Source organism: Cryptomeria japonica, chromosome 8, assembly GCF_030272615.1.
Source record: "Cryptomeria japonica chromosome 8, Sugi_1.0, whole genome shotgun sequence".
Lineage (NCBI taxonomy): Eukaryota > Viridiplantae > Streptophyta > Pinopsida > Cupressales > Cupressaceae > Cryptomeria > Cryptomeria japonica.
This window is the reverse complement of record NC_081412.1, coordinates 637,293,807-637,437,985: the sequence shown is the minus strand read 5'-3', so window position 1 is coordinate 637,437,985 and position 144,179 is coordinate 637,293,807. Positions and strand designations below refer to the sequence as shown.

At 36.1% G+C, this 144,179-nt stretch overlaps 1 pseudogene; it reads right to left on the bottom strand.

Moving 5' to 3' along the window:
• Positions 1 to 28,882: 28,882 nt before the first annotated feature.
• On the bottom strand, positions 28,883 to 30,084 carry LOC131036904 (sphinganine C4-monooxygenase 2-like; annotated as a pseudogene).
• Between the last annotated feature and the right edge of the window lie 114,095 nt (positions 30,085 to 144,179).

The window sequence follows — 144,179 nt, the reverse complement described above, 5'->3', positions numbered from 1 at the left end:
ATAAACTCAGATTTGACTTCTGTCTAGCTCATCTACTTTGACATTAGCACTCTCCACAATTCTCTGCAATATCTTGTTATAACATCTATATGCTTTGCTTTCATTAGAATAGCCAATAAATATGCATTCATCACATCTAGGATCAAATTTCCCAATGATATTATCTCTCCTGATATAACATTTACTACCAAAAATTCTAAAATACTTGACTATAGGTGTATTGTCAAACCATAATTCATAAGGTGTCTTACCGATTTCTCTTTTGATATGTACTTTGTTGAATGTATAAACCATTGTTCTCACTACTTCTCTCTAGTAGATATGAGGTAGACTAGCTTCCATCATCATTGTTCTAGCAGTATCCATGATAGTTTTGTTCTCCCTTTCCACAACTCCATTTTGTTGAGGTGTCCGGGGAGCACAAAATTGTGTTCTTATACCATGCTTCTCACAAAAGTTATTAAACTCACTGGATGTGAATTCTCCAACATGATCTGACCTCAAACATTTAATCTTCAATCACATCTCAGTTTCTACTTTGGCCTTAAAGATTTTAAACTTTTCAAATGCTTCAGATTTTTCTTTTAGAAAAGTAACCCACATCATTTTATAATAATCATCAATGATTAGCATGAAATATCTATCACCTTGAAAACATTTAACTCTAGAAAGGCCACACAAATCAGTATGAATAAGATCAAGAACATCATTTGATTTATCTTGTATACTTCTCAAAGAGGTTATGTCCTGTTTACCGATTTGACATTCTTTACATACCGGATTATAGACCTTCATAATCTTAGGTATATCCCTAACTACCTTAGTTGAATTGATCTTCACAGTGCAATCAAAATTCACATGACACGGCCTTCTATGCCATAGCCAACTCTCATCAATCTATGTAATCAAACACATCTTCTCACTGGAGTTCAAATGAAATATATTACCTTTTGTCTGTGTATCGGTTGCAATCTCCAAACTAGATCTGTTAATGATTTTTCAATTTCCATCCTTGAATTGTAATTGAAATCCTTATCTGCCAATTGTCCTACACTCAAAATATTATGCCTTAAACCTTCAACATAATAAACATTGTCAGTATTGTTCTTACCATCCAATGATATAGTTCCTTTTCCTTTTATCATACAAGCTTTGTCATCTCCAAATCTAACTAGACTGCCATCAAATTCTTGCAAAGACAGAAACTTCCCTTTATCTCTAGTCATATGATGTGAACAACCGTTGTCGATTACCCATTCATCCTTATCTTCCATTTTAGCAGCAAGTGCCTTCCCTTTGGGTACATTCTCTTCCAATTCCGGATCATCTTCTTTGATAGCCAATAACACCCATTCCTTTCCATTGTTGGAACCACTAGCAGAGTCTTTTGTCAGTTCATCATCAGAATCAGTAATGCTTCCTCATCCACTATGTAGCATGATTTGTCTCTATTTTTCTTGTACTTATACTAGTTATGATATCTGGGGTTAGGATTAAATGATCTTCTATCTCTTTCTTCAAATCTTGAATTCCTTTTAGGACATATAGATGCAAAATGACCAATCTTATTACATGCAAAACATTTAAAAGGTTTTTTTCCTTCATACTTACTTCCTATCGATCAATTAGGTACTCTTCTAGCAAATAGTTCTTCAAGTTGCTCAAACTCATCATCTTCTCTCTTCATATCTTCTAATTCCTTTTTATACAAAGCTTTCTAGTCTTGCTTACCAGTTGTAGATGTAGATGCATGAAAAGCAAGTTCAAAGTTCATAGCTCCAGAAGATCCAAATTCTTCAAGCTCAAAAGAAGATAGTTTCCCAACCAAGGTATCTTTATTGATAGATGTATTAGCCATTCTTCTCAACTCATTAATAGCAATAGCCTTCATTTTGTAAGCCAGTGGTAGGGCTCTTAGAACTTTAGAAACAATTTCATCTTTGCTCAGAGTTCCACCACAACATTGAATTCTCATAACAATATCATTTACCCTTTCCATGAATGCAGTAATCCTTTCATCTTCTTCCATCTTCAGGTTTTCATATCTCACCCGGTAACCATCAAGTTTAGCAATCTTCATTGTAGGTTCACCTTCATTAAGAGTCTCCAACTTATCCCATATAGCCTTTCTAGATGATTTGTAGGTTAATTCCATTATTTGTTGATCAAAAAGTGCACACAAGAGGGCTTCTCTTTCTCTACAATCATTCTCAAGCTCCTTTTCCATGTTTTCTTGAGGAGGATTTCCAGATCCTGGATTATAAGGTGTGACACCATTCTGTGTGATCTCCCAAATCTCCTTGCCAAGACATCTCAAATGAGTCTCCATCTGAATCTTCCATACTATGTAATTTATTCCATCAAGCCTTGGAATATCCCTCTGAAAGATAGCTCTAGAAGAATTGGATGAACTTGAACTGTTAGTTTCCATAGGATCTTCCTTAAGTAGTTAAGCTTTCTATAGAGAGGACCAAAGCTCTGATACCAATTGTTAGACAATTCAAATAATCAGAAGACAACTGAGAGGGGGGTGAATCAGTTGTCACAGATTATAGGAACTATTAGCAATTTACAATTTAATACCGGAACCCAAAACATTAATATTGGAATAGCAGTTAAACTAATTAAGCATAAACAATAATCACAGAATAAATACCATTCATATGACACCAAGATTTGTACGTGGAAACCACGATAAAGGGAAAAACCATGGTGGGAAGCCTACCCACAGTTAGATAATACTTCTATAGTAAGTACATGTGAATTACAATTGAGGGACCTGTACTTGCAGGAAGGCCAATAACCTAGAGCGCATTGTTCATCACAAAAGGAACTTCATTGACTACATAGAGATCCATACTACAATTCGGATAAGTGTTGAACTACAAAAGATAGCATCTCTTATGCCTGAGTACAGTTTCGGTTAAGCTCAATATTGGATGACTAAATCCTCTTACATATGCCCAATTCGATCTCCAATGATCAACCAACTCCTCTGCCTGAATGATATTACATTATTAATATATTACATTCTTTGACCATGACCTCTTACCATAACCATGATGATCTACAATGAGATCTTACATCTATATATATAAACCCTCGACCACAAACAATTAGGTCGACCACTAGACAATAAACCAATTACATAATTACAAACCATGTCGGCCTTAGACCAAACAAATAATATCCAACACATAAGACATCCTACAAATACATTGAGAGCTCCAATCCACACGTTACATTAAAGGGTCCATAACCTAGATCAATCGGGACCCAGTATAGGTCCACACGCTATAGAAATGATCTCCATCCGCCAAGTCTCAAACATGATCACCAACAATGTCTTGAAACTCCACCAGAAGCTACACCAACACTACTTATGCAATTCATCAAAGATCTTCAACAAAATCTTTGCCAATGAAATTCTTGCCGGAATCAAAAGCTAAGCTTCTAAGCAAGCAGGATGGCTTCCGATCACCAGACCAAAACCAAATGACCAAATATGAGCATGAGTATCATGAACAATTCAATTCCATCACCAAACTATACCAGAGTCTATCGGATCATGTCGGATCCAAATCAACCAAAAACCACTCAACCTACCAGAACCAGAAGGGTGTCGGTAAAGCATTCAAACAACTAGTGTTGGCATCAATGATAAAAAATCAATGCAACACATAATCAATTCCACCAAATGGCCAACAATTTTGACATCATTATATCATGACACTGATATATATATATATATATATATGAGATGATCCATCCTTGTGGCAATCATATGAATATTTTTTATGTGGTACTTCTATATGTTTTACAATTATGTGATGTGATGATTCTATATGATGATGTAGTCTTATTTATGCATGTGCTATCATGATGCTTATGATAATTATGATATGGATGCAAATATATACATGATGAAATACAATATATTTTTTCTTTTATGTATTTATGTGTATGCTATGCATGATGCAAATGTGATATGTGCTAAATGTAGATGGATGTATGTTTATGTTTTTTTTTCATTATGAGATGCATGATGTATATTTTTGTCATTTTATATTTTATATGAGAATGTAGATGCTTATATTAGATGCTAAACAATGATGTGTGCAGGATGTGATGCTATCATGATGTCTATGTGCATGTGTATGATGTTCTAATATGTAATGATGTAGGTGAAATCTATATGAAATGCAGATCTTTTTGGTGTGTCATTATACTTAGTCATATGATAGCAAGCTACATGGACTCGGGAAGGGACAATGGAGGACAAACAAAAGAAAGGTGGATGGAAGATAGAAGATATGGAACTGAAAGAGATTCTTGCGCTATTATCATCGTTGAGATTTATTATGGCAAAATAGGTTATGACAATCTAGGTATAGGTTTGACCTAGAAAGCCATTGTACTCATTTGCATGGTGAATATCAGAAAGTGACAAACAAGGAATACCCCAATTTATACTAGACTCACAACATCCTCATATCATTGGATGAGCCATAGTATTACTAAGAGATAATCCACAGACAACAAAATAGGTTAATATACCCCATCCTCGCCTTTCTAGTCAAAGACATCCTAGATATAGAATCTCTAGTCAGAGACATCCCGAAAAAGCTAAAAGACATGTCACCAAAAGATAAAAATAAAAAGAAAATCAAGACTTGACACCAACATTTAATGAAATCCTCAAGTTGTTTGTGTTTCTTGCCACATATGTTAACATATTTGATTTGGTCACAATGTTGTTTTCCCGATAAATGACAGATAATGCTGAAAAACCATGTTGTTGCCAAAGTCTGTTGAAAGATTTGATTTGTTGAAAAAAAATTTAATTTTTTAATTTTTTTGTGTCACATGGCGCTTGTTTGCCAGGTTTTCACGAAGTAACGATTTTTTATTTTTCTCATTTTTTTTTGTATTTTTGATATAAAAAAAATCAAAGCTTGATTTTTGGTCCCCAATGAGTAAAGGATTTTGTGATTCTTGTTGATCCAAGTCTAGGAGAGCAGTGGAAATGGAATGAGCAGATGAAATGGTAAGGATACATGAGTTCTCAAGAGGGCTGGTGATATACTCAATAGATTCTTTGTTGGAACCACTCTCAAGATTGTTGATATCACAAGATGCTTTCACCACTAGAGGAGATTTGCATTCAGACTTAGTAGCCACAACACTAGGTGGTTCACACCCAATTCCTTGATATGGAAAATTGTTGGTAGGATGTTCCTATCGACTAAATATATTAGGAGATAGTGGGAGTTGATCAACATGAAAGATATATTCACCACATCCCATGTCTTTAACCTTGAATTTTTCTTTGAACTTTGCTTTCTTCGATGTAGAAGCTTTCAATGATTTTGGATCCACATATGTTGATGATGGAGTTTCTTCTCTATTAGTTGGAATTATTATCTTTGATCTTGGTTGTAGGTTATTATAATGTATGGCTAAATATTTAGCAATGATTTATAAGAGGTGTTAAGAAAAGTAATTGGACACCATCCACAGATAGAGTCATCATTTCTCCTTTTTGGGAGAAACTAAATTAAACCATTATTAATTAAAGGCCTTTAAGAACCTTACTCCAAAGCCTCTATGAATAAAAAATAGAAGTCCTCCTTAATGTATGGCTACATCGTTTGATAGAATTCAACTAAGAGCCTATCATAACTAGGACATTTGTAAAAGGACATTAAGAAGACATCATGTTCAAGATCCTCAATAGATAACTCACGATCAATAATTCAATTGTACTCAAAATCCACCTTTTTGGGAATGATATCTTGAATATATTGCTCCAATGTACTCCTTTTGATGCTTGTATTTTAAAAATTGGAAGAAATAATTGGAATCTCAATTACCTTCTTTAATCTAATATAATCTAAATCATATTCTAGCTCCTTGACTGTTATACATGTCATGTTTGTGAAGTTGAGCTTCAATAAAAGCTCTAAAGGACTAAATGCTAGAATTATTTGGATGGGAAAGAAGTAGTTTTCTAGAATGTTAAAATTTTCCATGAAGGGATTTCTCCTTATGTTTTCTTTTCCAAGATAGTCTTCTTCCAAAATCTCAAAGGAACTCAACACATTGAGAAATAGCATGATGCCACCACTCTCTATAAGATTCTCCTTATTGAGGCTTAGGTAAGGAGTTCCAAATGCCAACAAGCACAAAACATGAAGGATTTTTTAAATGGGAAACATTGAGCTTGTAAGGTAAATAGGTATCCTTACTGCTAGAACTAGACCCAGCAATAGAGCATAGGATGGGGAAATGATCTAAAAGAGTAGTAGAATATTAAACTCTAACCAAAATTTCTAAAGGCTCTTGAATAGGTTGCAAGTTGGGAGAGACGTAGAACCTATCCAACCTACTAAACTTCCTCTCATATCCAACTCTACAATTTGACCATGTGAACTAGTTTTGGGCATGACTAGTATGCTTTTTATGAATTCAATCAACTACCCCAATAGAATTATGACAATTCAAGAAATTTTCAAATTCTTCCATACCAAGCTTAACATGATTATGCCCGCTATGATCTATGTGATATTCAACCATATTGAAATCACCACCACTAACCCAATTAGCAGTGGGAATATTGTTAGCCATCCAATCCCATAATATACATCTTGTTGATATAAATTATGTATCATAATTACACTTTACTTAAGTTGAAATAGGATAAAGCATTCATTTTAGTTTGCATATGAGACACTCAGGGAAGTGTGCATCTAGGGAACATGGTTATAGGAGAGATTCCACCTTTTTTGGAGATATCTTGTTGTTGCATTCCACCTTTGGTGGGTGATCCACCTTTAGTGGAATATTCTATTATTTATCCTACCTACCCTTATATCTCATTGGGCCACATGTCATGATTGTGTGCTCTCTCATTCCCTATAGTCTTGCCTTTATAAGTAGGCTCATTTACATTATATGTAATCCAATCCATATTATTGCATTATTGATGAGAATATAGTTTGTTCTTATTACATATTATCTCGTATTCTTGTGTTATTCATTGGCCTCTAGATCTTGGATTGCTATAAGCAAATTCTCACATGGTATTAGAGCCATTAGAGTGTCCTTAGTTTTCCATTTGAGAGAAATTTGATGCAATTTGGGGTTTAGTATTTTGGAGCTTTCTATTGCAAGTCAATCATGGGGGCTTCACTAAATAGGCAATATCATATCACATGCATTCACATTGGGGGGTTTAATATCCGAAAAATGAGGGTACAATATATTGCCCATCGGTGAAAATAGGGGGGTTTCTTAATTTGGGCTATGAAAAAAATGCAATATTTTGTGCAAATAGGGGGTCTTTTAATTCAATTGTGTATTGGGAGGGGGTGGAAAAAAAGGAGTTTAGGGCAATATTTTTTGAAAATAGTGGGATTATTTAGTATGACATGAACGTGGGTAATATAACCTAGGTTCACTAAGTGAAGCCCACGTAAAGTCAATATTGAATCTTGTTGAGTCGGATCTAAGGTTACCATTGGATTGAGGAGGTTTGATAAAGTTAGAATCGCCTTTTGTTTTGTCCAAATATAACTTGAGAGGCCAAATCTAAAGCCATTTGAAGGTGGAGGGTGGCTACCTATCCAAGGAGCAATCTACAATTTTAGAGCACTTTGGCCAAAAATCGACATCACCATCCTGTTCAAAATGCTCAAAAACCCTAAGATTGTCTGTCCATTCATCCAAATCAGGCCTCATCACCTTGAGGTGAAAAATAATCCCCCCCCTTCCGATCGTATGAATGCATGAAGGTACAGGTCTGAATTCTTTTTAAAAAATTAATTTTCTATTTTTATTTTTTTCAGAAATTTAAAAAAAATTAAATTAAAATTCATTTTATTAATTCATGGGGGCAATTTTATTTGGTTCGTTTTTTTTTAAATACAAAATTAAAATTTGGGTGAGGGGGCAGGCCTACAAACCACCTACGTGTACTGCAGGCCCTTTAGTACTATATGGTACCATGGATCCTGAAAGCAACCTACGAGTACTATAGGATAATGAATTCATTCTAGTTTGCTTAAGAGACACTTAGGGAAGCGTGCATCTAGGGAAGATGGTTGTAGGAGAAATTCCATCTTTTGTGGTGATATCTTGTTGTCATATTCCACCTTTAGTGGGTGATCCACATTTAGTGGAATATTATTTTATTTCTCCTACCTACCCCTACCTACTCTTTTATCTCATTGGACCACATATCATGATTGTGTGCTCTCTTATTCCCTATAGCCTTGCCTTTATAAGCAGGCACATTTACATTGTATGTAATCCAATCCATCTTATTGCATTATTGATAAGAATACAATTTGTTATTATCACATATTATTTATCTTATTCTTGTTCTATTCATTGGCCTCTAGATCTTGGATTTCTATAGGATTCTCACACATCTTCATTTTGCATTATTAGGAGCATAAACTAAATAAAAATCGATAGGTTGTCCATTAATAAAGGCCAGAACCCAAACATAGTTAGGTGATCATGGAGCCTCCCCCTTATCAATGACAAATTTATTAATCCATGAAGGCCACCCAATAACTACTCACCCTCAACCTTTTCTATGTGATGTATGGAGAAAGGAATCATCTTTCCATACATTGCATAGAGAAAAATCAAGATGAGGACCATTGAGCTTGACTTCTTGAAGGAAAATCACATCAGGTTTCCACTTGCAGAAAATATCTTGAATCCCATATTTGTGATGCGGGAGGGAAATCCCCCTAACAATCCATGGGAGAATTTTACAATTCAAGATTACAAGGAGTTTGTAGGGTTTCCCTCTTGTGGAAAAGCTTAAAATAGATTAGCAAGAACAATTGAAAGATTAGTAGAACTTGAGTATTTTACAGAAGTTGGGAGGGATCTTGATGTTTGTCTCCAATTAACCAGAATAATAGACGGATCGAGACTTGATTCTTTTGTAGAAATTGGGGGAGCTCTTTATCTTCACCTCACTGAAGGAGGATGAGACATAGAATTTCCAACTTGAGATCTTGTAGAAGGACGCACCTCAAAGGAGGGATATTGCTATGAAAACTTAGGACCGTTTTGAGTAACACTAACTCCCATAAAATTAGATGGAGAGGGCTCATTCCTTTTCCTTACTACTATACATCCATCGGTAACAACCTCAAAGATATATGAAGGAATGAGAGAGACAGAAGAACTATTCTTTGTATATGGGATATTTGAACAATTAGTTGGTAATTGAGAAACTGTAGGGATCTTATGCTGCAATGAATGTTAAGATGGGCTTTGCAATGATTGAGAGCTAGTGGTAGAAACAACTTGAGGCTGAACAACTTTGCTTCATCTAATAGGACAATCTTTTATCAAATGCCCATCTTGGTGATAGTTAAAATAGGCATTGGGCTTATTTAGATAAACTAGAGGCTAAGAAAACTCAAACCCAGGCCCGATTAACTTAACATTCTCAGGGAGTGGATTATTTAGGTCCATTTTCATACATACTTTTGGGTGGACTCTTAGGCTAGAAAATTTGTTTGCACTGTTCTTACACCAAATTACTCTTCCAAGCCAAGAAATTATGTCCTTCAAAAAAGGTTTGAATGCTAGATTCAAGTAAAGAAACTCAACCCAAATTGGGTAATGGGAGTTTGACGGTCGTTCAGGATGGAAATCTAAGGTCTAATCTTGAAGACAACAAACTTGCCCACAAATGATCTAGGAACCATATTATAATATAGCCTAAGCATGCTCAAAATTGAATTTATGAGACACATAACCCTTCCCCAACCCTCTCAAAGCCTCAATCTCCCACTCCTTATTTTTCCAATTTAGTTTAGCCCCTTTGCAAAAATCAGTTTCAGATGGTATGCCTCTTAAGACAAACAAAATAACAGATTTGTGTTAACAATCTTGAATGCATTCAATTACTTCATCAGGAAGAAAAAACACAAGGGATTTACCTACCTCCTCATCAGTTACCGTTTCCATTGTGTGATCCCCTCCCAGAGAAATAGCTTCATTGTTAGCATTTTTAGAGGAAAAATAAGATGAAACATGTACAACTCTAGCCATTGTTGAATCGGCAAGTTGCTTCAACCCATCCTCTGCTTAATCAAATAGAACTCGATTTTTCTTCTTAGCTTGAGGGACGACTGGCTCTCCTTGGGTCGAATCAATTCCTGCCTAATGAGCCTCTACCTTCAACCTCATGCTTTTCCTGATAGATGTAATGACAGTTCCAAAGACACTGGGAGGGGGGGTGAATCAATGTCTAATTGGTTGATGGAATATTTGAACTTATTTATAACTTTGCAACCCAAATTAATATACTGGTAAAAAAGTAATAATGCAGCAAAGAGAAATAACAAAGACAACATAAATGCACACCATAACACAAGATATTTTGGCGAGGAAACCCACTAAGGGAAAAATCTCGGTGGGATTTGTGACCCACAATATTTACTCACTGGCCAATATGAATAAATATTACTTACAATAGGGGCCTGCACATGTAGGAAAGCCAATAGCCTAGAGCTCACTACTCAATGAAAGAGTCTCACTGACTACAAAATGGATAATTAAATCCAAGACAATGTACTGCTCAAAATAGCATCTGCAATGCTTGATTCAATACTAGTTTAAGCTCAGTCAGAAACCTTAACCAAAAACCTGTCAGTGAATGATATTCACTCACATAACCTATCTGTCTTATTACGAAAAAAATTCGCTATCTTCTACATCATACCATATCAAAAATGACCTATAAGATCTCATACATATATGATTCTTTACAATACATCATGTTAGCTTACAGAAAATTAATTACATTACAATACAATTCATATAAACAAAACTTGTTTCATGTCGGCATGGATGCTGATAAGCTTCGTTGTCAGTGTAAACTAAATGTTGGTGAATGATGTCTGCATTGCTGGTGAACTTGTAGAATCCTATTACCTATTGGTTGTCTTCAATGAAAACATCAACCATTCTCATGTGAGTGTAGAATGCCAACATTTCCACCCTTTCTAGCCATGATAAAGGGACCATATGCACTTCACTAGTTTCCAAAATAGTGGTTGAGCACTGGAAAAGTAGCACAAGACGACAACTTCGCTCTCCAGCGCAAAACATTAGGGTTGCATAATATACTTGTGTTTTTTGGTTTCTAACAGTAGACAAAGAAAATCATTTTGTTCCATCCCATAAAAGGAAAAAAGCAAAGAAAAGATACATGTTTTCTTAAATGTGTTTGCAGATGACAAGAGTGTTTCTTAGGTAGATAAAACTCACTTTATACAAGGGTTTTAAGGAACATAAGATATGTACCCTTCTATAAAGTGATTTTTATCTACCTACATAGCCACTATGATTTCTTAGCACCTCTTGAAATTATATGTAAATCTTTAGTTTGACTTATTAGGTTAAGTTTGAGTGCGATGGCGGTTAATGTGACACATCTTAGTGTTGGATATATGAAGCCCAATGGTCACATGATTGTTTGCCTTCCCCAAACTCTTTGTTTCATATATGAATAAATGTATTAATAGATATGTATATTCATGTATTGGATATTGGTTAATAGATTAGATTTCCCTGCTTGTGAGTGGACGTAGGCGATTGTCGAACCACTAAATCGCGTCTTGTCTCTTGTTATTTCTTTATTCTATTTTTTTTTCATTTCTCTGCTCATTTTTTATTTTAACAATTGGTATTAGATTCGTGGTTGTTAGGGTTCCCACAGATACTAAGAGGGGGGGTGAATCAGTATCTAACCAGTTAGATGATTTTCTTTACTTAAAACATGTAGAACATATTAATACTGTATACAGGTAAACAGAAAGTAATGCAATAAACAAAGATAACAGCAACCACATGAAAAACACACCATAACACAATAGTTTAATAAGGAAACCCGGTGTGGGAAAAATCTTGGTGGGATTTGTGACCCACAATATTCACTTATTGGCCAATAAGAGAATATTACTGCTACAAGAGGGGCCTGCACATGCAGGAAAGCCAAGTGCCTAGAGCTCACTACTCAATTACAAAATGGGAAGTCTCGCTAACTTACAAAATGGATTATATAAATCCAATGTCTTGTACTGCTTCAAAATAGCATCTACTATGCCAGATCCAGTACCGGTTTATAGCTCTGCTTAACACATAAACCCTTAACCTATCATTTGCATAATAGGTCTGCCTTATTTCGCCTAATTACATCCTTCCATCTATATCAAAATGTTCTACAATGATCTCTTATATATATGAGTCATTTTACAACTTTCCAAGTCAGCTTACAATGATTTTACAATAATTAACAAAATATATTACAAACAAAATTCATGTCGGCCTCTGTGTCGGTATGCTTCCTTTCACTGCCGATGTCGGTGGTCTGTGTGTCAGTGTAGAGTCTAACCTTGCTAGTGTTGGTGGATTGCCTTGTCGGTGTCATAGGATTGTAAGGTTGCCATCAATGACAAAACCTTCAATCACCTACAATGTCTCATTGGAGTGTGCCTTTGCCAACAATCTCCCCCTTTGGCATTGATGGCAACACTCATGAGAAAAATCCAAAAACTATCATCCAAAAAGAATCTGCCAGTATTGTCTTACCAAAAATTGTGTACCAAAAGAGTGTGTACTCCCCCTGAGTTGATAAGTCATTTTACTGATTATTTTTCTCATTCCACTACTCCCCCTTTGGCATCAATGACAAAGGTTGTCAAAGTGTCAATTGAGTGTGGTTTCCTGCTTCATCCTTGTAATCGGTTTGTTTGGCATCTTAATAGAAAGAAAGATTGTTAGCATTTCAATAAGGATATTGAGAAGGTTGTTGAAGATTATTGATATAACTGGAAAAGGATAATTACTATCTTTATAACATTATTTTGTCATTGATGTCAAGAAATTAGTTTTCTGATTCAGCATGATATTGCCATATCTTAAGAAGTATGTTTTGATGAGTATTAAGTGGTCAGTAAGTGACACAGAAAGAATGAATAAGGGGAGAAATAAGTTATTCAATGGGCAACTACTACCGAGTTAGATAATGATGAGATCATGATGTTTAGATTGTTTTTATATTCTACAAAAGTTTTTGATTATAAGGTTAATACTATACTATGTCACCGAGCAAAGAACCTAGTCGGTAAACCCTAAGGAACCTAGTCGGTAAACCCTAAGGTTATCAATATCGGTTAATGAAGGCAAAATGTCTACTGAGTGAAGTTCAGTATTTACCAAGTTACAACCAAGTTATGATAGATCGCATTGGATGAATACAAGCATTATTTAATGAAGGACAATGATGAGCTGGAGTTGTTTAAATGATTGGTATGTCTTGCATGAAGTTTGTTAAGGATCTATGGAAATGAAAGATTAGGAGGAAGATCTACAGCTCAAATTAAACCGCAATAACCTTGTGCAAGTTCCAAGAAAGGAATGCAAGTCCCTAGGCAAGGTAAAACATTTTCAGATTGAAGGATACATTAAACCTGGTCAAGTTTGAAGATCTGATGGCTAAGATTGATCATGGGAAATGTGATCAAGGAGATTAAGCAGTTAGAATTGTTTATAAATAAGGAATTGTTGATGAAAAATGGATGCGGGCAAATGTATGCATAGTGATGCTACAGAGGTGATTACCAAGCACTGAAGCTTGAAGATCTTATTGAAGAACAAATTGTGAAGCCCAGGAGAAGACTAGTTAAGTCTTATGACTAGATTGTTTTGAGCAAATAAGAATCTACTTTAGCATTTCAAATGTGAAGTTGCAGATATATTTACTACTGTTGTTTATTTTGAATAACAGAGAAATCTCTTAACTGAGTGGACCTAACAATCTTATTTGTAAATCCTCTAGCAAGGTGACATTCTAGTTGAGTGTTTGAAATCCTTTAACAAGGTCACTTCTAACAAAGTGAAGATTCCGAAGATGTATAAAAGGGATGCACCAAAGCTAAACAAGTCAAGTTTCTCAACATGGCAGAAAAGAATGAAGTTTCACCTATCAGGAATTGGAGAATATGCAACATATTATCTGGAGAATGATTACATTGCACCGAGCACCAACCCGATGACCTTGGAAGAGATAAAGGCAAAGCAAGAACATATTCAAGCTATGATTGAAATAACATCAGCACTGAATGACTCAGAGTTTAATGATCTAGAAGGCTGTAATGATGCAAAAGCAATGTGGACCAAGCTTATATCTGTGTATGGTGGTGATGAACATGTCCAAAGAGAAAAAGTAGATAGCCTAAGAGGACAAATTGAATCCATGAGAATTAATGAAGGTGAGAACATAACCCAATACAGTATAAGGTTAAAGGAGATTGTCAATCAAATCAAAGGAGCAGGAGGAACTATTGAAGAAAAGGATGTAACAAGTAAGTTGCTTAGAACACTTCTACCAACTTATGCTATTTGAGTCTCTGCAATCAATGAATTAAGGTATGTACCTAACATGCCAGATTCTTTGGATGCTACTATTGGTAAGCTACATGCATTTGAGTTAAGTAATTTTGGTAACAGTGGGTCTTCGGTAAATAAAGTAGAATCTGCATTCAGTTCTTTTCATCTTGGTGAATCTAATGACTACAATGATAGAATGAGTAAGTACTCTAAAGGAAATCATAGTGGAGCAAGTGAAAGATTTCGTAAGAACATGGAAGAAGTACACAAACTATATGAGGAAATCAGGAAGCAGGAAGAGTTTGAAGCACTATTGGCCAGAAGGCTACCGAGAGGCAAAGGCAAGTATAAAGGAAAGCTACCTTTAAAATGTTTCAATTGTGATAAAATAAGTCATATGGCTTCTAACTATCCTGACAAAGAATCTAGTGAAAAGAGAGAATACCGAGATAACAGGTAGAAAGACAACCAATACAGAGGACACCGAGACTTCAGAAGGAGAGACAAAAAGACATGCATAGTAGCTGATGAAGAATCCAACGATGATCAATCTGATGAAACTGATATAGAGGAAGTTGTTTATGTGGCTATTAAAGATGGATCAGATGAAGAAAGGTATGAATAAAAATCCCTAATAGCTCACATAAATAATAATGATTCTTGGATCATAGACAGTAGATGCTCACATCACATGACAGGTGATAAACACAAGTTTGTTAAATTAGAAAACTATGATGGAGGTTATGTAAGATTTGGTAATGATGCACCATGTTCGGTGAAAGGTAAAGGATCTATAACACTTCTTGACAATGCTAAATGTGATGATGTATACTGGGTTGAAGGTTTGAAATACAATTTGTTGAGTGTGGCACAGCTAAACAATACAGGATACCGAATAGAATTTCAAAAAGGAATTGTCAAAGTTCATGACAAGCATGGAAATTTAGCTGCTATCGGGACACAAACAAAAGGTAATACATTTCATCTTGACTCAACTTGGAACAAGTGTCTTTATACTAAGATAGATGATACCTTGTTATGGCATAAAAGGTTTTGTCATGTAAATTTTGATAATCTGATCAAAATAAGTAAGAAGCACCGAGTAAGAGGTCTACCGAGTCTAGAAAAACCTGAGAATGCTATGTGTCGAGGATTCCAGATGGGTAAGATGACAAGATCAAGCTTTGCAAGTAAGTCCTACACTTCTAAAGGAATTTTAGATCTAGTACACACTGACCTTTGTGGTCCCATGAAAGTTCAAAGTTATCATGGAGATAAATATTTCATATTATTTGTGGATGATTACTCAAGGATGGTGTCAGTTATGTTTTTAAAAGAAAAATCAGAAGCTTTTCAAATATTTAAATGGTACAAGGAAAGAGTTGAAAATGAAACAAGAAAAGAGCTGAAATGTCTTAGATCCGATAGAGGAGGAGAGTTCACTTCTGATGAATTTAACTTATTCTACAATGATCATGGTATAAAAAGGCAAGTGTCTGCACCAAGAACACCATAGCAAAATGGGATAGCTGAGAGAAGAAACAGATCAATTGTAGATTGTGTCAGAACCCTAATGATAGAAAAGAGGGTACCTCAAACATTTTGGAGAGAAGAAATCAGCACTGTTGTTTACACCCTAAACCAAGTACAACTGAAGAAAGGAACTATGAAGACACCATATGAAATTTGGTATGACAAGAAACCTAATATAAGTTATTTTAAAATCTTTGGAAGTAGATGTTATGTTCACAAAGATGACAGAAAGGGAAAGTTTGATCAAAAAAGTGAGCAAGGAACATTTCTTGGTTATTCTTCTAGAAGTAAAGCATTTAAATGTCTAATCAAATCATCTAACAAAATAGTGGAAAGTGCAAATGTGAAAATTGATGAATTTGCAGAAAGAAATGATGAAGGAAATTTCAAAGAACCAGAAAATTATGAAGAATTTGTTTATGTTCAATCGAGAAGTCCTATCGAGAAAGCTGCTGAAGAAAATGAAGATAATGTCCAGCTACCGAGTGATGAAGAAGATCATATAGAGCCTACTAAGCCTATATTAGCCAAATATGTCAGAAGACATCATGCATCAAGTCAAATTATAGGAGATAAGGATGATCCAGTGATGACAAGGAACAAACTGAGACAGAACACATGTCTGATATCTGAATTTGAACTGAGAATAGTAAAAGAGGCATTTAACAGTGAAGATTGGGTAAATGCTATGACAGAAGAGATTGATCAAATTAAGAAGAATGACACATGGACACTGATCTCAAGACTGAAGGACAAAAATGTAATCGGTACAAAGTGGATTTTTCAGAAACAAGCTAAATGAAAAAGGTGAGGTCATTCGAAACAAAGCAAGACTAGTTTGCAAAGGTTGTGCTCAAGAAGAAGGAATAGATTATGGTGAGACTTTTGCACCTATGGCTAGACTTGAGGGAGTAAGAACATTGTTGGCATATGCTGCTTTCAAAAATTTCAAGGTATATCAAATGGATGTTAAATCTACATTTTTGAATGGCATACTAGAAGAAGAAGTTTACATTGAACAACCTGAAGGATTTGTTGAAGACAGGAGTAAAGATCAGGTATGTAAATTAAACAAAGCCTTATATGGTCTGAAACAAGCACCGATAGCATGGTATGAAGACTGCACTCTTACTTAATCAAGATTGATTTTATAAGAACAAGTGAAAACAACAATATGTACATGAAGAATGATGAGGACAATGGAATACTGATCTCAGCCATATTTGTTGATGACATTATATTTTGTGGAAATGAGTCTCTATGCAAGAACTTTGGAAATGAAATGTGCAAAGAATTTGAGATGTCACTAATTGGTGAGATAAAGTATTTTATAGGTTTATAGATACTGCAAATGAAAGATGAAATTTTTATTACTCAATCCAAGTACATAAAGGAAATCTTGAAAAAAATTGGAATGGAGGATTCTAAACCTGTAAGTACTCCTATGACTACCAACTATAAACTATCAAAGAATGATGAATCTGCATATGTTGATGAGACACTTTACCGATCTATGATTGGAAAGTTACAATATGTTGTACATAGTAGACCGGATATAGCACATGCAGTAGGTATTGTTGCAAGGTTTTTTGTAGATCCCAAGGAAACCCATATGACAGCAATCAAGAGAATTTTCAGATACCTAAGAGGCACTAAAGATTATGGCTTAGTATATGAAAAAGGAAATGATTTTGATCTAAAAGTTTATACTGATGCTGATTGGGTAGGGAACATTGATGACCGGAAAAGCACAAGTGGTGGAGCTTTCTTCTTGGGAAACAGACTAGTAAGTTGGTTTAGCAAGAAACAAGGATGCATTTCACAGTCAACAACTGAAGCTGAATATGTTGTTGCAGCATTGAATTGTACCAATATAGCATGGATCAAGCAACTATTGGAAGGTATAAATGAAAAGGTTACCGAGCCAGTAACTATATTCTGTGATAATATGAGTGCCATTAACATTTCAAAGAATCTGGTAATGTACTCTAAGACAAAGCATATCTCTATAAAGTATCATTATCTCAGAGAAGAAGTTCAAGAGAAGAAAGTTGTGCTAGAATATATCAGTTCAAAAGAACAAATTGCAGACATCTTCACAAAGCCATTGCCAAGGGACACTTTTGAGTATCTCAGAAGCAAGCTAGGGGTCCTACTCCTATCTTCTACTCACTAATAGAGTTTCGTGAAAGCATCAATTCGATGAATCTGTAGAATATTATGTGTGGATTGATGTTGATTTACACTTTAGGAGGTCGCCTAAAGTTGTGTAGGGAACAGGAATTGAAGACATGTTACTCTGACCGAGACTGAGATGATATATATGTATTTGTTTTTACCAGCAAGGAAGAAATCATGAATTAGTTCTTTTACTTTTTAGCATTGTTGTCAAAGGGGGAGAATGCTAATTGATGTAGAAGAAGAAGAAGAATGACAGGGGGAGAAGACTTTCAGAAGAAGTCTACAACTCAAGAATAACAGGAGAAGATTACAGCAATCTGAATCCGAATCAATTTGCATATCTTGTTGGTATTACCATATTGTTGGTTTTGCCATCAATGCCAAAGGGGGAGATTGTTGGCATCTCAGTAGAAAGAAAGATTGTTAGCATTTCAATAAGGATATTGAGAAGGTTGTTGAAGATTATTGATATAACTAGAAAAGGATGATTACTATCTTTATAACATTATTTTGTCATTGATGACAAGAAATTGATTTTTAGATTCAGTATGATGTTGCCATATCTTAAGAAGTATGTTTTCATGAGTATTAAGTGGTCAGTAAGTGACACAGAAAGAATGAATAAGGGGAGAAATAAGTTATTCAATGGGCAACTACTACGGAGTTAGACAATGATGAGATCATGATGTTTAGATTGTTTTTATATTCTACAAATGTTGTTGATTATAAGGTTAATACTATATTATGTCACCGAGCAAAGAACCTAGTCGGTAAACCATATGGAACCTAGTCGGTAAACCCTAAGGTTATCGATATTAGTTAATGAAGGTAGAATGTCTACCGAGTGAAGTTTAGTATTTACCGAGTTACAACCAAGTTATGACAGATCATATTGGATGAGTACAAGCATTATTTTATGAAGGACAATGATGAGCTGGAGTTGTTTAAATGATTAGTATGTCATGCATGAAGTTTGTTAAGGATCTATGGCATTGAAAGATCGGGAGGAAGATCTACAGCTCATATTGAACCACAATAACCTTGTGCAAGTTCCAAGAAAGGAATGCAAGTCCCTAGGCAAGGTAAAACATTTTTAGATCGAAGGATACATTGAACCTGGTCAAGTTTGAAGATCTGATGGCTAAGATTGATCATGGGAAATGTGATCAAGGAGATTAAGCGGTTAGAATTGTTTATAAATAAGGAATTGTTGATGAACAATGGATGCGGGCAAATGTATGCACAGTGATGCTATAGAGGTGATTACCAAGCACTAAAGCTTGAAGATCTGATTGAAGAACATATTTTGAAGCCCAGTAGAAGACTAGTTAAGTCTTATGACTAGATTGTTTTGAGCAAATAAGAATCTACTTTAGCATTTCAGATGTGAAGTTGCAGATATATTTACTACTATTGTTTATTTTGAATAATAGAGAAATCTCTTAACTGAGTGGACCTAAAAGTCTTATTTGTAAATCCTCTAGCAAGGTGACATTCTAGTTGAGTGTTTGAAATCCTTTAACAAGGTCACTTCTAACAAAGTGAAGATTCTAACAGATCTGAGGGAAATCCCTTAACTGGGTCACATCTAGCAATGTGTTTGTAATTTTTAACAGGATTTGCTTTTAACCGAGCATACTCTAGAAGAGTATATTTCTTAGTGGGTCCGAAATCCCACAATGATTTTTCCCTATTTGGGTTTCCACGTTAAATCTGGTGTTATGATGATTATGTGTTTATGAGTTAGCATGTTTAGCAGTTTTTGATTATATTGCTAAAGTTTTAGTTACTGGGTTGAATCTGTTGAAATATTGAAGAATAAGTTTGTATGATTCACCCCCCCCCCCCCCCGCCCTCTCATCTTATTAGCTATTGGCTTCAAAACTTTACAGGTTACAATCTGAAAAAGATTCGCCAAAACTAGATTTAGGCTCTCAAGGAACTTTTTGTTATCTTTTATTGCGGCCTCTTTCCTCTGAGTTGTATCGGTGAGGTGTTGCATTTTCTCTGCCAGTGTTTTTGTCCTTGAATCAAGGCATCAGATATTTATTTCCTTAAGGAGGCGAGATAGTCCAATTTCAAAATGTCTCCATTTAAGATCTTTGGCCTTACCTTTTATTCTTTCTTTTTCTCTTTCCAACTTTAATAGTTCTTCCTCAAAACCTGTTATCTTCTGCTCAAAAATTGATAATGAATCAAATGAATTAATGAAATTGTCAGCTAGTTGATTGATTTCTTCCTGTATCTTGCTAATCTTCCTGTCTATATCAACTATCAAAAAGTTAGTTTTGCATGTGTCTCTATACAAAGTTTTCAATTCCTTTAATGTACTACATAGTTCTGGTAGAAGTGTGTCAAATTGCCTTGTATAGTTCTTTATTTCTTCCTCAAAGAATTTGTGTTTTTTCCTTCTCTAATCTCTCCTTGAATGCATCCTCTTTTATTTATTCAACTTTCACAGTGTTTTCAGTAATGTACTTAGACAAAGTGTCAAGTTGACTCAAAGAATATTTATTGTCTACATTATATTTAGGTGCTATCATTTTCAAAATTGGAATGATATCATCTATTGCCTTGTATGCTTGGGAGCTACAATCTATTATTTTCTTTATGGAATCCAAAAAAACTTTTGTCATATTATCTGGTTAGAATTCTGCATTTGAAGAGCCAACACTCTGTATCCCGTCGGTGGGAGCAATTTCCTTGCTTCTGGTGACCTCTAGTAGGTTAGTTTGTGTTTCCATTTCTTTAAGAAAAGGTTTGACTTTCTCATCTATTGTCGGTGGCACTGACTCTGTGTGAACTTGTTGCTAAGATGGAGCCTATTGCTCTGCTTGTTGCTTTGTGTTATTATCTGTTGGTTTACCTTATGTACCATCTGTTACCAGTGGCTCATAGCCATATCTATTTTCTCAATTGTATCCTTATCTACCACAATATTGACCTTTTGAGTATCAATATCCACTATGTATAGTACCTCAGAGTTAGGATTTGTGTCCTCTTGTGGTATTTCCATACTCTCAATAGCTGGTTGATTGTCAATAGTAACTACCGGTGGAGTATCCAGAGGTGGTGGGGATAGATTATCTGTTATTTTTATGCTAGGTGGTCCACCAACCTTGCCTTTTCCTTTATCCTTATCTTTCTGGTAAACTTTGATAGGTTTGGGTTTTCTATATTCTTCCTACTTTTCATTCTCTACAAGGAATATGTCCCATGCATTAGCAGTTTCCTCTGCAACTTCATTTACTCTACCAACCATAAGTGCTATATGTCGGTGTGCAGTTGAGAATATTGACCGATTAGCCTCAGAGATCAGATCATCTATCTCTTTTGGTGAGTTGACTAGGTATACAGCAAGTAGTTTTTCAATTTTTATTTTCTTATCAAGCTCTACAACAGCTTGCCTTCTAGCTTCAAGCCTTTTAAATAGTTCTGTTGGTAATTCATCTACAACTTGCATTAGGAATTTATTGTAAATGTCCAAGTGTAGGATTACACTATTTTCAACTTTTTCCTTGTCATCAGCTGATAATGAATCATATAATTTATTGATGTTTTTCATCTTTCCATCCTCTGTTATTTCATCTAGTAGTTTGTCAATCGGAGCAATGTTTTGTTGAGTCTTCTTCTTGGGTGTTAACTTATTTTTCTTAGGAGTTGTTTTCTTAGTCCGGGGCCTTAGTGCCTGTTGTTTCTGTCTAGTTCTTCTAGGAGAAGGCATAGATATCGGTCAAGGTTCTCTTTTCCTCACAACTCTTTAAATGCAGCTGGCATATCACTTTTTGAAGAAGTTGCTACCGGTGAAAGGTGAGTTTCTGGCTGTAGTTCTTCTAACTCATCTTCAGTGATACTGGTTTGTTTAAGTACATCTTCTTTAATAGCCTTAGCTTTTCTAGATCCTCTTCTTACTATCGCTTCTACCTTCTTTACCCTTTTCTGAGATTGAATTTGATTCTCAATAGTCTCAGCACTGCCAAATACCTCTTCTTTAGGTTCCTTGGGTGCTTCTAGAAGGGCTTTTGCATATGTTTCAATTATGTGATCATCAGTTTCATAACCCATTTCAGTAACCCATATGGTTCTTGGGATAACTGCCTCCATCCAAATCTCATCCTTTTTGATAACAAAGCATATTTCATCCTTATACTTATTTACAATTGCTTGTGATAATATGACTCTAGTGTTCATCCGGGCCTTCAATGACTGAAAGTGCTCATTTATATTCTTTTCTTTATTGTCTCCCATGTTATTCAGTAAATCTGACAGTCGTTTGCCTACCGGTATATCAAAACCAAGATTCTTGTTACCGATACCGAGCACCTGTTTTGTTATGTGCAGCATTAAACAGACAAGTAGGTTTCCAAATCTAAATGTCCCCTATTTGTCTTTCTTAATCTTTTCAAGATTGTCAATAAGCTCATCTTTCAACCATTCACACACATCTATTTTTGCATTATCTTTGGTCATATCATAAGCACTCTTTATGCATAGGCTAGAGACTGAATTTAACCTGTTTGCATGTGTTGTTTTGTAGCCTAAAATCATGCTAATGAATCTAACATTGATGTCAATTACATCATTTACTCTTAAAGATCTCTTGTCAGATGTTGCACCTGTTAGGTTCATCACAAGGTCATTTGGGACCTTCTTTGTCTTATCAGGTTTGTTACCAGTGGAGGGTAACCCTGTCACAACTTTTACTGCCTCCATAGTGATTTTGTGAACTAAGTCTAACCAGAAGAATGCACCATGTACCCTGCTCAAAACTATCCTTATAACATCCTTAGGGAAATCCAGAATACTGAGAATTTCAGTGAATCCTAGGGTTTCAACTATTTTGTGTTCAGGTTTCACATTATTGGAATCGTCACAAATTACAGTCTTATACATGCTCTTGATTTCCTCATCACCTAATTATTCTATGTGACAATGAATGTACATCCTAGGGTCTTCAGCAAAAACTACTCCTTTGGGAATTTGAGAAAATGCACCAACATTATCATCCTTCTTAGATATTTTGGGAACTAACTAAAATACGGGTCTAGGGCGCTTAATTACTTCGACTACAGTAGGGTTTGCTATGAATTTAGGAACAGATGAAGAAGCCATGATTATAAATACCTTTATCTTCCTTAGGAATGATTGCTTGTTGAATTGCTTTGCTTCTTTGCTCGAAATACCTTTGCTCAAGAGTTTTCGCGCTCTTTGAATGTTTGAATGCTCGGTGAAGTAAAAATGGAGCCAAAATACTAATTTATAATGTTAATTTTGCCAACCACTACATTTAATGCTTGTGGGTTAAGTAATTACTTAACTTATTTTCCGGTATAGAAGTAATTTCAACTTCTTATCATCAACCGAGGGAATTATAGCATGTTTCACATTTGATTGCCAAACTCTCAAAGAATTTTTTTCAGTTAGATGAAGAGTCTCCTGTCGGTGGAGTGTTACTCTGTTCTGCTGGTGGACGAGTATTCCTATCAACATTCAATTATGATTTCCTGATCCATTGTTTTGAGAATTTCTGCTTAACTTCTTCAACTTTTTCTTTACCTTTCAAACTAGGACCTTTGTTATTTACTAGTGAGGACTTGCTTCTACAAAATTTTGCAATATGTCCAATCTTGTTACAAGCATAACAAGTTACATTATTTTTCTGAACAGCTTTCCCATATCCTATGCCGGTTTGTGTTTTGCATTGATTAGATAAGTGTCCAAATCTTCCACAAACATAATATCTCACATTCATTCTGCAATTTTTAGAATTATGACCAACTTTGTTGCACTTTGAACATTGACCGGTGGGTGTATTGGTATTCTGATAATTTTTAGATGTACATTGATTTGCTCTATGACCATACTTGTTACAGTTAAAGCATTTGCCATTAAATTTATAAGCAGTAGGTTGTTTTACCGGTTTTCCATGATCCTGTGTGTTTGCAGTACCAGAGCTTTCACCAGCTTCAAAGCCAAGTCCACAAGTATCATCATTAGGTTTCTAATTCTTCAACAAGTCACCAAGTTCTTCTAAGCTTTTCTTGAATTTCTCTTTGTGCTGATTTGCAGCATCCAGTTCTCTTTCTAAGATTTCTTTCTGTCTCATAAGTTTATTTGAGTCATTATGTGCATGCATCAGATTTGTCTTCAACAAATCATTTTCATAGCTAAGTCTTGTGTTCTCATTTGCAGCATCACTTAGTCTTCTAGTCAAATCTTCTTCATTCTTCTTTCTATCTTCAATTTCCTTACAAAATCTCATAGTCATATCCTGCATCTCATTCTTGGTTGTCATGTTTTCTTGTTTCACCTTGTTTATCAAATCACTAAGAGTTTCCTTTTCATCATTTTCATTTTGCATCTTTCCACAAAGTTCTATTCTCCTGTTTCTTGCAATGGTAAGATTTTCTTGAAGTGCTTGAATAATATCCTGTGCAGCCTTTAGATCATCTTCAAGTTTGATATTTTTCAACTTCTCTGCATCATAGTCTAAGAGAGATGCTTCTAATTGCTTCATCAAGTTTTCTATCTCTACCGGTGTCAAGATCTTTCTCAAGCTATTAGGTTTCTGAAAATAGAGGACCAAGCTCTGATACCAATTGTTAGGGTTCCCACAGATACTGAGAGGGGGGGGGTGAATCAGTATCTAACCGGTTAGATTATTTTCTTTACTTAAAACATGTAAAACATATTAATACTGTATACCGATAAACAGAAAGTAATGCAATAAACAGAGATAACAACAACCACATGAAAAACACACCATAACACAATAGTTTAACAAGGAAACTCGGTGTGGGAAAAACCTCGGTGGGATTTGTGACCCACAATATTCACTTACTTGCCAATAAGAGAATATTACTACTACAAGAGGGGCCTGCACATGCAGGAAGGCCAAGTGCCTAGAGCTCACTGCTCAATTACAAAATGGGAAGTCTCACTGACTTACAAAATGGATTATATAAATCCAATGTCTTGTACTGCTTCAAAATAGCATCTACTATGCCATATCAAGTACCGGTTTATAGCTCTGTTTCATACATAAACCCTTAGCCTATAATTCGCATAATAGGTCTACCTTATTTCACCTAACTACATCCTTCCATCTATATCAAAATGTTCTACAATGATCTCTTATATATATGAGTCATTTTACAACTTGCCAAGTTGGCTTACAATGATTTTACAATAATTAAGAAAATATATTACAAACAAAATTCTTGTCAGCCTCTATGCCGGTATGCTTCCTTTCACTGTCGTTGTCGGTGGTCTATGTGTTGATGTAGAGTCTGACCTTGCTAGTGTTGGTGGATTGTCTTGCCAATGTCATAGGATTGTAAGGTTGCCATCAATGACAAAACCTTCAAACACCTACAATGTCTCATTGGAGTGTGCATTTGCCAACAATGGTTGGCTTGAATAGAGATGGAAGAAGAAGGAGATAAAATTCAGAAGATGTATAGTAGTTTTACATTCCATGTTTCTTTGTTCTTCAAGCATCCTGTACACTAGGGGGGTGGCTAGAAGAAAGAGGAGAATCTAGTTGAAGAGAAGAATTCAGTTGAAGAGGAGAATTCAGCTAAAGAGAAGGATGTTGGGATCCTTACTTACTCCTCTCTTGAGGCAACTCTAGCAACTATTAGCCAAACCGTTAATCTTTGCAATTGGTATCAGAGGCATGGTTGGTTGGAGCAAAGATGGAAGAAGAAGGAGATAAAATTCAGAAGATGTATAGAAGTTTTACATTCCATGTCTCTTTGTGCTTCAAACATCATGTACGCTTGTGGGATGGCTAGAAGAAAGAGGATAATTCAATTGAAGAGGAGAATTCAGTTGAAGAGGATAATTCAGCTAAAGAGGAGGATGTTGGGATCCTTACTTACTCCTCTCTTGAGGCAGCTCTAGCAACTATTGCCCAAACTATTAATGGCCAAAAAACTATTGGCATTTGTGTGGTGAAGGTTGAACACCATGATGCCTTGGTTGGAGTTGATGATGGTCCATGTGTAGACATTGCAATTTTTGGGCAGAAAGATGTTGAAAAAGAAGTCATTGTTAAAGAAGAGGAACTCAAGAGATTGCAGGAGGAGTGTATGTCATCGGAGACCTAAGTTGAATCTGTTGTTGACTCCGAGGATGAGGAGGATGCAGATTGTAGTGAGGTAGCAGAGCAAGGAAGCCTAGAAGTAATTGTGGCTTTGGAGAGCGTTGAAAATGGCATGACCTTGGTGAAGATGAAGAGGCACACCCATGACATTGAGGATGATAAATGACACAAAGATAGAGGGAAGCAACCTGCCGCAGAGTCACAACAGACAAAGACGGTTGGTCAGGTGAAACACACAACACAAGATGAAAATCCCAAGCACTCCTATGAGGGAAGAGACAATGGAGAAGGAAACTATGACAACCACCCTCACAAGTGATGAGAAAGAGAAAGGGAAGACGAGGATGTCAGGAGAGACAAGTGTCACAGAGTGGCAGTGGCAAAGGATGATGGTATTGATGCCAAAACCAAAGATAGCAGTGAACAGGCTTCAGGATCCAGACGGGACAACAACAAATCTCATATATTCAGTCAACCAGGGAGAGCACCTCCTCGAGATTTGTCAAGGAGTGTTCCTTATCATAGCAACAGCTACACTCAACATCTGGAGCCAGTAAACAGCTACATTGGTGAAGCCAATTGTCCTTATGGAGCAATATCTAGATCAAAACATCCATATTCTTCTTCGGATGATGTTCCCAAATATGCAGAATCAAGCTTGAGGCATTCAAGAGCTCGTTTGGATTATGATGTTGGTGGTACTTCTCTTTATGCTGGAACAGCATATGGGCAATTAGTGAGGCTTGGTTGAGCTCCTAAAGCATGTTACAGTGTTCATTCAAGGAGTTCTTATGGCTATGACAAAGACGTTGGATATCCAAGGCATCGAGCAACTCAAATTGCAGGTTATGGTAGAAAATAGAGGCTTTTGGCAGAGGAGGCTTAAGCGCAAGACAACGAGAGGTCAACGGGATTGTTGAATGCCCTCACGAGCTATGTTCATTTGACCCAGTTGATTATGACGATGCAGGGTGAGAATGGTTTCTCCCCAGCAGATCATTTCCCCACCCTTAATGAGTTGCACGACAAAGAAAGGACATTGCAGGAGTGTCTGGTGGGGCGGGTGGAAGGTCTGAGTGCAGTGGCAGCTTGGACGGTAGCACCACATACAAGTGCTCTACCAGCTTGTGGAGACATGATAAAGTTTGAGGATACAAATGATATGCAAAAGTTTTTTGATATTAGTACAGTGTGGGGCTCTGTTTTGCAACACAAGGCACAGAACAATTTTGAAAACACTAGGATCATATGTGTTTTTGGCGATTCTGGTTTAGTGATATTCGTGGCAGGCATTATTAATTCACAAAAAGATTGTGACGGTGACTTAGGAGATGGTCCGAAATCGGTTAGATAGTTGTTTTGAGTTATTGATGGTTTTCTCCTTCAATCGTCTTCGTTGATGAAATCAATGTAGATGGGTTCAATTCAAGATATACATATGATTATTTTTTAGATGTTTTATTCAGTGTGAAGGGAAGCATAAGAGAAGAAGTTTTTTACTCGGATCTATTTTGGAGACGGTTTATCCGTAGTATTCGTGAACAGTATCTGGCAAAGTTAAAATCTTCTATGTGTCTAGTTCTATAATTTTTGACATGGAAGCAGGGGATGCCACAGTGCATGGCTGTGTTGGTTGGATTTCACGGGAGAGATTGTTGGGTATATGAAGCCCAACGATCACATAACTGTTTGTCTTCCCCAAACCACTGTAAATTGCTGAAGCACTGTAAATTGTATCTTGTAAATTGTATCTTGTCTCTTGTTATTTCTTTATTCTGTTTTTGTTTTCATTTCTCTTGCTCATTTTTAATCTTTACACTTAGAAGTGTAAAGAATCATGGTTCGGAGGAAAAAATCAAAATTGAGTTCTGATGTTGTATTCTCAGTACCTTCAATTTATAGCCAAATACATAATAAATTATTTCGGAAGGTTAGTTGCAGCATTTATAACAGACGGTTGGAGATAAGCTTGGCATAACTTTGCCAGCTGAAGATAGTGCTGAGCCGCTGGAGGTGGACCTGCAGTTAGCGGCCGGTAACATGCTTGGTCGGCTGGTGGTCCTAAATAATTAATTTATTTAAACCAGAAGAATACCGCGTGTAACCTACTTTCCAAATAGTATTATTGCTGGTTAACATATTTAGTGGAGTTGGGACAGTAAAATGTTGAGTATGACAAGAAAGAAATCGCAGTGGTTCGAAAACATTCTAATCCTGACCGAAAACTTTTCTCCTCTTGTAGATTTTAAAAACAACTTTAAATAATAAAAAATTGTAATCATGAATTGGAAATATTGAATTGAATACTTCATTAAATGCACCACGCAGATGAAAAACATGCATGGGAATCCAGGCACAATTCAAGAATTCAGATATAACATATATGAAAGATATCTCTGAAACTCTTTAGTACTGCAGTGGTCAATGAAAAAGCAATCATTAAGAAACCCTCTGTCACTCTGTCTAAAGTAAACTTACAAACTTGAGCTTGCATATGTATTTCATACATGTTATAGAATTACAGTTAACATTATTGATTGGCTAAGAAATTTAAGGAAACAAATAGGTGCTAGGATCACTAGGCAATGCGGTGGACCATTATGTATCTACTTGAAAGAAATACAGTTCTAAAAATTATTGCTTTTTGGCTGGTGTAGCTTCGTATCCACCATCTGGTCGTCTCACAAGTGTGTAAGGCATATGAGTCCCAAGAAGTTTGTCCCAAAATATGAAGAAGGGCTGTGAAAAGTTGTATTTCAATCCATGCAGCTGGTGATGAATGTCATGATATGCTGTGTTGTTGTGGAAAATGATGTGAAAGGGATTTCCATGCAGCAGGATTCCACAATGATCATCTACACCCTTAATTGTTGCAAAGGAGAAAAAGAATATGGATGCTCTAGGTGTCATCCCTGACAAAAGATATGACACGGCACCACCAATTGTATCTAGAAGCAAACCCTCCAATGGATGGTTGTACAATGCTCCAAAGGGCCAAGGCACTATAAGTTTATGATGCCTTGAATGAACAGTCCTATACAGAAACTTGTTATGGTGCATATAACGGTGGAGAAAATACTGCCATGTATCGAACACCAACATGGCTATCAGGAATTGTCTGGCCTGTACCATAAGAGAAGGTTGTAAAGTCATACCAGATCCCCCTACATCTCCTGTAACCTGTGCTCAATCAACAATCATAAGTTTCATCATTTATAATCGAAGTCACAAAACCAATAAGCCAAATATCATAAAATCTTGAAAACATAACCCACTGAATGTTTTTTAAAGCTCCTGAAAAATGGATAATATAACCCAACAATCACAAATTTGGAAGTCCAAAAAATCATCAGAAGCTCAGATTCAAATGCCCAAAATGATTCCAGCAATCTACCTAAATATTCAGCTTTAAAAAAACTCAAACACTAATCAGAAATCAAGACTCAAGAACTGGAGATAAATTGTAGCATTGCTTTTTCACAACATGATAAAGCTCAAAAGATAAATAGAATTTGTGCATACCACAACCATTATAAATTGATAAAGCTCAAAACAACAGCAATTCAATATATTTTGACTATTATCAGATGCAGATGACATACCCTTAATAACAAGAGGGCAACCAAAGCCTGAATTGACTACTGAAACAACACCCCTTTGACAACAGTACTCCTAGACACCAAATTTTTCATTTTTTCCTCATCAACAGTATGTAATCTGTAGCCATCAAGATGTTGAAGCAAAACATAAAAGCCAGAATATATCCAATAGACAATAATAGGTACAAAGGTGCCCAGAGCCTCATCTGCCAGAAAAAAATCCTTCCATTGACCCATTATATGACCAAAACCCAAATACCCTCTTTCTCAACCTTATCAATCCAAGCACTAGCTAATCTAAAATTCTTGTAAACACTAGCTGATCTAAACATCTTCAATGGTCGTCTACTCATTCCTGCACCCTTTAAAGCATCAATTGTATAAAATACTACCCCACAAAGCACTATAAAACTGTTAACTACTACGAAAACTACATTCTTGCTTGCAAAGTCTTACGTTTTTTTTAAAACTTGCAAAACTAATTTTTCACTCAAAAACATATAGAATTCATATGAGAGTTCTTTTTGGATGAAAAACAACTATTGACAACTTTTGATACAATTTCACTCATCTTTTGTGCACTTCAACAATATTTTGACAATTTTTGACAGTTTTTTTTTTTTATATAAGCAAAAAAATCTTTCTTACACTAGCTATTGTGCTCTAAACATCTCATTTAACACATTCTAATAATTGATACAATTTTTGTTTATTTATGTAAATGTGTTAACTTAATTGCTGTTAAGCAGTTTTATTACTAGCACTTCCACCCCAATAAGATGCAATGATTAGGTCTAGATATACTTTAATAATATATTGAAAGACCCGAAAAATTGCATGAATTGTAAATTGCTTTTTCTTAAGACTGATTATTTTTAGTAAAAGTCAATTGATAATAGGATGTGAGAAGAACAAATGAAACTTAATTTAAATAGGTATGTTATGATAAATAGTTTTACAAGATAAATTTATTTTACAATGCAAGAAGACAATTTATTTGTCTTTGGTTAATGATATATCTTGTAACCCCATGTAACTTAATTTAAACTGCATATTGTACAAAATGTTTCTCTAATACAAAATTATTTGTGTAATACATTTGTTGTTGGTATCTTATATACAACTAGCACAATTTAAAAAAAGATACCAAATTTTGTGTGTTTAATTTTTAGACGTCAGTGTACTCAATGGCATTGATTGATATGTATGCTTGAGTCTTGATATTGATTTTTTAGAGCAATTTTTTACAAAAGAAAAATTTGTAATGATAAAATTGATACTCCGTAAATAATTGAGAGATATAAGATAAATATGTAAATTTAAGAAAAATTAAGAAAAACAATTATAAATACTTTAATATTTATATTATAACAATAATATAAAAATGAAAATAAAAATTATAATATTCTAACACTAATTAATAATAAAATAATTATAATATACTAATAATAATAAGATAATATAATATAATAAAGTAAAGAAAGAGAAAGATAGCATACTCATGTCCGTAAGCATTGAATGAAGTTTCTCACCAACAACATTCATCACCTAATGATAAATTGATTTCTTTCCTCTAAATTTATTGGAAATGTTCAAAAGTAAATGTGAGTCCCGCCAAAGACTAACTCAAATGACTTAGCCAATGGAAAAACATTCAAATCTTTAAAAATTATCAAAGTTCAAATGTTATGAAATCTTATCTTGTTGCCTCTCACTATTTCTAATATTGGCATATAGAATGTCTATTATTCAAAATTAATAGATTGCATTCAATTGAAACGATCCAAAAAAAATCTATGAACTATTGCAATATGTATTTCTAGCACTTGGCTTTATTTCATAATTTTGAGCATCATTTTCATGTACTTCTTTGTTTGTAGACATACAAAGATAAAGTGTCACTTTTGTGTTTGGTTCTTGGGGGTTCTGCACATTCTATTGTGTCTTATTTTGTACATGAACTATATTACAAAGTGCCATAGGGGGGTTGTGTAGTGCCTTCTATATTTTCATTAAACTTTTTTTTTCTAGTGAGTGTCCCTCCACGATGACATCAAATATTAGAGATTTTTGTCCCATGCGTTTGTGCATTGATTGCATACCCTTTTTCAGTTGCAAATACTTTCTCGTGCATGTTCAAATGCTTATTCTCCTTCATGCACTTCATGGTGACATGTAGTTTCAGTGGACCTATCATGCCTCCCTCTTGTCATCATTATGGGGGGTTTTACTATTTACGCTAATGCTTCATTGGTTTCTCTTTGGAGTGAGTTATGTATTTAGTACTTTTTCCTATGTACTATCTAGATGCAGTGGTTGTATTTTGATGAGATAGAGCTTTTACCATATAGACACTCTTGTGTTTCACTTTTTTGTAGGCAACTTATTCTTAGTTGATCAGTTCTTAAGACTATTACAATCTATATGTTTGATTGTCAAAGATGTTTTTCCTTTGGTTCTCGTCTAGTTGTTCAAGTAGCATCGTTGGGGGAACTCATGCAGATTCTTGTGTTCTTGATCATGATCATCATCTTGGTTTCAGAGGAGATTCTTCATTCAACACTATAGTAGTCCCTTTTTTTGACAATTGTCTACATCTGTTTTGTGCTTCAAAGGATGTTCTTCATGTTCCTTTTTTTTGGTACATTTTTTTAGAGGATTCTTAGTCATTCATTCCCTGTTTTCTCTTTTGTAGAGGATTTTTCTCCCACTAGGCTTTTCTCCTTTTCTCCGTTTGTGAGAGATTGCATTGTTTTGCATTGGTTTCTGCATGGGGTACAACATTAGGCCTAGTTGTTGGGACCCATTCTTGCATTCATGCATTTAGATTATTTTTACTTCTCCCCAAGTTTCATTTATGGGGGGGTGTTAGAACTTTTTTAACTTCAATTATGCTTTTTTCCTCAAGCTCACTTAGTGATTGTTTAGTTTAGCTATAGTTGAACTTTTTTCAGCTCCTCATGATTTTTCTTTAGTTCTAAAATTAGCTAGCACATATTTTTCCTTTCTATAAATCACACCATTATGCATTTTAATCTTCATTCTATAATCTTTTCTTTTTCAATAATATGGCATATTTTTCTTTCTACTCTCATTTGTGGAAGGTGTTCTAGTTTGTTGTTTGATCTTGTAGGCTTGTGTTGTAAAATCCAACATATATTATTTTTACTAGATGATAAAATAAGCACAGATTTATTGATAAATAACCTTAGACAATGCATGAAGAACATGAGATACTCAAAACTTATTTGCTATTGTTTGTTAAGTTGTATGTACAAACCACCTAGAGTTGAATTGTTTTCAAATACCATGCATTGGGCTTAATCAGGATTGAGTGTGTAAGTATATAGAAGGATAGAATTTATAAATGTATCACAGAATGTGGCATCCTTCATTTTCCACTTATAGGAAAAAGAAGAGTAGATTGATTTGATCAAATAGAGCTTGAAATCTATGTGGTTCCTAAAAACTACCAAAACTATCCCAACATGGAGGATGAAACTTATGATACCATTGCTAGAACCCAAGGAGATTGTTGTTAGTTGTAAAAATCATTTCACAAGGATGCATTTTCTTCTTCAAAAACAACTTATGTGAATGCCTCTTCAAAGATAAATTATAAAAAAAACTATAAGGTATTTTTAGAATTAAAATGAAGGAAAAATGAAGACACAACAAATGATAATGAAAATAGCATCCTATGCTCCAAAAATATTTTAATAAAATTTAAATTTAAATTTAAAAATAGTGAGGAATTCGCTATAAGTACTTAAAATTGTAAGTTAAGGTATTGTTGATCACTAAAATTACTTCTAGGAAAATAGCCTTATGGGAAACTTAGTGATGGGGGACTTGCATGTGTTCACTGAGTGACCTCCAGGATTTAAGAAACCGACTCTTCATTAATTGAGGGGGAGAAAAGGGGAAGAGAAACACATGAAAAAAAATCTATTCTAAGGTGATACGCCGAATTGATTTTACTATACTAAAAACCACAGAGAATTTCACATACATGCTATTATGAGGCCCATTCAACAATCTACATGCCCAGAACCATAATCAAGATATAACCAAAATTCCTTTTAACATAAAGAAATACACACCAAGCATCTAGATAACAAGTGTAAAAACATACTTTAATCAGTAAAGTATTAGGTATATACTTCTAAAGTTATATCATAATTACACAAATGCACAATAAACTATCAAATGTACACTGAATAATAGCAATCATAAAGGTCACAGGCATTGTTTGATTATCTTGTCTTTAGAAAATACAAACAATAAGTTAAAGGCTAAATTCCTATAGAATGTCAGTCTATCTTTCGAATAAGTTCTAAACCCTTTAACAGGCGAAAATCACCACTCTTATAGACTTGGAAAACAACCCACGAGCTGGGAAAAATTGAAAAACATTGTTGGCAACTTCTCCTACATCCGACGACATGCAAAACATTGCAAATGAAAACCGCCCTTGGCTTCTACCAAAACCGCATTCATAGTTTTGTTACCCAAATCAAAAATATCTTGGTCGTTCGCTTACAACTCATAGCACAAAAAACATTCAGGCTGCCACTATGGAAAACACATGGCGGCATGAGGGAGAGAGGCTTGGGCCTTGCGAACTGCTAACCTAGGACCTCTCGGGGAACTGCAATGCAACAGGACTCTCTACTGCAAATTGCGGGTCCCATCACTCGGGGTAAAAAACAAGCACCACAAAAAAGAAAGTGTCACGCGTTGAGAGCGCATGAATTAACCATCAAAGAAAAGGAAAGGGTGCAAGGAAGGAGCATCATGCAAACACATGGCAAGCGCAGGCCATCCTCTCCAAAAAATAGAGCATGTAAAAAATAAACTACATATCTTTTTGGCAACTTCTGGGAAAATCCTGCCTGCAAGGTGTCAATACCCAAAAAAATTTGTTACAAACCATATTCAATCAATCATAAGTAGGGAAAAGTGGTTCAAGGGCCTACTAGAAAGGGACCCAATCATTCTCTAAGAGCTGCTCCTAGGATTTAAGGATCTGATAATTTTAATCAAGGCCAATAATCTCATGGAAGGGAAGATTGCCCAGCTCATTGTTAACTAATCCGAGCGGAGTACGGAGTCAAGCCAAAGGATGCAACAATTGTTCAACTTCTTCGACAGCAGGGGGAACACTTAGATTTTGGAGAAAAGTCTTCTCTTATTGTCGTTGCTCAATCAGACTCATGATTTGCTCAATCTTCAAAATTGAACCATTAGGAGGGAAAGGAGAGGGTAAGTCGAGACTTACAAAGCATTCAAAAATCTCCTTGATATCTGACACTGAGGATTCGAGCGATCTTAAGGCGGATGTGGCCTGAGCTATTACTTGGTGGCGTCCGATGAAACTATTATCCTTTCTAACCAACTTCTTATGATTAGTCATCTCTTTTTCTATCAATTCTTCCTCGAAAGCAATATATAACCATTTGATCAATTTCTAGGCATTAGGAACCTTGGGGGCAGTAGACTACATAGCTTCATCAATGATAACACTTGCATCAACATGTATAGAGATTGTGCATCAGATAGGAACTTTAGGGCTTGCTACAAAATAGGGAGAAAGTGCTTAACTTTTCCCCAATGCAAGACATATAACTCCTAGATAAAAGGGATGAAATCTGATGGAGCAGTAGCCAGAACTTTGGCGGTCTTTGATAAGAGATCAATTTCTTCTTCTTTTGCTCATATCTCTACATATAATTCTCTCACTTTGTGCCCGGACATAGATGCTTCATGCTCCAACGCTATGATTCTGGTACCCTTGTCTCACAACTTTTCTTGCATTCGGGTCAATACAATGCGCTCATTCTCTAGAGTTTTCTTTAAATATCGTGGCTCATTTTCTAATTAGGCTTGTCGTGTTTTCCATTCTTGCGCTATCTGTTCCCTTTCTTTTTTTTCCTCAAATAGGACTGCTTTTGTTTGGGTCAAATCCTGGAAGAGTCTCTCCTTATTTCGGCTTGCATCTTGCAACTGGATCTGAATCTAAGTCACATCTAGGGAGTCTGCGTGGAGTTGTAGGAACTCTTTCTCTTTATCGTGGAACGTCTTTTTAAATTTATTACTTTCTTTCTGCTCAGCCTAAAGTTGACCATTCATAACATTGAGAGCACTTTGCAGCTTTTCCTTTTTGCCTCTCTCCTTCTGGGCATCAGCTTGGAGGCGCAATATTTCAGCATTCTTGGCTTTCTCCTCTATCTTGTAATGGTCGAGTGTGGCATTAACATGGCCTAATTTTATTGTATTCTTTTCCATACATCTTCTCCCTTTAAGGAAATTAGAAGACACCACTTTCTGCATCTCCTCCAACATCTCTACTTTATCTTGTGCGCAAGCCTGCTTCAAATCTATACCAATGGCATGCAATGAATAGTCTGCAAATTGTATCTCTCCCTGTGGCTTGATGACGTTAAGGAGCATAGTCGTAAACAATATGTTCTGGATTTATTTATTGAAATGTGTCTGGATATTGGGTTGCACGGGCTTCCGACTATCTTTCTCTTTCTGCTTTGCGGTTCTCTAAACTCGGGCCAATTTAGAGGCATTCACTTCTTGTAAGAAATCTGAGGGAGATGGAATCATCTACCCTACAAAACGAGTGCCGGGAGAGAGAGCAAATGGTACTGAGACTATACGATTTCTCATATGCAATTGTATTGGTTGGGGAAGAGTAGCACGCGAAAAGGGAGGAATATCGAACATAGCAACTGCAGGAGGGGAGAAAAACATACTAGTACTTGAAAACACAGGAGGTGGGGGATAAGTAAATCCTAACATCTGGGGGGACGAAAAGGAGGAAGCAAACTGAAAAGGGGTTTCCACGGATTGGGAAACATCCGGAACATTACTCAAGGTTGGGGAACCATGCAAGGACATTGGGGGAAGGCTAGTAGTTGCAGAGGATGGCGAGGGTTAAGGCGTTGCTATAGAAACTACAAATCGGGCAAGGGAAAAGACCGCGGTCCTTGAGACTACAAAAAAGGAAGAAGTGGGAACAACTAAAGACTGAGAAGAGAGGAAAGGAGGAGAAAAATGTACCTGAGCCCAAGATGTTGTTATCAATGAGACCTAGGTTGTGACTAGTACTTGGGTTTGGGCTCCCTCTAGAGCTTCTACTATCATCTTCTTCTTTCTCAGAGGAGAAGAGCTCACGTGCATCTCACTATTCTTTTTGGTTGACAGCTGTGAACAAGGCTTCATAGTGAGCTCAGTAATACTGAATGATACAACCACTTGACTTGTTGAATCCGACTTGATCTCCTTTCCTTTGTCAGTCTGATGTTGATTATCTTGCGACGGGGTTGAATCCTAAGGGTCAGAGCTACTTGAAGGAGAGTCTTCAGTAGAATCTACATCTACATTGTATTTATCCCACTCCTACTCAAAAGTTTCATCCAACAGGTAGTTTCCTACTCCTGATTGGGTTTGTTGAATCTCATGTTGGTATGTCCAAAAAGATAACTTCTTCCTCTACTTCCATTTATCATCGTTCATCTTATTATACAAAGGGGAATAAATCAGTTTAGTTGGATTCACTCTTGTATTTGGGTCGTAAAACTTTAACCATGATGGTCACTCTTTGACCGAGATGGCATTCAGGTCCACATACAACTGGAAATCATCTCTTAGAGGGTTAATCCTGGCTTTCCAAGATTCATGTTGCTCATGTGTTATGGGATTCTTTCTTCTTGATAAATAGTCATCTAGTTTATATCTCCATGGGTCATCAATGAACATGAGACCCAATGTCACCAACTTTGAAGTGAGCATAGCCTCTGCGGGGAGTCTCTTTACCAGAACAATACGACCTATCATATTTTTCTCCTGAGTGATGGTGACATCATGCATGCCTATGCCTATAGCATTTTCAATTACAACCAATTACATAAAAATATCTAAGGCTAGTGTGCGATCAATTACATAAGAGGGGAGGTGGAAAGCCTCATTTGTAAAACTATGTACTATGACAAAAGAGAAATCCCTTCCCAGAAACCAGTCACAACAGGGGCTACATGCAATCATGCAGCCGATTTGTTTGTGTGTGAAGTGGTAAAAAGAACTTGGGGCCTCCTTTTCCAAATATGACATGGCGGGGGTCAGGAAACGGTCGGAAAAAGAGTACGCATCATGTGTGACCGATAGTATGGGAGTCCATGTAGTCACAGGATTTCACCTATTATGCTCATCAAAAACTGATAACTCCATGAAATGATTGAAAAAACCCTTGTTTTGATGCAAGATCATATGGACCAGATAAGAAATGTACCTAAATCTACAATGTGTCTAGAAATTTTTAAACTGCTCCACCATTCCTTCTACAATTTTTTTTGTGAAGTCATACAAGAAAGCTTCTTTCTGCTTCTAGAGTTTGAAAACCACACCGATTTGGAAAGTATGGATGTTTTCATCATTATCAAGGCCACAGACGTAAGCCAACATTAAGGTGACCTGTTTCAAGTCATCTTTCTTCAAATCACTAAATGATAATGGGAATTTGGGAAGCCAAGAAAGTCCCTTTGCATCCATTACAGTTCCACAAAAAATTAAAGAATCCTTCATTTTTCGCCAATAACCTTCTAACACCTCCCTACTGAAAATCTTCATTTGATTGGAAAGTAAAGGGGTGCAAAACATGTCCTAGATTGCCTCTGCACTTATGTCTACTCTCGGCGAAGTGCCCTAAATAGCAGGGGGATCTGAAAGAAAACATCATGAGCATGCTTCTATGAATTTTGGGCTATGGGGAACCATCGAGATGACATACTGTGGAAGACCGCAATTACAGGTCTTGACTGTCTGTCATAACCCCTTTGGACATTGGATTAAATAAATATGATAATTAAAACATTTATTAATTAACATTTAATGATATTGGAAAATCATCTCATTTATGAGACTTCACGATTTTCCTCTAATATATGATTATTAATGTTTATTATTTGTTATGATTATTATTTATTATTTTATTTCAATATAACGTTCATATTTCAATTATTAATATTGTATTAACTATTAAGAAGTTTTACCATAAAATACTATTAATTAAATAAACATAAAATAGATATATTGAAAATATAATATAATATTACACTTACCATATAAAATAAATATAAAATATAACATAAAATTATCAAAATACATTATTATTATTATTTGGACTAATATCGTATTAATACGATACCATTGATAGAAACCTATATACAAAATAAACTATTTATGACTACAAATTAAACGCTCTCCTTAACCATACTAAGGAAGAGCGAATGACTTATTAAACAAAAGCATTGAGTTAAAACGCGGGGAAGATAATCAAAGGCACCAAGGGTGATTGCGGTTCAAACAGGGAGCGGCGGCTCCAACAATCACCACCGCTTACCCTTTCTTCAGCGGCCACGACTCTTGGAGGGCCCGCTCCAACATGTTCCCCCCCCCCGCAGATATTAAAAGGCACCGTGAGGAAGGAATATCAATATGGAACAGATTTTATTTTTCTACTTCATATCCATTTATAGAGCACCCCAGTTGAGCAGCAGCCTCTTTGGCTTGGACACACAAATACAAGTGTTGTAACTCAGAAATGGTATCATATAGAATCGCCATTATAATCGGGCATATCAGGCCCATTCGTACAAGTCGGAAGGTCTTACCAGACCCAAACAAGTTCATCGTTGCATAGTGATAAAGCAATACCAGTTAATATTGATCGACCAATAAGTAGTATATCGTAATTACACAAGACACATGTCTAATAAGCAATCGGGTTGATCAAAGGGAGCCATTTGCATATTTATACAGCACTATTAGGAGAAGCATTACTCTTAAATCAGATAAAGACCAGTATATTTCAGAGATATCATTCATATATTTTGAGTCTATATTGGATCGATATCTGGTTATCAATGTAATCTCTTAATATTGAATAGTCTAAAATTAATACAAGAAAAAAATGAATCCTTATGCATCAGACTCATTGAACGAAGAAACCACCATCATTATACAAGTTAATTGTCATTATAACTCTCGCAAAAATTAAGCTGATTCACTTGTATTGGCGAAGGTTTAATAGAAAGAAATCTCTTGTAATTGAATTGTAATTGGATCGCTCCTTGGGGACAATTACCTTGGGCATACTATCGGTTGCATAAGGAACAAAGTCACTAGTTAGGGAGGACACCATAAACTTATTATACAGGAAGAAATACCATGTGGGGCCTTTGTGCTGACAGAGATATCAGAATTTAAGGAAAAAGATTTCAACAAAAATTCAGGTTTATTAACATTAGAAGAAGCTTGCCAAAGTGCTTTGTGGGTCCATCCAATAATTATTCAGAATATTATAATTAAAGAATCTTCCAACAGTATTTGCAGAAATGGTTGAAGATTTCACAACTTTTTTGTGTTTTTAGCAGTAGCTCCACTATGGGGAATGGGGCCCACTTTTAATATATCAAGGTTGAAGATTTCACAACTTTTTTTGTGTTTTTAGCAGCAGCTCCACTATGGGGAATGGGGCCCACTTTTAATATATCAAGCAGCTCCACTATGGAGAATAGGGCCCACTTTTAATATTTGGAGATATTGATTGTGTTTTTTTAATTTCAACACCACTTAAGCTTTTACAAGGAATTTGAGAATCTTTGTTTGTGATTTGAGCAATCAATATTACCAAAGGGTCAATAAATTTTTAAGAGGAGTCAACAACATGCTGAAGAATTTTGTTTGGGTAAATCAGAGAGAGTGCCAAAATAAGTTCTACTCTTTTTAAATTCAATATTTTAATGAAATGTGTTCAGTTTTAATAAAGTTATGTTTATTAATATATTACCATTCTCATTTTAATTTGAAATTGATGTCTCAGGACTAAATTATTGCAAGTCTAAAAAGGGGACATTACACTATCATGTACCTCCAATCCTCTTTGTGATAGAGCATTCTAGCACAGACAGCTTCTCGCAGACCCTTGGGCTGCTTATGTATTTCGGGATCAAGAACCTCTTCAAATCTGTTTGAAACTATAGTAGATTCTTGGCCATGGTCTTCATGTTTGGGAAAGTTTTTGGGTAATTAGGTTTTGGCAGCCATGGATTCTGCAGGATGTTGTATTAACTACCACCTCGAGTGTATTGAGAAAGCACTCTTCAACTTGCATCACCATTCTAACATTCAGATAGATATATCAGATCCCGCACCCCTTTTTGTATTGCAATTAAAAAGGAAAGTGATGTCGATGCAAGCCAAAAGATAGCGATGATCTACCTAGACCTCGAAAAGTACATACGATGGGACGCATGGTGCATTTTCGTACAGGCAAACTAGGGATAAAAATATCTTAAGGTCTACTCTCTGGATGGGGAAAGGAGGCAAATTACTGCTTCGGATCCAGTTTTACATCTGGCTCCATCAAAATGAAGCATCCAGAGTTAAGAGGTTAGGTCTTCTTTTTCTTTTTCTCTATCAAGCAGGTCCTTTGACACTTTAGGAATTGGTTGGTCCTCATCAAAAATCACATATGCCCCAATTCCAGTGGCATGGAAATTCTTGTAAGGATCTACATCTATGAATTCATTTAGGAAGACCTCTTGGTCCACAAATCGGTCTCCGGTTATTTCTTCATCTTCTAATAATTCTACACATCTCATTTCTTCTCCCGAAATGGACGTGTGGGCAGCTTCAAAGTTAATCAAAGCTTCATCATCTATGTGTTCTGAATGAAGAGGTTAAGACCATATCTTCAACTTAGCCCCATGCTTATTCCTAAGGATAATGTGAGACCAATCTAAAGAGAGATATGTTGAAAAAAGGGGGAATATCAATGATTGCTACTTCTTGGGTTACTATGATGCTAGGGCAAGCGAATAAAGTGAGCAAAAGATTTTTTATAATCCCCACAGTCTGGACTATGTTTCCATCTAATTGCATGACTCCCCTACTTACAATCTCATATTTCAAATTCAAAAATTTCGCTATTTGCTTAGGCATAATAGTAGTGTTGGCACTGGAATCAATCGTGGAATTGTGGAGAAACTTATCTCCAACAATAAGAGTCAAAAAAGAAAGGATTGGTTTTCGCTTTACCTTCCCTCATTTTAGCAGCAACTTCAAGGTCTTCATTGGTAAGTACCACCGGGGTTCGTGATTGGTCCCCTAAAATAGTTCCATTGCTCTTTGTGTGCGATTCATTTGTTTTTTGACTCGGCGGAAAGATTTTCAATTTCACCGAGTGCCTCCCGCAAATGTTCTTTCTATCCAGGAATGGTGATGATATCCCATAGGGATACATTCATGAGAGAGTTCTTTAATTTCTCTACTATGTCAATAATTATGGGAACAAGAGCCTTTGAGTATTTGGCCTTGTAAGGTATAAATCCTTTTGCCTTTTAAGAACTAGAAACCACAATGGGCTATTCTATCAACTTCTATGTATTTGCTTTTAGTTGTTATATCACGGGCTCTCTAGTAAAATGACGCTTGGAGAAAAGGTTATACTCTGGCTATACTTGTGGCATCTTAGAAAATGATGTGGAAGCATAATTTTTTAGAACAATCTCCTCTTCTTCCATCCACGAAAAGGGAGTGTGATCCAAAGCGATCTTGGCTTCTTGCTCCATGGACATACCCTGCATTTGAGTAGTAACTAAACCATTATCCATACCAGAGAAGCATAGACTCTAGCGTCAAGGCTCATTCCTTGACTCCTTTTCTTAGCCAATTTCTGCTACAAGTTTCCTCTCGGACAATTTTGTGGCATATGAGCATCATTGCAAGGGAGGCACCATGAATTGGTGTCATTTGTGAAGTTATTTTGGCCAACAACCAATTCTTTGTTGTTGTTGGAAGGTATAGTTTGCAAAGGGGTAGGCATAGACACAAGTTGTTTGTTTGGCTGACTTTGATTAGCTTTTGCATCTCCTTGATATTGGTTTTTCTGGTAAGGCAGCCTCGTGATTTGGTAATTTTGAAAGGGAGGTCTAGCGGGAGCCTATTGCCTCTTAAGGTTAATAATTTCAATTCAAAGGGTTCTAAGCAAACTTTTAATATCATTTACCTATATGGCTAGGATGGAAGGAGAGGAAGTGCTTGCTTGCTAAGCATTCGGATAGACATACATACATAGATTGAGAGGTTGATGTGCTCGGGGGTAATGGCTTGGGTTCTTGGCTTGTTCGCTTCGGAAAAATTGGTATGGGGGGCCTCAGGGGAAGCTTCCCTGCATCAATTAGGTTGATTTCTTCTCAGATCGCCATCTCATAAGCATCCAAAAGAGTTTTGCCTCCCAAAGACTGAATCATAACAGATATGTCAGAATTGAAAGCCTTTAGGTAGAATAAGAAGGTCATATCTGCGGGAGGCCGAGAAAATATGGGTATTCTCTGTCATGTCTTCTATAATCTAGTATTGAAATTAGTTATAGCCTCCTGCAGAGCCCTTCTCGGCATTATCATCTACTACATAAGAGAAGATCTATCCCCCTTTTTGTAAACAACTCAAAGAAACCATCTCCTAGCTAGTCCCAATGTCCTATTGAATTTGGTGTTAGAGATATATACCAATCTTGGGATTTTCCCTGAAAGGAATTTGAAAGCAATCTTAATGCTACATTTTGTTGTGTGACATTGTGTACAGTACACACATCGGCTACATCTTGTAAATTCTCCTCAAGGGTTTTAGAACCATCTCCGATGAATTTTGATAATGCTTTTAATGTGGAGGTAGGAATAGCATCCCATTGAGCAGGAGTGATAGGTGGGATAAGAGGGCTCCCAATATTCCAAGTGACAAAATTTCTCTAATGTTGGACTACCATCAGTACGTGGGCTACCTAAACAATGATTTAGACTCCAACTCCTGATACTGCTTGGACCACAACTAGGGGTGGTTGAAATAAACTCGGATTTGATGTGGTTTGGCTCCTAGTAAAGGTGGTATATGGCTCAAACACCCTCTTTAGACCAAGTAAGAAAAAATAGTCCCACCGAGTGTTACGGAAAAATAATTGTTGATCACTAAAATTGCTTCTAGGAAAACAGCCTTATGGGAAACTTAGTGATGGGGGACATGCGCTTGTTCACAGAATGACCTTCAATATTTTAGAAGTCAGCTCTTCATTAAGTGAGGGGGAGAAAAGGGGAAGAGAAACACATGAAAAAAAATATATTCTAAGGTGATACGCCGAATTGATTTTACTATACTAAAAGGCACAAAGAATTTCACGTACATACTATTCTAAGGAACATTTAATAATCTACATGCCCAAAACCATAATCAAGGTATAAGCAAAATTCCTTTTAACATAAAGCAATACGCACCATGCATCTACCAGATAACAAGTGTAAAAACATAGTTTAATCGACAAAGTATTAGGCATATACTTCTTAAGTTATATCAGAATTTCACAAATGCATAGTAAACTATCATTTGAATGCATACTGAATAACAGCAATCATAAAGGCCATAGACATAGTTGTATTATCTTGTCTTCAAAAAATGCAAACAACAGATTAAAGGCTAAATTCCTGTAGAATGTTAGTCTATCTTTCGAATAAGTTCTAAACCCTTTAACAGGCAAAAATCACCACTCTTATAGACTTGGAAAACAACAACTTGCGAACTGGGAAAAATTAAAACACTGCTGGCAGCTTCTCTTGCATTCGACAACATGCAAAAGACTGCAAATGAAAATCGCCCTTGGCTTCTAGTGAAACCACATTCGTTGTTTTGTTATCCAGATCAAATATCTCCCAATGGTTCCCTTACAACTGAAAGAACGAAAAACCTTCAAGTCATCATTATGGAAAACAAGTGGCGATAGGACAGAGAGAGTCTTGGGCTTTGTGAACTACTAACCCAAGATGTCTCGGGGACCTTCCACGCAACATGATGCTCCACTACAAACTACGGGTCCCATCACTCGAGGCAAAAAATAAGCGCCACAAAAAAGAAAGTGCCACATGTCGAGAGTGTGCAACTTAACAATCAAAGCAAAGGAAAGGGCGCAAGGAATGAGCATCGTGACAACATGTGGCGTACGTGAGTCATCCTCTCCAAAAAATAGAGTATGTACAAAATAAACTACATATATGCCTTTGAGATCAAGTGAGGGAGCTGCTAGTGCACTTAGTCATTATTATAAAGATGATAATTAAACATTATACAACCACTAAATGACATTAACACCTTCTTGAAGTTAGAGCAAGCTACAGGAAACAATAAGGGTAAGTAAATTTATAAATTATTAATTTATTGGTCTAGATTCCAAAAAATAATCAAGCTCTATATAAATATAAAATTATTAAGACAACTTAAAAAATAGGCAAGAACAAATTGAATGAAATAACAAGTGCCACGTAGTGGCTAGTATTTGTTGTCTTTATTGTATTGCAATAATGAAAAAATTGTCTAGTTAATAAATTAGTTATAAAATATCAATTTGGACATACATTTCAACAATGGTAGCTATTGTTGAAACATATGTCCAAATTAAATTAAATTAAATTATATCTATGAGATTTCCACAATCCATGTTATATTCTTATGAAGTTTTCTGGATTCAATTGTGTGTATTTGTTTCTCATCAATGTTTCGAATCACACTCCGTATATTTTTTTCATCCTGATGATGAATCACGGAGTGTGATTCGAAACATTGATGGGAAAAAAAAATACACACAATCGAATCTAGAAAACTTCATAAGAATAAATTATATCATTATAAATTAAATTAAATTATATCATTTAAATTCATTAAAAATTTTATTATTTTAATTAATTATATTTTACATGTTATTTCTATCATTCTATATATTTCTTAACTTTTAATCTATTTTTAAAATGTTAAATACCTTACTTATATACTATCATTTTCTATTTTTTAAACTCTCATTATCAAATCCAAAACAAAACTTCAAATTCCTAAATTCTCTCATATTTCATAGACATGAAACATCTCTAATATATTGAAAAAAAAAATTATATTTTCACATAAAGACATGATCTATTTATAGTTTAATATATTTTCTTGAATTCATTCTATTTTTAACACAATTTTGCTTTTTCTAGATATAAGGAAATAATATTTTTTACTTTTCTATTTCTAGTATGTTTGTCTATCAAAATTTAAGTACTATCCTCTTCACCTTTGACATTAAAAAGTGAATGAACTTAAAAAAAATTATGCATAAAACCTTGTTTTTAATATATCCATAATCTTAAGTGTAACTTTAATTGAAACCTTATAAAATTGTATCCTAAATTATAACCCTAACATAAATTGAACTTAATTATACACCAAATCTAACTATAACCTTAATCCTAATGTTGACCAAAATCTTAATCTTAAAATCATAAGCACAACCTAACAATTTCACTCTTGATTGGAAAGACAAAGTACATATTGACATATCTATTACATTAATAAATTTAACTCTTTTGTAAATATTGTAAAATCACTACATAATGAGGAAGGTTAAAAATTTATTATCTTTAACTTTTTTTAACTGAAAATAGTAATTTATGATGAACAAAGTAATTTATGATGAATAGAGTTACCAATAGATACCTAGTTATATGGCATTGCACATTATTAAGTGAATAGTTGATTAATAATAAATGAAGATTTTATTAAAATATGTTTTTAATAAATTTATTTATATAAAAGATATTATAAATGTATATATTTAATTAAAGTTAGACTTGTATAGTGTAGTATGTAAGCATTAGATGTGAAATTGAGAAAAACATTGTATAAGGAAAAGAGAAAAACTATTTCCTATAAAAGTGGGCCAAAATATGATTTTTTACTTTTGTATTTTTCATAAAAAAATTTGACTTGCATGTCATTAATTTTTTAGAATTAAAGTGTATAAATGTAATTGAATCAAACAATAACATAAAAGGATTAATTAACTATTAATTCATTAATTGATTAAAGTTTGTGAAAATTTTATTTGTTAGAAATATTAAATTGAAAAAAAAGTTAAAATTAAGATATTATATTATATTATTATATGCATATTTTCTAGTATTATATTATTATTATATAATATTTAATTAAATTATTTTCATTATATTTAAGAAAATTATATTACTAAATTACATAAGGATTATCTCAATTTAACTTTTATAGTTTTAATGTTGTATATATTATATATTAATTTTTTTTAAAGTTTGGCAAAAAAACCCCTAAAAGAAAAACTATTCCAAAAGACTAAAATTTTAGGCTCTGCACAAGGGCATTGAACGTGTGCATGGGGGTCTTGATCTCTAACGTGGAGGACTGCAGATGGCCTCCTCCACATAGGTAAGTAGCCTTTCCCCTCTCCGTTCGTTTGCATTTATTTCTCTTCTTTTCTCTCGCAGTCGTCTGGTGTTTTCGTCTGTGCTTTTATTTGTATATGTGAGCCTTCGCACGTTCAGGTTTTGATGACGGATGAGCCGAATGGAGGCTCTCGTGCCGAGGGCATGGCTCCATTTAAATCTTTTAAGTCGACTCTCATCAATTCAAATGTCTCTTTTGTCTCTGATGCTGCGAAGTTCAAATCTAGGGTTTCATCCACGCATTCAGGTATCGATGGATTCGGTGGAGAAAAAGGCAAGAACCCTAACCCCTCTGTCTCTACTCTCTCTGTGATTCCTAATCCTTCAATGTTAGATGCTATCAACAATTAAAAAATATCTAGATTAAAAAATTACGATTGCTATATTCATTATGTCGCACGATTCAAAGAGGTTTATTTTTTATCTTCTTTAGGGATGCTAAATCTCAAGAGCAAGCTGTTAATAAGCAATTCTGGTTAATTGGAAAATGCACCTTTATGGACATTAAATGGTCTCTTAAAGCGGCTAATGATGAAATATTGGTGCTCTCTTGCCCTAGATGGATTATTGTTAAAAATATTCCTCCCTTGTTTTGGAAATTCATCTTGTATCTTTTCAAATCAGTGGGTAGGGTCATAAAAATTGATTACTCCCCCTCTCTGGTTCCTTATTTTGAGACTCGGGTTCTCATCGCCATGGATCCATGCAAATATATTCCTAACTCCGTTGAGATCCTTATCAATAATGACCATGTTTATTGCTCAATTTAGGTTCTCAGGGGAATTAACGCATGTTTCCTCTGTCATCGCGAAGGTCATGTTTAGGAGAATTGCCCTATTCTCACAAAACAAAGACCTAATCTTGTTTCTAAGTCTGCTTTGATGGGGGTTTCCTCTAATAACACTCCCTCAGAGCCCCATAAAGATCAAACCCCCATTATTGAGAAGCTAAATAGGCTTCAGAAAGTCATTTCGGAGGCTATCTCCAAACCTCTCGATGCCCTTCCTTCCTATGATGGCAATATAAATTTTGGGGTCTTCAATGCAGACCCCATCCCCATTGGGCTATCAAAATTTCTCTAACCCAATTGAAGGATAGCATGAATAACTCTGCTCCTCCCCCTAAATCGACGATAATTAGAACGAAGAGTGCATAGCAGCTTGCCCTTGAAAAGCTTAGGAACCCTCCTCCCCCCATGTTGATTGAAGTTGTGATTAAACCTCCCCCCCACGGCCTCTAAATCCTTTGCTAATAGTTCTATTGTTAAATCCATGATTAAAAATATAGAGAATAGATCGAATTCTATTAATAAAATGAATGATGACTGTGTCATTAATAATGGTTGCAAAATCTCTATTTCCGTTATTGTTAAGGACCAAGTTGATGGTCTGGGCTCTCATAATGTTATAGAAAATCAAGTTACTAAAATGCACACCCCTTTACTTGATCCTCACCCTATTGTCTACAATTGTGATGTTGTTAGCATTAAGGTTATTAAATTTGATCTTCTTGTTAGCAATCAGATGATGGTCTCCTCCCAAGACCCTCCTCCCAATAAGTATGATCTAACCAAGTCCAACCCCTTGTTTGAGGACTTTGATGGGGGTCAAAGATCCTTGTCCGGTGATCTAACCAACACTGAGGATCTCCTGAACCAACCACCTTCCACTGAAATCTTGGATTGTGAGGATGGTGATGTTCCTATATTAGATGGAGAGGAACCCATGACGAAAGGTAGAAGGAAGAGAGGGAGGTAGAAGGGGGGAAAAAAGATCTCTCCTCTCCCCAAAAAGAAGGATATCAAAAATGAACTACCCTTGAAATGCTTCAGCAGTTTTAAAGTTGTCAAGGACACCTCTGACTAAGGGTTTCAGATGAATTTGAAAATCATCTCATGTAACATTAGGGGTTTAGAATCCCCTGACAAAAAACACATTGTTAGAAGATTCCTCAATCTGCATAAGAATCTAGACTGTCTTTTCCTGCAAGAAGTTAAAGCTTCCAATTTCCTCCTTGAGGTTAATCTCAAATTCATATGGAAGGAGGTGGTCCTCTTAATCACCAATCATGATAGAGGTAGAGGTGGATAAGTTGTTATGATTAGCAACAAATGGTCTTCCAAGATTAGGGATAATGGCTTCTTCCCTTGTAATAGAGTTGCATGGGTTATTCTAGATATGGATGGCTCTAGTGTGGGTATATGCTCTATTTATACCCCCAATGACTACAGAGATGGGATTAATCTATGGAAATGAATTTCTTGTCTCTCGAATATTCCTTGGATTTTTGGAGGAGACTTTAATATGGTTGAGAATGCAGAAGACAAATGTGGTGGTCTGAACTTGGAATGGAAAAGCAGAGAAAAATTATTCTGAGATAGAATGAAATCTAGGCTCCATCTTTTTTACCCTCTAGAGGGCAGGAAAAAAGATCACAATAGTATTTGGTTCACCTGGTGCAATTCTCAATAAGGCTCTAAGAGGATCTATTCCAGACTTGATCGGTTCTATGCGAATTCTAATGCTTGCACCTTCACTCAAGATTCCCCGGGCGCTACAGTTAGGGTAATACCATACACACTATCTAATCACCACCCCATTATGGTTGACATTTCGATTAACTCTTCTCTGGCTGCTCAGACCAGAAGGAAAATTAATTTTATGCTCAACACAAAATTGTTAGAAAAGCAAGATGTTCTAAATGCATTATATATGGTTAGAAAAATCAATAAATGGTACCGTTAGGAACCCTCTACTATTGACAAATGGAATTGGAATGTGGGATGTTGGAGGTCTCTTTGTCAGACTCTGGGTTCTAAATTTTCCAAAGATGGAAGAAGAGAAGAGAGAGAACTCACAAACCAGCTCTCATTTAGCATGATCCTTACAATATTGATCTATCCTTAGCAGTCTCTCATACTCAGGATAAGCTTAGGAACATTTAGCATAATAAAGCTTAAGGGGCCAAAATCAAAGCCAGACTTAATTGGATGCAATTTGGTGATAAGGGTTCCAAATTCTTCTTCCATATGCTTAGGCAAAAGGAATACAAGGAGAGGATAGAAAGAATCTAGGATGATGGTGTAGAGTTAACTGAGATTGAGGATATCAATAAGGCTTTCTATATGTACTATGAAAATATTTTTACCTCAAATTGTGACTCCATCCGGAACAAACCAGCTCTTGAGCTATGTAAGAGTCTCATCCCTAAGAAGATCTCTGACATTGAGACAAAATTGCTCAAGAAGCCCTTCACCATTGAGGAGATCCAAAAGGCTAAAAAGAGTCTCAAAAATGACAAAGCCCCTGGTCTAGATGGGCTCCCTACAAAATTCTACAAGGTTAATATTGAATAGATTTCAAAGGATTTACTTCAGACCTATCAAGAGTCTATGGCAACTGGTTCCTTAGGTGTTGAGATTAACAGGGGTGTCATCAAGTTGATACCAAAAGAAAGAGACAAATCCCTCATTAAGAACTAGAGGCCTATCACTCTCCTCAATATTTCGTATAAAATCTTAGCCAAGATGCTAACCCTTAGATTGGAAGGGATACTCCCCAAGCTAGTCGGTAACACTCAGACTAGTTTAATTAAAGGGAGATACATTCTTGAGAATTTGATCACCAGCTGGGAAGCTATGAACTGGGCCAAAGTCACTAATCACAAAGCTGCCATGTTTCTCATAGATTTTGAAAAAGCTTATGACCGTGTGGAGTGGAGTTTTATCCTTATGTTTCTCAAGGCTTTTGGCCTCCCTAAAAACTTCTATCAGATGGTTTTAATCTTGCTTCAAGATGCCTCAGCACAAGTGGAAATCAATGGCTCTCACTCTCAACCTATCTCTCTTAGTAGATCCATTAGACAAGGTTCTCTTGATTCCCCTTGCGCCTATGCTCTTTGTGATTTTTGCAAATGCCATGTATTATCCTCTTAGAGATACTTCTTCCTCCCCTAAGGTGAAGGGTATCACCCTTCCCAATATTATGGATTTAGTGAATGTACAATTTGCGGATGACACTGCCTTCTTTCTCCAACTTGAGAAAGAGAATTTCTCCTCCCTTTAGAGAATGTGTAAATTAAAGATCTTTTGTGATGCTTCTGGGACTAAAATTTCTGCTCCCAAATCCATATTGTTGGGGTGGGATGATCCCCCCCAATGGTTATCTAAGTTTGATTTTTCAGTGGGTGGCCAATCAATGCAAGTTAGATACTTACGGATCCCATTTGCTATTAATCCCTACTTGAGAGAGATGTGGTTGTGGATCAAGATGAAACTGGATGCTAAACTTAATAAATGGAATAACACCTACCTTTCACTAGTAGGAAGGCTTCAAGTGTGCCAAAAGATCCTATATTCCTACACTTAGTATTGCTAACAATGACACCTAATTGCTAACAATGGGATCGTGGACAAAAACGACATTATTACTAGTGAAAAATCTATTTGGTGGGACCTTATGCATAAAAATAAACCCTTGGCCCTCATCTAAGGTTGCTCAGCAAAGAGTTGGGCTCTTAAAGGTATAAAAACTTTTAATGATATTATCTGTAATGGTACTCTAATCTCTTGGGAATCTCTCCAACATAATTTGCAGGTTCTTCCCTCTAATTAGAGGACCTATGTCATGCTTAAGGCTTCTTGTGGTAGCGTGGATCTATCCAGGCCATGTGTATTGAGGGAGAATAGATCTTCCTCTTACATGTGGATGAATGGACCCCCCTGCTCCAATTTAATGCTAATTTGATTTATAATTTTTTGCTTTCTAATAATGATGTTATTTCTTATCTTTATTCTATTTGGAACTTGCGGTATTCTAATGAAGAATGGAAGAAATTATTTTCCTTTCATTGGCATTCTATCATTCTTCCTAAACAAAAGTGCTTTAAATGGCTTTTTATTTTACAAATATTACCTATTAAGTTCTCACAGAATGATGACCCAATGTGCTCCCTTTGCAGGTCCTTGATAATACTATGCAAATTTATTTTTTGTCTCTTTGCCAAGGAAATTTGGAACATATTTGGGATTTAATTTAATAAAACTCTCTCATGTGGATTTTGTTAATGGGTTTATCAAATGCATGAAGAAAGATATCAATCACTTCGAGTCTATTTTATCTTGTGAAATACTTTGGATTATTTGGAAATCATATAATGAGGCTAAGTTTTAGGGTAGGGATAGGGTTCTTATTGAGTCTCTCAGGAAACTCATCTACCACCATATTTCCATGTAAGCCACACTTGAGATAGAAATATCAAAAGAGAATTTTTAGAGGCTCATTGACGATGGATCGATCTAGTTATACATATATGAGCTATCACATGGGTATATATGGTCCAAGGTCACTAAGGGGAGCTCCCCATTTGCTGCTATGTTGGAAACCATTGTCAAGGAGATCAATTAAGGCAGGAAAGAGATGCATCAACAACCCTAGACTGAAGTCCCAATCATCTTCTAAGAGGCCAGAACCACCATCTGGATGGAGGGCCCGCAAGGTTGGAGCTCGTGGTTAGACAGCTAAGTCAAGTGGCAGTTGTTTTTGTCTTTTTGGGTCCCACTATTGCCTGTTGAAATACTTTGTCAGCTTGTATAAATGCCTCATGTTTTGTAATTCTCAATCTTTCTATATAGTTCATATATGTCTAAAGTAATGGGGTCTTGTAAAGTCTTATTATTGGTCCTTTAGTCATGTAAGTTGCTAAGACATATTCTTTGTCCTCCTAGATGGTCTCCTACATTCTGATTTTTGTTGTATGGTTTCTTCCCTTGTATTTAATATAAAAAACAAAATTGAAAAAAGTTTTGTTTAAATTTAAATTGTTAAATATTTGTTTGGTAGATGTGCAAAATAAATTTGATAAGAAATTTTAAACATGCTATATATTACGTACCTAAAAAATTGCTTCATTGAGAGAGTGGATCCCGAAAATCTGCTAATAAAATGTAAATTTTCTAACCCAATTAGATTGGAGAAAAATATTTATTATAATTTAAAAACTTAAAAATCATGCATCTTAACTTTATAAAAATTAAAAAAACATAGATAAAAACAAAAATACATAGTTCTAATTGGTGGAGAAACAATTGAACAATAATAAGTTAAAAAAAAAAACATGCAACCCATTGTAATAGTACTAACCTAACGACAAGTACTAATAAGAACAAGTTTAAAAATCTTTATAAATCATTTTTTTTTTATTATCACCCTGCTTAATTTAAATTGAAAAATAAATTAAATAAACATTGACAAAAAAAACTAACTAAATTACTACACAACTAATAATATTTACATAAATAAACAATTGATTGTATCAATAATTGAATTTCATCATACTAAATATGTCTTAAGGTACTTTAAAATGTGAAGTGTTTAATCTCTATGAATGACGTAACTCTTAAGTAAAATCATCTTTAATCGACTTTGCAAGAAAATAAATTGAATAGTCGTGATAAAAAAAACCAACACTAATTAACTGCAATGAAATCAACAATATTTACATAAATGAATAGGAATTGTACCAATTATTGAATTTCGCCCTAATTGAATATGCTTTGCTTCTGATAACGGAAGGCGAGAAAGATCACTTTTGCAGAACTGCCAAAAGTTGTCAAAAATGTTGGTGAAGTGCACAAAAGATGTTTAAAATGTGCACAAAAAACAACTATTAATAAAGAAGTCACAATAAAATCATTTGAATAACTTTTCTTCACTTGAATGTTCAACCTGCAACATGAAACGGAGAGAAAGCTTCTTCAAGGTTAGATTACATTGCAAAAGGCCAGAGCCAAGTCTTGAAAATATGAAAAGCTTGAAGGTATCATAAAACAATTTTAAATAGCACATTCTAAATTTGAATATTGAGAAAGTTAAAATTATATTTGAAGATATTAGGATTGCGACATCTGAAGTGATAAAAAAAAGAAAATCAAGATAAAATAAGTTTGAAAAATAACAACACGATCTAAACTTTGACAGTGAGACAGATAGAATTCTATTTGAAGATATTAAGATTTTGACATCTGAAATGATGAAATGTTAAAATAATTTCCTAAGTTGTCATAAGACAAGTTTAAATAGCACTCTAAACTTTAACGGTGAGACATTTAGAATCCTATATAAGAGGTTAACATGCTGCTCCTGTACTAGGCCCACTTTTCTGAATGCCGAAGAGGGTGTTTTCCAATTGTTTATGTTCTCGTGACCTGAGGACTGCCCAGGAGAACAGAATGTGGAGGTACCCAAAGACGGCATTTTTCCAAAGGCTGCCAGAGAAGTGTGATTAAAGAGAGGAACCTCCCATCACCAGTTCATACTGCCTGTACAGGAAGATATGCTCGGGCCACTGCTTTCCACATTAGTGGTTGTAGGTTCGAACCCTAACAGACTGTCATCTTTGTCCTCATTTAATCTTTCCTTATCTTCCACCTGAACTCTACTTTGCTTTTCTCTCCTTCGTACAGGTAGTGTGAATGCGCTGCTCATCATGGTTTTCACATCATATCTGCTCGTGTCAAAGTTTGTGACAGCTTTTTCTCCTCTGAGTTTAATGGTGGCCATGTCGTAAGCCTCGGCAGCCTCTTCCTGAGTGTCTCTGAGTTAAAACAAGAATCATTAGCCTATTCATCTCGCTTGATTATTAGATGCATTTATGATGAACTATAGTTCAATGTACTGTACAAGAATTTATTGAAAACATTATACTACAGACTGAGAAAAATGTCCTCACTGAATGTTCCCAAATGCAAATCTTTATTCCCATCAAACCTCCCAAACCTAGCCTGCCACCCTCCATCTTTATGACTTCTGCCAAGCCATATCAAAGATTTTTAGAGCTACATTAGGTCAATGCTTGCTTTTGTGTTAGTGAGTTAATCTCAGTGAAATTTAAAATCATTTCATCTTTTCGTATTAATGTTTAAGATTAGATTATAAAATTGTTAGATTCTAACCGTGTTACTCCGCGGTAGGCTGATCTTCCACTAGAAAGGCTAGTGCTAGTCCTGCAAAATTGACATCTAGTAAGGGTTTGAAGAAAAAAAAGGCACGCATTCAAATTAAGAAACTATTCATGCCAATATTATGAATTGAAAAAATTATGTCTACATTCTAGAATTTATAAACATGAATACAAAGTATCCATGAACAATTCAATACAATAAGCTCCAAAGATTTTGTGTTACATAAATCTAAAAAGTCTAAAAAAAACAATTCATAAACTGAAAAATTCTAGAATGTATAAAAAAAATAGATCCCCATGAAGTTATTTGTGATCTATTATATTCAAATTGAAGTAACCTTTAGTATCCAATAAAAGAATTATGATACTCACCGAGATCTTTCTCCAGATCTACTGCTAATTTATACATATCTGATTAACCCCTATCAATGCATAGATGGGAGGAAACATAATTACCTCCTTAGAAAATGAATATATCCTTTCTTTGACATGTTCTTCATCTCTTTCAACTCTCCCTCATAGATTTTAATCTGCATTTCATACAGAAGGTAAAAATAAATTAAGTAAAAAGGGTTTTTCAAAATAAATTAAGTACAAAGCATAAATAGATAAGACTAACTACACACAAAGACTGAATTATAGCTTTAGCTTCTAATACCGCAAAAGAAAATGTTATACAATTTTAGGATGCTGGGCAGTTTACGAGGGGAAATAGAATGATCGCCAAAAGGCATTTTCTCAGAGAAAGTAGAATATCAGTGAACAGAATAGCTTTGGAACTTCTAGAAAAATTATACCGGAAAGTTTGTTAGAGCGTCTGGAACCCAATATTTGAGAGCTGCCAGATCATAAGCTCTGGCAGCGCTCTCTTCCTGCTCATATTCACCTACAGTGAACAGTTCAATTACTAATCTGGAACTTCAAAAATACTATCAATTCAAATTACTTACCACCTGTATAACCAACTGATAAAAGTATCTGCTTACCTAGAGAGACTGGAGAATCCAATCATTATCCAGAATTCATGGATCATAATATGACAATTAAGTTCCTCTAATTAGTATCCAAATGATTATAAAGCTATTTGTTCAATGCCTTGAAAAAACAATAAATGATAATATATAAGAGAATTATTTCTATACATAACACCTAGTTATCAAATTCCTACACATCCTTAAAAGAAGGCCATCAAAGAAATCTCAGAGATTTTGTTCCAAAGCATTGAACATATAAAAACAGCCTTCTAAACTTACCTGATTTTGTAGAAATAAAACTGTTCAATTGATAAATAATTACAGTATAAATTCATAAAACTAACCTTGTTTAACCTTGCTGTTGCTTTTGTCCAAGATATGGACTAGATATCTCCCTGTCAATACATGCCTACATCGAGTCCCACATAATCTTACTTAAAACTAGCCCTTTATTTGGAATATATAGATATATATGAAAAAAATATATACGTATCAACATACTTGATTGAAACAATATTTAAAAACTATTTGCAAATTTAGTACCTTTCAAAGGTTTGGAACTCTTCATAAAAATTAAAAAAATTAAAAAAACCCTTATCAGATCTAGGCTAATCTGTCTTATTAGAGATATATGTTTGGCCTTTTCTTTCTCCAAAACAATTAAAATGCATTGTCACATTTAGGGTAGATTGAAGGTATATAGGGCCTTCTTTATTAGAGAAGATATATATATATATATATATACAATTTTCTAATCTGCCTTATTAGAAATATATGCTTGGACTTCTCTCTCTTCAAAACAATTAAAATGCAATGTCACATTTAGGGTAGATTGAAGGTATGCAGTGCCTTCTTTATTAAAGATTTATTTTATGAATTATTGGCTCAAGAAATCAACCTCGTTACAATCATGAAAATTTTACATAAATTGCCCTCTTCCATGCTCTAAAATTGACAAAATGCAGCCACTTGGCAAAATGTAAAGAGTATGGAAAGCAGTTGGGCACTCTATAGTAGCATTGAATTTACTAGCACCAAGATGACACAATCACATTTGTTATAATTTATAATATAAAAAAAAATCATATTATATTATGGGGAATATAATACTATTCTCCATTCAAAATGCTTTAATAAAATTGATAAAATATATTAGTGAATCTAAATTTTATTATATATATATATATATATGCACATACACATACACATGTACATACATATACATGATATAGATATATATAGATATGTATGTATGTATGTATGTATATGGATATGGATATGGATATGGATATGGATATGGATATGCATATGTGTATATGTGTATATGTGTATATATACATACATATGTATGTATGTATGTATGTGGATGTGTATGTGTATGTTTGTATATGTATATATATGTGTGTGTATGTATGTATATGTGTATTTGTATGTATATGTATATGTACGTATATGTATGTATATATATATACATACATACACACACACACACACACACACACATATATATATATAGATATATATACATAGATAGTATTGCCTTCATATTGGGTTTTTTACTTTGACTCGGGGGTTGAGTTGGAGGTTATAGAAGGGGTTTTGGTTCATGATCTATTTTCCTCTGAGGAGGCTTCTCCCTCCTCTTACTAGTTGTCTCGGGTTTTGGGTACTACAAAAATGGGGTTTCTTTTATTTTTCTCCCCATGCCATACATCTAGAATTTTTTTTCTATCTTTCCCCTTGTGGAGGCTTTTTTGCCTTCCTATTGAGCTAGTGGCGTAGGTATTTTTTCTGTTATTTTTTCTACTAATACAAACAAGGTGTTGGGTGACCTCTTGGAGGAGGGTGGGTTTTTTTCTCCTCCTTTGAAGGATGTGGCTTCTATTATAGTTGGGTTGAGCCTTGGCTTTTCTTAGGTGACAATGATTGATATACCTACTTTGGCTTCTCCTATAGTGGTGGAGAATCCTACATATGTTGTCGGGATCCTTTTGCGTTTTTGGTTTTTAGAGAATCTTTTGGGTCTTTTACCTTCATAGATATGGTGCCTTTGTAAGGGGATTTCTCCTACCTTTATCCCTAGTTATCTCCTTGCTTCTCCTATTGAAGTGAATACTAATCTTGGTGATGTTCATGGGGTCTTGTACATGTATCATAAGGATGTAGTTGAAAGGCCTCTTTTTGTGGAAATTTGTAAGAGGGATTTCTCTACTTGGGTTTATTGTTCAATCTCCTCCCTTTTGAGACTAGGGATTCTATGTTGCTACTTCACTATCTAATTTTTATATCTCTAGAGATGCTTCATGGTTAGTGATGATCCATTAATTCCCTAAATAAGTTGGGAAGTAGTTGATGTATAGTGGGGGAGTCTTTTTGTGCTCCTCTATGAATGAGTCAGCTATCTCAGATGCTTCTAGATTTGGTATTGCTTTTGTTACCTATTTTTTACTCTCAGATCAAAAATAGGCCTTATACAATATGCTTGAGGTCTTATAAAGAGATTTTAGAAGGTTATAAAGTATTAAAAATAATCAAAATCACTCCTTTTCTCTTGGTTTGGTTGTCAAAGTAAGTAAAAATAAATAGCATCCATTGTTTCTTATTAAAAATTGAAAGAGGTATCCTTCATTTATTTCCCCATATTTAGAGAGTAAAGAAAAGTGGGTTGAATACATGTTATTCAACGTGCTTTATAGTGAGAAGGAAATATTTTTATTTAAAAAAACCTTTTGGAAGGAGCATCTTTGAGAATTCTACTCACGTGTTTATGTACACTCAATATCCACTAGGGCTCAAAAGACTCAGACAGTGATTTCAAGGTGGACTTAAGTGTAGCAAGCCCTAAGCATACCCATGAAGATGAAGTAACAGCAATTTGCAAGGAAATATGGCGCCCAAGAAAGAATTCAACAGCAGTTATGAGAATCAAAGCACTATTATGTGAAGAGGCACACACATCAAGAGGCAGTGAGAGTGAGAGAATTAAAGAGCTTTTCCTGAGTGTTCGGACGTGGAAAGTGCACTATGACAAAGGATAACAGATAGGAAAGACTTCTTTGAGCCCTTGAAAAATCATGCACATAGGCATCCCCAAAAGGTCTGTCTCTTTTCTCTAAAGCCACCGTATTAGGGAGAAAGGTTTATTTATGTGTCATCCATTTCAAATAAGATCTACGAGCATAGACGGCTAATATGTTTTTCATGAAAATCTAAGAAAAAGATGAAACCCCTATGCTTATGTATCCTAACCTTCCTCGGCTGTAGCTAATCTAGTTCCAAAAACGTCACGATTTCAGCATAACACAAAGGTAAGTCAAAAATTACAGATCTCAATCATACTTGACAGAACTAGTTGCATCTTTCATTTTTCAGCTGTACATATAACACAAAGATTAATCAACCATTTTGAAGCCAGATTAACCACGGCCACCTTCCTCAAAGCCCCTAAAGACTATCAAAAAGCTAAAAGACTGGTAAGGTTTTAAAGGCATGAGAAAGTAGGACAAAGGCACAGCAAAAGATCATGACAACATAGAACAAAGCTAAAACAAAAAATATAGACTTTGGGTGCCTTGGTTTGGAAGGCAATAAAGAAATAAAATAATGGCTAATGGATAATGTCTCACCAAGCAATCAAGAATCAAAGAGAAAGAACAGTGAATCTGCAATAGGTCAATAGCAACATTTTAAACATGACAGAGTATTTGCAAATAGAGGAGAAAGATCCATTGAGGCCCTTACCCTTCATCATGTCATAATCCTAGAGTAGACTACTAAAGGAAGATAAAGCATGGGTAAATTTGAAAATAACTTTGTTTGTGAAGACAGATCCAATATATGAGTTTCTCATAGCATGACTACAAACGACCTCTTTCAAAGTTTGTAGCACAAGACAATTAGAAGCTAATGACTGTGATTAGATGGTTTTGAATGTATGTTATGTGGAGCAAGAGCAATAGACTTGATAGCCAAAGACTCAAATAAGATAGACCCCTTTGGAACAGCAATAATGTGGCATGCACAATCGTTATTTCATGAGCATTAAGAAATGTTGAGATGCAGTCCCCCAAGGATATAGAGAGCAATGTATAGAAAAAGAGAAGAGACGGTCAAACGATCACAGTCAAGTAACAGTAGGACAAAAGCAAAGCCCAAGATCACAGGTCCGAAAAACAGAGTCAATAATGTAGTCCAATGGTCAAACAAGGCATATCACAGTGAGGTCTAAGGACACTTGAATCATTTATAACAGTCTCATAAGGTTCCAAAAAAGACAGTGAGAAGGTCCTAGTCTTTGAAGACAAGTGCACTGAACAAAGACTCATCACAAGTTAAGAGTGGTATAGGAATAGTGATAGTCCTTTTAAGATGCAGGGACCTTAATCATATGAATCAGTCAGCTCAGAGGACAGTGGCATCTTTAGATCTTACATGGGCAGAGGTAATAAAGGCATTAGTACATTAAGAAGGCAAAGATAGAGACAGTAGATGAAAAACACAATCATTGAAAGTGCGGCAATTATAGCTAGGGTAATATCATTGTCCAAGAGTAGAATGATACAAGTATGGAAAGGAAAAACTAATAGTGACAAGACTGTCACCATACGAATCTATTATGACTGTCAAATAGTCCAAGAACCAAGAGCAATGATAAGTCACATAAGAAGATGCATATCTGAGGCCAGACACAGCATACAAGTATGCCAAGAAAAAGATACAAACAGAGGCCTTAAAAATAATGAAAGGACTTTGCCTTGATGATCCAAGATCAGACAGAGATTAAGATTGTTGAATGACAGCAAATCAGACATTAAGAATAAGTGTAGAGACAGAGATAGAGCCTTTGGAGAAGTCCATAAAAGCCTTGGACAATAAAAGTAGCCATTCACAATCATGGATTCCAAAGACAGTCATTGTCTTTGAACTATGAACATCAAGAAGACATATATATCTGTTTGGGAAAGCAAAGTTATATATCTCAAAGATGGAAAATGAAGTCAAAGACAGAGATTGAGAACGGTAATGAAGGCTTATAGACATTGAGAACAAGTGTAGAGACAGAGATAGAGTCTTTGGAGCAGTCCATAAAAGCCTTAGACAATAAAAGTAGCCATTCACAATCATGGATTCCAAAGACAGTCATTGTCTTTGAACTATGAACATCAAGAAGACATATATATCTATTTGGGAAAGCAAAGTTATATATCTCAAAGATGGAAAATGAAGTCATAGGTTTGAAAGGAGAGATAAGACAATCATGGCAGTGAATGAACAAAACACTATCAAAAAAGTTTGTATATGATAAATGATGTCAAGTCACAAGACCACATTCATAAAATCACATCGTAAAACCCTTGTGATGCAGAGAGTCTTGGAGCTATTCCTATTCACCTTCTTGATTGACTTGTCTTACTCAACCCTTCAACTACTCAAGCCCATCCAATGGCACTTAGTAGGGGTTTTTCTATTGAGACCTCCAAGGTCTGAACCACTTTGGCTTGCCTCCCAGGTATAGCCACTGATCTTAGACAATCAACTCCTCCTATTGAGGTTGCCACCTCAATCTCTACACACCACTCTTAGGGCTCCAACAACTCCTACAAGGATCACAACACACCAACTCCTACAATGGGTTCAATATGCATTTAGATAGTGCCTTTGAAGTATTTTAGGGGTTTTAGCACCTTTGGTCCCATCGCCAATCTTTTCCAACCTCACTTTGCCTCTACTGGTTATAAACAGGCCTAATTCAATTAGCCCTTCTATACCGGTTTTAAGGGATTATTTTACAAACTTCCCACACAAGGCCACAAACAAATTGCATATTAGAGCACCCTTTTTAGAGTTGCATACAATACTGAAGAATTGCATCTGGGTTTTCCGTACAACTGTGGGAACCAAAACTGTCCTATTTTCAAGGGTTTAGGCCTTCCCGGGTGACTAGGAAAGACGTCTTTGGAAAGCTTCACCAATAAAATTACCTACTCAAATCAATTGAGGATTCTTGAAGGGAATTCACATGGATTTCCAACCATGGGTCTATTACTCTGCAACCAATCCACACATGCTCAGCATTTGCACATTTTTGATGTCCTAACTCACTAACTCCTAGCAGTGAGCCTAGGGCTTCATTGTAGCTCCTCCACAAAGGCCTGCAAGACAACAAAACCTAATCTATTCATATGTATAGATCCTAACCTATCATTCCATTTGATTTCAACTATTGCCATCAATGGATGCTCAGGTTAGAGTCATTTTCTCCTTAAACCCTACTATGCAAGGGTTTTACACCTAGTTACAAAGAATGAATGAGATCTCTGCAACCAAACACAAACAAACTTACTAATCTACCTTTCTGGAAAATAAATTCAACAAACACTCATGCTCTACAATCAAGATTTCTTTGACAAGTTCGTACTGGACCGTACAATGCAATGAAAATAAGGAAAAATTGTCAACATGGTGAAAAGACAAGATTTCTTGAAAACACAAACCATGTTCTTGCATTCCAGATTATCTAACCTGTAAAATGAAGTATATTTTGGCTTATATGCTGATGGTTTAGTTTTTTGAACCAAATTTGCAATGCCAATCATCAAAAATGCAACTTTTGCAAAAATTGCAAAATGTTGCTAAGCAACTTTTTCATTTTTGACTCCTTGGTTGCAACTTTGCACTCAAGTGCATTCCAAGGCTCCTAAAGGTCCTGAAGCATCCTAGAAGACGTAAACACATTACAAGAGACCCCTATTACATCATGGAAATGATCTAGAGTACTACTCCTGTGATCAACATTAGCACTACAACCTCCCAGGTTGTTAGCATTCTGAACACAAATGACACAATCAAAACTTGGACAACTCAACCATGGTTCTACTGAGTCCCAAATGGTTGATCCATTATTAAATCAATAAAAACAACACAAAAACTTAGAAGAAAACAAAAATTGCATGCTTGGAGTGTTAGGTGCCCTACACCACCTTGACAACCATGGTACCAATTGTTCATGGACAAATTAAAGGTAGTTCACATCCATCCAAAGATTACTCATATAGAAGTCATAAAAACGGCCAGTCTAGAAGCCAAGCATATGGAACAACAAGCTAAAGGTCAAAACTCAAAGAAGCCAAAATGCAGTCAAAGACCTAGCCATGTTTATTCCAGAACCAAGAAATACCCAATCCAGAAGCAATAACTTGCCGAAAAAGAGTCCAAATGAACTGGAAATATAGAACAAGGAAGAAGAACACATCTAGAATCCAAGAATCTGATCCGCAACGAAAAAATGAAGAACTACCGGATAATTCCAGAAGTAACATAGAAACTGCCACATAGAACAAGAACAAACTGAAAAGCAAATATATTTTTGGTTGATGCAAGATTGATCAACGATCAAGGATTCTCTTGCATCAGACACCCCAGGTGGAAAATGATGTTCCATGAGAGACAACTCATGAACATCAAAAAGGATTTGGAATAAAGACCCCATGCTCATTTCTGATCCAAATGTCTTCTTTGTCTATAAAGTTATTCCTCACCTCTTTCGGTAACTCATTTGAATTCCCTAACTTCTTTTCCTCTTCTCCCCTTTTTCTTTTCTTCATACCTGCACATTGTCTCTTATTGCCACTCTCTTTCCTCCACAAATCTGATCTATTCCTTCCAACAGAACTCCTCTTATCCGCTACCACAACTCTAACTTCATTGCCATCTGGTACCATCTTTCTAACAGACCCAAGATCCACAAGATCCTTCTTCAAATCCATGCCATCATCCGATATAACTTCTACATCCCATTTCTCAACACTGCAACTCTTCAGAAGACTCAAGTTCTTTAATTCCTTCTCTTTCTCCTTCAAAGAAGTCAAAGTAAACGTGTTTCCATCCTTCTCAATAGTGATCAAGTTTCTTCTACAATCATAGATAGCTCCTCTACCATAGTGCCAAGGTCTACCCAGCAAAACATGACAAGTGCTCATTGACACAACATCACACAAGACTTCATGTTTGAAGGGTCCAATATTAAAATTCACCAAGCACTACTCGCTCACCTCTACCACATGATCATCTTTCAACCAACTCACCTTGTAAGGACAAGGATGCTCAAGTCTCTTCAAACCAAGCTTCTCTACCATCTCCTCTGATACCAAATTTTTAGTATATCCAGTATCCAAAATAAGCATACAACACTTACCTCTTGATTTACATACAGTCCGAAAAAGATCCTTCCTTTATGTAGGTCTGATTTCTTCTTTGCTCTACTCCACTAAGACTCTTCTAAACTTAAGGGATTCTCAATGCTTCAGTTCTATCATGTCCTCATCTGCAGCTCCAGTATCCGGTTCCTCACGTGCTATGAAATTCCTTGCCATTCCTTTATCAATCCTCAAAGAACACTCATAACATATGTGTATGGTTTCTCCACACTCAAAACATTTGCCCAAGAATTCCCTGTCGGTACTACCATTCCCTTTTCTTTGTATCTTCTTATTCAGTTCTTTACTCCATTTAGATCTTGATTCATCTTCAGTAGTCTATTTCTCCATACTACCACTCATCTACTCTCTATTACTACATATCTCTCTCTTCCCTTAGGGTTATTTTGATGTCTTCTTTTCACTTTATCTTCAACCTTCAAAGCATATTGGTAAGCCTCCTCCACTATAGAAATCTTCAGCATACTCATCTCATTTTGAATATTAAATCCAAGTCCATTTATGTATCTAGCTACCTTCTCTCTATCCATCTTTCACACTCATGTTCCTTTGCTTCGATTTCTGCAACTTCTTATGCAATTCCAACTCATAGTATCTCGGAATAAATTTAACCTTCAATCTTGCAACCATATGTCTCCACCAAGCGATTTTCATCTCACCATTCTCCACTTTATCTCTTTGAAACTCTTTCCAACATAAAGTAGCATGCCCTTTCAATTTAGTTTGTGCTAACCTAACCCTCGATGGATCTCTAATATCCTCAAACTCAAAGTAGTCCTCCAATTCTCCAATCTAGTCTATTAGGTTTTCAGGATTCAACGTACCTGAAATGTTAGAAACCTCCACTTTATGAACATTACTTGTGCTAACACTCTAAGGAATATTTCCTCCCTTTCATCTTCCGGTCCTTTAGCCTCTTCGATCTCCAGTTCCTCTCCAGCCTCTTCATACTCATCCTTTGATTCTGGATTCCTCTACAAACTAGCCAACGCGTTTCAGATCTCATTCCTCATCTCATTTCTGAAATCCTCCATCATCTTCTCTACCCTCCTAGGGTTCATCCTTCTTGGCAACATCTACTTCTTTGCTCTAGTACAAGTGCCTCATCTCAAGGATCTAACTACAGATTTCAATTGCCTCCCCATCGACGATCTAATGAACACGCTTGTAGTCTACCTCAAATCGGTGATCTATTCAACCAAGGAATCCCTCAAGATTCACAACTAGCTCTAATACCATTTGGTGCAATCATAATCCAGAGGGTCCTCAAAGAGAACAGTCAAGATCATGCAGCAAGAGTAACACAATAGAAGCAACAACAAAACATAGAGAAAGTGTTGATTCAAATATCTGCAACATCATAGATTCACTATAAATTAGTCGGCAACATCTGATGTACATGCAAGCTAATAGGCCTAGAACAACTTACACTCCAAATTACAGTCTGTCAGGACCTCCAAGAGGTATCCAAATTAAATAATATAAAATCATTCTCATACAGTATTTCCTTTCTCTCTAAGGATCAATTACAACAATATAAATAGCATCTAGAACACATATGGGTCGGCCACAAAAGATCGCATTCTCCAATGACAGGAAAATGAAACATGTAAGATTGGTCGGACCCAAACCGTGAAGATCACCTCCACCAATAACGAAGTGCACACCATGAAGGAAGGTCGGCCAAGGGCCTAGGAACATTGAGCATGGTGTCAATTAGATCCGCAAGTCAAGAAATCACTTTGTAAGAGAAGAAATCTCAAACTAGCCGTTAAGCTCAAAAACTACTCCAGAACCAAGAAATAGCCAATCCGGAAGTAATAACTTGCTGGAAAAGAGTCCAAATGAACTGGAAATCTAGAACAAGGAATAAGAACACATCTAGAAGCCAAGAATCTAATCTACAATGGAAAATGAAGAACTATTGGAGAATTTCAAAAGTAACACAGAAACTGCCACACAAAATAAGAACAAACTGAAAAGAAAATATATTTTTGGTTGATGCAAGATTGCTCAACGATCGGGGATGCTCTTGCATCAATATGCAAGATATTTTATATTCTCTAAAGGCCTTACAACATTAGTTAAGGATACTTCATTAGTTGATGCATGTTCAAGTGGTAGATTAGAAGCAAAATATCTCAATTTTGAGGCTTTTAGAGATTTTCCTGGTATGACAAGGCCTAAATTCGACCCCATCAACCTTGGAAGCATCAAACAATTCATACATCAATTTGAACCTAAAAATAAGGAACTTTCAAGGTGAATTCAACAGTTGGACCTTGGTTAGAGACCCCACATGGTTGGCACACGAGTTGAGGAGAGTTTTGAGAAGTTATTAGTTAGTTAGCAGCAATTTGAAGAATCCTTTTGTATGATTTTTTTCTCCAATTCGACCCCAAAGAACTAATCATGCAAAATGGAGCAGTTTTGCAGGTGAAAGCACTCAATTCAAGCTGAGTTCGAGGATGAAGAGCTAGAGTTTGGCATTGATCTCATCTTTTAGTCACATATCAACTTCTTTTTTCTTTAAGGCTTCTTCTATTCCTATTCTTTTCTCTAGTTCTTTTCTCTCTGCCTTTTGCACACGGCAAGGGCAAAAGTATTGTAACTCAATTTCTGAGTTTTGTACAAGCAATTCCTTTACTTTTCAATAAAATAGCAGCAACTTCCTTCTCAATACTTCTTGTATTATGTTATGGATGGATGATTTGATGAATTTATGTGATTTATGTTTAAAGACCTCTAATTTGTCTCATTTAGTCAAAATTTGATGTAACAAGATACATTATAGATGTAGGTCTTAGATTGTGTTAGTTGATTTTGATGGTTTTTAGCTGTGAAAACTATTTTTTCCTTCAAGAAAGCATCAATTTCACCCCTTTCTAATAAAATATTCATGCATCACATGTTTAGTTGAGTTGTGAGAGATTCAAATCTATTGGGTTGAAATTTTTTGTGAGTTAATCAAGTTGCAATCTCAATTAGTCATTTTGTGCATCACCTCTTCCTAAGTTAGGTTTTATTTCAAAGAAATCCTTCTATCCTTTTCCCATCAAAGTTAGTTTGCAGAAGGTCCATCAAGAGAACTAGCTCACTTTGTATATTCACCTTCACTATGAGCAACCCACAGGCTCGAAGGTGTTTACATGTTTCACAGGATTTCTAAGCTCCCAACTTAGCATCAAGGTGCAATCCTTTGTGACAACAGCTTTGATGGATGGTTACCATGAGGGGGTTTCTAGATATTCTTCAACCCCTATCTTTTTCATTGGTACATCCTATTGAGGTGGATGTTATTTTTGGCTTTTCTCTTGTTGGTCTTATAGAGGGGTTTCAATCATGGACTTCATTATTGATTATAATTCTCTTCTCATTGGTTTAATTTTTATAAGAATTTGGTCTTTCCTACCTTTTCTTAAGGGTCCTTTGTTGACCCTTTCTATAGTTATTTTCATCATATTCAAAGTATCTATTTTGGTTTAAGATTTCAAGGATCCTTTCAAAACCCATTTTTTTCAAAGGAGAAGACTTAATTTTGGTTCAAGACCCTTGTTTCTTGTTAGTTGATTGCTCTAGTCAAATTCTCTTTTTTAGTTTAACTCCTTGTGAGACCCATTGTTCTCGCCTTTTGCCTACTTACTTATTGTGGTTTCCATTTTTTGCCTTGATGGTTGACTTATTGTAAAGGTATAGGCCCTCTCATGTGCTTTCCTAATCTGAATAGTATTTAAAAAACTTGAATGTGAACTCATTTATTATCGGTGAAAATCAAAATTATTATACGTTAAAGAGAAGAATCATTTTAGGAATCTTTCAATTAAAAGAACAAAAAGAAACCTAATAGTGCATCATCAAACTAAAATGTTTTCATGGTGAATAGTGTCGTCTTTGATTGATGTCATGACTTCAAAGTGTGTCCAATCAAGATGGTTTTCTTAAGAATACATGACTCTTTTAATTCAGTGACTTGTCCACAGCTTTGTTAAAGATCATTGATCTTTAATAGCCAACAAGGAATAAAGAATCTATGAATCACATAACAAAAGTATGTACAATTTCTTTTTTAGATATATGTGTTATAATATATATTTGAACATGTAGAAATAATCTAAAACTGTAATATTGAACTTTAATTTTTTTAAAGATTATGAAAACACAAAGACATTTTTGGAATAGAAATAGATTCATCCCATTATTAAGGAAAATGCATTTAACAAAGCATCAACCTTCACATTCCCTCTTTGATTCTTGAGTAGGCATACTCTTCCATCATAATTAATTTTCTAAATTAACATTTATCTTCAAGTTACCTAGTGTGTGGGAGAAAAAGTGACACTAAGCAAACATGCCCTCATCTCACTTTCAATCACACACTTGTGGAATATGAAAGAGCCTAGAGGTATCACACAATTGGCTACTTCTTTTTGTGGAAGAGAGAGCCATGGGCTACCTATTAGGATTTCTATTCCTTTGTTGCAATTGAAAGATAAAATGATGCAAGTTCAATTCCCAACCCCAAAGTGCAAGTATGAACTAATAGCAAGATTGCAGAATTGAACTTAAACAATGGAAAGCTATAAACACAAGGACAAGGAAAGAATGCAAATGCATACCCAGAGTTAAAATCTGAGTGAAAATGTTCGGGACGGGGGCACGGGTGCCACTGTCCTGATTCTGCCCTTGAAACTGCTCCGAAAACTGCTATTTTGCAACCTGGAAAGCTGTCAAAAATGCTGAAAACTGCTGTCTGTCAGGAGGACCAGGGCGCCCAGCGCCCCTGTCCTGGCAGGACCAGGGCACCCCATGCCCCTGTCCTGGTCTTTTGCTCTAAAACTTGGTGTGGAGTGCTGTCTCGGTCTGCTTCTTCCGGATCTGCAACTTGCGGCATCATCCAAACTCCAAAACCTGCACTTATATCCGAAAAGGTGTGGTGGGCGGCTATATAGGGTTTTGCCTTAGTCAAACCCCCACTTCGGTGATTTCCACCTCCATGAATATCCAAGTTGTATTGTAAAAGTAATGTGTGTGCAGACCTTGTGTGTGTGCAAGATCCTAAAATGCAAGTAAGCAAACTAGAGCAACCTAGAAAGTAAACCCTAATTGCTTGTAAATGATAATGTAATGCTCCAAATCAAGATGCAAAGTGATCTAAAGCATGAATAAGTGATATATTGAAGCTTATGCAAAGACATGAAAACAACATGAAATCATACCCAACCCCAAGGGAGGGGTACAAGCCAATCTTCAGTCGATAATCTCCTATTGCTCTTCAATGCCTTCAAAGCCCTAAACGTATGAATGAAATTGATGAATGCTTGATGGATGGATGTTGAATGTTGTTGAAGTCTTCAAAGATCTGCTCTTTCGTTGCATAGAAGGTCCTTGAAACCAAAAATTTGGATCCTTTCAAATGAAGAAAGAGAGCTCTTATATATGAAACCCTAGGTCTTAATTTCAACTTTTGGCCGACCTAGAGATTGAATCTCCCGCCAATTTCTTGGGGTTAAGCTTTATTTTATGATTGGATCACGCTCCTAAAATTTCGAGAAAAATGTCCGGGACCATGTGCACTCCGGGCGCCATGGTCCCGACAACTTTTCACCAAATTTTTAGGGTCGTCGGATATGATGATTTTAGAGAGAATCCCGAAGTTACAGGTGATTTTGAGATGTTTTGACCCCCGAAATCAAGCCCCCAAGTTCAAAATAGGACCTAATTAGGGTTTTTGATTAAATGATGTATTGGAGGAATAAAATGAAAGGGGCACACTTTAATGAAAAGGGCCCAACTTTATGATATGGGAGATGATAAAATAGAACCTTAGACCTAATTAATTTAATTAATTAAGTGCTAAAGGGAAAATGTAATGCAAAATGCAAAATGCGCCAAGGTGGGTGCTAAACTAGGTGTGAAATTGTACCACCCTAGCGAGTGCGTACAATTTATGACGCTACACCTAGTCTTAATTGTCACTATTATTAATCTGGGTCATTTCTGTTGATATGTGTGCATTCATTCAGATTGGCCTCTAGAGATTAAGCTTCACTAAAAGGTTATTTTTGTATTAAAAAAGTTATGAAACCATTTTATCCTACACCCCTAGAGTTTGAACTTCAAGTTGTACCTTCACTACTTTTAAGGTTTGAAATATGTCATTCTTGTTGATATTATCATTTTTTAAATCTTTCAAGGCTTTATATTCTTACTATAATATAGTGGAAATGGAGTTCACTAATCAAAACATGCAAACTAGGAATCAAAACCCAATCCCATCAATTATAATGGAGAACAACCAATTAGGCACAACCTTAGACTCTTGGGAGAGGTGGGTACTTTATGATTGATTATTCTCTTTCAATTTGATTTAATGTATATGATGAAGGATTAAGAATGCAAGAAGTGAGCTAAAGAATGCAAAATTCATAATAGCTAGCATAAATAGATAGATAAGGAAATAAGAATCAACTAAGATATCAAAAATAAAAAGGGGATATAGAGAGGACCCTATATCTAAAATTTTACCTTAAAATGATTGGTCACTATGGCTAGGTTCCTTGGTCCTAATAGGTGTTTGGGTGCATAATAGGGGTCAAACTACTGTCAAGAGCTTCCAAAATGGCTTTTGGTTAAACTTTAGGTAAAATCACCTAAACTATGGCACTAGGCACCCTAGTCCTAAGTACACTAGTGTTTGTTATCACTATCCAAATCTTTTTTGATAAAATTTTCCAAGAACTTCTATTTTTGAGTCTTTAATGATGATTAGAAAGATAGCTTACCATTTTAGGGCAAAGGTTAAATCTAAAATGAAATGCTTGAATTGAAATGATAACATGAAATGATTATACCTTTGATTGATGATGCAATGCTCCTTAGATGGGTCCTCAAATGTTGATGCAATAACATGATAAATCATCACAAAATCCATTGAGTGAAAACATAATTGTAAACTTGTTGTAACTTGATGCTTCTTATACTAGATCTACTCTTTAATGAAGAATAAATTCTCTTCGAATGAATTTTCTAGATTTTGCATTATCAAAATGAATTAAAGGTGATGTCTTTTATAGGGTTCTCAAGATATTTTAGCACTATACCTGACTTACAATGGTCATATACCAATATAGAGGCCAACATATTACTCTCCCAAAATAAAAATAAAAAAGTGTTGATCACTAACAATAGTTGTCGGTAACCCAACAAAATAGGCCCTAATTTTTAAGGAAGTGAGATAATAGGGCCTTAATATTAGATTAATAATTTATATTAGGATTGATGAAATTTAAGTGGGAAATAAAGTGCATTGAAATTTAAAATATGATAGAACCTCGAATAAGTTTGAAGACAATGGATTGACAAAACAGGCCCTATTTTACATCTAGACTTTATATTAGGATTGACAATATTTAAGTGGGAAATAAAGTTCCTTAAAATTTTAAATAGGATAAAACCCCAAATAAGTTTGAAATGATATAGGAAAAAGGGCACACTAAAGTAAGAGCCCAAAGAGGAGGGAAGCTATAAAGGTTTTCAATTTATGACACTATATTCATCCCTCAGTTTAGAAGGAGTATGAACTTATGCTCATACTTATAATAAAGTAGAAATGAAGAGATAGAGCAACTGAGAGAAATACAAGCTAGGGATAGGATGGCACTGAGTTTGAGGAATGATCAAGTCCCCAAGCATAGGATCCTACTAATCCATGCAAAAAACCTTCAAATATACATAAATAAAACAACATATATACTAAAGGAAACAAAAACATTCCAAGTCAACTAGTTGAAGAGACCCCAATGTCAAAATTTCTCAACCACTAATATCATTCTTGGCATGTTATTGTAAGATTGTAAGTGGACTTATAGAAAGAGAAAGGATGTACACCAATTAATGAGAAAAGGTATAGGATCCTCTAGCCAACAAGATGTGTTATATTGGGCAATTCGTGTTAGAGAAATAAGAGAGGCATCAATTCTACTAAAAAAAAAGATGTATTATGTTGTGTGATCCATGCTACAGAAGATTAAAATGAAAAATCTCTATTTGCTAGATAATCTAAAAATGTAACTACAAAATGGGTGTACCAGCATACACTAAACACAAATATTACAAAACAAAGCCTCAAATTAAAATTTGATCTAAAATCACTCTTAAAAAATAGTTGTTGTATTATGCACTAGGATATTATACTACAAAATAGTTGTTGTAGTGTGCACCAAGTAAAAATTTGGTATGAGACTACAAGATGGATGTTGCAGTGGCACTAAGTACAAACAATAAAGAGGCCTTATATGCCCCCCCTAATATGTCAATATACCTTCGTGTTGATATATTAAGGAAGATAGAGATCCACTTTAAGGATAAACACCTTCAACACAAAGGAGATATCCTTGACAAAAAGTACACATGTTCCTGGAAGCTAGGAGATCAGTTAAAGGACACAATTCTTTAAGCAAGGAATAGATAATTATAAAAGATATATCTTGCAATAAGTTTAAAAGGGATTATCATGAAGGATTCATTACTATCAAAGGAGGATGAAGTGATCTTTGCCTAAATATATCTACCTTTGAAAAAAGAAGAGATCTTTAATAAAGATAAATTTCAACTAAAAAGGGAAGGAGATTAAGAATATACACCTTCCCGATTGCTAGAAGAGGGGATTCTTGATGAAGGATTACATATTTTCAATAACCATGGGGAGATTATCTATTTAAGATAAACACTTTCAAGTAAGGAAGAGGTCCTCAGTCCTATACAAGAAAGAAAAACTACTACAAAAGATGTAACTGATCAACAAGGGGAAAGCGCATAATTAGGAAGGAGGAATTATTAGAAAAATATTATTTTCCCCTAGCATAGATACAAGAATAATTAGGCTACTATGTTTGTACCCAAGTATGATTGCACATGTAATTGTACCACCATGAATGAGAATGAGCCCCCAATAAGTAAGCTACTAGTGTCACATAGTGATGAGCAAAATAATAGGACATAAATATTATTTAGAAGGGAGATAATAAACATGCCTCTCATTGTCATTTGTCATGTGACTGATATTGGAATTACTTATCCAAGTTGTTATTGATGTCAAATCTAGTGATCCGAATTGGTTTGGATTGATATGTAAGATGTTGTATATCATAAGTTGTAGCACAGTGGGGGATAGGTATGTATGTTACAAATTCTAGATCCTTGTTGTTGTTGTCGAAGTTTTTGATATGATTATTGCTCCAGAATCGTAAGGAAATAAGTGTATGGATGTGAGAGTCTTTAGTGTTGGTTATGACATCTGGTCTTGTTCTTTGGAAGTTGTTCTTCAAATGTCATGTGTCAGTTGTATGTTTGGATATGCTATGATGAGTGGATTCTTGTGCTCCAGTTCCTCTGGTTTCTTTGATTTCTAGTAACATTCATTTGGTGGTTTGGTCTTCATGTCTTGAATCGTGTAATGTTGACTTGGATCATGATTATCGTGCCCTAGAATTTTTGGTCTTAGCTATGATCTGCTTTCATTTTGTGCTTAGGTAATTGTGGCATTATAGTAGTATGTTATTTTGGTACTTTAAGGATCTTGGATTGGATGACTTTAAATGACTTATGTTGGTATTCAGCTCCGATGATTGTAGAGTGTATCCTAATCATTAAAATATTCTTTTGTGAAGTATCTCAAAAGCCATCTTGATGTATATTTCCAAATTGATACATATATATAGGATCTCTTTAGGTCGAGAGTGAAAAAAAGTGTGGAAGCATGTGTATGAAATATGTTGTAAAAGAGAAAGTGATCATTAGCAAAGGATAGAAGTGGTAAGAAACAGAGTAAGAGACTTGATTCGATATGAGTAGTTTGATGTAGTGAGTTGGTGAAGTGTTTTTGCAAAGGTTCTTAACCAGATCTGCTGCAAGTAGTCAATGTATTGTCAGAGCTTTAACTGGAACTGATTTCATGCATGTGTAGATGCAATTTTCACAGTTCACTAATTTTGGCAGTAAGCCTTTCGGGTAGTAAACCAATTGTATCTGAGTAATAATCTCTCCAGACAGTGACCCCTCTAGCAGTGAGCCTATTTTTGTAACCTCATATAACTAGTTTTATTATCTTGAGAGTTAACCCTCTCTATGGTTTTTCCCTTATTGGGTTTTCCACTTATAAATATCTTTGGTGTCTCTTGTGTGCCTATGTTATGATTTGATCATTTATTTGTTATCAAGGATAATTAAGATTAAGTTAAGATCAAGATATTATTTGTTTTATTTTTAAAATTTGAGTGGAATATTGATTCACCACCCCTCTTAGTATTTTGGTATGTTCAACGATTGGTATCAAAGCTTTGTCCCTTGCTACTAGCTTAACTACTTGAGGTAGAAATTGATTTTAACATATGACTCCTATGGAAATGGATGGAGAATATCAACTAGATGAAGAACTAAGGACAACCCTTGAAGATATTGAAAGTGTGGAATCTGAGAATGAATAATTGAAAGAGAATGTGAAGGTAGTGAATGAATGTGTGTAGAAGTTGAGAGATCAAATCTGGAAGTTCAAAGCAAGGAAAAGATAACTTAGCAAGGAATTGAAGCATGCTTACAAATGAGACTAATGTAAATCTAAAATTTCATATAGAAGAAATCAGGAAAGTGGAATAAAGCCTGAAGAATGCAGTTAATTTGAAGACAGGAGAAAATGGGAAGTAAGAACAAGAATTGTTGAAGTTGAAATCAAAAGCTAATGTTAGTGAAACCAGTGCATTATTGGATCAACTATTGTCAATGCAAAATCAACACAAGGATAAGGAAGGATTAGGATTCATCGGTGATTGTTCAAAAGACAAAGGTAAAGGGAAAGAAAAGATGGAGATTGAAAAGAAGGTTGAAGGAACAAACAAAGTTTGGACTCCCAAACCTATTGTATACAGACTTTCAATTTGGCAACCTAATGCTCAAAGGTACTCATGATTTAAAGGCTATTTTTTTTAGTATAATTATTTTGGCCATAAAGATTTAGATTGCAGAACAAATATGAATCAAAATATTCAATGATTTAGATGTGGAAATTTTTGGACATAAGGCTAACAACTGTAGTAGTTAAGTTAATAACAGATTCTATAGATTGTTTGTAAATAGAATGGATGGATCACAAGTGAATGTTTTTTTTCAAGGTCATTGTCACACATATCATAAATTTGTTCATAGATCTAATCATTGTAAACTTAGAGAAAATTCAGTGAATTCAAGACAAAGAAGGTGCAGTGCTATAATTGCAACATATATGGATATTTTGATAACAATTGCAAGAATGAGAGGGATTTGATAAATAAACCTAAAAAGAATGTTATGATATTGAAAAGGAAGGAATATATTGAGTCCTCTACACCTAGGTCAAGAGTGGGTGCTTCTTCCTCCAGAAACTGATCTAGTAGTTAGTGCTCAAGGGGAAATACAATTAAAAATCTATTTGCCCCCCTATGAGAAGCGAAATATTGTGCCAACACAAGCTGGTGTTGATATTTTTGTTGATGTATGTGTAGAATCATAAAATTGTGACCTTGCAATTTTCAACCATATTTGGGTCTTCACATTGGCGAATCAAATTCCTAAGCCTGACTGGAGACCCGAGACATGCTCACACTTCCTGAAGCTTCCATCTCCTTGTACCTCACACTCTCCAATGTTGCTTGCTGTCGTAAATTAGGGCAGGATAGGGGTGTGTCCTATTTTGGGCCCCCTCTTCATTTATCCTTCATTAGGCTTTGCATTTGGAAAGCGTGAAAAGTTTCCCTATGTCGGCCTATGATGAAAAATCAGTCAATTAACCCTAATTGATGAATATATAAGATGCATTCTTCTCTCCTATTTTCATAAGACTGATACATGAAGAGGAAATTGTGATCCTAAGTGAAATCAAGCATCCAAGCATTCAAGCATTCGAGTACATTTAAGCATCTAAGTATCCTTTCAAACATTGAGCATCTCAAGTCTCCTTTCAAGGCTAGGTGTTGCATTCAATTCAAGGATTCAACCATTGAAGAGGAGATCTCTTTCATCATTCAATTCCACACAAGCAACTCTATTTACATTTCAATTGCATCCTCCCTTGAGGTGAATTATATTTCAGTCTTTCATTTACATTTACTTGCAAGTATTACTTTTCATCATTTGCTTAATTCCAAAATTGGGGTTTGACCTAAAGGCAAACCCCCAATCCCAACCCCTTTTCCTCTCTTTTATGTGTGTAGGTTGCAGGTGCGCAATTGTATTTTCAGATTTGGACTTCATTTTCAAAGGCGGAAAAACCCTTTTTAGCACGCGAATTTTTTGAAGGACCGTGTGCACTTTCAACACAGTCCCAACAACTTTTTCTCAAATTTACAAGGAAGCTTTGTCTCAACATTTTACTACCAATTCAGGTGCACAGCTTCATCCTGCATTCCTATCTCAAGTTATAGTCATTTCTGTATACACCTAAAAATGGTCTGAAGATAATTAATTAAATAAGAAATTTTTTAATTAACCTCCCTTCCCAATTTAATTGAATTCATTAGCAATTTGATTAAATCCCTTTCATCTACTTATTAATAAATCTAAGGATTTATTTAATAGGTTCATCTCCATAGTTCCCTTTTATTAATTAATCCAAATTTATTAATCCCCCCCCCAATTAAATTCATTTCTTCTAATCCCCTAATTAATTAAAACAAATCAATTTATGAGTTGTTGAAAGTTAATTAGCCTTTTCCTATTATTTGAATTTTTAAATTCAAATTCCCCACATGGCTCCTAACTTTTAACCACCTAACCTAACCATCCCCTAACCTAACCCATTCCACCTAGCCCTAGTTTTAACTAACCCCATCCTATCTTGCACATTCTAACCTCCTTATCCTAACCTCCTATGGTGTGGATATTCTCCCCTTGAGACACATGGCACTTTTTCCACGTCTCCCCCCTTGGACACTTTCCCTCTCATGAGCAAGGCTCCTTGACACTTGTCACCACAAAGATGACAAATGTCCCTTCCTCCAACCTCTTCTCCAACTTCCTCAATCTTGGCCCTTGATATCTTTAGATCAAATATGGACCATCGATTCCTGCCACCTCAGCTTGGGCCTTGGAATTCCTATAAATATCCCCCATTTTGGAGCAATAAAGATCCCTTGCATTCAAAATTTTAGCATCATTACTATAGGCAATTTTCATTTCAATCATCTAGTAATTAGCATTTTGGATTAATCATAGGATGTTAGTCTAGTTTCTTAGATCATGCATTTCATATCATTTGCATAATCAATCGTGATCAAGTAGCTACTCAACTCTTGAGTTGCCACTTTGGAGGTCATTGCTCTATTGAGAGCCAACCAATCCAACACCTTCAAGGTCCTCAAGAATAGAGGAAAATGGGACATTTCAAGGAAGGCTTATGGTATGCATCTTTAATTTAGTTTTCAATTAACTTTCTATTATGTTTTATTGTCTCATTATATGTGTATGTCTTTCTATTTACCACATTTTTAGCATCACATTAATTGGCCCCCACCGTGGGGCCTAGCCCCTTTGGTCTTTAACAAGTTTGCTTGTAGGAAATTTCATTGATAGGTTGATTAGTTCTTTCGGTGGGCAGATTGTCTCTCTCAGGCTCCCGAATCGCATTCTTGGTCTCTATTGTAGCGTTTCGGCATCTCAAATGGTGTTTATGGGAGACTTCTCAACTTTGTTTTTTATGTTTTCTCTGTTTTAGCATTTTCAATCTGTATCTTAGCGTTTTTGGTATGTTCTATAGCATTTTGGGTATATTTGACAGCATTTTCAATCCCTTTAACAGCATTTTTGGTGTGCATAATAGTGTTTTTGGTGTTTAGATTAGCATTTTGGGTCTATTTGGGAGCGCTCTCGACACATATGATGGCGTTCTTGGTCAATTCAATGGCGTTTTCTATTTTTTATTGATTTTGCAAATGTTGTATGTTGCATTCCTTATTTCTGCTTCTAGACTATCATTTTCCTGAACCTAATTTGCCAATTATTGGTTTTGCAGGTACTCATTTTGTTGTGAGAGACCAAAGGCATAAACCATTTCATCATCAAAGAATACAATATAAACTACTAAATTTGTTTGCAGCCGCAGGATTTGGTACTTATTTTTGATAAATTAGGCACATAGACTAATTGCAATGGAAATTAACAAACATGTCTTATGTGTTTTGATGATAGGAGAGTATGCTCTCACCTTTCTTAGGTGATTAGAAAGCTAGACTCATCTTTCCCTTTCAATAGTGCATATCTTTAGTGGGCCTGCCCTCCCAAGGAGCCTATAAGGCCAAAGCCATTAAGGTCGTGAGAGGGAAATGACCCAAGTGGGAATGGCTAACGCCAAGTACTCCAACCCACTATAAAATAAACATGATTTGATGAAAATCAAGTCAACGGCAATGTTCGAGAATAGCTCTCCTCTGTACCTTGAGGTATATCAAACCTTGGTTTTCAGGGCTGGGAGACCTCTTAATTAAGTTTATACCCCGATGTGTCGAATGGATCCCTTAGTAATTCCAATTAAAATTAGAAGCTACCCGGTTTACCTCTGAACATTATTAAATTCTTAGTGCATGGAGGGGGAATAATTCTCCTTAAGATACTCACCATATGTCCCTCTTGAGTGTATGTGTGAACTCCCCTTTTGAGACCTTATTTCTAGGCTCATAATAGGACTCCACTAGCTCTTGCAAAGGCAAAAATATAGGCGCCCTTTAGGGGGTGACAAGGTTGTGTGAGCTGACAAGGTACGAAGGGTGGGCTAAAAACTAATAATGAAGCCAATCTCCTTAGGATAGATTGAATGATGTGTTTTCAATTATTCAAAACCCGTGAAAACTTGGGCTTTCTTTAAAGCTTCTTGAACATACACTTTATGTGTCCTTTGGGAGAAAAATGCAATCTAAATTTTGTGTTTGTAAGTCAATTCAAGATATCATCCATTAAAATACAACAAAAATTGCAAACTAATACCTCAAATTGTCAAATTTACAAGTTTCAAAGCAGATTAGCTATTTCGGTCTAAATAGTCGCACATATGGTCCAAACAGTTGCACATATGGTCCAAACAATCTCACATATGGTCCAAACAGTCGCACATACAATCCAAACAATTGCACTTTCAGTCCAGTCAAGATATCATCCATTGAAATATAATAAAAATTGCAAACTCAAACCTCAAACTGTCAAATTTACAAGTTTCATAGAAGATTAACTCTTTCAGTCCAAACAGTCGCACATACGGTCCAAACAGTCGCACATATGGTCCAAACACTCACACCTATGGTCCAAACAGTTGCACATACAGTCCAAACAGTCACACCTACAGTCCAAACAGTTGCACATACGATCCAAACAGTCTCACCTACAGTCCAAACAGTCACTCTTCTAGTCTAAACGTCAGCTCCCTTGGTATGAATGTTATCTTTTTCGTATTTCAACATTAACTCTCCAAGTTTGAGCTTGCTAGATATAAACATCAATTTTCTCATTCTATGCATTAAATCTTGGGGTCAAAATAATCATTATCTAAGTTATAACATCACTAGTTTAAGCTTCAGAGTTCTTAGTCTAAACGTCTGCACTCTTGGTCTAAACATCAGCTCCCTTGGTCTAAACGCCAGCTCTTATGATCTAAATGTCATCTCTCTTGGTCTAAACGTCATCTCTTTTGGGTTGAATGTCAAATTGCTCATGTTTCAACACTAGATCTTCTAGTATGCGCCTGCTAGGTCTAAATTTCAGTTATCTAAGTCTAAAAATCAAAAAGTTAGGTCAAAACAACAATCTCCTAATTTCAAACACCCAATTTGTTGAGTCTAAACATCATTGTTTTGAACTTTAGAGTCACTGCACTACATAATAGCATTTTTGGTATGTTCCTTTGCATTCTTGTTTAGTTTGTCAGTGTTTTTGGTCAATATAGCAGCTTTCTCGGTTAGTTTGTCAGCATTTTTGTTCAATTTGTCAGCATTTTTGGTCCATATAGCAGCATTTATGGTCAGTATAGTAGTGTTTCTGGCCAGTATAGCAGCGTTTTTGCTCAGTTGTTAGTGTTTCTAGTCAGTATAACAGTGTTTCTGGTCATTATAGCAGTGTTCTCAGTCAGTTTATCAGCATTTATGGTCAATTTGTCAGCATTTCTAGTCCATATAGCAGCATTTCTAGTTAATATAGTAGTGTTTTTGGTCATTTTGTTAGCATTTTTGGTAAACTGCACCAAAAACAAAAAACAAAAACAACCCATTTCTTAGACAGTCAAACATAGAGACTAGGTCATCTTCCTAGGTCACTCAGTCAGGTTATCTTTTGCTAAAATAGATTCAAAGAAAGACACACTAAGGTTCTCAAGTATTCATCTCCAACAAGTTAAAGATCTAACATCTCAAAGTGCAACATCACACCTTCTTTGATAAAATCATCACTCAAAACATAGTTTCTCATCAGGATCTACCATTCTCTATCATGAAACTGCAATGTTTGATCAAGATAACCTTGTCCCACATCGTAGGATATATCATTCCTATTGGACTTGGTTTTATCAAAATCATCATCATTGCACTCCAAACTAAGATCAAAAAACTTACAAATCTACAAATACTTGAATTATCTTTTCATGTCATATCACTCTATCAATACCTACATTGACAGTTGGTCATTTATTGAAACACCTTTAAGACGATCAAATCCTTGCACAATATTCAACACACGTATATGCATGTTTTAACTAGAGCGCAGAGAAATAAGATCGTTGAAACAGAAATTGAAACATTTGAAATAGTTGAAGATCATAGAAACATGGAATATCAAAGCAAAATACAAGAAGACATAACAGGTCAACATATCAGAGAAATCACCATATACAAGATGCAGTTGAACCCCGCAAAAATATCACCATCAAAGCATATGATGAAGAAGAGCATTCCTCTAAGGGAATTGTGATATTACCCATCAGAGTGGGACCTTTGCAGAAAGATACGGCATGCCAAGTTCTAGACTTGGACTTATCATACAACATACTCTTGGAAAGACCCTGGATACATGACATACAAGTTGTTCCATCAACATATCATCAGTGCCTAAAATTTCCCTACAATGGGCAGGAAATCATGATCTTAGCAGACTCAAATCCATTGCAATGTTGTAATAATCTAAAACCAGCTCAAGAGGTCATTGTTCCACATAATAGAGAGGCAACATCTTCAAGCACACAATCCAAGGAACAATCATTTGCCTCAATTTTCTCAAGCCTGGAAAAAAAATGCAGCTAAGAGATCGAGGGAATGGATAATATTCACTATCATGGAAAAACAAACAAGAGCAACTTGAAATTGAAAAGGAAGAAGCAGATGTAAATGTCGGTCTAGTTCATGTGTATGCGGGACAAATGTTAGGAACTAGCCCACTTGAATTGGGATCACATTTGATTGACTTGAACTTAATCGAGGACAATCAGGAGCTACTTGTCTGAGGTCATTCTGATGAGAGTGTTATTCTAGACATAGAAATGCATATTGAAAGCTCTGACATCTCTATCATGACCCCTAATATCTTTGAAACAATTCACCCTAAGGATCCTTTACCCTTAATCCATCCTGAACTTATGGACTAGGAAAATGAAATACATACCACCATTGATACCTTTCCTAATGACCATGCCATATCCTTATATCTTAATGCAATCGAACCCACAACAACTTCTGCTAGGATTTTCACTAACGTATCTTCGAGTCAAGTGGGTGCCAAATCTCCTAGTCGCAAAGTGAAAATAAAGAAAACAATATCAGGTCTAATGTTGAAAACCATTTACTGGGAACATTAGACGAATAAAAAGTAAAAAGAAAGGATGCATCTAACGGTGAAAACCTCCTCGAGGCACCGGAAAATGGGAGATTTGACACCTTACCTAAATTTAATCAAGAGAGGTCATCTATCCTAATAGAACCGATAAAGGCAGTTAACATTGGCACAACTAATCTATATCCAGCAACTTCTCTAACAGAACTAGCAAGGAAAAAATATTTGGAACTCTTCAAAAGGAGGAAAATCAAAATATGGTCATATGCAGACATTCCAAGGTTGGATCCAAATCTTATAATATATCACCCGAATATCAGTCCAAAAGAAGGCATCAGTAATGGAACACAACATGGATTAGGAGAAAGCATACTATTCATCACACCACAAGGTCATACAATTCCAAAAGTGTACAAATTAAGTTTCCCATGCACCAAAAATATAGCAGAATATGAATCTTTGGTCATAGGAATCAAAATGGCCATAGAGTGGAACATTACACAACTTCAAGTCTTTGGAGACTCTCGGATCATCATCAATCAAATCAATGATGATTATCAAACAAAAGATGAAAAGATAATGCCTTACAAAAAAGATGGTAGATGATGTCAAGAAATACTCTGTTGAAATAAATTTTCAGTAGATTCCGAGGAATGACAACAAAGCAGCAGACGCCATGGAAACACTTGCTTCTCTATTACAGACACAGGAAAATCAAGAGCATTGCAAATTCCTGGTGGAAGAGGTGTTTTACCTTGCACATAATTGTCCCGATTCCCAAATTATCTATCACCTTGTTTGGCATGATTCCTCTTGCTATGGATAAACTTATGCATACTGGAAAGATAATATCCTCCCTCTTGACTTGTTGAAAAATCAAAAGAGAAACTTTATTCGCATATCCTCCTATTATACTCTTGTCCTAGACACCCTTTTTGAACGAGGTTTGGACGGTACTCTTTTAAGATGTCTCGAACAAGAAGAATATGAGAAGGCCTTAAATGAAGTCCATAACGACATTTGTGGCACTCATTCAAGTGGTCTTACCCTTTCGAAAAAACTCATACTCTTGGGCTATCATTGGCCAACTATGGATCAAGATTATTTTCAAATAGCTAAAACATGCAAACAATGTCAAATCCATGGAAATTTAATTCATGGACCAGCACAAGAACTTCATGCTTTGGCAACATCTTGGCTTTTATGCCAATGGGGTCTTGATCTAGTAGGAAAGATAAATCCTTCTTCATCCAATGGTCACAAATTCATCCTTGTAGCTACAGAATATTTCACAAAATGGATTGAGGCAGTACCTCTCATCAATATCATAGGAAAACAAATTGTTGCAATTATCTTGAACTACATCATCTATCGCTATGGAATACCCATGACCATTATAACCGATAATGTGCGACTGTTCAAGAATCAGGATGTCTAAGAGCTATGTGAGAAATTCAAGATCCAACACAGATTTTCTACACCCTACTATCCACAAGGAAATGGGCAAGCAGAAGAATCAAACAAAACTATTTTGAAAATCCTCAAAAAGATAGTGAATGATGCTGGCAGAGATTGGCATATTCAATTGAATCATGCTCTATGGGCCTACTGTACTAGTATCCTCACACCCATGAGTGCCACACCTTTCTCTCTTGTTTATGGATCGGAAGCAATACTGCCAATAGAAGTAGAGATACCTTCTCTACGAGTATCATTAAAAGGTCTTATCCCATATGAAGAACAATGAGTATCTAGATTGCAAGAGTTAGAATTGATCCATGAATAAAGACAAAATGTCTTTGATCATTTAAAGGTATATCAACAAAGAATGTGTTGAAGTTATAATCACAAGGTCAAACCATGAGTCTTTCAAGTTGGGAAACTAGTACTAAAGGAAAATCCACAAAACCAGTCAGATCGAGAAAAGAAAGGGAAGTTTGAACCAAACTGGTTAGGTTTGTTTGTGGTCACAGCAGTATTTGGGTCAAGAGCATATCAGCTATCAACACAAGATGGGGATCAGCTTGAGGAACCCATCAATAGAATGCATCTGAAGAAGTTTTATGTCTAAAAAAACAAAAAAATCCAAAAACAGTGAAATAGCAGAAAAATCCAAAAATAGTGGAATAGCAGAAAATACAAAAACAGTGAAAAACAATGAAAAAAAATTAAAAAATTCAAATATGAGAAAAATTGCAATAAAAATAGATGGTGAAAACTTGGCAAACAGGCACTATCTATCAGCTAGTTCTTCAATCTATTGGTTCATGCATCCTTCTGCTTGCATTGCTTTCCATCAGCATTGTCCATATCCATAATAAAGCCTTTGTGCATACGCAGGCATCCCAGGTGTTTTCTCGTCATGGTTTGGATCATTGTATATATCATGATAAACTTTGTTTCTAGACTGAGGACAAAATCCAAAACCTAGTTGGGGCCAAAACTTTCCATCATCTTGAGCTTAATCAAACAGGTAGAACAACAGTTAGGCAACACTTGTCAAGTGAAAAAACTGAGACACATCCAACGTTGAACATAAGATCACATTGTTAACCATCAACTATCACATATCAATCTAAACATGACAAACACATATCAATGGATGATATATCTTGACTCGTGATTTTAACACTTTGACAATAATGGTTCAACTATTTTATCTTGATTTTTTGCTATCATGATTTCTGAGTGACTCCAGGATGTCTTTGACTAGAGAGAGAAGGAAGGAACATGATATTTTTCTTGTCTGTTGTCTGTAAATCAATTGTTAATATGTGTAAAGTTGTCTCGAGACATGATCATCGGAGTATCATAGAAGACATTTTGGACTTGCATATAGAAATGATTAATACTGCCTATTTTACGCAAGCTACACTCAGGTCATCTTGGTTCAATTATACCTCTATGCTTATGCTAACTTGCAATATCAAAACCTAGGAAAGTAGTGCTCAAGTCATCATGGTTCAATTTGTTGGAAATATGCCTTGAATTCTCCTGACCATGTTTGGTTTGATCAGAGTAGCCTACATCGATGGAGCAGTAGAGTGTTCCCTTGTTACCTTCTTGGTTGTTGAACACTTTTTGATCGGTGTGACTTAGGTCGATGTTTTACATATCAGCATAGCAGGTTTGAAGTCATCCCGATGACCCGACGAAGTCAACTTCTATCATCGAGATAACTTCGGTTTTTGGGAAGGCTACATCAGAATTGTGCCCATGATCTGATGGACCTATCTTAAGCACTTTAGGTTGATATCAACAATCGGATCGACCTGATAAAGGGTACACTGAAGTCTCGATGAGTCCACTCTATTTTGTCTTGGAGTGCTTTGCTTATCGGAATAGCAATTTTGGGCATGAGCTGATGACCCGATGAGACCACCTTAGGTTATCGGGATAACAGTGCAGATCGGGGATCGGGGAGACAGCAGGAAGGTTGTGTCGATGACTTGATGGAGTCACCTTTGGCAATCGGCTATACAGGTTGAAAGTTATACCAATGACTGATGGAGCAGACACCGACTGCAGATGTGAGATTGAACCAAGATCCAAAAAGGTGAACACTCAAACACTAAGGATGAGACTATCGGTGTATATGAATACGAACCGACCCGACTTCCTGGTGCATGTGGGATAATGGACAAGTCGTGAATGCAGACCAACGTAGACAGTTAGACTTCCTGGCAGTTGGAGTGACTAACTATTGTCTAAACCACATCCGATATGGGTATGTGCAGGATCATGGTGTGCCAAAACAGGCCCTTAAGTGGCAATGAAATTTCAGAAAAATCAGAGTTATGCAACTTCACATGAAAATTTGAGTAAGTTGTGAACATTATTTTTAAAATATGTAACAAGAGAATATATAGAAAATTGAATGTAGTTTCTAAGCTACTAGTTGTTTTTTGGAAAAAAAAAATCCTATTTAATGAAAATTTCAAATTTCAATGCAGTGGTACTAAAATTTTAGGAAAAAAATAAGAAGTAGACGTATGTCTGACCACCCTAATCACAATAAAATCTTAATATTTTTTTATAATATTTATAATATAAGTATTAGACTCATGTCCGGATGTGACACATATTATTTTTTAATTTTTTATGAATTAAATAATTATTTATGATTTTTTTACTACAGCTTTTCAAAAATTCAGAAACTCCTACGTCTGACCACCTTAACTTGGTCAAAACCTTATGAAATTTAATTTTTTTTAATTTTTCCCTATAGTAGATGAAGCATAGGATGTGACGCATGTTTTGGTTTCAAAAAATGTTATACCGTTTGAAAGTTATGAGTGTTTTTCAATCAGTATATCAATCAGGACTATTGTCAGAATTCAACTAGAAAATAAATAATAATTATTTACTAAAGTCGAAATAAGACAAGCCTTATATTGTTGGAAAGTTGGGAACGTCCTTTAAAAACCATTTCATTTTATCAATTTTGGCTACAAAAAAAGTCATCAGCCACCAGTGTAAAGTCTGGAAAATCAAGGAATACTGAAAAACACGTTTTTTCAGTTGACTTTCCAGGCTCGTCACTTCCAAGCCTAATACCAAAGCATTCCCGAGCCGAAATTTGAAATTTGAAAATTTGCAAAAATTGGAAATAGGATATCGGATTTTATCCAATATCCGATTTTTGTACAAAAATTTGCAGTCCCCAAAGAATTTCCCTTTGCCGCCATTTATGAAGTAAACTGCCACATGGCAGAAATCCGATATCCGATTAAATTGAATATCAGATTTTATTGGTCATATTTTAGAGAGAGAGAGAGGAGAGGGAGAGAGGGAGAAAGAGAGAGAGAGAGGAGGAGAGGGAGAGAGGGAGAGAGGGAGAGAGAGAGAGAGGGAGAGAGAGAGAGACAGAGGAGAGGGAAGGAGAGAGAGAGAGAGGAGAGAGAGAGAGGGGAGAGAGAGACAGAGAGGGAGAGAGAGAGAGAAGGAAGGAGAGAGAGAGAGAGAGATGGAGCGGGAGAGAGAGAGGGAGGGAGAGGGAGAGAGAGAAGGAAGGAGAGGGGGAGAGAGAGAGAGAGAGAATATGACCCCTAACGACACAATTTGGTGTCTTAAGGGGTCCTATGGTGTTGTTAGGGGTCATATGGTGTCTTGGGACACCATAGGACCCCTTAAGACACCAAATCATATCGTTAGGGGTCATATTGTGTCTTACGACCCATAACTATGACCCCTAATGATAGCTATGTGATATGGTGTCCCATGAACCCTTATGACCTCTCAGGACACCATATGACCCCTAATGACACCATATTGGGTTGCTTTGGGTCATATTGTGTCCTAAGGGATCATATTATGGTCTATGACCCCTTAGGACACCATATGACCCCTAAAAACATGATTTGGTCTCTTAAAGGGTCCTATGGTGTCGTTAGGGGTCATATGGTGTCCGTAGGGGTCATATGGTGTCCGTAGGGGTCATATGGTGTCTTGGGACACCATAGGACCCCTTAGGACACAATATGACCCAAAGTGACCCAATATGGTGTCCTAAGGGGTCATATGGTGTCCTAAGAGGTCATAAGGGTTCATAGGACACCATATGACCCCTATGGACACCATATGACCCCTAACAACACCATTAGACCCCTTAAGACACCAAATCATGTCTTTAGGGGTCATATTGTGTCCTACGACCCCGTAAGACACAATATGACCCCTAATGTTATGATTTGGTGTCTTAAGGGGTCGATTTGTGTCGTTAGGGGTCATATGGTGTCTTGTGACACCATAAGACCCCTAAAGACACCAAATTGTGTCGTTAGGGGTCATATTGTGTCCTACGACCCCGTAAGACACAATATGACCCCTAACAACATGATTTGGTGTCTTAAGGGGTCCTATGGTGTCATATGGTGTCCCATGAACCCTTATGACCTCTTACGATACCATATGACCCCTAGTGACACCATACTGGGTCACTTTGGGTCATATTGTGTCCTAAGGGGTCATATTGTGTCTTAAGGGGTCCTATGGTGTCCCAAGATACTATATGACCCCTATGGACACCATATGACCCCTAACGACACCAAATCATGTCGTTAGGGGTCATATTGTGTCCTACGACCCCGTAAGACACAATATGACCCCTAATGACATGATTTGGTGTCTTAAGGGGTCCTATGGTGTCGTTAGGGGTCATATGGTGTCTTGTGACACCATAGGACCCCTTAAGACACCAAATCATGTCGTTAGGGGTCATATTTACACCATAGGACCCCTTAAGACACAATATGACCCCTTAGGACACAACAATATGGTGTCATAAGGGGTCATATGGTGTCCTAAGAGGTCATAAGGGTTCATGGGACACCATATGACCCCTATGGACACCATATGACCCCTAATGACACCATAGGACCCCTTAAGACACCAAATCATGTCATTAGGGGTCATATTGTGTCCTATGACCCCATAAGACACAATATGACCCCTGATTTTATGATTTGGTGACTTAAGGGGTCCTATGGTGTCGTTAGGGGTCATATGGTGTCCATAGGGGTCGTATGGTGTCTTGGGACACCACAGGACCTCTTAAGACACAATATGACCCCTTAGGACACAATATGACCCAAAGCGACCCAATATGGTGTCATTAGGGGTCATATGGTGTCCTAAGAGGTCATAAGGGTTCATGAGCTACCATATGACCCCTATGGACACCATATGACCCCTAACGACACCATCGGACCCCTTAAGACACCAAATCATGTCGTTAGGGGTCATATTGTGTCCTACGACCCTGTAAGACACAATATGACCCCTAATGTTATGATTTGGTGTCTTAAGGGGTCCTATGGTGTTGTTAGGGGTCATATGGTGTCCATAGGGGTCATATAGTGTCTTGGGACACCATAGGACCCCTTAAGACACAATATGACCCCTTAGGACACAATATGACCCAAAGCGACCCAATATGGTGTCATTAGGGGTCATATGGTGTCCTAAGAGGTCATAAGGGTTCATGGGACACCATATGACCCCTATGGACACCATATGACCCCTAATGACACCATCGGACCCCTTAAGACACCAAATCATGTCATTAGGGGTCATATTGTGTCCTACAACCCTGTAAGACACAATATGACCCCTAATGTTATGATTTGGTGTCTTAAGGGGTCCTATGGTGTTGTTAGGGGTCATATGGTGTCTCGAGACACCATAGGACCCCTTAAGACACAATATGACCCCTTAGGACACAATATGACCCAAAGCGACCCAATATGGTGTCATTAGGGGTCATATGGTGTCCTAAGAGGTCATAAGGGTTCATGGGACACCATATGACCCCTATGGACACCATATGACCCCTAACGACACCATCACACCCCTTAAGACACCAAATCATGTCATTATGGGTCATATTGTGTCCTACAACCCCATAAGACACAATTTGACCCCTAATGACATGATTTGGTGTCTTAAGGGGTCATATGGTGTCCATAGGGGTCATATGGTGTCTTGGGACACCATAGGACCCCTTAAGACACAATATGACCCCTTAGGACACAATATGACCCAAAGCAACCCAATATGGTGTCATTAGGGGTCATATGGTGTCCTAAGAGGTCATAAGGGTTCATGGGACACCATATGACCCCTATGGACACCATATGACCCCTAGCGACACCATCGGACACCTTAAGACACCAAATCATGTTGTTAGGGGTTATATTGTGTCCTATGACCCCGTAAGACACAATATGACCCCTAATGTTATGATTTGGTGTCTTAAGGGGTCCTATGGTGTCGTTAGGGGTCCTATGGTGTCCATAGGGGTCATATGGTGTCTTGGGACACCATAGAACCCCTTAATACACAATATGACCCCTTAGGACACAATATGACCCAAAGTGACCCAATATGGTGTCATTAGGGGTCATATGGTGTCCTAAGAGGTCATAAGGGTTCATGGGACACCATATGACCCCTATGGACACCATATGACCCCTAACGACACCATCGGACCCCTTAAGACACCAAATCATGTCGTTAGGGGTCATATTGTGTCCTTCAACCCCGTAAGACACAATATGACCCCTAACGACATGATTTGGTGTCTTAAGGTGTCTAATGGTGTCACAAGACACCATATGACCCCTAACAACACCATAGGACCCCTTAAGACACCAAGTCATAACATTAGGGGTCATATTGTGTCTATTTCTCTCCCTCTCCCTCTCTCCCTCTCCTCTCTCTCTCTCTCTCTCCCTCTCCTCCTCTCTCTCTCTCTCTCTCTCTCTCTCTCTCTCTCTCTCTCTCTCTCTCTCTCTCTCTCTCTCTCTCTCTCTCTCTCTCTCTCTCTCTAAAATATGACCAATAAAATTTGATATCCGGTTTAATCGGATATCGGATTTCTACCATGTGGCAGTTTAGTTCATAAATGGCGGCAACAGGAAATTTTTTGGGGGACCACATATTTTTGTACAAAAATTAGATATAAGATAAAATCTGATATCTGATTGTAGTACTAAAAACCAAAAAAAAAGAGTTTGTGGGCCATTCTATAGATTCCAATGGCCGACAGTCTAGGTCCTATGTTTTCTATTGAGGATCACGGGGTTTCAGACGGCTAGAGACAAATTTGTGCTTTTGGGAGATTCTTAAAGTGAAAAATTACATTGTCAATCATGAAGGAGCATATGTGTGGAGGGAAATGGGGAGTAGTAGTCATTGGAAGTCTAAACGCAAAAGAAAACTTTCAAATGACCAAGTTGAAGTGTATAGAGAAAGAGATAGAGAATGTCATAGGAGGAGAAGACAAGGTATGTTAAATATTGCTAATGTTACTTCAACTAAAGAGGAAATTGAAATTGAAAATGTGCCACAAGTTATTGAAAATGAAAATGTAAATTTTGAAAGTGAAAATATTGAAAATTTTGAAAATGTTGAAAGTGATAATGAAAATGCTCAACATGTGGAAAATTTTGACATAGGAGGTGAAAATGTGGAAAAATTTAACATTGAAGGTGGAATTGCCTCACCAAGTGAACGATATGTAACACCTAATTACTTTAGAAATGAAGACCTTCTCATGGATGAAAGACAAATTCCAAATCCAAGACCTTCAAGAACCCCAAAATGGTTATTTGAAATCGATGAGAACATTATTGTGAATCTTGAAGGCAAGAGGTCAACTAGAACCATTCGGTTGTGGGCTATAGAACATTTCAACCAAAATTTTAGCAATAAGACATTGACCAAGCAATGCCAACTCTTTGTTCAATTGCTAAAGATGATAAAGATGAGACCATTGCTAAACAAATTGAAGATTCGTATGAACAAGAAGACGGAGAGAAATTCTATTATAGCAAAAAATCTATTTGACGCTCTCAATTCTATTGGAAAGAATACCAAAGAAAGAGATAAGAGAGCCACTCAAAGAGTGATTACAACCTCCTTAGTAATCCATCAATTAAGGAAGGCTCATCAAATGAGACAAACCTGTGTTGATTGTAACATAAACCATAAAACTTTGGATAGAGCACTTGCACGAAGACAAAGACTTGACGATCCACTTCAACAAGATACATGGGCATTTGGTGGGAGGCTTCCACGTGTTGATAGAAAGTTGACTGACAATGTGAAGGAAGAGATTCAACAATTTTGGCACTCTAATTCTAGAGTGTCACCCAATGTAAAGGACATTTTGAAATTAAGAATCAGCAACCGAGACCGCACACCACATCCCAAACATTTCTTGGAATCAAGCCAAACAATGTTGTACAAAAAATTTTGTGAATTACATCCAACTTTGCAAATATCACAAAGGGCCTTTGAATCTTTGAAACCATTTTATTATGTTCCTCTTAAGATTCGCAATACCTGTTGTTGCAAGTACCATGTGGAGTTTTCAATGTACCATGAACTTTTATGTCATATTCGTTCTACGATGTATACTAATGAGATGTTGCAGGAGTGTGGTACAATGCTATTTCCGAGATCATCAAGAGACTTGCAAGATCTATTTTTATGCCCTAGAGATGATGGCTGCTATTTCTATAGAAATGATTGTTTGAATGAGAAGTGCTCAAAATGCGGTGGGTTGTCAAAGTTTGCTTCATTTTTTCATGAGGGCAACGAACATGAGTTTGGAAATAATTATGTTGAGAAAAAAAGATACGAGATAGTGAAATATAATTTGAAGAGTGGAGGTGAAGGTTCTAGATGCGAATTAGTCTCAAGAGAAGTGAGTATTGTTGATTTTATTTTGGATTTTAAGAAAAATCTTTTCTACAAGTATGCAAAGCACACCCATAGGTCTTAGTGGTTGGATCAACAGTTCAGGATGTGTAAGAACTCTTTCCCGATTGGCACTATTGTATCGGTGGTTGATTTTGCAGAGAACTATACATTGCAACCACAGAATGAGGTATAGTCTCAATACTACAATTTAGTCCAGATTGCTATTTTTGTTCACATTACATATAGACATGCTCCTGATAGTACAAAAGAGGATAGGAAGAGAATCAGGGAGTATCATTTTTATATGAGTGATGATAGAGCACACTCCTTTGAGTATGTGCAACATTCTTTCGAGAATTTTTTTGAGTTCTTGCATGAGAAAGATATTGCAATTGACCGACATATAATATGGTCAGATAACTATACGGGTCAATTCAAGAATGCCCGTATGTTTTATTGGTTGAGTAGAATGCATGTGGAGAGGCGTATACCTCATATTTGGTGTTTTTTTGAGGCAGGGCATGGGAAGGGAGAGCATGATAGAGCAGGTGCATGTTTGAAGAGAGCTCTAGTTAAGGAGCAATTGAGGATTTCAGGTGCAAATTTCTCTGATGCACGTTCTATTGCTGATTGGTGTAGTTTAGCATTGTCACATGGAGGTACTCTTGATTTAGCAGTGACCAGATTCTTTTGGTTGGTTGAGGAGGGAACATTGGGAGATAGATTGGATTGTCAAACAATTAAAGATTCTTCAAAGATGCATTCATTTCTCAGCTCAAATGCAAGTACATGGACCATTTGGACACGAGCGTTGGCTTGTTTTTGTTAGAGTTGTCTTCGATGTGATTGGGATTAGTGCGATTCAAGTGAGTGGGTTGATACATGGGTTCCCCACTATCTAACTCCTTTATCTCAAACAATATCATTTTCAAATGATGACATGGAAAGTTCACTTGAGTATGATCGTCTATCACATCTTGTATAGCAAGGACATGTTTTTGTAGTTGTTGCACTACAAGGGAATGAAGGGAGATCAGAATATTGGTTGGCATGATGTGTACAGGGAAAACAATAGCTAACACAACCAGTGATAGATGATGATGGGTTCACATATCCTACAGGTTTAGTTGTTGTTGTGGGAACTTGGTTGCGAACATACATGATTAGAAAGAATGGCATACCTGCATTTGAAGACTATGAGAGACACAAAACCATTATAATGTATTCACGCCTTATTATAGCTACAAATGTCAAGTTGTTGAAGCATCAAGAAAAATAGAAGACCAAAGAGCTATGGACAGTGACTACTACTGATCATGAAGCAATACTGGATACTCTTAAATAAAGAGATGACCCTTCAGGCACACTTGAGTAGTAGGTCTTTAATGGTGCCTTATTTTTTTATCATGAGTAGTAGGTCTTTAATGGTGCCTTATTTTTTAATCATGCATTTCATTTCAAACAATGATCATTAAACCTTAATGTTCAAGTTTGTTATGTGTATATTAAGGATGTGTTCAAAATGCAGGTCTATTGATGAACGTTTTTTTTGGGCAACATGGTTTTTGCATGCACATAGCGAGTACACTCGATATAATTAGAAGGGACGTATTTTTTCAACACCACTTATGTTCATCCATGCAATTTATGTGTAGACTAACAATTCTTAAAAATACAGGTTCATGCTAGCTCATTCGTCGTTGACAAGGCCCTCTCTTGGTGATGGTACATATTCCTTTGTGCATTAATGAGATTAAATTGTGGGTCTTGTTGTGTTTATTATCATGAAGATGATTCAAATGCATGTGGCCAGGACACATCTGTAGTGGATCAAATTGTCATGACAAATGATCTATTGAATCAAACATTTGACATTGACTAGTCTAGGTGGTCATCGAACTTTCACTCAGGTAACCTTGTCTATTTTTATTCATTAATGGTTTATAAAATAAAGTCAATTAGATTTTGGCAAATGAATAACATTCTTTTATTTTCAGATGCTGACATCAGATGCACCTAATATTCTCTCCACAATGGAGCATGGTGTTCTCTAGCAGTAGCATCTTTGATGCTTTTGACAGTAGTATGAGTCAAATTAGTAAATTTCTATTTTGATGCTTCCCACAGGGCTTTGCAACTTCACATTGTGAGTGTACCCCTATTACAAATGAATTGTACTTTAATCGACATAGATGGTCTATGATGGCTTTTTTGTAAGACTATATGGTTTTATTACATATATTGTACTTTAATCAACATATAACAATATCCAAGTGGTGGTTGTCATGAGCTTAAAATATGGTAAGTTGTATGCATCTTGAAGTTGAATATGATATGTTGTATACATCTTGAAGTTGAACTTTGATTAGACTTTGTCAGCATTTGATGAATCATAAATGTCATTTCATTATTAATCTTGTGAGTGTGAGGTGTAGGAATAATAACTAATTGAGAACATCAATTCAAATCCATAATATAGAGGATACTAATTTATTTATTGTAGTTTAGTGCAGAACTTATTTATTTTTTCTAATAATGAAATAGGCACAACTGTATTGAGATAAAATGAAGCTTTTCTCTCATATGAAGATGTCACATTGGCAAATTGGTCTATATTATAATACACAAGACATAAGTAAAATCAAAATGCTCTCGTCAAATCCTTCCAAATTCTATGTTAACTTGTGACTCATTACTACATGCTGGGAGAGGGAAGAGTGTGTGGCTTCAGGGTACAATTTTGGACTTGAACCATATTGCATAAATCTCAAGGCTTGAACTTGATTATCATTAAAGGTTTCTGATTGTTTACAAAATATCCTTTCATATCCCTTCATGGATGTCACATGCGTAGGGTATGACCCTGAGCGTTCGATCGAGTGGGGGGGACAAAATAGGAGCATACGTAGGGTAATAATGCCTAACTAGACATGTCGGAGCCGACGGTTCATCATCACGATGAGCAGAACGAGAAATCGGCCACGCAACAACATTCCATTGAGTGAGACTGACGATTTTTTCGCCAACCAAAAAATTGCTGCCCTAATAAAATCATAGGGCAACTTGAAAAACCAAGATAGGCTTTCGTAGGGACCCCTCTCGTGGCCCCATAGATTCAAACAAATCATTTGCAGGTGCCACGAATTCCGACTTAGGGTCTGTCAAAGTTTGACAATTTCGAGCACTTAGGGCGCTCAAGGGATGACGTCGGTAGGGTATGACCCCAAGCGTTCGATCGAGTGGGGGGAAAAATAGGAACATGCATAGGGTAATAATGCCTAATTGGACATGTCAGAGTCGATGGTTCGTCATCACGACGAGCAGAATGAGAAATCGGCCATGCAACAACATTCCATTAAGTGAGACTGATGATTTTTTCGCCAATCGAAAAATTGCTGCCCTAATAGAACCATAGGGTAACTTGTAAAACCGAGATAGGCTTTCATAGGGACCCCTCTCATGGCCCTATAGGTTCAAATGGATCATTCCCAGGTGCCATGAATTCCGAGTTAGGGCCCGTCAAAGTTTGACAATTTCGAGCACTTAGGGCGCTCAAGGGATGACGCCGATAGGGTATGACCCCAAGCGTTTGATCGAGTGGGGGGGAAAAATAGGAGCATGCATAGGGTAATAATGCCTAACTGGACATGTCAGAGCCAACGGTTCATCATCGTGATGAACAGAATGAGAAATCGGCCACACGACAACATTCCATTGAGTGAGACTAACGATTTCTTCACCAACCGAAAAATTGCTGCCCTAATAAAACCGTAGGGCAAATTGAAAAACTAAGATAGGCTTTCATAGGGACCCCTCTCTTGGCCCCATAGGTTCAAATGGATCATTCGCAGGTGCCATGGATTCTGAGTTAGGGCCCGTCAAAGTTTGACAATTTTGAGCACCTAGGGCGCTCAAGGTACGACACCGGTAGGGTATGACCCTGAGCGTTCGATCAAGTGGGGGGGAAAATAGGAGCATGCATAGGTTAATAATTCCTAACTGGACATGTCAGAGCCGACGGTTCATCATCACGACAAGCAGAATGAGAAATCGGCCACGCGACAACATTCCATTGAGTGAGATTGACAATTTTTTCGCCAACCGAAAAATTGCTGCCCTAATAAAACCATAGGGTAACTTGAAAAACCAAGATAGGATTTTGTAGGGAACCCTCTTGTGGCCTCGTAGGTTTAAACAGAATGTTTCTGGGTGCCACGGATTCCAAGTTAGGGCCCATCAAAGTTTGACAATTTTGAGCACTTAGGGCGCTCAAGGGACGACGCCGGTAGGGTATAACCCAAGTGTTCGATCGAGTGGGGGGGAAAAATAGGAGCATGTGTAGGGTAATAATGCCTAACTGGACATGTCGGAGCTAACGGTTCATCATCGCAATGAGCAGAACGAGAAATCGGCCACGCGACAACATTCCATTAAGTGAGACTGACAATTTTTTCGCCAACCGACAAATTGCTGCCCTAATAAAACCGTAGGGAAACTTGAAAAATTGAGATAGGCTTTTGTAGGGACCCCTCTCGTGGCCCCGTAGGTTTAAATGGAACATTCACAGGTGCCACGGATTCCGAGTTAGGGCCCGTCAAAGTTTGACAATTTTGAGCACTTAGGGCGCTCAAGGGACGACGTCGGTAGGGTATGACCCCGAGCGTTCGATCTAGTGGGGGGGAAAAATAGGAGCATGCGTAGGGTAATAATGCCTAACTAGACATTTTGGAGCTGATTGTTCGTCATCGCGACGAGCAAAACGAGAATTCGGCCACGCGACAACATTCCATTGAGTGAGACTGATGATTTTTTCGCCAACCAAAAAATTGTTGCCCTAATAAAACTGTAGGGAAAATTGAAAAACTAAGATAGACTTTTGTAGGGACCCCTCTCATGGCCCCGTAGGTTTAAATAGAACATTCGTAGGTGCCACGGATTCCAAGTTAGAGCCCGTCAAAGTTTGATAATTTTGAGCACTTAGGGTGCTCAAGGGACGACGCCAGTAGGGTATGACCCCGAGCATTCGATCGAGTGGGGGGTGCAAAATAGGAGCATGCATAGGGTAATAATGCCTAACTGGACATGTCGGAGCCGATGGTTCGTTATCACGATGAGAAGAACAAGAAATCGGCCACGCGACAACATTCCATTGAGACTGATGATTTTTTCACCAATCGAAAAATTGTTGCCCTAATAAAACTCCGAGTGTTTGACCGAGGTGGGGGGCAAAATAGGACCATGCATAGGGTAATAATGAATTATATCAAGTATTGTTCATTAAATGAATTGTATTGTATTGTTCATTAAATGAATTGTATTGTTCATGAAATGTATTGTTCATTGAATGAATTGTATTGTATTGTTGATTAAATGAATTGTATTGTTCATTAAATGAATTGTATTGTATTGTTCATTAAATGAATTATATTGTTCATTATAAAAACAACACTTATGATGAAATGAAATGAATTGTATTGTTCATTAAATAGCCATTAGTAACCATTGTTAATTATTGGAATTAAGATTAAAGATTTCTATGATAACACCACGCACAGATGAGCAACAATTTATATGATCGAATATCAACTTCTGTATATATAAAAATGACAAATGATTACAAATATATGTCCATACACAAATATGGCATAAATGCCAACTAAAACAAAATGTATGTCTAAATACGTGAATGTATGTCCATATACAAAATATACATGCCAAATAGACATGTAAGCATCCCAAAACTATCTATAGCATCCTAAGCTACTGATGGATCATCAAAATCGATCCTCTTCGCCGCACTACTCGGCTCTGAAGGATCCTGCACAAGAAAAACAAACCACGATTAATATTAGTTATATTATATAATTCACATTCGAAAAGTTAACATAAAAATGAACTATAATTGAACTATTCATGTTTACCTCATCTCCACATTTTCTCTTCAGCTTTGCAGGACTCTTGATGTATGTCTTCAGTAGAGGAGGTATGTTTTGAATATTTTCATAAACAACCTACATATGTTCAGAAACATGACATTGATACAAGTTAGCATATAATTGTCACTGATAATAACAAATTATATCTACTAATCAAAAAATAAAATAAACACACATCCACTCAAGGCATCTCTTCTTCTTCTTCAGGTATACTGGGTGTAGTCATCAAGGATGTGAAGCCAAGGATTCTCTGTATATATACACAACAAGTATATGAAACTATCAATCTATGTCTAGACATGTATAATCACTATAAGTTATTTAAACTATTCATTCAATCATATTTGCATTCAATTACCTTTCCCTTGTCTCCAACTGCACTACTAGATCCTAAATCACATTGCTCCGCACTCATGCTGCTTGTTCCCTACAAGAGTAAAATAAGATATACATGCAAGTTACTACATAATCTAATTAATACCAATATAAATGATGAGCATGTATGTACAATAAAATACAAACGACTAGGTGCAATAATATATGTGTAGACACCTAAAATTGTCCAGTCTAATTAAATAAATATTATTTATTTAATTATCTAAGCCTATTTCTTCTATTAATTAAATAAATTTTTATTTATTTAATTAATTCATTTATCCTCTTCTAGCCTTATTTCTTATTTAAATAAATACATTTATTTATTTAAATTGCCCCTTTCCTAAATTAAATAAATATTTTTATTTATTTAATTGTCTTATTCTTCTATTAATTAAATAAATCTTTATTTATTTAATTAATTCATTAGCTTTTTCTACACATGACACATGTCATTCATCTCTTAATTCATACACTACCTACCTCTTTCATTATTTTGCTATTTCTTCTACCTACCCTCTAATCCTAGCCGACCTCTCTTTTTACACCTCTCAATCTTAACCCTCCATTTCATATTGTGTCTTCTATTTAAGAAGATGCTTTCTTCATTATCAAACCCTAATGACTGAAGCTAATGAATCATCCTAATGACTCATGCTAATGATCTTTCATGCAACTTGCTACACTACGATCCTACTTGCAACCACATTCCGTTCTTTGTTGAGCTCTTGTGCATATAAAATCTGAGAGCAAATATATCATGCAAGATCAATGGAGATAGGAAGAATGGAGATCAAAACCCTATTGGACATGTGATGGTATAATCTTTGTGATTTCTTGTGATTTGCATTGTCTTAGGTAATCTTCATATGTTATGGTGGATCTTTGTTGTTGTTAGGCTAGGGTTTTGAGGTTGAATCTAGTTAGCCTTTCAATATTGTTATCATTGTTATCCATTTTCACCATATACATTTTGGCACGCCCGGTGGGACACTTGTCCCTTTGCATTTAACATTTTTGTTGCAAATTTTGCATTTTTGAAGTTGCAGATCGGACAATTTTCGACGACATTTTAGGTTTTTCCGCATCTGCGAGCGTTCGGATCGCGTTTTTGTGTTTCAGAAGCGTCTGCAATATCGTTAATCGCGTCTGTGTTTTTGTCAGAATTTTTTTTGCAGGTTTTTGGAGCCGCGTCTGTGTCGAATCTACCCGCGTTTGTGTTCGAAAAAAACGTCTGCGTTCTGTGAGCGCGTCTGTGCATCACAGAACCGCGTCTGTGTCATACAGACACGTTTGTGTCTGGTATAACGGCGTCTGTGCTTTCTGTTTTGCAATTTTTAAATCTTTCTTTGATTCAGTTTTCGGATTTCGTACCTAGGGTTTCAGATTTGGTTTATTTTTGGACTAACCCTTGCAGATCTAGCTAATCAAGTTGTGCAGCTTGCTTTGGGGAGCAAAAACGTTTTTGTTGAAGGCCCCTTTTCACAAAGTCTTTTGGGTTTTTCTAAAATTTACCTAACTTGTGTGCTTGCAGGAAGGGGTTATCATTTGAAACAACCCAAACTACTAACAACTTTTGTTGCAGGGCCTTAGCTAGGGTTTTGTAATTTTGTTGTGTGCCTTGTTTTCATAGATTAGCAAACACTTCCATTGGTGCACTAAAATTGAATCTTTGTCTTTTGTGTCTTGAGCAATAGGCTCTTTTTGTTTATTCTTTAGAGGGTCTGTCTTCCCGTGTGGTCATTAGGACTACTAGTGAGAAGAGGACGACCCAAGTGGTAGTGAGGAAAACCCACCTCATCCGAACCACTATAATAAAATGTATTCATGGTGAAAACTATGAATAACGTGTGCTGATTAGTTCATACCGACACTATGTCTCCCCATAAACCCGTTTGATCAAATTTATTTGATCATTTGTAGGGCGTAACCCCTACCGACTGGGAGCCTTCTGTATTTACAGAGCTGAAAGTGCCGCATGTATGGCCACACGAGCGGATGCCCTTACTAGCACCATTTTGTTTTAGAGGCCCAAATCCTTCTAGTTGTTGGGGCAGGAGGTCGGACCTCTAGTAGCGGCCCACACACATACGGTTCTTAGTAGAGATACAAAGTTTGCCATGGGGAGTTTTCATGGGGACTGATGCTTGGCTGACCCGAGAAGTGAGTGCCAAGGGTGGAGCCAGTGAGGTCAAGCATCTAAGTATCCGCTCTGAATAGCGTAGCCTCGGGGGTAAAACCCCATGTGGGATCAACAACTATTGTCTTGGCTAGCCATAAGAATTGTGCTTGACTTATGTTAAACATTCAAACATTCAAGACCAAACAGCAAAACATTGTGTCTTTTGTGTCTTCAAGTGTATGCAAAACATTTTACATCAAACAACACACTTTTCTTGGAGTCATTTTGGAGTCTAAAACACTAGCAAACATTGAGTCCTCATCAACATTGTGTCCTCTTGTCACGAAAAACAGTCAAATAGTCGGATTTGGTCATAGCAAAACAATTTCACAGATTGGAAAAATTGCACGAAGTTTACAGAAATGCGTCTGTGTCTGTTTTAACCGCGTCTGTGTTGTCTAAGCGCGTTTGTGAAGGGCAGAACAACGTCTGTGTGTCTAGAAGCGTCTGTGTCGAACAGAGACACGTCTGTGTCTGGAAATCATGTCTGTGAAGTATACAGTCGCGTCTGTGTCCAGAATTGCAAAATCTTAAATAAGAAAATTGCAGAAGCGCGTCTAGGTTAAACAGAGTAGCGTCTGTGTCAGGAAACCGCGTCTGTGAAGTATACAGTCGCGTCTGTGTTCAAAATTGCAAGAAAATTTTAGAGTCCAACAAACAAAAGAAATCAGTTTCGGAATACTTGAGCTTCTTAGGTTGTTTCTTCAGGTTTCATCTAGCATTCAACCTGTCTCTGGGTCTCATACAGTCCATCATTGCTTCACATCTCATTTTACACTCATACTTGTCTAAACTTGAGTCAAAAGGTCACTTGCTTGTCCTCATCATATTTTGTCAACACTACATACAACAACACTTTGCTAGGTGGTCCCTCATCAAGGTTTCTTACCTTTGGGTCTCATTTGGTCTTACTTAGGGTCAAGGTCAGCTTACCTCATCAAGAGAAACTATCCTCTCTTTGGAAGTCACACCTACTCTACTACTTACATAATTGGTCTTACACTTTGGACATTGCAAGTAAACTTCAGATTCATTTACATTCCATACAACTCTTGATCTTCCATACTCTTTCCATTTTTCATCTAGTCTCTCACATCTTGGTCAAACACCTAGTTCATGGTTGAAACCCGTCTTCAAAAATCTAGGAGAAAAGCTAAAGAAGCTCAAGGGTCCGCCAACATGAGTTCTTATGAGTATGACAATGACTTATTTTTCAATACTGATCACACTACATTGCCTGACATGGATGTTTATAGACACATTCCAAATGTGGAAAACGCAGACACTACAAACAACAAGGCTACACACAATGACAATGTGGACAACTTTTCAATACAATCAGCAGATATAGAAGAATCCATAATGAATCCTCATTTCAATAGATTGGTTGAAGAGATAATGAAGAGGGATAGACAATACTTCTTACACATGATGGCACAAAGTGGAGCTAAAATACCTCATGACTTTGACATGTCTCAACTTATGGAAAACAGACCCTCGCAACAAACTCACTCCAACATGGATCAAAGGAGACCCAATAGTGAAGGAAATAGAGGACCGCATATGGTACCTGAATCACCTTCAGCTTTGCTTCAAAAACCAAAGGTCCCACATACACATGGTCAAACATATGATACTTACCTTCGAAGACCATTATGGAAGCCTTATGCAGATAGATATGCTCAATCACATGTTCAAGCTATGGATCAATCAAAACAAGTGGACACTCAAAGGCATGCTCAAAATTTGGACACAAGGAAACCTCATGCCAAATTTGGGGGCAACACAATAGAACCCGACGTGCCTATAGAATATGGTATATATACACAAAATAGATATGGGGTTCCTCAACATGAAGCTATGCCAAGTGCTCCCTATATGCCGCATCAATATAGACCTCCTCCATATGAACATGTCTATGATCAATATCATCCATACATGCAACAAGCTCCTCCTCAAATTGGTGTCCCAAACATGGGGTATGCTACAAGAAGTCTATCTCCACCTAAGAATAATTTGGAGCAACAAATCAGAGATTTACAAAAGAAAATGGAGGACATGAGTACACCAAAACCAACATACACTATGAGAGATATATGTCCTTATCCATTTGATAAGAGCATCCCAATGCCTCCATTTCCTGCACACTTTGTGACACCAAAATTTGACAAGTATAGAGGAAAAGGAGACCCCAAGGCACACATACGACAATTTTTCACAGCCTACATTGAGGTAGCGGCAGAAGAAACATATTTGATGAGGTTGTTTCCGCAGAGCTTAGGCGATCAAGCTATGGAATGGTTTTCTCAATTACCTCCCGGTATTAAGTCATGGGGCGACTTAGCAGAGGCATTCATTCAGCATTTCTCCTACAATATAGAAATAGATATCTCAGTCACTACTCTATGCAATACTAAGCAAAAGGAAGGAGAATCTTTTGCGTCATTTTTACAAAGATGGAGAAATCTAGCCAACAGATGCTCTTACGAAATCCCACAGAAACAAATGGTAGAAATGTTCACTCAAAACGTTAACAAGGATATTGGCTATGATCTCAGGAAAGCTTATTTGTCCACATTCAAGGATGTTATTGAAAAGGGCTTAGCAACAGAAAAGGTCTTAATTGAACAAGGAGTCATCAAGCTATTCAAGGAAAACAAAGATGACTTTAAAGGAAAAGACAAGCCAAGATTTTGGAATAAAAACAAGAATACAGTTAATGATGGCGTTGTTGATGCCAATACAGTGAGACCCAAGTTCATCTTTTCAGGATCAAGTTCTACAAACAATCAAGTGAATACTCAAACAACTTCCAGATCACGAAGGAAGTACACTCCATTAGGAGAACCACTTGAATCAGTCTTCAAAAAGCTAGTGGCAAACAAAGTGATCACAGTTCCAGATTTTCCTCCATATGAACCAAAGGTCAAACCAAATTGGTGGAATGATGATGAGTATTGTGAGTTTCATAAGAGCAAGGGTCATAAGATAGGAAATTGCCATCGACTGAAGAACATTGTGCAAGATCTCATTGATAGAGGTGACATTGAGATTGAGGGACATTCATCTAATCAAGAACATGAGATGTTTAAGGAACCATTCCCAAAGCATGACAAGGGAAAAGGTAAAGCCACAGATGATCAAGCCAACTATACTAGAGCACCTTACAACTATGACTCAACTATCAATCACATCTCGATGGACAATCATATCTCTACTATTACTATTAAGAACAAAAATCCTGAGAATCCTCCTCAGAGACCCAAGATTGTCCTAAGAGGTGTTGGATCTTCTTCCGAACATACCTCTGAATGTCATGTTACAACCCGTCGAGGTAAGATTACTTTGCAAGGTGCTCCAGCTAAAAACACCGCTTCCTCATCAACCAAACCTGAGTATGACCTTGTAGAACAGTTAGGGAAGACACCCGCGCTCATTTCAATCCTTGAGCTATTACGCATATCTCCCGCACATAAAGCTATTCTGGACAAAATCTTGAGAGACACCGCCATTCCTACTAATCTGAACGTGGACCAGTTTCAAGCCATGGTGGGATACCTTTCCATTCCACATTCCCTTACATTCACAGAAGCCGATGACGCCTCCGTAAGTCAGCCACATAATGCACCACTACATATCAAAGCCTTCATATACAAACATAGAATCAAACGAGTCCTGATAGATGGAGGAGCAGGTCTAAACATTTGTACATTGAGCACAATTAAACAATTGGGATATTCTGATAAAGTTGTGAATTCTACAAACAAAATCACCATCAAGGCATATGATGATGAAGAGCGTTCATCCAAGGGCACAGTCACCTTACCTCTCAGAGTTGGGCCAGTTACAAAGGATGTGGTTTGTCAAGTCCTAGACATCGATCTCACATACAACATACTCTTGGGATGCCCATGGATTCATGAAATGAGCGCAGTCCCATCTACATATCATCGATGTATCAAGTTTCCACACAATGGAGTTGAAGTGACCATCAAAGCGGATCCAAATCCATTCATATATTGCAACAATCTGCAACCTAGATCCGAAATAACAATTCTAGCTAATCGAGAAGCTATTCCATCTTCAGCATATGTGGATCCAGAATCATTGAAAGCTTCTACATCAAAACAAGCAGAGATCAAAGAAAAGTTCAAGATTAAAGACATGGGATGTGGTGAGTATATCTTTCATGTTGATCAACTCCCACTATCTCCTAAGGTATTCAGTCAACAAGAACAATCTATAAACAATTTACAAGGAATTGGGTGTGAACCACCTAGTGTTCTGGCTACTAAGTTTGAATGCAAATCTCCTCTAGTGGTGCAAGCATCTCTTGATATCAATAGTCCTAAGAGTGGTTTCAGTGAAGAATCTAATGAGTGTATCACTAACCCTCTTGAGAACTCACATAGCTTTACCATTTCATCCACTCATTCCATTTCCACTCCACTTCCAGACTTGGATCAACAAGAATTACAAAAGCCCTTACTCATTGGGGATCAAAAATCAAGCTTTGAAAAGAAAAATCTAAAAGTCAATAATAAAGAAAAGTCCTTTAGTCTAAATCAAAATCAAAAACTATTGGACTCTACAAAAATCAAAGTCAAGGATAAAAATCCTATGAAGCAAAAAGAGAAAGAGTTGATCTCCCCTAATATCAAAATAACTGGGGGCAAAAGCTCTAAAATTTTAAGTCAAAAAGCATACTTGTTGATCCTAAGTCTCCATCATGCTATCCTACTTTCATTTCTTTTCACAATCATAAGCCTTCATCAATCATCCACTTGTTTCACACATCCTTTCCCTTCTGGCGATACATCATGGACCTTTAATGGAGCTTCCTCAAGGGACTTTGTTATCAGGGATGCCCAAACTTCTTCAGGTGACACGCATACGAGCCTGTGTAGTCCACACACTAGTAATTCTATCTTAGTTCCTTCATCGAGGAAGACATTCAATCAAGCTACACATCATTCAGTCAAGGAACAATGCAACTACAATCACAAGGTAAAGCCTCACACATTTGAGGTAGGTGACTTGGTTCTCAGAGAAAATCCTAAAAATCAACAAGACAGAGAAAAGAAGGGCAAGTTCGAACCAAACTGGCTTGGTCCTTACATTATTACAGTAGCATATGGATCTGGTGCATATCAACTCTCTACTACAGAACGGGAATCTTTGGAGGATCCTATCAACAGCATGCACCTTCGCAGGTTCTACACATAGTTCGTCGGAGTATCCTAATTCAAAAATACAAAAAAAAATCAAAAAATTCAAAAATACAAAAAAATTATAAAGCAAAAAAAAATTGTTACTTGGTGAAAACCTGGCAAACAGGCGCCTTGTGACACAAAAACAATTGAGAAATCGAAAAAAGTAAAGAGAAATAATTTTGTCCAACGGTGAAAACTACTTCGGTGGCGCCCTGGGAAAGTACCATGGTGAAAACTGGGTTCCCAGCGCCATGCGTAGAGACTTTGCTCCTCCCTCCTTCAGGATTCTCTTTCATCCTTTCACTTTGCACACACTCACAACCTATTCATCCATAATAAACTTACCCATTCCCATCATGGCTTGTTATTGATCTACCCAAGATTGGTTAGCCATTCATAATAAACATTCCTTTTCATCCCTTTCCATCCATAACAAATCAGACCCTATCTGTGGCTAAGGCAAATCCTACGTCTAGTGATGGGTGTGGAACTGAGAACATCACATGTTTCGAGGAGTACAGTTTCTTCTAGCTTCCTTCAGTCTATCTGCACACAATCCGCAATAAAGCAACATTTGCATCACAGATCCACAATAAAGTTTCATCTTCTCCGCAATAAAGTATCAGTTTCATGGATTCAGTCAGTTTCAAATGAGACACAGTAGCAACAATGGGCTTCAACAAATCAAATCTTTCAACAGACTCAGACAACATTATGGTTCAGTGCTATCTATCCTTTTTGTGAAAGTGAACATTGTGACCACAATCAAATAAGACTTATACAAGTGACAAGAGACACTAAACTTGAGGACTACAGTGGATGTTGGTGTCGAGTCTTGGTTTTCTTTTGATTTCATCTTTTTTTGGTGACATGTCTTTTAGCTTTTCCAGGATGTCTTTGACTAGAGATTCTATTTCCAGGATGTCTTTGACTAGAAAGGCGAGGATGGGGTATCGTCACCTATTTGTATTTGTTGTCTGTGGATTGTCTCTTAGTAATGCTATGACTCGTCCAAGGATATGAGGACACGGTGAGTCTAGTATGAACTGGGGCATTCCTTGTTTGTGACTGTCTTATCTCCATGCAAACGGGTACAATGTCTTTCTGGGTCGAACAAATGCCTCGATTGTCATAACCTATTTTGCCATAATAAAGCTCAATGATGATAACGCACAAGAAGCTCTTTCACGTTCATATCTTCTGTCTTCCATCCCCCTTTCTTGATTGACTTCCATCGTCCTTCTCAAGTCCGCGTAGCCCACTATCACATGACTGAGTATAATGACACACCAAAAAAACATTTGCATTTCATGTAGTTGCACCTACATTACCACATATAAGCATTTCATACATACATATAGATATCACAACTGCATCACATCCTGCACACAACACCTATTAGCACAATTTACATTTGCATTATCATATTCATCTGCACTACATACATTTACATTTACATTGGCATAACATTTTAAAACATAAAAGAACAAAAATATGGCATTACATACATATTTGCATCCATATCATAAGCATTACATAAGAACATCTCATCACATAGGTACACATGCATATAGCTGCCGCAAAGATGCATCATCTCATATATATATATAAAGTGTCATGATACAATGATGTCAAAATCATATGGCTACAAACCTGCAGGTGTCTACAATACAAAAATGGTACATATACTGATACAAAGGGGAGCCCTCTATGGCTATGATGAACTCCCTCCCTCGGAGCCGCCTGGCCTTGATGGACGCTGAGCTATACAAGGACCCGCTCCAGGATCACCCTGCCTGTCTGGTGGTGGTGGAGGACCCATAACCCCACCATTAGATGCCTGCCTCCTCCGATTGCCTCCCGTAGCCGTCGCTGTCCGCGATGGTCTATGGAAGCTCCTCACCCGCTGATCCGCTGGCACTGCACCATAGTACAGGTCTCTCCAGTAGCCAATCTCCTCACCGGCTCGCAGCACATATGCGTAGCCTGCCCCTACGTCCTCTGTCGCCTGCCTCCCTACCCTCAGAGCTGTCTCAGCCTCAGTATATCGCTGGATGGCCTGATCCCTCTCTCGCTCTGTATCCCAGAGCCTGATCCTGAGACGATCCCTCTCCCGCTCCAACTCCTGGATCTCGTCTGCCTGGCCCTGGCAGATCTCTCTCAGCTCTAGCAGCTCATCCTCCTCAGGATCTCCACCCTCAGCCTCTGCCTGTGGCTCTCCCTCTGTGGGTGCCTGTACCTGTGCCTCCCCCTATACCTGTCTCGGTGCCTGAACCGGTGCCTGTCTCTGTACATGCCGGGGAACCTGCACCTGTCTTTGCACCTGTCCCTGCCTCTGTCCCTGTGCTGCTAGTACCTGCAAGGGCAATCCACCCCGACCTCTCACCACCACCTGGGCTGGTCCCTCCTGTCCTCCCTCCCTCCGAGGTGCTACCCTCCTCTCCCCCACTACTCCTCTCCGCCTCCGTCGGCCCCTACCTCCATCTCCTCCACCATCATCATCATCATCCCCTCCAACCTCTCTCTCCAGCAGCTCTCCCGGATCTGTCAACCGTGGAAACGGATGCTCTGCCCAATACGCGGAGTACTCTGCATCCATGCCTGCATCCTCAACCTCCGGCCACATATCCCAGGGTAGTGGCATCATCTCTGTCAGCTGTGTGACGGCCTGATCATACGATAACAATGGCCCGAACTGTGCCTGATCCCTGACCGTACGGGCATACATGCCCGAGCCTTGCGGCATCCTCTGGATCCGGCCGAACTGTCTGCCTACCCTATCAACCAGCTGCCTCTCCAAAATGTAGGGCATCCACCCAATCAGATATCTGCTCCTGAATGTATATGGCAGCTCCACTACGTCGTCCTCCCACTCCTCGCACCCCAGGTACGGCCTCCAGATGACCACATCGATGTCGTCTATCACACGCCTCCAGTGCTCCAGCCGGCCAATCCGAGGCTGTGACGTAATCATATCATAGAAGTGTACAAAGCTCCATCCATGCCCTCTACCTCTGAAGTGAATCAGTCGTGTGATAGGAAGGTGCTCATATGCCCACACCTATAGGAGTGTCACTCCACAGCCCAGTCCCACTGATCCGTGATAAACGAACTGATGCAGCTCATAGTATAAATGTGCCAAGACACATGGCCCCCATGCATATCTGGTGTGCTCAGTCACCAGTATCTCCAGTGCTCCTCCCCAACCCACTGCCAACCCCCGTGTAGCTCTGTCAGGACACAAGAACCCACTGATGGCTCCTCCGATCACAGCTGGCAAAGCTAAACCTGTTGCGGTCATGGTATCCCATGCCACGTGCCCTGCTCTCATCTCCAACCCGGGATCCTGGAATATCCGTCTCAATGCCTCCCTGTCTCCATCTCGATCATATGGAATCAGCTCTCCATCGATCGGTATGTGCAAAATCCTATAGACATCCTCGAGGGTCACTGTCATCTCCCCCATCGGTAAGTGAAACGTGCAAGTCTCGGAGTGCCATCTCTCCGCCAACGCAGTCAGCAAACCCATGTTTGCCTGAAACTCAGGCACATACAGTACATGTCTGAGGCCCATCTCCTCAATAGCTACTCTCTCCTCAAATGACAACTCTGCTCGCAGTCTCTGTGTAGACGGGAATCTCTCCCGTGACTCCAACATAGGCAGATACTCCTGCAGTCAAACAATCAATCATGTCAGTTATCGTGGCATTCACTGTTTATCACACAATGCTACTTGCTATCTAAATGCATATGGTTATCTATCCTAGTGACACTCACTGTTCATCACAAAGTGTTGCTATCTATCCTAGTAGTGCTCCCTGTTCATCACAAAGTACTACGTGTGTGACATTCCCTGTTCATCACAAAGTGTTACTCACATTCGCACTCCCTGTTCATCACAAAGTGCTGCCTATCCCGGTACTCCCTGTTCATCACAAAGTGTCTTGATCTATCCTAGTCTTCCTAGAGGACCTGTTTGAGTGTATCCTCTCAGCAGCTTATCCAATCGACAGCGTATGTTCATCACAGAACTGCCGATTTGACCTGGAAGACACAAATTCGCATTTTTGGACACAAACACATTTTCTTGACATAAATGCGCATTTATTACATTACCTAGTATGAATTAATGACAATAATAAATGCATCAAAGTACGAGGAGGTTTTGTGGTACTCACTGGCTCTCCTGCCTCCGTTGGCCTCTAGAATCAGCGAACACGGTCGAATCTGTGAACAAAAGCCATCGCTGCTGACTGTTGCTGCTTTATTTTCGCTTTGCACTATGCTCTTGTGATGGTGTAGATGACAATGAGGATGTATTTTCCCCCGTGGTCTATCTTATAGCCTACCCTAGCCCTCGTCTTCACTTTCCGAGTCAGTCTTCATTGTCCCGTGACTTTGTCACTTTATCCGGTCAGTCCATTCTAGCCTTTCTTTCTTATCGAGAGATTGTCTGCAATCTTTTCAGATATTTTCATCCAATCTCTCGAGGGGGCATATCATTCCCATTCTGGGGCAACTCTGTATCAGTTCATCTTATCTTCTTTGAAACAACGCGACAAGCCGCATTGTCTCAAAGAGGGGCAAAATGTAGACACCTAAAATTGTCCAGTCTAATTAAATAAATATTTTATTTATTTAATTATCTAAGCCTATTTCTTCTATTAATTAAATAAATTTTTATTTATTTAATTAATTCATTTATCCTCTTCTAGCCTTATTTCTTATTTAAATAAATACATTTATTTATTTAAATTACCCCTTTCCTAAATTAAATAAATATTTTTATTTATTTAATTGTCTTATTCTTCTATTAATTAAATAAATCTTTATTTATTTAATTAATTCATTAGCTTTTTCTACACATGACACATGTCATTCATCTCTTAATTCATACACTACCTAACTCTTTCATTATTTTGCTATTTCTTCTACCTACCCTCTAATCCTAGCCGACCTCTCTTTTTACACCTCTCAATCTTAACCCTCCATTTCATATTGTGTCTTCTATTTAAGAAGATGCTTTCTTCATTATCAAACCCTAATGACTGAAGCTAATGAATCATCCTAATGACTCATGCTAATGATCTTTCATGCAACTTGCTACACTACGATCCTACTTGCAACCACATTCCGTTCTTTGTTGAGCTCTTGTGCATATAAAATCTGAGAGCAAATATATCATGCAAGATCAATGGAGATAGGAAGAATGGAGATCAAAACCCTATTGGACATGTGATGGTATAATCTTTGTGATTTCTTGTGATTTGCATTGTCTTAGGTAATCTTCATATGTTATGGTGGATCTTTGTTGTTGTTAGGCTAGGGTTTTGTGGTTGAATCTAGTTAGCCTTTCAATATTGTTATCATTGTTATCCATTTTCACCATATACAATATGTACCATCAAGCTATCAAGGCCAAATGAAATGGCCAACAAGGTACCCTCCTGAATCTATCTCAACTCATCCTCAGTCATCAACTGTTAAATAGACCATGTAAATAAAAATTAGTACTTAATATTATCTAATTTATAAATATTTAATTAAAATATAACATGAACTGTGAAAATACAAATCTTACCACTACATCATCAATGTATGATGATGGTGCCTCCTCGCCTCTAGCATGTGAGGACTCCCCAGGGTATCCTCCAGTCTGTGTAATAACATCTGGTGCATCATGCATCTCATGCACCTCATAATCTGCACTGTCCATAGGATGATCGATGGGCTATCCTATTGGACCCAAGCATACGTGCCCACACATGACACAACTATGGGGCACACATATGTGTGGAGCCGAGGATGACGTGTCAACACCACCAGATGCACCGCTACCATCAACAGTAGGCTGAGCTACTGACGCGGCCTGAGAAACCAAAAGGCTACTCAAAGAGTGAATAGTCGATATGGTCCGTGGAGCCGCCTCACGAATGATATCAGGATGCTGCACTGCAGGTGGGGGATCAACAGGAGGAGGGGGGACATACGAGCCCTGGACTACTCTGACTGCCCCAGGTCTATTTTGGGGCATACCTAAACCTACACCCTGGAAAGGTTGGATGTTAAAGTAGTTCACATGTTTGTGTAAAACAAACTCAGCATACAATATTTTTATAAAATAGAAGGGGATATCAAGATTGTTGTTGGGTGGTTTGTCGAAAACCATCCACCAACAATCCCAAAAGTTTTTCACAATCCCATCATTTGTGCACCATTTAATAGAAAGTTTTGGTTTTTTGGGATCTACGGGCTGACTAGTACGGGGATTGACAAACAATGAGGCGATTTCGGCTTTGGATATCTCAAGATCCTTGATATCCTTATATGACAAGCCATCTGCATATTTTTCCCTCATAGAATCTCACCACAAAAGGGCGGCATCGTACTCCTCAGTCATGGTTTCCATACTTTTTATGATCGACATGAGAGGATCAAACATTGGGTTTAGACGAGGGATCCTACGATATACTTCTGCAATCCCCCTCAATTCATTCAAATTTTGTGCAATCAAATCCTGAATTGAGGGGGGATTCGGCAAATGAGGGTTTGGCTGTTGCAGTTGTTGTTCGTCAGTGTTTTCATTGTTATCCCCCATTTTTAACCTAATTGAATGTAAACAATTAAATTTAGTTAACAAACTTAAACAATTAGGTATTTGATTTAAAAAAACCTAGGTTCCATTAAAAAAAAACCATATTTTCAATGAAAAATCAAATAAACATTAACAAAAAATACAAAAAATGAATGAAAATGATTAAAACGATAAAATTCTTACCTCTGAATCTATCTTTTAGCAATTTTTTGTCAAAAAACCGGATATCGGATGGAGCGGATATCGGATTGTGATGAAATTGTGTGGCCCATGAGTTAAAAATGACTCACAGACTGCCACTGTCAAAATATAAAAGTCTCAAAAAATCGGATATCCAATTTTTATACTTAAATTATTTTTAAATAACATATATAATATAATAATATATTATATAATATATTATTATATTATATAATATGTATTGTATTATATTATATATATTATAATATATAATATAATATAATATAATATAATACGTATTGTATTATATTATATAATAGAATATAATATAATACATATTGTATTATATAATATAATATAATATTATATTATATTATATTATATTATATTATATTATATTATATTATATTATATTATATATTATATTATATAATATTATAATATAATTTAATATAATAATATAATATAATATTATAATATAATATAATATTATAATAATATATATAATATTATATTATATTATTATATAATATTATATTATATTATTATATAATATAATATTATATTATTATATAATAATATAATATAATATTAAATTATTATGTTATATATAATATAATATTATATTATTATGTTATATATAATATAATATTATATTATATATAATATAATATTATATATAATATAATATAATATAATATTACATTATTATATTATATATAATATAATATTATATTATATATATTATTATATTATATATAATATAATATTATATTATATATATTATTATATTATATATAATATAATATTATATTATATATATTATTATATTATATATATTATTATATAATATATATTATATAATATAATAATAGATTATATATTATATAATATGTAACATATAATATATTTTTTAAATTAAAATTACAAATAAAAATCGGATATCCGATTTGCATAGGTATTTACCAGGCCAAGGTGTACTAACACCCAGGCCAAGCAAAAAGTCAACACAAATTTTTGCATTTTTAGGTGAGTGAAGAAGGCTATTTTTTTCACATCGCCACTTTTTGGCCCCCCTTGATCCTGCACTAACTCATATATGTAATGGGAGTTGCCAGAAGAAACCGAAATGGAATGTTGGTTAGGTCGTTGGACTCCATAATGGTTATGCTCAAGGGCTAATATATGTTTCCAGATATGTAACCAATGTGAGATAGGGGGTTGAGTGACAGAGGTTTAACAATTGTTGAGTAGAGCAGAGTGAAGCGATAGGTCTGTGCTAATCAGAGAAGAACAGAGTGACTACGAATAGATGCAGAGAGGCTAAGTTGTGGCAGTCTTGCATGTCTATAATGTTGAATGTTTTGCCTAATGTTATAGCAGATTTCCAAATTGTGTAGACTAAGAACAAATATTTTGAGAAGAGAATCTAGAAACTTTATTGTAATCGTCTGTTTATTGATAATAAAGTGATATCTCTTTGGTGGTGGGTTTTTTACCTGTAAAAGTTTCCCCACGTAAATATTGGTGTTCTATCTCTGTGAGTTTGGATATGTGAATTGTCTATCTATGTCATCATAATGTGTTACAAAGAATTTTAAAAGGCACACTTTCTTAATCCCCTGTTGAATTGATGTTAGGAAGATGTTTCTGCATTGTTTTTTCCTTACAAGTGGTATCAGAGCCTAGCTTTGTTTTGTTATCCTTGTTGGGTAGGGTTGTTGTTGTGTCAATTTTGGTTTCAGAGGGAGTCTAGCAGATTGTTTATTTGTCTTATTTGCTGATTAAGATGGTGAATGCTTCTAGGCGAGTGGAGATCAAAAAATTCAATGGTGCGAGTTTAGAGTTGTGGAAACTCAAGATGAAAGACTTGTTGGTTGATAGAGATCTTTGAGGTGTTGTGATTGGGATCTTGTAGATAAAAAAGCTAGAGGGTTAATCAGACTCTATTTGGAAGACTTTGTTCTATTGAATGTCCATGAGGAGAAGACTTCTAATCTTCTGTGGAAGAAGCTTGGAGACATTTATCAGAGAAAGTCTCTGGTAAACAAGTTGTTCCTGAGGAAGAAGTTATATTCCCTAAAGATGGATGAGGGTACATTTGTTGCGGATCATTTGAATATTTTCAACATGATCATTGCTCAGTTAACCTCTATAGGAGTCCAGATTGATGTTGAGGATCGGTGTATGCTTTCATTATGTTATTTGCCTGACTCATGGGATCATCTGGTAATGACCATTGGGAGTACAACAACCAAGCTCACTATGGAAGGTGTGGTTGCTTCGTTGATGTCAGAAGAAACTTGAAGGAAATCTTCTGAGATGGTCAAGGATGCTCTCGCTGTTAAAGGTAAGCTGGAGGAAAAGAAGTCGAATTCCAAGTCAGAGGAAAGCTCCAAGACTCATGGAAAGAAGTCCAAAGTGAAGTGTTGGAATTGTGGGAAGACTGGTCACATCTAGAAGGATTGCAGAGAGAAGAAGAAAAGTAAGGGTTCTTCTGATTCTAGGTCCTCTCAGAATGAGGATGGAGATGCCTTCAGAGCTTCTTTGGAAAGTCAAACATATGTCAGTGTCTGGTTTAATCATGATTCTATGAAGACTGGGCACCGTGGTTCTTTGGCAGTGATGCAGATTCATCATGTATTGGTGAATGTTCTTCATGTAACTGGAGATGCTAACATCTTGAGGATTCATAAGGGGTCCTTGGCAGAGATGTTGTAATCCTTAGTTAGGATTTTTTATGTGAGGATATACTCTTGAGATGCATTTAGAGTTTTGACATAATGTGTTTATGTTCATACGGAGCATGTAATCTCTTTGGATGAGATGTTTTAGATCATGATTTTCATGTTTAAGTTCTTGATTCTGCAGTTGGAACAATGATCTTGGTTTTATTTTTGTGTTTAGAGTACATTGATCATTTGTTTGGTACTTGATCATAATGTGGTTATGCATTTGAATTTTTGGCATGGGCTGATCAGCTACAGGTGCTCTTGGAAACATGGAAATGTAGATGGTGTTGAGTTGGAATGAGTAATAGGTTCAACTAAAAGGCATTCATCTGTGATAACACAATCAACATTTAGAGGTAAAGAAAGGGGATGATACAGGGTGTTGTGAAGACTTGATTGTAGGTTCTTTGTTTATAGTTAGTATTGTGAATGCTCTTGGTACAAAGGTTTTATTTACTTCTATGTAATGTGGAAAAAGGATCTTTTTCAAATCTGACATTACCTATGTAGTGGGAGCCTCTTGGTGTGCATATGACTATCATTGCACTTGAAGTCTTGAGACTGCGAGTAACAGATTGTATATATTGATTATTTGAAATTCATTTTGTTATACCTTAGAGGTATGTATAATTGGATGTACTAGCACTTGTTGTGGGTGCTATTCTAGCTATGGTTGTGACTAATGTTGGTACATTTGAGTAGCATTGGGAATGTGAGTTTTTTGTGTTCTAGGAGTCAGAGTTATGCTTTTCTCAGTGGATAGCTTCTATGTGTGCCTAGTGGCAATGGCATGATAGAAGGTGGGAGTATCCATGAATGGGATGAGACTTCTCTACATGTGTCTCAGTGGTGCACAAAGTAAACTGTATTTTCTGATGGTTTATGATCGAGTGGTATATTAGAATTGATAGGATTTCAAGTCCATGGTTCTCATTTGAGTTTTGTAGGTGTTGGGCATGGTAGACAGGTCCAATGAATTCCTCGACAAATGGAAGATTGTTGGAAATATGCCTTGAATTCTTCTGACCATGTTCGGGTTGATCAGAGTAGCCTACACCGATGGAGCAGCAGAGTGTTACCTTGTTACCTTCTTGGTTGTTGAACACTTTATGATCGATGTAACTTAAGCTAATGTTTAGCATATTGGTGTAGCAGGTTTGAATTCATCGTGATGACCTAATGAAGTTGACTTTGGTCATTGGGATAACTTCAGTTTTTGGGAAGACTACATCAGAGTTGTGTCGATGATCTGATGGACCTATCTTAGGCACTTCGGGTTGATATCAGCAAGCGGTTTGATGTCATGAAGGATACGCCAAAGTATCAATGAGTCCACTCCATTTTATCTCAAAATGCTTCTCTTATCGGGATAGCAATTTTGGGTGTGAGCCAATGACCCGATGAGACCACCTTAGGTTATTGGGATAACAATGCAAATCAGGGATCGGGGAGACAACAGGAAGGTTGTGTCAATGACCTGATGGAGTCGCCTTTAGCGATCCACTATACTGGTTGAAAGCTATACCAATGGTCGCTAGAGCGAAGACCGACTACAGATGTGAGATCGAACTGAGATCCAAAAAGGTGAACACTTAGACATTGAGGATGAGACTGTCGATGTATATGAATATGAATAGACCCGACTTCCTGGTGCATGTGGGATAATGGACAAGTCATGAATGCAGACTGACGTAGATGGTTAGACTTCCTAGTGGTTGGATCGATTGACTGTTGTCTGAACCACATCTGACAGATGTAATGGGAGTTGCCAAAGAAAATTGAAATGCAATGTTGGTTAGGTTGTTGGACTCCATAATGGTTATGCTCGAGGGCTGATATATGTTGCCAGAAATGTAATCGATGTGAGATAGGGGGTTGAGTGACAGAGGTTTAATGATTGTTGAGCAGAGAAGAGTGAAGCGATAGGTCTGTGTTGATCAGAGCAGAATGGAGTGACTACGAAGGGATGCAGAGAGGCTAAGTTGTGGCATTCTTGCATGACTATAATGTTGAATTTTCTACCTGATGTTATAGTAGATTTCCAAACTGTGTAGACTGAGAACAAATATTTTGAGAAGAGAATCTGGAAACTTTATTGTAATCGTTTGTTTACTGATAATAAAGTGATATCTCTTTGGTGGTTTGTTTTTACCTGTAAAGGTTTTCCCACGTAAATATTGGTGTTCTGTCTCTATGAGTTTGGATATGTGAATTATCTATCTGTGTCATCTTAATGTGTTGAAAAGAATTTTAAAAGGCACACTTGCTTAATCCCCTATTGAATTGACGTTAGGAAGACGTTTTTGCATTGTGTTTTCCTTACACAATTATACCATTGATGTTTGCACTCACTTCCCACACTTTAAAAGCTCAATGATGAAACAAAGCAATGACTCCATGACCGATCTGATCATCGCATTACATTTAATTTTGCATTTGCATTTAGCTTGCATTTCATTCTTGCATGGGATCACAAAAGCTCATCTTATCCAAGGTCAAATCTATCACAACAATCATCAATGTATCATCATAGGTGTATATACAATCAGAATGATGACTCATCTCTCTCCAGATATTGTCAACCCAGCACAAATCTTATGCTACCCCCTCAAATGGACCCACATCAGCATATCTGAATCTTCCTGTAACATGATATCAAAAAAATGTTAGTTCTTTATCCAATCAACCTTATCAATTATATCAATCCATCTCATCTGATCCATTCTATCGTGTCTTATACAGGATGTATCTTTCCTGGAACCAAACATTCTGATCAAGTCTTATACAAGTGTAAAGCGGAAAATCGAACCCTAGTCGCTCTCCCCTCTTCCAACTCCAAGGAGAGAGAAGGGAGCTTACTAGGGTTGACGGTTTTCACTTAGGGGAGACTTTACATTCAAAAGAGGGGTTGAAATCCACAAGATCCAATCCCACACAATGCAAGATTGGATTCTAAATGAGTTTCAAGGGTTAAGACAGCAAGGCTACCCTCTTTTGTAAAGAATGTGCATAGAATGATTAAGCTAGGAACGCATAGAAAGTGAGAAAGATTCGCTTATAAACTGAGATAGGGATATAGGATGAAGCTGCGGACCTGGAATTAGCAGTAAAATGTTGATATGGCACTGTCCTGCAAATTTGAGCAAAAGTTGACGGGACGATGGCGCCCAGCGTGCACATGGTCCTCCGAAAAATCCGCGAAACGAAGGGGGATCTGTTCATCTCTGCACAAGGATTCCAGATCTTCAATTTCAGCCGTGTACCTACAACCTACACACAGAAAAGCGAAGATGATTGGGGGGTTAGGGATTAGGGGTTTGCCTTTAGGTCAAACCCCAGTTTTGGAATTAACCAAGAAATGAGAAATGTTGTAAATGTAAATGATTGTAATGTAAAACAAGTACTAATACCTTGTTGTAAGGATGTTTGTATCCTTATGTGCGAAGGTATAGATGTTGTTGTATGTTGTATGTTGTATGTTGTATGTTGTATGTTGTAGTATGTGATCTCCTCTTCAATGGTTGAATCCTTGTCTTGAATGCAACACTTAGCCTTGAATGGAGACTTGGAATGATCAATTGCTTGAAAGAATGCTTGAATGCTTGAATGCTTGAATGTTTGAATATCGTTTCCACGCTTGTACACATATGTCCTTCTTACCAAATGAGAGAGGAAAATGTAGTTTATATACTTGCCAATTAGGGTTGATAGACTGATTTTCCTGACCTTAGGCCGACCAGGAAATGATATTTTCCAATTTGCAAACAAAAAGACCCGAAGTCCCATAGGAGACTGGGCCCAAAATAGGGCCAGGGACCAGGGCGCTGGGCGCTCTGGTCCCACCTCCTGAGACAGCAGGGTGCAAGGAGGATCAGGCCAGGGTGCTTGAAAAATGCAGTTTTTGGTGTCGTGAGCAAGTTTCGGGGTCTCCATTCAAGTTCCGTGTTGCGTCACCATCGTGAAGACTGAAATGCAGTCAAAATTGCAAGTGTCGCAATTTTAGGACGCTACAACAAGATATATTGTTCCTGAAACCAGACGCTTTGATCATCTTTGTCTTATACATGAGGTGTCATTCCTGAAATCGGACTAAATATCGATCTTATCAATCTAATCAATCTTATCAATTCAATCAAACTCTATCAATCATCACATCAAGAACCACATCAAAGTGATCGAATAACTCACACTTTCATCAACCACAGTTGCTGGAATCATCAAATAATCTATCGAGAAATCAATTTCGCAAAGATCCAAAAACTCCAAAGGTCAATTATCTCAATTGATCTCCCGGGGGGACATCATCGTATCACAATTTAGAAATCAATGGTTGGGGAATCTTATCGAACCAATATCACATCAACATCATCAAATTGAGATTATTCTTTGAATCAATGCATCATCACACCTCGCTTCGCAGAGGGGAAAAATGTATACACCTAAAAATGGTCTGAAGATAATTAATTAAATAATCAATTATTTAATTAACCCCCTTTCCAATTTAATTGAATTCATTAAAAATTTGATTAAATCCCTTTCATCTACTTATTAATAAATCTAAGGATCTATTTAATAGGTTCATCTCAATAGTTCCCTTTGATTAATTAATCCAAATTGATTTAGTCCCCCCCACATTGGATTCATTTCTTCTAATCCCCTAATTAATTAAAACAAATCAATTTATGAGTTGTTGAAAGTAAATTAGCCTTTTCCTATTATTTGAATTTTTAAATTCAAATTCCCCACATGGCTCCAAACTTTTAACCACCTAACCTAACCATCCCCTAACCTAACCCATTCCACCTAACCTTGGGTTTAACTAACCCTATCCTATCTTGCACATTCTAACCTCCTTATCCTAACCTCCTATGGTGTGGATATTCTCCCCTTGAGACACATGGCACTTTTTCCACATGTCTCCCCCATTGGACACTTTCCCTCTCATGAGCAAGGCTCCTTGACACTTGTCACCACAAAGATGACAAATGCCCCTTCCTCCAGCCTCTTCTCCAACTTCCTTAATCTTGGCCCTTGATATCTTCAGATCAAATCTGGACCATTGATTCCTGCCACCTTAGCCTTGGCCTTGGAATTCCTATAAATATCCCCCATTTTGGAGCAATAAGGATCCCTTGCATTCATATTTTTAGCATCATTACTATAGGCAATTTTCATTTCAATCATCTAGTAATTAGCATTTTGGATTAATCATAGCATGTTAATCTAGTTTCTTAAATCGTGCATTTCAAATCATTTTCATAATCAATCATTATCAAGTAGCTACTCAACTCTTGAGTTTCCACTTTGGAGGTCATTGCTCCGCTGAGAGCCAACCAATCCAACACCTTCAAGGTCCTCAAGAATAGAGGAAAATGGGACATTTCAAGGAAGGCTTATGGTTTGAATCTTTAATTTAGTTTTCAATTAAGCTTTCCATTATGTTTTATTGTCGCATTATATGTGTATGCCTTTATATTTACCACATTTTTATCATCACAATTTCTTTGTCTCTTTTACACTTAGTTTTAAATCGCATAATCCAACCTTTTATATTCTAAAAGAGGGGTTACTTTTACTTTCCAAATCTATTATCAATTCACTTAGCATTCAATCTCTTCCTATTGAGATTGGGTCTAGTTAGCTCTCTACCCCTCTTTTAATGTAATGTATGTGAAAAGGTTAAGGAGAATTTTTTGTGAAACTTTCACTCTTTCTCTTGAGGAGAGAAAAGCTTTCCTCTTGATTTCTTCATCACCCTCTTTCACCACCATTACATTTTGGTGAACCCGACATCTTACATGCTTGACATTATAAATCATTTTATAATTTTTATTTACAAGTTCAATTTTCTTGCAAATTTATAAAACTTAGTGGTTAATTCAATCAAAACCCTAGTTTTCAAAAATTGGAATCGAACTTGTGTCTTGTAAAAAATTGCTATCTATTGTTTTAGATCTAAAAATTTCTTTGCTTGAAAAATTCAATTTCATCATTGTCTTGTTCAATTTGCAAATTCAAATTTACAAAATTAAATGCTTAGTTGTCAAAACCCTAATTTTAAAAAATCAATTTGAACTTGTGCAGAAATTGAATTCACATTTAATTTTCAGATTTAGGACTATTTTCAGATTTCTATTCTTGTTTAAAATTCAAATTTTCAATTTCCCTTCCTTTTCCAAAATTCAAAATTTTAAAAATCAATGGTTAGGTCCTAAAACCCTAATTTTCAAAATTAATTGAATTTTGTGCAAATTTTAATCAATTTCAATTTTCTAAACATTATTTAAGGTGGCCTTATCCATTAGGTTTTACCTTTTTCAAATTTGCAATTCAATTTCTTGTCTTTTTCAAAACCCTAATAGGGTCCTATTTTCATATTCAAACATTAATTTCGCCTATTTAAACTTTGTAGAATCAACCAACCTTTGGGAGTTAGCTTTAAAATCATCATAACTTTCATCCCTAAAAATTTCTGAAAAATTTGGGAGGACCGTGTGCACTTTCAACACGGTCCCTAGGTTTTTTTCCCAAAATTTTGGGAGGCTATTATGACTATATTTAATTGCTTAAATCCAGAAAATTGGTTGATTTTCTCGAATTTTGCTCTCTCTAAAACAAAAAATGTTTCCCAATTTCAATATCACAACTTTCAAGGAAAATTTTGAAATTAAGTGGTTTTAATTATAATTTGACCTGATTTTAAAAATTAAAGTTTTGACAAATTTAATTTTGAAATTAAGTGGTATTCCATTGGCCTTAATTTTTAAAGATCAATTTCTTAAATTATTTTGGAAATTGTGTCATTTATCCTTTCAACAAAGATCAAATTGTGTAATCATAATTTCCTTGAATTTTGTATTATTCAATTTTACAAACTTTATTCTTAAAATTCCAAATTCAAATTTTCCCTCTAGTGCATGAGTTTTACTACTATTAGTCCTACCTACACTATCCCCGTCAGACGAAGCATTAGAATTAAGGCTTCCCAAGGTTTAATTATTGAGGATATGGAGCCTAATTTGGGTGACTTCTTCAATGAGGATAATGCTAATTCTTCCCATCCTAATAACATCTCTATTTATCCAATTGATGATTTCAATGATGAAGAATAAGCTTTGACTAGAGTTTCCATTGATCAACTTTCAAAATTGGATAATCAATTTGACAACTGTCAACAATGGATGTCCCAATAATACCCTAATAGTGAAGCTCTTCCATTAATTCAAGGTCTCAAGCGCATGATTCAAAGTGATAAAAATGGAATTAATATATTGTGTGGCATTGCTTGTATTGTTGATTCTAATGTCATGCCTATAAAGAGTTGTGTTGAGACCTTAGGTTATTCACAACCTTCTACACAAATCAATCATTATATTCCTTTGACCACTCCAATGGCCAAGATTCCTACTTTCACTTCAAACATCATGGCTACATCAACTCAAAATGTCATCCCTATAACCATTAGTCATGGGGGAAATCCCTCTTCTTCAATAAATCCTTCATCCTTACCTATGCCTTCAATAAGTATTCTTATTGTCTCTCAACCAATCAATGTGACACAAGGGGGCAATTCGTCCAATCATTTTACTCCTCCTTTTAGTATCCCATTTCCTATTCAATCATCACCTATGCCTAATTACCATAGTGTTCCACCACCTTATTCTCAATCAATGCCTTCTTTTAACAACATCACACCACCTTCTCAATCAAACATGTCTAACATAAATTTTTCAACCAAAGCAACCATTAATAACCTTGCCCAAATAGTGTCATCATTACAACAACAAATCGCTTCTATGAGTCAATACAACTTTAGTGTGCCCACATTTGATGTTGTGAGCCCACTTTTTCTTGATATTGTTAGATTTGTCCCTCCTAAACATGTTGAAGTCCCTCAATTGGAACTCTATAATGGAAAATGTGATTATTTAACACATAAAATCTTTCAAACTTTGTGTACTGACTTTGCTTATGATCAAAGATTGCTTGCCAAATTGTTTACTAGAACATTGAGAGATAAGGCCTTGCAATGGTATTTCTCTTTGCCTTCTTATTCTATTACTTCTTTTCAACAGTTAACAAATATTTTTATTCAACAATTTCAAAACAACACAGGTCCTAAAATCACTTTGACTAATTTAATGCATTTTAAACAAGGCGTTAAAGAAAAAGTGACTGATTTCATTGGTAGATATAAGAATTTGTGTTCTCAAATTTCTTTTCAAGTGCTTGATAATGATATTCAAAGAATTTTCATTTCTAATTTGCAAAAAGATATTAGAGACAGACTTCTCCTTTCTGAGTTTACTTCCTTTCCACAATTGTGTGCAACACTTCATAATTATCAACTGACTATGAGTCAACTGGAGAAATCCACTCCTATGGCTCCGAGTGACAAGGGTGATAGTGCTCAACAGCCATTTGTGATGTTCAAACCAAGCAAAGGATTCATCAAATTCAATGACAACATCAACAACAACAATGTGAATGCTACAACAGGTGTGACTCCTATTTCCAAATTTTTGAGAAGAGAAAGATAATTTACTCCTTTGAATGAATCTTTACATAGCATTATGTCTCATTTGTTACAAATAAATTTTATTAAACTTTGTCCCATAAGACCAGTTGACCCTTCTAAGGCATCCTCATCCTACTTTGATAAAAAAAAAAATTGTCAATTTCATCATCAACCAAGTCATGACACTGAGAAATGTTTTGCATTGAAAAGTGAGATTCAAGATTTGATTGATAATAATACTATATCTGTGGCAGGTGTGAATGATAAGGGAAACAAATCAGTAGCTCCTCCTAATAAAAATCTTAAGATTTTTACTGATCCTTTACTTTCTCATACCTCTAATGTGATTGAGACTAAACATGCCTTTTTTTCTCCTTCTAATATGACTACTACAGTTCAAAATTTGGTGAATATGGTAGATAAACAAGGAAAACCTAAGAATCTATGTATCATATTTGACCCTAGTGAGATCATTAGAGCACCAGATGGACCTCTATACATAGTTGCAAAGATTCAAGAAATACCTTGTCATGGTCTGCTTATCGATCCCTCTTGCATGGTTAATGTCATCACTGAGGAGTATCTTTACACTTTACGTTTGCATAAACCAATCTATGATAATACTAATGTGGTCGTTAAGTTATTGATGGATTTTCTTGTCCTACCATTGGTTCTATCACACTTCCTCATGAGGTTCACACTAAATCTATGGATGTCAACTTTGTTATCATTCCTTCCTCTGAGAAATTCCGTGTGAAGTTGGGCTCCCCTTTGATATCTTCCATGAAGTCTATTGCTTCTCCAATTCATAAGTGTTTAAGATTTCCCCATAATGGATAAATCATAACTGTTAACCATAGCTTATTTTGACCAACCGAAAGAAGCCCAGGTGTTCCTATTGATTACTTTTGGCCTCAACAATTCCAATCTCTCCCACCGAGGAGCGATGTCTTTTTCAATATTATCAAAAGTGGAAGAAAGACATGATCCTATCCTTGAGCCAACCTCAAACTCCAAAAATTGATATTCCCATCGTTCTTGAAGATGAAGTTCTTCCCTTGACGGATAGAACTAATCTTCTTCCTAAGGAATATTCCCAACCTATTCCTATGGATGAAACTATGTCTTCTCCTAAGAAGAACAATAATATTTCTCCTAAGGTAATACCTATACCTCTTCCTCATGATGGACCTAGTCTCCTTCCTACACCAAACATTCCTCCTTTATATGGTGCAGTTTCACCTCCTTACTCTTATAGAGATAAGAGACATGTCTCCCCTCTTGTTCAACCTAAAAGAACTCAAACCAAACCTCTACCTACAAGAGATGACAATATTACTCCTTCAACAAATATTCCTCCTTCTTAGTCTTTTGCTAAGACTCAATGGAATTTTTGTGTGAGAGAATGTTGATGAAAGCGTCATGCTCAAGATCATGAATTTGTGTCTCAAAATACTCAATCTCCCAAAACTCCAACAGTTGACATGATTTTCTTTTCTCCTAATCAAGATGTTGAACCTAAATCTCTGAATCATAAGTTTCAAAAAACATGTGATGCTTTTACTTGTATTCATGTGTGAGCTCCTCTTTCTATAAATCTTGATGAAGAAATAGGTGAAAACATTATTCATGATGGCAATAAAACTCCTAATGCCTCTGATAGTGAATATGAATATGTGGACGTTGACAAATATTTATCTACAGAATTTTCAAAAGCCTTAACCCTAGCTCCTATAATCAAACAAAGTGACTTCGGACATGAGCATAGTCCTTGTTTGGATCTTGTGATAGCTCCATCTGTTGTGCTCTATGTCGCTCCTCTGGCATTTTTCCCACCTTCACGAAATAGTGATTAGCAAGATCGGGAGGTGGATGTCATTCTAGACTAGCTACATTAGCACCATAGATCCTCTACCTCTCTCTCTCTTTTCTTTCTCTTTTGTGATCATTCTTCTATGGTTATCCCTATTCTTCTATGTCCCCTAGTAATGTCTACTTGAGGACGATGCAAAGCATTGAGATCTCTTTCATGTTAACTCAAAAGACATCGGTTTTCCCTTTCTTCCAAGGTAGTTTCTTTTCTTTGGGGAATGATGAATTTTCTATGTGCATATATACATATGATATACATGAGTCATCATACAACATACTGACCCTAAGGAAAGAAAAACTACCTCATCTTGTATGTTTTGTGTTCATTATCCTTGGGGTTATTCCTTGATTGGGGGGCTAGATCCTTGTGATAATGTGCTCTATCTCTCTCTATTTCTCTCCTGGGTGTATCCTACCTAAAATAAATCACTCCCAATAAGGCATGTGTGATCAATTTAACATGGGGGCATACACACCGCTCATATTTTCCTTCTTGATACTCAAAGTTACTTAGTGAACTTGGCTTTGCTTTGTAATTTTTGGTATCCCTGCCTTGCATGACTCATGGTGAGGGGAACCTTGCTACTTGCAGTCATGGTTCTCTCTCTTGATCTTCCCTTTTACTTTTTCAATCAATTTCGTAAGATCCTTAGTCCACTAGGGGCTTGGTTTATCTTGCCTCCTTGATGCGGTGAAAGTCTTTCAATCTTATTTTCTTGTACTTTACTGGTAATATTGGCATACGCTTATACTCCCGCTAAAGTGGGGGATAAATGTAGCATCATAAAATTATGACCTTGCAATTTTCAATCACATTTTGGTCTTCACATTGGCGAATCGAATCCCTAAGCTTGACTAGAGACCCAAGACATGCTCACACTACCCAAAGCTTGCATCTCCTCGCACCCCGCACTCTCCCATGTTGCTTCTTGTCCTGAATTAGGGAAGAACAGGGGCATGACGCCCCTTGCCTCCTAGGACAGGGGCGTGGTGCCCCTGTCCTTGCCCTATTTTGGGCCCCCTTTGCATTTATCCTTCATTGGGATTTGCATTTGGAAAGCGGGAAAAGTTTCCCTATGTCGGCCTATGACGAAAAATTAGTCAATTAACCCTAATTGACTAATATATAAGATGCATTCTTCTCTCCTATTTTCATAAGATAGATACATGAAGAGTAAATTATGATCCTAAGTGAAATCAAGCATTCGAGTATATTTAAGCATCCAAGTATCCTTTCAAGCATTGAGCATCTCAAGTCTCCTTTCAAGGCTAGGTGTTGTATTCAAGTCAAGGATTCAACTATTGAAGAGGAGATCTCTTTCATCATTCAATTCCACACAAGCAACTCTATTTAAATTTCAATTGAATCCTACCTTGAGGTGAATTCTATTTAAGTCTTTCATTTACATTTACTTGCAAGTATTACTTTTCGTCATTTGGTTAATTCAAAAACTGGGGTTTGACCCCCAATCCCAACCCCTTTTCCTCTCTTTTTTGTGTGTAGGTTGCAGGTGCGCAGTTATATTTGCATTGGACTTCATTTTCAGAGGCGGAAAAACCCTTTTTTGGCACGCGGATTTTTTGAAGGACCGTGTGCACTTTCAACATGGTCCCAATAAGTTTCGCTTAAATTTGAAGGGGAGCTTCGTCTCAACATTTTATTACCAATTCTAGGTGCACATCTTCATCTCACATTCCTATCTCATGTTATAGTCATTTATTTGTCTCTTTTACACTTAGTCTTAAATCACATAATCCAACCTCTTACATTCTAAAAGAGGGGTTACTTTTACTTTCCAAATCCATTGTCAGTTCACTTAGCATTCAATATCTTCCTATTGAGATTGGATCTAGTGAATTCTCCCCCCCTCTTTTAATGTAATGTGCATGAAAAGGTTAAGGAGAATCTTTTGTGAATCTTTCACTCCTTCTCTTGAGGAAAGAAAATCGTTCCTCTTGATTTCTTCATCACCCTCTTTCACCACCATTACGGTATCTTCTGGTAGATTGCATACGCAAAAGAGAAGTTTCGGCCGAAGTTATTTTGATAAGACACTTTTGGTGGTGAAACCCTTGGCACTCCAAGTAAGATAAATATTCAATATTTCAATCACTTTTGCATCGTGAGTTGAAGAAAATTTGAAGAAAAAAGCAAGCAGAGAAAAGAAGGAGATTCAAAGCTTAGTTCGTACATAATGTATTTTCTATATCTCTTCCTATGGATTCTAAGATGGCAACTATTTGGATAATTGTGAATGTGCCTCTCGATGACTATAATCATGAGAAAATTAGGAAATTGGAGAATTCTTTGACAAATGAAGGTATGCAAGAAATCGGAAATTTAGGGAATAAGGGTTTAAATATTTGGAATGAATTTCCTTGGTTTGAAAATAAAGACATGATAAAATTTCTCTTGACTTGCATTGAGAATGATCCTATGATTTTGGACAAGTCACATCTGATTTTTAAAGAAGCTATTTTTGTTGTGTCTCGTTTATGTGATAATGGACCCCTTCCGGTAAAGAAATTGACCCAAAAAAAGAAGAAGTTGAAATCCTAACCGACATCTTAGGTGATCAATAGGCACCCATAATTGACACTATTCCAACCCTACAGTGAGGTATGTTTCTTATAGTATTTCTTGTAAAGTCTACTTCATAAATAGAGAAGATTCTACTTTGGCTATTGTCATATACATTGTGCATTAGATGGTGAGAGAAGACAAGAAATTTGATTTATGTGAATTGTTGAGAGCACTGTTGGCAAAAAACATCAAGATGACTAAGAAACAAGATTATCCTTTCAAATTTGGCTCCTTGATTATATGTTTGATGCTTTACTTTACAAATTCATTACCCCTGAAAGAAAATATTACATGAAGATCGAATATTCCTGCTGGAAAACAAATTTTCAGATACATAGCTTGTTTGGAAAATAAAGATCTAGCTTGCAAAGAATATTTCTTAGAGTTTCAGAATAAGAGGTTGTTCTCTAGTCTAGTTCCTAGTTCTGTCAATATTCTTGAAGGATGTGCCTCTCATAGTAAATGTTTAAAGAGGAAAAATGTGATGTCTCCTCCAGGATCGATAAAGAAGACAAAAAGCAGAGTTGGACATGAGGTTATTTCTCTAGATGATCTAGAATCATCTGTGATTAAGGATAAGCATGTTGTTGAAGAAAGAAAATATGAGGAAGATGATCCATGAAGTGGGTTAGTGCAAGATCATGGGGGGCCAAAAAGTGGTGATGTGAAAAAAATAGCCTTCTCCACCCACCAAAAAAGGCGAAAATCCATGTTGACTTTTTGCTTGGCCTGGGTGTCAGTACACCTTAGCATGATAAACACCTAAGCAAATTAGATATCAGATAAAATCGGATATCCGATTATCCGATTTTTATAGGTAATTTTAAATTAAAAAATAAATTGTATAATATAATGTAATATAATAATATATTATATATTACATATTATATAATATATAATATATTATTAGTACTTGCTGTTAGGCAAATACTATTGTAATGAGTTTTTTTTTTACAGTTAACTAGTTATTAAAAAATTTAATTTGAACCAATTACAAACAAGGTTTTATTTTTGTTTTTAAAAATATTTTTATTTTCTAAAGTTACTTGTGCAATTTTTAAGTTTACATATTATAAAAATTATTTTTTTGTATCCTAATTGGCCAATACAACTTTTGTCGTTATAAGCGGATTTTTCCGAAATCTAAAACAAATAATGTTCCAAAAAAAATAATGTTTGTGACAACCATCTAGGCGGGAATATAGGTACCGATTAATTTTTATGGCTTCTTTGAAACAACTTTTGTCCCCTTGGTATTAAATATTTAGATTAATTAGTTTTATTGATGTTTTTCGTAAAAATATTATCATATAAAATTTATTTTATTTAATTAATATACTTAAAAAACTAAAAAGTCATTGACAATTAATCTTGAACTATGATCTATTAGGAATTATATATTTTTTTTTTAATATATATAATTTATCATATATTTGTACTATTAAATAAAAAATTCATATTGAAAATTTACCTGATAACAAAATATACTTCTACTTCATCCAATTTACATATTATATTTCTAAATTAAGTAATTACAAATAATCTCTTTTTAATGAAGAGATCATATGCTAAAATCAAATTAAAGTACACAACCATTTGACTATTGTTAATAGATTTAAATCTAAAACTATTTCAATTATTTAACTTTATTTTGTGAAATTAAAAATTTATTAGGATTTTTTTAATTTATATTATTTTTTCTAGCTATCAAGACTATTGTTATTTATTATTAATTTTAATTTTTCTTAATGTTGAATTTTTTGTATAGTTTTGTTTACACATTTTTGTTTATTATATTTTAGTTTTTAAAGTAGATTTAAATCTAAAACTATTTCAATTATTTAACTTTATTTTGTGAAATTAAAAATTTATTAGGATTTCTTTAATTTATATTATTTTTTCTAGTAAAATTTTAATTATTATGAAATAATTATGTTTAATTTTTTATTCTTAATTATTATAAATTTTAAAATATAATCATTATTCAAATTAAATCATAATTATTATTAAAACTATACTAAAAGCAAGGCAAGTACTAGCCACTATGTGGCACTTGTTATATTATATTATATATTATATAATACATAATATATAATATAATATTAGATTATAAAATATTATATTATATTATATTATATAATAATATATTATATTATAATATAATATATAATATAATAATATATTATATAATTATATAATATATGATATATAATGTAATATATATAATATATAATATATTATTATATTACATTATATATTATATAATATATAATATAATATTATATTATATTATAATATAATATATAATATAATAATATATTATATAATTATATAATATATGATATATAGTGTAATATATAAAATATATAATATATTATTATATTACATTATATATTATATAATATATAATATAATATTATATTATATATTATATATACGTATTATATTATATTATATTATATATTATATAATATATAATATATAATATATTATTATATAATACGTATTATATAATATAATAATATATTATATAATATATTACTATATTATATAATATAATAATATATTATATAATATAATAATATATTATATAATATAATGTTATATTATATAATATAATGTTATTTTAAAATAATTTAAGTATAAAAATTGGATATCCAATTTTATCGGATATCTGATTTTCTGAAACAATATAGTTGGACTGTGACAGTCCGTGAGTTATTTTTAACCCACGAGCTATGCGATTTTTTGGAATCCGATATCCGGTTGTTTGACCCAAATTTGCTAAAAAAATACATTAAAAGGTAGGATTTTTATTGTTTTCCATCATTTTCATTCAATTTTTGTATTTTTTTTAATGTTTATTTGTTTTTCATTGAAAATATGGTTTTTTTCATGAAAACTAGGTTTTTTAAAATCAAATACAAAATTGTTCAAATTTGTTAAATTAATTCAATTGTTTACATTCATTTAGGTTAAAAATGGGGGATAACAATGAAAACATTGATCAACCACAACCGCAACAACCAAACCCTCCTTTGCCAAACCCCCCCTCAATTCAGGATTTAATTGCACAAAATTTGAACCAATTGAGGGGGATTGCATATGTCTATCATATGATCCCTCGCCTAACCCCAATGTTTGATCCCCTCACGTCGATCATAAAGAGTATGGAAACCATCACTAAGGAGCACAATGTCACTCTTTTGTGGTGAGATTCTATGAGGGAATAATATACGGATGGCTTGTCATATAAGGAGATCAAGGATCTCAAGATATCCAAAGCTATTATCGTTGCATTGTTTGTGAATCCCCGCACTGGTCAACCCGTAGACCTCAAAAAAATAAAACTTTCTATTAAATGGTGCACAAATGATGGTATTGTGAAAAACCTTTGGGATCATTGGTGGATGGTTTTCGATAAACCACCCAACAATAATCTTTATGTCCCCTTCTACTTCATAAAAAAATTGTATGTTGAGTTTGTTTAGGAAAACATGTGAACTACTTTGACATCCAACCTTTCCAGGGTGTGGGTTTAGGTATGCCCCAAAATAGACCTGGGGAAGTCAGATAGAGTATTCAAGGGCCCATATGTCCCCCCTCCTCCTGTTGATCTCCCACCTCCAGTGTAGCATCCAAATATCATTTGTGAGGCAGCATCACGGACCATATCAACTATTCACTCTTTGAGTAGCCTTTTGGTTTCTCAAGCTAGGTCAGTCGCTCGGCCTTTTTGATGGTAGTGGTGCATTCGATGGCGCTCACATGTCCTCCTCGGCTCCACACATTTGTGTGCCCCATAGTTGTGTCATGTGTGGGCACGTATGCTTGGGTCCAGTTGGGCAGCCTGTTGATCCTACTGTGCACAGTGTAGATTATGAGGTGCATGAGATGTATGATGCACAAGATGTTATGACACAAACTGGAGGATACCTTGGGAAGTCCTCGCATGCTAGAGGCGAGGAGGCACCTTCATCATACATTTATGATGTAGTGGTAAGATTTGTATTTTCACAGTTCATTCTATATTTTAAATAAATATTTATAATCTAGATAATATTAAGTACTAATTTTTATTTACATGGTCTATTTAACAGTTGATGACTAAGGAGGAGTTGACACAGATCCAAGAGAGCACCTTGACAACCATTTCATTTGGCCTTGATAGCTTGACAGTATATATATTAATGCACCTAGTTGTTTGTATTTTATTGTACATACATACTCATCATTTATATTGGTATTAATTAGATTATGTAGTAACTTGCATGTATATCTTATTTTTCTCTTGTAGGGCATAAACAGCATGAGTGCGAGGCTGTGTGATTTAGGATCTGGTAGTGTAGTTGGAGACAAGGGAAAGGTAATTGAATGCAAATATGATTGAATGAATAGTTTAAATAGCTTATAGTTATTATACACGTCTAGACATAGTTGATAATTTCATATACTTGTTGTGTATATGTACAAAGAATTCTCGGCTTCACATCATTGTTGACTACACCCAGTATACCTGAAGATGAAGAAGAAGAAGAGATGCCTCGAGTACATGTGTGTTTATTTTATTTTGTGTTTAGTAGATATAATTTGTTATTATCAGTGACAATTATATGCTAACTTATATCAATGTCATGTTTGTAAACATATGTAGGTTGTGTATGAAAATATTAAAAACATACCTCCTCTATCGAAGACATACATCAAGAGTCTTGCAAAACAGAAGAGAAAATGTGGAGATGAGCTAAACAAGAATAGTTCAATTGTAGTTCATTTTTATGTTAACTTTTCGAATGTGAGTTATATAATATAACTAATCTTAATCGTGGTTTGTTTTTTCTTATGCAGGATCCTTCAAAGCCGAACAATGTGGCGAAGAGGATTGATTTTGATGATCCATCAATAGCTTAGGATGTTATAGATAGTTTTGGGATGCTTACATGTCTAGTTGGCATGTATATTTTGTATATGGACATACATTCACGTATATAGACATACATTTTGTTTGAGTTGGCGTTTATGTCATATTTGTGTATGGACATGCACTTGTAATCATTTGACATTTTCATATATACAGAAGTTGATATTTGATCATATAAATTGTTGCTCATATGTGCATGGTGTTATCATGGGAATATTTAATCTTCAATCCAATAATTAACAATGGTTAATAATGGTTATTTAATGAACAATACAATTCATTTCATTTCATCGTAAGTGTTGTTTGTATAATGAACAATACAGTACAAATCATTTAATGAATAATATAATTTATTTAATGAACAATACAATACAATTCATTATTACCCTATGCATGCTCCTATTCCCCCCCCCCCCTACCCCACTCGGTTGAATGCTCGGGGTCATACCCTACCAGCATCGTCCCTTGAGCACCCTAAGTGCTAAAATTGTCAAACTTTGACGGGCCCTAACTCGGAATACCTGGCACCTGCAAATGATCTGTTTGAACCTACAGGGCCATGAGAGGGGTCCCTACAAAATCCTATCTCATTTTTTTAAGTTTCCCTATGGTTTTATTAGGGCATCATTTTTTTCGGTTGGCAAAAAAATCATTAGCCTCATTCAATCGAATGTTGTCGCATGGCCAATTTCTCGTTCCTCTCATCGTGATAACGAACCGTGATCTTAGAAATGTATATTTAGGCATTATTACCCTATGCATGCTCTTATTTTCTCTCCCAACTTGGTCAAACACTCGAAGTCATACCCTACTGGTGTCATCCCTTGAGCACCTTAAGTGCTCAAAATTGTCAAACTTTGGCGGGCCCTAACTCAAAATTTGTGGTACCTAAAAAAATCTGTTTGAACCTATGGGGCCATAAGAGGGATCCCTACAAAATCCTATCTCAAGATTTCAAGTTTCCCTACGGTTTTATTAGGGCATCATTTTTTCAGTTGGGGCAAAAATCGTCAATCTCATTCAATCGAATGTTGTCGCATGGCCAATTTCTCATTCTGATCATCAAGATAATGAACTATCAGCTCAAACATGTCCAATTAGGAATTATTACCCTATGCATACTCCTATTTTTCCCCCCCACTTGGTCGAACGCTCGGGGTCATACCCTACCGATGTTGTCCCTTGATCGAGCACCTTAAGTGTTAAAAATTGTCAAACTTTGATGAGCCCTTACTCAGAATCCATGGCACCTGCAAATTATGTGTTTGAACCTATGGGGCCATGAGAGGGGTCCTTGCAAAATCCTATCTCAATATTTCAAGTTTCCCTATGGTTTTATTAGGGCAGTATTTTTTCGGTTGGTGAAAAAATCATCAGTCTCATTCAATCGAATGTTGTTGCGTGGCCAATTTATCATTCTTCTTATCATGATAATGAACCGTCAGCTCAGACATGTCCAGTTAGGAATTATTACCCTATGCATGCTCCTATTCCCCCCCCCCCACTCAGTCGAATGCTCAAGGTCATACCCTACCGGTGTCGTCCCTTGAGCACCCTAAGTGCTAAAAATTGTCAAACTTTGATAGGCCCTAACTCAGAATCCATGGCACCTACAAATGATCTGTTTGAACCTATGGGGCCATGAGAGGGGTCCCTACAAAATACTATCTCTTTTTTTCAATTTTCCCTATGGTTTTATTAGGGCAACATTTTTTTGGTTGGTGAAAAAAATCGCCAGTCTCATTCAATCAAATGTTGTTGCGTGGCCAATTTCTCGTTCTTCTCTTCATGATAATGAACCATCAACTTAGACATGTCCAGTTAGGAATTATTACCCTATGCATGCTCTTATTCCCCCCCCCCCACTCGTTTGAACGCTCAGGGTCATACCCTACCAGTGTCGTCCCTTGAGCACCCTAAGTGCTAAAAATTGTCAAATTGTGACGTGCCCTAACTCAAAATCCGTGGCACCTGTGAATGATTTGTTTGAACCTACGGGGCCATGAGAGGGGTCCCTATAAAATCCTATCTTGGTTTTTCAATTTTCCCTACGGTTTTATTAGGGCAGCATTTTCTACAAAGTTGGCAAAAAAATCGTCAGTCTCATTCAATGAAAAATATAGATAAACAAGCATTACGCTATAGACACATAATGATCATCAATATTTCCATGTATTGTATACACATAATTACCATTACACTTTCATTTGACATCCATGAAGGAATATGCAAACATGATTTTTTTCATTATCCATACAACTACACCAATGTACTCATGTATAGATACATTGTATATCATCAATATAACTAAACCAATTTGCTCATGGATATTGTATATCATCACAAAAAAGTTACATCAATTCACATCCATATACAAATACAACATCCCACTTCTTTTTCATCAAACATCCTCATGTCCTAAGAGAAAAGCTTACGTACAGCAATGCCTGCATATAAATGAAGACCAAAATAAGCAACCTTTTTATGCGGAATGAATGTGCTACAAGAAACAAATTATAACACTTAATACAAATTATTTTTTCAAATTATAAATAGATCATTTGAAACATTTTTAAGACGTACAAGATAGTATAATTACAAAACTTACCAGTTTATTTGCAAAGTATACAAGCATAACTTTGAAGAAAGATGCATGTTGATTAAAGCCCTTCTCATTGCATTTCTCTACATGGTTGAAGACGATGGTAGATATGATCATTTCTAAATATCAATACATTCACTTGACTTAGTGTTTATGCACAAAATTTAATCCCATTAATGCACAAAGGAATGTGTAACATCACCAAGAGTAAACTAGTCAACGGCGAATAATCAAGCATGAACCTGTGTTTTTAAGAGTTGTTAGCCTACACATAAAACGCATGGATGAACATAAGGGATTTATGATAATCACTTCAACTAAAATGCATGATAATAAATTAAAAGGTGGGATTATATACCATAAAAATACGTCCCTTCAAATTATATCAAGAGAACCCACTATGTTGATGCAAAAATCATAATGTGATACTGTTGTATATCATCAAAAAAGACCTGTATGAGCATAAAGGTTTTGCGATAATTATATCATCAAAAATGTTCAAATAGTGTTATCTAATAACAAAAATTATAAATCTCATCAAATGCATGATAATAAGTCGTGTTGCAAAAATACGTCCCTTCCAAATATATCAAGTGTACCTGCTATGTGCATGCAAAAACCGTGTTGCCAAAAAAAAATGTTCATCAATAGACCTGCATTTTGAACACATCCTTAATATACATGTAACAAACTTGAACATTAATGTTTAATGATCATTGTTTGAAATGAAATGCATGATAAAAAAAAATAAGGCACCATTAAAGACCTACTACTCAAGTATGCCTGAAGGGTCATCTCTTTGCTTAAGAGTATCCAATATTGCTTCATGATCAGCAGTAGTCACTGTCCATAGGTCTTTGGTCTTCGGTTTTGCTTGATACTTCAACAACTTGACATTTGTAGCTATAATAAGCTGTTAATACATTAGAATGGTTTTGTGTCTCTCATAGTCTTCAAATGCAGGTATGTTATTCTTTCTAATCATGTATGTTCACAACCAAGTTCCCACAACAACTGAACCTGTGGGATATGTGAACCCATCATCATTTGTCACTAGTTGTGTTACCTTCTATTTTCCCTGTACACATCATGCCAACCAATATATTGATCTCTCTTCATTCCCTTACGGTGAAACAACTGCAAAAACATGTCTTGGTTGTACAAGATCTGATAGACAGTCATACTCAAGTGAACTTTCCATGACATCGTTTGACAAGGATATTATTTGAGATAAAGGAGTTAGATATTGGGGAACCCATGTATCAACCCACTCACTTGACTCGCACTGATCCAAATCACACCAAACACAACTCTGACAAAAACAAGCCAATGCTCATGTCCAAATGGTCCATGTACTTGCATCTGAGCTAAGAAATGAATGCACCTTTGAAGAATATTTAATTGTTTGACAATCGAATCTGTATCCCATTGTTATCTCCTCAACCAACCAAAAGAATCTGGTCACTGCTGAATCAAGAGTACCTCCATGTGACAAAGTTGAACTACACCAATCAATAATAGAACATGCATCAAAGAAATTTGCACTTGAAATCCTCAATTACTCCTTAACTAGAGCTCTCTTCAAACATGCACCTGCTCCATCATGCTCCCCCTTCCCATGCCCTGCCTCAAAAAAACACCAAATATGAGGTATACGCCTCTCTGCATGCATTCTACTCAACCAATAAAATATACGGGCATTCTTGAATTGACCCGTACAGTTATCTGACCATATGATATGTCGATCAATTGAAATATCTTTCTCATGCAATAACTCAAAAAAATTCTTGAAAGAATGTTGCACATACTCGAAGTGTGATCTATCATCACTCATATAAAAATGATACTCCTTGATTATCTTCCAATCCTCTTTTGTACTATCAAGAGCATGTATATATGTAATGTGAACAAAAATATCAATCTGGATTGAATTATAGTATTGAGATTGTACCTCATTTTGTGGTTGCAATGTATAGTTCTCTGCAAAATCAACCACCGATACAATAGTGCCAATCGGGAAAGAGTTCTTACACATCCTGAACTATTGATCCAACCACTGAGACCTATGGGTGTGCCTTGCATACTTGTAAAAAAGATTTTCCTTAAAATCCAAAATAAAATCAGCAACACTCACTTCTCTTGAGACTAATTCGTATCTAGAACCTTCACCTCCTCTCTTCAAAGTATATTTCATTGTCTCGTATCTTTTTTTCTCAACATAATTCTTTCCAAACTCGTGTTCGCTGCCCTCATGAAAACATGAAACAAACTTTGACAACCCACCACATTGTGAGAACTTCTCATTCAAACAATAATTTCTATAGAAATAGAAGTCATCATCTCTAGGGCATAAAAAAAGATCTTGCAAGTCTCTTGATGATCTTAGAAATAGCATTGCACAACACTCTTGCAACATCTCATTAGTATGCATCGTAGAACGAATATGGCATAAAAGTTCATGGTACATTGAAAACTCCACATCGTACTTGCAACAACGAGTATTACGAATCTTAAGAGGAAAACAATAAAATAGATTCAAAGATTCAAAGGCCCTTTGTGATATTTGCAAAGTGGGATGTACTTGACAAAAATGTTTGTACAACATTGTTTGGCTTGATTCAAAAAATGTTTGGGATGCGGTGTGCAGTCTCAGTTGTTGATTCTTAATTTCAAAATGTCCATTACATTGGGTGATACTCTAGAATTAGAGTGCCAAAACTGTTGAATCTCCTCCTTCACATTGTTAGAAAACTTTCTATCAGCACATGGAAGCCTCCCACCAAAAGCCCATGTATCATGTTGAAGTGGATCGTCAAATCTTTATCTTCAAGCAAGTGCTTTATCCAAAGTTTTACGGTTTATGTTCAAATCAACACAAGTTTATCTCATTTGGCAAGCCTTCCTCAATTGATGGCTTACTAAGGAGGTTGTAATCACTCTTTGAGTGACTCTCTTATCTCTTTCTTTGGTATTCTTTCCAATAGAATTGAGAGCATCAAATAGATTTTTGGCAATAATAGAATTTCTCTCCATCTTCTTGTTTATACAAATCTTCAATTTGTTTAGAAATGATCTCATCTTTATCATCTTTAGCAATTGAACAAAGAGTTGCAATTGCTCGGTCAATGTCTTATTGCTAAAATTTTGGTCAAAAAGTTGTGTCACCCACAACCGAACGGTTCTTGTTGACCTCTTACCTTCAAGATTCACAATAATGTTCTCATCAATTTCAAGTAACCATTTTGGGGTTCTTGAAGGTCTTGGATTTGGAATTTTTCTTTCATCCATGAGAGGTTCTTCATTTCTAAAGTAATTAGGTGTTACATATTGTTCACTTCGTTGAGCAATTCCACCTTCAATGTCAAAGTTTTCCACATTTTCACCTCCAACATCGAAATTTTCCACGTGTTCACCTCCTATGTCAAAATTTTCTACATTTTCACCTCCAATGTCAAAAAAAATCATATTTACACCAAAATTAAGGACACCTTCATTCTCAACTCCCAAATTTTTGCTTTCCATTATCACGTCAAGTTGATCATTTTCATTATCACTTTCAACATTTTCTACATATTCAAAATTTTCACTTCCAAAATCTACATTTTCATTTTCAATAACTTGTTGAACATTTTCAAATTCAATTTCCTCTTCACTTGAAGTAACATTAGCAATATTTAACATACCTTGTCTTCTCCTCCTATGACCTTCTCTATCTCTTTCTCTATACACTTCAATTTGGTCATTTGAAAGTTTTCTTTTGAATTTAGACTTCCAACGACTACTACTCCACATTTACCTCCACAAAGATTCTCCTAAATGATTGACAATGTAAGATTTGACTGTAAGAATCTCTCAAAAGCACAAATTTGTGGTCCCAAAAAAATTTCTCGTTGCTGCCTTTTTTTATAATGTTGCCACATTAATGGCAGTGATAGAAATCGGATATCCAATAAAATCCGATATCCGATTTCATTACTCATATTTTAGAAAGAGAGATTATGGGAGAGCGAGAGCGAGAGAGAGAGAGAGAGAGAGAGAGAGAGAGAGAGAGAGAGAGAGAGAGAGAGGCAGAGAGAGAGATTAGGGGGAGAGGGGGTGGGGTCGAGAGAGAGAGAGGGGGGAGAGAGAGAGTGACCCCTTAGGACACAATATGACCCCTTAGGGGAAGGGTCATATGGTGTCCTAAGGGGTCATATGTTGTCCTTAGGGGTCATATGGTGTCTCATGGCACCTTAGGACACAATATGACCCATAACGACACAATTTGATGTCTTAAGGGGTCATAGGCCACAATATGACCCCTTAGGACACCATATCACCCATAATGACCCAATATGGTGTCATAAGGGGTTGTATGTTTTCCTTAGGGGTCATATGGTGTCCCATGACCCCTTAGGACACAATATGATCCATAACGATAGAATTTAGTGTCTTAAGGGGTCATATGCTGTCCTAAGGGGTCGTAGGACACAATATGACCCCTTAGGACACCATAGGACACATAACAACCTAATATGGTGTCGTAAGGGGTTGTATGTTGTCTTTAGGGGTCATGTGGTGTCTCATGACCCCTTAGGACACAATATGACCCATAACGACATAATTTGGTGTCTTAATGGGTCCTATGGTGTCCTAAGGGGTGGTAGGACACAATATGACCCCTTAGGACACCATAGGACCCATAATGACCCAATATGGTGTCTTAAGGGGTCATATGGTGTCCTAAGGGGTTGTAGGACACAATATGACCCCTTAGGATACCATAGGACCCATAAAGAACCAATATGGTGTCATAAGGGGTCGTATATTATCCTTAGGGGTCATATGGTGTCCCATGACCCCTTAGGACACAATATGACCCATAATGACATAATTTGGTGTCTTAAGGGGTCATATGGTGTCCTAAGGGGTCGTAGGACATAATATGACCACTTAGGACACCATAAGACCCATAACCACCCAATATGGTGTCATAAGGGGTCATATGTTTTCCTTAGGGGTCATATGGTGTCCCATGACCCATTAGGACACAATATGACCCATAATGACACAATTTGGTTCCTTAAGGGGTCATAGGAAATAATATGACCCCTTAGGACACCATAGGACCCATAACAATCCAATATGGTATCCTAAGGGGTCTATGTTGTCCTTAGGGGTCATACGGTGTCCCATGACACCTTAGGACACCATATGACCCCTAACGACACCATATGGTGTCATAAGGGGTCATATGACCCGTAATGACACCGTATAGAATCTTAAAGGGTCATATTGTATCCTAAGGGGTCATATGACACAATATGGCCCCTTAGAATAAACTATGACCCATAACGACACAATTTGGTGTCTTAAGGGGTTATACGGTGTCCTAAGGGGTTGTAGGACACAATATGACCCCTTAGGACACCATAGGACCCATAATCTCTCCCTCTCCCATAATATCTTTATCTCTCTCTCTCTCTCTCTCTCTCTCTCTCTCTCTCTCTCTCTCTCTCTCTCTCCTAATATCTCCCTCCCCCCTCTTCCTCTCCCTAATATTATATACTAATTTATTTATAAATTAGTATATTAAAATAGTATATATTAATATATTAATAAACAATAGATTAATTATGTGTAAATTTATTTAGTGAATTTACTTATTAAAATCGGATATCCGGTTGTACTGGATGTCCAATTTTTGTTGTACAAAATTCAAATTTGAAATTTTAGCTTGGGAATGCTTTGGGATTTGGCTTGGAAGTGACAAGCCTGGAAAGTCAACTGAAAAAATGTGTTTTTCAGTATTCCCTGATTTTCTAGACTTTACACTGGTGGCTGACGACTTTTTTTGTCGCCAGAATTGATAAAACAAAAAGGGTATTTTAAGGACGTTCTCAGCTTTCCAACAATATAAGGCTTGTCTTAATTCGACTTTAATAAATAATTATTATTTATTTTCTAATTGAAATATGACAATAGTCCTAATTGATAGACTAATTGAAAAACAATCATAACTTTTAAACGGTATAAAAAATTTTGAATCCAAAACATGCATCACATCCTATGATTCGTCTACTATAGGGAAAAAAAAAAAAAAAAAATCATAAGGTTTTGGCCAAGTTAAGGTGGTCAAACGTAGGAGTTTCTTAATTTCTGAAAAGTTGTAGTAAAAAAATTATAAATAATTATTTAGTTTATAAAAAATTATAAAAAAATATGTGTCACATCCGGACATGAGTATAATACTTATATTATAAGTATTATAAAAAAATATTATGATTTGATTGTGATTAGGGTGGTCAGACATACGTCTACTTCTTATCTTTTTCTGAAATTTTAGTACCACTGCATTGAAATTTGAAATTTTCATCAAATAGGATTTTTTTTTTCAAAAAACAACTAGTAGCTTAGAAACTACATTCAATTTTTTATATATTCTCTTCTTACATATTTTAAAAATAATGTTCACAACTTATTCAAATTTTCATGTCAAGTTGCATAACTCTGATTTTCTAAAATTTCATTGCCACTTAAGGGCATGTTTTGGCACACCATGATCCAGCACATACCCAAGTGTTGATAATATTCTAAGTTTCCTAAAGGAAGAAGTTGGATTGAAAAAGATAGGTGAATTTTGGCTTGAGCATCCCTCTTATGCTCAAAGATCAAATTGAGGAAATTCTAGCTGATTATCTAGTCCAAAACTGTCTCTCCGGATAGTATTGCAGACATCTTGTCAGATGTCCTATGTGAAGTGCTTAAAGATAGAATGAAGCAGTTTGTTAAGGCATCGATTGTTGAAGAATATATTTAGGATGTCATGGAGAATAAATTTGTATATTCTTAGAACAAATTATCTAAAGACATAAGGAATATGAGAGTTTGTGTGGTGGAAGCAAGCAAAGTTTATAAATATTGTTTCTTGTGGCATGTAGTTGTGGAACAATACAAAGCAAAAATTGACTCTATTGAATCAGAGTTGTGTTCCTTAGGTAAGGCATTCGATATTTTTAGTGATCTTAATGATGCACAAAGAAGAAAGATAAACTCCTTACAATTAGATCTTATATTTTATCAGAAATAGAAAGAAGATGTGGTAAGTATATATTATTGAATGTAAAACAGATTTTTAAAGCTCAATTAGAGCATCTTTCTGGTATTCTCTTTGAAGCTGAGAAGTGTGAGCGGAACATCCCTCTTCCTATTTTGTTATCAAATACAGTTTATGTAATTGTGTAGAATGATAATTTAAGCTTGAGTATCCATTTGGCAATGAACTCATGGAAGAGTTTCCTTCCTAAGTTGAAAGAAAAATATAAGAGGGTATTTGAAAAGTGGATACGAGGTATTTTTTCAATACAGTTATGTTTTTTTTTCCCACCTTTGTCCTTGATGTCAAAGGGGGAGAATTTTTGGAGAAGGAGATGCTTAGAGAATTTTGGATTTTGGAATCTCTATCTATGGGGGAGTTTTTCTGACAAATCTTTCAAACCTTCTTGATGTATTTTCCATCAATGACAAAGGGGAAGATTGTTGGAATTACTTATCTAAGTTTCCATTGATGTCAAATTTGGTGATCTGTATTGGTCTAGATTGATATGTGAGATGTTGTATATGCTAAGTTACAACACGTGGAAGATAGGTATGTGTGTCACACTGGAAGATAGGTATGTATGTTAGAGATTACAGATATTTGTTGTTCTTGTTGTTGTAGTCATAGTTTTTTATATGATTATTGCTCCATAATCATAAGGACATAAGTGTATGGATGTGAGATTTTTTGGTGTTGGTTGTGACATTTGGTCTTGTGCTTTGGAAGTTGTTCTCTAGATGTCATGCTTTAATTATATGTTCAAATATGTTGTGATGAACAAATTCTTTTTCTCTGGTTGCTCTGGTTTCTTTGATTTCTGGTAACATTCATTTGGTGATTTGGTCTTCATGCCTTGAATCATTTAATGTTGACTTGGATCATGATTATTATGCCCCAAAATTTTTGGTCTTAGCTATGATCCAGTTGTTATATTTTGTGCTTTGATAATTGTGGCATTCTAGTAGTATGTTGTTTTGGTACTTTGAGGATGTGTTATGTTTGGATTGGCTGACTT